This window comes from Pangasianodon hypophthalmus, chromosome 2 (genome assembly GCF_027358585.1).
Source record: "Pangasianodon hypophthalmus isolate fPanHyp1 chromosome 2, fPanHyp1.pri, whole genome shotgun sequence".
Lineage (NCBI taxonomy): Eukaryota > Metazoa > Chordata > Actinopteri > Siluriformes > Pangasiidae > Pangasianodon > Pangasianodon hypophthalmus.
In genome coordinates, this window is record NC_069711.1 from 1,748,874 (window position 1) to 1,877,500 (window position 128,627).

A 128,627-nucleotide genomic window follows, 5' to 3' on the forward strand; every position below is an offset into this window, starting at 1 on the left:
GGCTACAGCTCTGTCATTTGGATCAGTTTAACGGCTATGTGACACGTTTGATTCACTTCCCACAGTCGAGTTGATTCAGAATCGAATCACTTTCTAACAAACCGTATCGGAAAGAGAAAAGGAAAGACGCACCAGGGTTTGACTCAAACGCCCCGCATACAACGCACATTTTTTCTACGCTTGCATGTTCTCGCAAACCTCTGCGCAGGATATTCGGCTGTTTCACAGAACACAGATCAGAGAAGGCACAACAAAAACAAACAAAATAAATCACTTAAAGCAAAGAAAATACTAAAAAATAAGCAGCAAGAGGATTCCCGTGGAGGAACGCAGTCTTAAACCGGAAAAATGTTACCCGATATTGAAAGAAAGGACAGAAATATTCACACACATGATCTGAAATAAATCTTGTAGATCACCAGATCATCAGATTTTACAGTATACATGGTGAGTTAAAGTCATGATTGAACATTTAAACTAACGAGAAGTAATGCAATGTTCAGAAGCAGGAATCTCTAACCGACTCACGAATCGATTCAGTTGATTCAGAGTCGATTATAAAATGATTCTTTAAGCCAACGAGCTCCTTCACACATTTATACTGTAATTTATACTGATTTTCTCTTTATTACATCGTTCGACGTTCCACAACATTAACTGTAACTGTAAATGGATAAAAAGTATGGCGTGTTGTAATTTAATAGATAATACGTAATCGTTGGAAAATTGCTGCGGTATAAGAGGAATAAAACACTCCAGGACGTGCTGCTCTGGGAAAATAATTGATTTTCGGGTTGCTGATTACTTTCCCATCACAGCACTACACGGAGTGATTCATTCCTTACGGAAAAGAAGTTGGAAGTTTTACAAAAAAAATTTTTTTGTCTGTTTTGTGTAACACTTATTTTATTTGTGTATTATTTTGAGGAGCAGCTCATCCTAAAGAGCAAAAAAAAAAAAAAAAAAAAAAAAAAAAAAAAAAAAGTTCAGGAAGTACAAAAAGTTTGCACTATTTTCATTTTTGCTTTTACTTTTATTTTGTTTTACACTGGTTTATTTTCATTTCTATGAATTTTAACTGAAATTTATGGACTTTATCATAAAATCAATAGACTTGAAGTCCTTAAATAGGAAAATAAACTTAGCAAGCTGAGTATTTTTCTATGAACAAGGATTTAAATAGAGTTTGTGGTTAGTAAACACACATAGCTGGCTCATAAAATGATTATAAAAATATTTTGATAAAGTTAACAGTGAGAAAAAGCTGTTTTTTTCTCATTATTCTGTCTGTATTTTAAGTTAAAAACCAGTGTTTAACTCGTGAAGTGCAGATTTCCACACAGCGGCCTAGCATTAGCTCGGAGCTCTACAAACAAAAAGTCTGCATTAAACTCTTATACTTTCTTGTTTTTATAACCAAAAACATTCACTTAATCATCTTTCTTGGTCAAAACTCGAAGCGAGAACAAAGTATCGCCAAACACACAAGACAACACCCAAAGTCGAGTTAGCAAAACTTTTTTTTTGGCTGCTAAAGCAAGTCAGATACCCACCCTTAAAATTTTTTCCAGGGATAAACCGATGAAGTCCCAGTGAATTAAATCTCCATTTGCCGAAGTCACAGCGACGACAGAAGTCTCTCCTGGAGTAAATATTATCCCCCGAGGCCTCGGTGTTATATTTATAATAAAACTTTGCTGTAAAACGCGATGAAATCCTGCCTTTCCGCCTCTGCAGAAACACACAGGCGGACGTCGGGAGGAGTTCCCGTTTCTCTACAGGAAAACTCAACAGGAAACTCCGCCGCCATTTTACACAGCGGCCACAAGAGGGCGCCATTTTAGAGCGCCGCCATCAGAGGACGCCATTTTAGAGCGCCGCCACAAGAGGGCGCCATTTCACACATTATTAATTGGCAAAAATTCATTTTTTTATTTTGTCATGTAATTCACAGATAAATTCAATCACTTTTTAACCTTTGATAGTATGTAAAAACAAAACACCAATTATTAATGTTATTTCATTCTTCTTAAATATTTTTATCCCACCTCCATTTACTAAATCTGGCATAAAAAGCATATTAAGCTTCATTTTGAGATTTTTTTTTTTTAATTCTCTTCATATGAAATCAAACACTGTCACAAAGCTTATTTATTAAAACAAAACAGAAATTAAGTCGGTTTTTTTATTTATTTATTATTTTTATTATTATTATTTTATATTATCATTATTTTATTTATTATTAATAATAATTATCTGTTATTATTATTCTGAATTTCAGAAAAAACATTTATAAGAACAACATACTGTAGATTAATAAACCATAAAATGACGAGCATTCGGTGCGCTATCATAAAAACAAATGATTTAAAATTAATCACAGATAATGATCACAAGACACTGTACCCTATGTAGCACACTATATTTTCAATAAGGAGTCGTAATAATAATGATAATAATAATAGTAATAATAATGTCAACAATATATTAGTAATATAATTTTAAAGTACAAACATTCTCTATATCTGTACGTCATAATGCTAAAGAAGGATCCGTCAATTTTAGTACCAGACTTTATAATAATAATAATAATAATAATAATAATAATAAAATGTAACCTCTACATTGTGTAGTGTTTTGTACTTGAAAATTATTTTATTTCAGGTAGTTATGGCTTACATATTATGCACAAAGTGTGCAGTAGGAAGCTGGTTGAGATTCAGTGTGAGACTGAATCCAAAATTTGCTCTGAATTTCAAGCACACACACACAAACACACACACACACACACACACATGGGTAAATATGGAGGTAAACACATCAGTGCTAGACTCTGGACGCATGAAAAATTACGCACAGATCAATGCTGTGTTAAAACCAAGCTACTTCTGTGAGATAATAACGAGTGTTTACACAAACACTGAAGAAAGTCACGGGTTCACATTAACATCTCATTTATTGCACATAAACATCAATAAAGCGAGAAATAAAGACTTAGCTAATGTACATATGTATATACACACACGTTATACAACACCTCGACACCACTGTACGTCATGCTGGCCGCGTATTAAAATGTTTTCTGTTGTAATTTTAATTTCATTCACGTTCAACGGCTTGAAAAAATGTTCAACTGAAGGTCTTCAGCTAAACAAAGAGAACAAACTTGTGCAGGGATGAGACACGTTTCACAGCTGAAGAAGCTCCGGTGTGCGACTGCTCACTTCCTCTCCTGCGGTGTCGCCTCAGACGTTTCTACACACTGACAGAGGAACACACAGCACACAGCGGTACTACAGCGCCGCCCTGGTGGTGAGAAGTGGTCTAACACTGCTCAAAGCCCGCCATCAGAGACAGAGCGAGAGACTCCACTGGAAAAACAGCAGCAGCAGCAGAATAACAGTGTTAATTAACATAAAACTGAGTGAAGACTGAAAAACACCAGAGCAAAGTGAACGAGAAATTCCTCTATAATCTGAAATTAAAATTTACAAACCTGTAAATACATTTATTTGCATTTGTAAGTCAAGAATTTGGGTTAAGTATCATTTTATTTGAATATTTTTTTTTACTTAAAGTAAAATTTTATTTTTTAGTTAAATTACATCAGACAAATTGAAATTGTCTCGCATGGCCTGAATTTGTGCAGAAGGGTTCAAATAAAATTTCATAATAATCAGGTGTAGAAAATTGAAATCGAATTTTTGGTAGCACCATCCAGCTCAAATCTTCAAATTCAGATTCAAATTAACTGAACGCCACATCACTGGCTTTTAAAAATGTAAACATCAAGTTGCATCTGAATTTGAAATGAATTGTGCTAACAAAATTTTAATTAATTTTCCACACCTAATTAACATAAATCTTCCTGGTTACTATAGAAATGAATTAGAATTCTCTACACCTGGTTACTGTAGAAATGAATTAGAATTCTCTACACCTGGTTACTGTAGAAATGAATTAGAATTCTCTACACCTGGTTACTGTAGAAATGAATTAGAATTCTCTGCACCTGGTTACTATAGAAATGAATTAGAATTCTCTACACCTGGTTACTATAGAAATGAATTAGAATTCTCTACACCTGGTTACTGTAGAAATGAATTAGAATTCTCTACACCTGGTTACTATAGAAATGAATTAGAATTCTCTACACCTGGTTACTATAGAAATGAATTAGAATTCTCTGCACCTGGTTACTATAGAAATGAATTAGAATTCTCTGCACCTGGTTACTATAGAAATGAATTAGAATTCTCTACACCTGGTTACTATAGAAATGAATTAGAATTCTCTACACCTGGTTACTGTAGAAATGAATTAGAATTCTCTACACCTGGTTACTGTAGAAATGAATTAGAATTCTCTACACCTGGTTACTATAGAAATGAATTAGAATTCTCTACACCTGGTTACTGTAGAAATGAATTAGAATTCTCTACACCTGGTTACTATAGAAATGAATTAGAATTCTCTACACCTGGTTACTATAGAAATGAATTAGAATTCTCTGCACCTGGTTACTATAGAAATGAATTAGAATTCTCTGCACCTGGTTACTATAGAAATGAATTAGAATTCTCTACACCTGGTTACTATAGAAATGAATTAGAATTCTCTGCACCTGGTTACTATAGAAATGAATTAGAATTCTCTGCACCTGGTTACTATAGAAATGAATTAGAATTCTCTACACCTGGTTACTATAGAAATGAATTAGAATTCTCTACACCTGGTTACTGTAGAAATGAATTAGAATTCTCTACACCTGGTTACTATAGAAATGAATTAGAATTCTCTACACCTGGTTACTGTAGAACTGAATTAGAATTCTCTACACCTGTTTATTATACAATTTAATCTGAATCTTTGTGCACAAATTCAAGCCATGAAATAAAATTTCAATTTGCTGAAATTCAAACCACAAAGCTTCACTTGCACCTGCAACAACAGAAGCATAAACCTGAGAAACTCAGACTGCAGCGACACGTTTGTTACGGATTAAAGAGGAAGCAGTTTAAACTCAGCTGCAGACTCACGATGAGGAAACGATCCTCTGCACACGGCTTTGTTCAGAATGGTCACCAAGAACATGTGACAGTTCTTAAAATCCGACTCCATTTTGTCGATCGATTCGATCCTGAAAGACAGAAGAAGCAGCAGGACGTCTGAATGCGGCATCTTAAAGCGTTATAAACCATCATGTTAAATAATCCATGCATCATAATAAGCGAATATGTTTTATTAAAGTGGGCGTGGAGCGTCTCTGTACCTTTACTCTCATTTAAAATACCAGGAGCTATGAATATGCATGAACATGCTAATTAGAAACATAGCTCTTGTTCATCTTCTAATTTGCATATCAGTGATAACTTTATGAGGATTTAATCAACTCAAATTAATACAGAAGTACTAAAAAAAAATCTGTTTTTAAATGGAAAGACTAAACTTGACTCATACGCCCAAAATTATATAATCAGAATCATTTATACAAGAGAAGCTGGCCACTTGCGCTTCATGTTTTTTTATGTAACCAGTTTTTTTATATATACATTTAAATTTAAAAGACTTTTTTTCCCGAATGTATTATAACTTACTTCCACGCTCCGAAGCCAGCCTGCCATCGGTCAGAGAAGATGAGAACCAGATTAAGGACCTTCATGATGGCTTCTTTGACAAAACTCACCTGAAAACACACGATAACCTTCACCCTGTGTTCAAGTTTACATAACGACACATTTGTTGTGGTGTGACGAAGAGGAGTTGATTAATTTCCAATAACAGCATGTCTCCAGGTATTTTATTCCCCTTACACTACAATACAGTAATTTACTAACAATTACAATTTTTATTTATTTATTTTTTGTACATTTAATCCTATAAGTAGATCGACAAACAGTTCTGCGCTGTGCTATAACACCGTATTAAAGCCTCTCTATACTTTCTTACTGCCGTTTAGTCTAAGCACTGCTTTGTCCCCCAAATCGCCATAGCGACGAGACAAAATTATAAATGCTACCACTAAACCATAGATGTTGGCACTTCTGCAGGTTCCTTACGCCGCCCAGGAGATGACACTGTCAATCATGTGATCTGTTTTTAATCAGAAGGTAAACTGGAGCAGCATTTAATTATAATTAAATTGTAGTTATAGTGCAGTTATGTTTTCTTATGAAGTGACAGCTTTAACACAGTGTAAACAAACTGCATCTTTATCTGGGGAACTTAAAAATCACGTAGCACCCGAACCGACGCAGAGACGCGAGGTGTACGCGAGTACGAGTGTGTGATGTACCTTTTCTCTGAGAAGGCAGCGGTCATGGATAGTGGACAGATATCTGTAATGGATCTTTATAAGCTGGTCCAAATCTTTTGCCTCCTGCACTTGGTGCTGAAATTCCAATCCTGTGCTGTGTAAGATCTGAAAATAGATGGACAGAAGCAAAATGTGATCCCAGTAGATATCCATCAACCAATAAGTCAGATACAAAACCACTCAAACAAAAGAAAAACCCACTCTGGTCATGATGTAGTTGTGAAGACTGTTAACGAAATGCATTAGCTTGACCCTGAGGAGAAACATCCTGTGGATCTGCTGGCGTATCGGCTCCTTGGCTGCGTGCTCTTCAGACGGACTTGCTTCGTGCCGTTTCGCAGCTACCGTCAAATCTGTCAAACGAGAAATATCATGTTTGGTACTTTTTGGTGGCTGTAACTCCTTTCACATGTGCACTTTTACACAGGAATTTATCATAATTAAGCAGGATGGAGTTCAGAGACAAGATCCTGTTGTAGCAATCGACAGTGACGAGACCCAGCACAAGGCCCGAGAAATGATCAGAAGGCTTAGGGGTGAACAGAAGCCTGTATGTTAGCGGCAAAGACCTATTTTAAAACATTATCACGGTATTAGTAGTGCGGCTGCAAATCACAGGTCTATATTAACACGCTCGTTCTAATACGTTATCGTTTCTATAGTAACAGCTCATTCTCAGGGACTTGTACGGCAGACGTTCGACATGACCGTTGATGTGGTGATGTTTTCTGAAAAGAGATGATTATTTATTTATCGTTTATGGAAGGAGTCTCCATAGTCAGAGGTAAAGCTATAACTTTGAGTTTTCCAACATCTTCAGAACAGAAGAGTTTCTCAGATACCTTTTTTTTGTCTTATTAACGTCAACAGAGAGAAAAATAGAGGCTGGAGAGAGAAGGACTGTTTATAGCTGCTTATATAATTTAAGTAAGAATAGAAAGTAACTTAAATTTTGGTAATCATTGGTAAATTACTGTGATATAAGAGAAGCTGCTTGCTTCAATTCTCAGTGTGAATGCATCACAAAGCAACAAGTAACAAGAGAAAAAGCCTAAAGTCAACAAAGTAAACAACAACGAAAAAAGAAATCTCTGGAAATTAGAATAGTGATTCAGAAATAAAGGCTCTATTTGCCATTTTGACTCAAGGATGAAATTCTTCCGGAGCTGAATAGTAAAGTCCAGGATGCATCTTTTAGGAATTAATCAACACAAACGCAGAGCAGAAATCTAACGCACGTAATAAACAAATCCCACCAAATACATTTTGTAAATCTTCTATGTCAGATCCTGCACAACAATAACGTACGCTGATGATGTCTCGCGTTTCACGTGATCATCCAACATCAAAATTAATGTAAAACAATCAGATCACTTGATCCTTACTCACCGCTGAACCTCAGCGTATCCAGACTGTATTTGGCCCATTTTATTTGTAGAAGCAGCAGGAAGACCTGATTGTAGATTTTCTGACACTCTGAACTAATGACAATATCTACAGGCCATGGAACCTGGCAAGGATACACAGAGAAATGAAATATAATACAAAAAAACTGTTATTAGTAGTTAACATTCTGAAAAGTGTTTGTTAGGTTACCTTATAACTCAGCGTGAGACCATCGAGGTTATTGACTGGCTGTTTTTTCTTTGTGGGATCAATCGCCTCCAGAAAGATTGACAATCTGCGAAAACACGGAAGTGAGACACAAAAACAATGACGTTAACCAAATCTGCTGGTTAATGTTGGTGCATTACCGGCTGCTGTCCTCCGGGTGGCGCTGTCCCACAGCCTCCTGCAGCTGTACGTTGAGGAACGCCAGCTGCTGCCAGCTCTCCTTCTCCAGAACCTTGTCAAAGATGGCGGTGTAGAAGTCATACATAGTATCACCCGCCTCCAACAGGAAATAGTTTCTCATGGCCTGGAGATATCCCAAGAGCCTGAGAGAGGAGAAGAATAAATTAACTGCATGAACTCAGCTCAATTAGGTCACTGGTTTGAAACATAAACCTTTTTTTCTTTCATTTGGTGTATGATTGAGTTTATGTTGTTGCACTTGTGATGAGTTAGCTTCAACCAATCAATAAACAGCTGCTTAAAAAACCCGCCTTCAAGATCTTTTGGAGGTTTTTGTGATTCCTTAACTTCCTGTACTTCACTTCAGCTGCTAAAACGACTAAATCTCACCTGTAGTCCTTTTTCAGGGTTCTCATGAGATTCCCGCAGCACTCGATGTATCTCCTCTCGATGTGTGGATACAGGCAGGAGCGCAGAGTCAGCTCGAACGTCTGACACGTCACCGACTCGGACGACCGATCCACGATCACGTCGGCGCCGGAGAACTTCTCGTGGAAGTCTTTCTGCTCCAAATACAACCTGTGAGAAGAAGCCAAACATAATGCCGTCGTCTTTATTACACCACAGTGCTGCTGAATTCTCGAATCTGATTGGTCGGAAGATGTTGATTAATTTAAAGGACAGAACAGTTCACATTTTGTGTTTTTTTTTTTTTTTTTTTTTTTTTATTATTATTGTTATTAACTTCAAGAGAAAGGAAAAAGAAAAGCTGATGAGGGAATGATTGATCATAACAGCTATAATCTAAGTTATAACAGGAACTAACTTGTTCTGTGGACATTCCACAACATTCAATGCAGCTATAACCGGATAAAAAGTACGACCTGATGATGTTTAATTGCCAGCGTTGGCAAATTGCTGCGTTACAAGAGGATTCAGGACATGCTGTTATTGGAAAATAATCAACTCCGGGGTGGAAACAGCAACCCTGCTTCATCACACCGCCCTGCCGTTGATTATTTTCCTTTAACAGCACAACACACAGATTGTTTTATTCCTTACTTCAAAAGGAGGCAAAGAAAAAAAGGATGTCTAAAACCTAAAATAGGAAAAAAAATTTATTCTTAAGATATGTTTTAGGACCTTTTATGCTTTTGGGAATCACTGCAATGTGGATTATTCCAAATAATTGTAATTACTGGCTTTTATTAAATTACATTTAGTACATCAGCTTTATGAACAAACAGATTTCAGTGAAATACGGCTTTGATTTTTTTTTATCAAATATTTTTTTCCTAAATAAACTGTAGAAAAAGATATTAGGGTAATTTTTTACAAAAGAATAAATAATTACATTTTTAATCAGCATTAACACAAAGTAAGAAATAGAAGGTGTTATTTATTAGTTGGTTAACAGAAATGTGAAAATGAAAATAATTAGTAATTAAACGCAGCTGAATACTTTGGGAAGATAAAGTCTTTTCTATCAGCCGAAAAAAAAAAGAGACAACAGAGAGATTGTCTCAGCCTCCAGGTGCAAAAAAAAAAGCCATGTTATTTGATGCATTTGTTAAATTCAGTTTTACGTTTTGGTACCAAATTGTTTGTATTGAAATGCTGACTACAATCCCATCGTGTAGATTAGACGATCACCTGGCGAAGTTGATGGCCAACAGCGGGTCGTGGATGTCATCCAGCTCCAGGTGACGCGCCACGATGGACTGCATCTTAATAAGGCTCCTCTTGGTGGCTTGTTGCTCGGTTACCGTATCCGTGGGGGAATCTTCTCCGCGGCGGAGACGTGTCTGCACTGACTCCAGGAAGAGCGTGTACAGACTTTTCCTCTCTGCATCTGAGATTGAAAGAGAGAGAAAGAAAGAGAGAGAGAAGAAAAACACATCAAATGAATGTATTATATAAGTCAGTATTGTATAGTCAGTTAAATCCTGTAAACACACACACTCAATAAACCTAAACAAGAGAACATTCATCATGAATTGAAGTTACCAAGGCTCCAATTTTTCAGTCGCAGTGGTGGTGGAAAAAGCAGGGATGACAAAACAAATCGTTTCCACATCACAGGTGACAGTTAATGCCCATGTCTGCCCCTCATTTCAGTGCTTGATTTCACTTCAGTGATGTAGATTTTCACCGAAAAGCTGCTGCTGTAATCATAAAGACTCTCCTGTCGCTCATCCCAGGACTCTTATTCACAATCTGTAAACACACTCACTGCTGTCTGGCTTTACTCTTCTACACCTGTACACTGTAATGATTTATAATCGCGCTATCTGGTGTGACCCAGAAGAGGGCGCGTTAACTTTTGAGTCTGTTCTTCTCAAGGGTTCTTTCTCTATCGTGTCTCTATCCGGGTTTCTATAAAGCTGCTTTGTGGCAGCTTTGATAGTTAAAGGGCTACGCAAAGTCACAAACACGGCCGTTTTGGTGCACATATTTGTAGAGTTAGAACGCTGTCTACAGGAAACACTGTTCTGATTAGCACACGTCACTTAGATTAGACACTTTGACACTGACACCGTAGCGCCGCATCAACGTCACGGTAAAAAACGTTGATCCTTAAAGTTAAGTTAAGGTAGGTATGTAAAGTAAACGTGTAGGGTGACTGCTGGAGGTCGTGATTAACTAGCCGTAGTATAGAGTCTCTTCTAAATATTGCGCTGAAAATAATGTGTATAAAATATTCAGAATATTAGCTAGGAGCAGTTTGGATCATTCGTGCGTACGCACATAAAAAAAAAAAAAAGACTGAGTAAGCAAAAAAGAAGTCGTTTTGGTTTGTAATTGCGATTTCTGATTAAAACATGGGGTTAAATGAGATCGTCTACAACATCGCCCACCATAAACTGAGTATAAAACAAAAATAACTAATAAAAAGAGAGAAAAAAAAAATCACAATTCACCACTGATGATGTAGCTAATAGCTCAATAGTAAGAAGCTAGCATTACTGATCTGTGTGTGCGTGTGTGTGTTTTAAATCATGGCTCTGTCACCTCTGGAGGAGCCGTCCGCCTGCTCGGCTTCTTTACAGTCCAGGTTCTTGAGCAGCTGCATGGATTTCCCCGCCATGATGATCTGCTTGAGGACGGGTTTAAGGAAGGACACCATGGTGTGCTGTCTGCTGCTGGAGCTCTGATCTCCTCCCGAGCTGCCGCTGGCCGTGTCGCTCAGCCTCTCCTCGCTGTCCACGGCCTCGGACACGCTGTACAGGGTGTAGGTGGCGTACCAGAAATCTCTGTGGTTCACCGGTACGTCCTTGTTCCTGATGCACACGTGGGCAAAGCGGCGTTATACGAGGTCACTTCATGTTTGATATTTACTCTATGTGTCCTAAAGAAATATTCCAACAGCTCTAATACCACTTTTGTCACTCTGTTGAGACTTTTATTTCAAAATACATGTGTCTATGTATCTACTGTTACTTTAAAAGAAAAACACACACACACAAAAGATAAACAGAACACTTTTCCCTGAAGTGGTGATTTAAAACAGTATAGTTTATAGTGTGTAAATATCACATTTAATGTGCATAATAAAAGTTTAACATTTGAACAGATTTGAATATTAATGAGACTGTAAATTCAAGCTGCCGTAGAGTTTAAGTAAATATGTTTTTATTGCCAGTAGTTTAAAACTGTGTTGATTTTTTTTAAACATAAAAAAGGGACTTGTGAATGAGATATACACTCCACAACAACACATAAAACAAACATGATGTTATATAACAAAGAAACGTGTAAACGTTGATATGATGAAGTTTTCATAATGTAAGTAGACGTTTGTTTAACATTTATGGAAGGAGTCTCCAGTGTCAGCGCTTTGTAACAGGTAAAGCTGTAAATGTAAGTTTTAACTCCAGTAAAAGCATAGATAAGGAAACAAAAGGTCTGTGATTTTTTCTCTTATCTTGTTACATTGGTTTAAACCAACCCTTATTAAAGTTCTTATATTTATTATAAAGTTCTTAACTATTCAGTTAAATTGAATGAGTTCAATCCAAATCTATGAGTTGAAAGTGAAGAAAAATCTCTAGAGCTCCAGTAAGTAGCTAAAAATATTACTTTGCAAAATTTTAAAAAATTAAATAATTGGAAAATTTATAACAATTAAGTCTAGTTAAATGTGTTTCACCTTAAATGATTAAATCATAAATAAACATTTGGATGTGGATTTACGTTTGAATACATAAATTCTGACAAATGTATCCTCATGCACATATCTGCATTTATTACCTCTGGATTATGAACTCTTTAGCGGGGTCGAACAAGTGACCGTGAACGATCCACTCGTCCACTATCTCGAGGTACGGCCTGACCGTTTCAACCCAGAGAGAGAAGAGCAGCGCCACCTGGTCACACAGAAAGAAACTGAGCATTGCATCATATACGGTTTATTTGCAACTTCTTATCAGCGCATTAAATCATCCCCATGCAGACTTACTGCCTGTACTGAAGCTTCCCCGACACTGTCGTACTCGATGATGGCTTTGTACAGGGTGTTGAGGAGGTGCGAGGCTCGTACCACGTTGGGCGTGCCGGAAGGGACCTCGGCCACGCCGGTGCAGAAAACCCTGTGTAGCACGGTGATCTGTGCCAGGTGAGGGCTGAGGCGCTCCAACACAGCCGACAAAGTCACAGTCTCATCTATACACCGAAAAATGCTAAAGAGTTTTGCATGCAAAAGCTGAATCCTTGATTAAAACAAACAAAAAACAAACAAACAAAAAAAAACAGCATTTGGGCCATGACCAGAGTCTTGTTCTTGTTCTTCACAAGATATGTAAGAGTTACACACACACACACAAGGTGGAGTTTGCGTAAAACAGATGTGTGTCTCAGTTACGCACGATTCTGAACTTTAACTTAAGCGTTTTTTTCTTGTATAATATCAGTTTAAGGCAGGAGCAGCGCCACCATCTGTCAGTTTGATGTAACTGTAATATGTCATGCCAAAATTTAGGTTTTGGCTGTAAACACACTATGGAATGCCATTCGAGGCCGATATTAGATACATACGCAAATATGACACTACTCATTAATAATATTCCTGTAAAGTCCACACTTTTCACACTGAGAATAAACACAGAAAAGATGCATCTTAAACTGAGACATTTCTCAGCTATAGGATTTTTATGGATAAAATTATGAATGAACTAAAAGTGAGCTGTAAGTGTAGCAGACGAGTGCTTGGTCAGTTTATCCTTCAAACCGTGGGCACGTTTTCCTTAGAGGAGAGCGCATCGAAGGAGCAAAAACATTACCATTACTTTATTAATATGGCACAAAACAGTGAATTAAACAATAAAAATAATAATAATAATATGTTTAGTTTATATTGTGCCTCTCTCACATGCTTTACAATTACAAGAAACAAGTAAAACACAGAGAGAGAGAGAGAGAGAGAAAAAAAAGACTAAGTAGCTCACGTCCCACACACGCAAATTATGATTTACTGACCGATTTATTCTCTCATGGGGTCATTAAGTTGTGTGTATGAGTAACTGTGTCAGAGTGTGATATAAAAAATTAAATGTAAAATAAGAGAATGTGCTGGATCAAGTGCTATTCTATGCGCTGCTGAATAATGAGTGTGGAAGCCATTTTGTAAAATTAAACTATTAATGTGATAAATACAACTAGGACTATTCAATGCAGCAATATATTAACACATAACAGATTTGTTTCAACACTCTCCGTCTTCTCATTCATATACATTTGTACTATTTTTCACTTTTATATTACATTATATTACAATGGCGAGCAAAAGAAAAAAAAAAACGATCCCATGTAAACACTGACATACCTTTTAAACTCAGCGTGACTCACCTTTGCTGATGATATCTCTCTCGATAGCAGAGAGCTCCTCCTTAAAGCTGCTGAAGTACTTGTACAGCGCCCACACAAACGCCTGGTAGGTCCTGAACGGAGGCTCCGAGCTCTTCTTGGAGGATGAAGAGGAGGAACAGTTGAGGCCGGGAGGACACGGCTCCGTGCTGTGACCAGTCACTTCATCGATGAACCTCTGGAGACGGAACACGGCCTGGCCGTACGCTGCGACATGCTCCAGAATTGAGCGCAAGCAGTTCTGCAATTTACAACCATTAAAAAGATAATATAAAATATTATTATAAAGATATAATAATAATATCTGTTCAGCGGTGCGCCACAGGGTAGAGAGGGGGGCCAATACATTTTACAGAGCTACAGATGTGCTACAGTCATTAATTAAACATCTCTACAGCATGCACATCTGATAAAATAGTCTTTAAAGAGTAACCTCAAAGTAGGTGTACCTAATAATCTGCCCACTTTGGGGTACAAAACATATAGGAAGTGTTGAGGCTGCTTTTAGTGTTTATGCTCCAAAAAAACTCCAACATTTCGCTATTTTTATATTTGTTGTATCGTTTAATATTTTATAAACAATTAGTTATTCACATTTTTTTTCAAATTTGGATTAAATACTTAACTTTAATTTTTTTTCCTCGAGCTACAAATCCCTTCCTTAACCAACATCTTATTTTATTTCATTTTTAATTTACATTATCTTATATTATGGTTAATTATTTTACATGTATTCATTATTTTTTTTAATTACATACTGCTAGAACTTATATTACTTCTTTATTTACTCTGTTTCTTTTGTAAATTTGTGCTTTTTTATTTATTTATTTATTTATTTTTGCATTGTATGTATTATTTTATTTTGGAAAATGATTTTGAGCTGCATTTTAATGTATGAACAATGCTATATAAATAAAGTTTAATGTTTATTATATAGAAAAATCCAGATCAGTTTATGACTTTTTAACACTTTCAAAAGACTATAAATGTTCAAATTTTATTGTTCCTATTAAAAATTCTTGACTGTATCATGAAAAGTGGAAAATGTAAAATGTGATGTGGATTATAAGGGCTGCACTGAGAAGATCAAAGAGTCTAAAGACGACAGATTTAAGATTTAAAATATCTTAAGTTTTCTAAATATATTAAGTTCTCAAGACAGATTTAAGTTCTTAAAATATCTATACTGTTTTTTCTAAAACTTTTTTTTCCGAGTTGCCAGTTTTTGCACTTTTATACTGCACACATTCCCAAACCTTTCAGAAGAAAAGAAAGAAAGGGAAAAGAAAACCAACAATCATTGCTCACGTTGGTTAAGTGTGTGACTACTACATCGTTCCTCACGCTGACTTTGCCATCGTGGTGCTGAAATATGAAAAGCTTCTTCACCCCTGATAAAAGCCTGACCAAAAAAAAAAAAAACAAGTGAATTGAATTCAGTTAAGTGTTTAATATAAGCTCTAATATATTAATTAAGAATGCCAAAGTAGCTAAAATGGAGGTGTTATCATCCAGCATTACCACAGAGTCTCTCGAATCACTTGGGTTTCAGTGACGAAAGCTTTCTCCTCAGGCAGATAGAGTGGGTCTGTGTTGTAGAGATGCTGATCCCTGCGCAGAAACATTACAGAAACTCAAGCTATAACTGATTTATCACTGATTTATGAATGATTATTATCCAGAAATCAGGCCCTGACGTTCATTAATATTCATTATACCACACTACAGCTGCAGATCACGGGTACATATTAATGCGCTCGTTCTAATACGTTATCGTTTCTATAGTAACAGCTCATTCACACGCACTTCACATGTATGGATGTTTACGGTTTGTGGTTTCTCAGTAACACAATAAGTTGTTTTGTTTTTGTTGTTTTTGACTATTTAAAGGTAAGTTTGGTCAAAATTTGGCAAGATTACATCTCTAAAGGTTAAGCAAGTGGAGCTGAATACGATTCAAATTATTTTATTTTACTCGTTAAGCCTGTTCCACTTATTCCCGCCCACGTACACAAAGCTCCGCCCCCGAACCTGTGGTTGGCATTAGCAAGGACTGTCATGAAAGCACTTTTAAGCACACTCAGATATTCAACTGCTTGAGTTATAACTCTATAAACACACAAAATCCGGGTCATAATGATGCATGAGGATGTTCAAGAGTGCAATCGCTGTATTTATTTTTTTTAATTGAGTTCTCTAAGCTCTGATAATTAATATGTTAGCATCGCTAGCTAAACGACAGGCCATTCAGCTGCTAGGACGCCAAGTTACAACGCTATAAACATAATTGTGCTGTCCTTTTATACTGTTTATAGCTGCTATAACGTAAGTGAAAACAGGAACTTGCTTATGTGAAATTCCCAAAACATTTAACGTAACCCTAAATGGATAAAAGTACGATGTGTTGTTCTTTAATTAATAAAATATTGTAATGACTGGCAAACTGCTGAGATATAAGAGAAATAAAACACACTATAAGAGGAATAAATCTCTACAAATCAGTGATGTGTAACCTGTCGCTTTGTGTAACACAAATGTGCTTTTTTTTTAATTTAATGTGATAAAAATCCTGAAATAATTCAGCTGCATGCAGTCATGCGGATAAAATTACAGGATTAAATGGAGTCAGTTGGCTGGATTAAAGCAGGAGAGATGATAGAGGGCTGTACAGGAAGGTTTCTTCTCACCAGACGTTAAGCAGGTTGGAGTGCAGATGGAGGCTGTGTGGAAAGCGTGACGAGTGAGGAACCCAGTACGGCGTCACCACGTGCATCTCCAGCCAAGCCCTGGCATCCGGTTCCCCCACTGTAATAAACACGATCCGTGAACTGACCCGGTCCACTCTGTTTCACTGCTTTACCAGCTAAACGAGTCCTCTTACCTGTCCAGGTGACCTGCACCATCTTATCGTTCTGCTCCTGATCTTCCTGTGGCGTTCTGTCCACCTGTATCCCAGAATCCTCTCTGCTGATGGGCTGCTGACTCTCGTCCTCCTCACTCTCTTCTTCAGACCATTCCTGAACAACAAACACATATAATCATGAGTTAATATCACATATACATCACGCTTTACCAAACCCAGTGCTGACGGTTTACATTATTTAATTTAAAACGTAACATCTCATCAATAGTGATAAACTAAACACATAGATTAGATTAAACTACATACTCACAATACAATTAACATCTAATTCCAGTATTTAAATGTATTTAATTATTTTCAGTTTGGTTACTCAGTGACTGCCTTGTCAAGACCCAGGATTACTTTTTTCCCCTCAGGTTCACATTTCATAAGGACAGGTAAACTTGTTGATGGGATTACTGCCAAAAATCTGATTTCTTCTTGCTGTCAGAACATAAACAGTTGATTTCAAAAGTCTGTATTCCCTTTAGAACAAAAATAAGGAACACAAAGATTTTTAATTTCATGTGTTCACTTTCTTTAAGTATCACAAGTAACAGTAACAGCGGCATTACTGGTCACGTTATCTGTCGGTGCTTGGACCCCTACCATTAGTAGCAGTAATAATAATAAGAAGAAGAAGAAATGTAGCGTTTCCTTTATAAATGTCACAAATATTTTCTAATAACTTGTACTCAACTGTATATCCAGCATTGATGTAAGGAATAATACACTCCGTGTGGTGCTGTTACAGGAAAATAATCAACGACAGGGAGGTGTGATGAAGCGGCATTGCAGTTACCAACGGCAAAGTTGATGATTTTTTCCTAACAGCACATCCTGAAGTGTTTTATTCCTTTTATACAACAGCAATGTGTGAACAATTATAACTTTTATTTCTTAAAGACCATCATACTTCTTTTTTTATCCATTTATAATTACGTTTAATGTTCCAAGAGATGAGTTCTCGCTTATGGTATAGCAACTATAAGCAGTCATTCTTTCACCAGCCTCTCTTTTTTTCTCTCTCTTTAAGTTAATAAGACAAAAAAAAAAAAAAACAGCTTGTCATGTTACTGAGAAAAACTTATATCCTGAAGTTATATCTTTAGCTCTGAAACTGGAGACTCCTTCCATAAATATTAAATAAAGTCTTCTTACAGAAAACTACACGTATTGTTTAATCCGTTAATACGGAGCGTCCAACATACGTACCTGTTACTATAGAAACGATAGCGTATTAGAACGAGCGTGTTAATATAAACCTGTGCTACAGTCAGAGAAAATTAATCAACACCTCCTGACCAATCAGAACCCTGAACTCGGCAGCGCTGTGGTCCTCACCGGAGTGTCTGGAAACGGCCCTGTGTCGATATCTTCTCCTTCCATTAGATACTTCGCCCAGTCGAACTTGTCCTCTTTCTCTGCAGGGAGAAATATCGTTAATACTCTTCTCATTAACAGCGAGGCACAAACGCGAGACGCGAGACACGAGACACTCACCCGCTTCTTTCAGCCGGGGTCGCTCGCTGTAGCTCGTGTTGGACGGAGAATCAGATAAAAGCAGCAACAAGGACAAAATACTGTGATGGACGTCCGTCTAGAGGAAACGGACAGAAAAGGTGAAACGTTAGCACAGAAATAGACGGCGCTGTACGGATTCAGTGCTGCTGTGCGTTCACGAGATCTCACCATGAAGCCCTCCGTGTGAGGGAGAGGAGAGCGCAGGAACTCGCTGGTCAGCCTCATCCAGCTCTCCGCTTTACACACGTCAGAGTGCACCATCAGCTTTTCATAAATCCTGAAATGAGCAAACACAACTCAGCGACTCACTCGCCGGGTCTGCATTTCATATCGACTACTGATACGATAACGATGTTATAATCTACAGCACAGCGCCGCTGAATCCTGGATTCTGATTGGTCAGAAGGTGATTAATTCTCTATAACAGCAGCTCTGGTAAATATCACAGGTTTATACTGACACACTCGTTTCTGATACATTATCTGTTCTCTAGTAATGCAGATTTCAACTCGGATTATTTTTACTTTGCTTCACCTTTTAGTATTTTTATTTTATTTTTACAAAGTGTTTATATAAATAGAAATATTAATAATGATAACACTAGCAAATTACTAGCAAAGTATTTCTTTATTCTTAATTTATTTTCTTGTGTTTTTCTGGTTTTTTTTCTTTCTTTTCTCATAATGTATTTTTGCGTGTTGGTCTTTTTCTTTCTTTCTTTCCTCTCAATGTATTTTCTTGTGTTTACTTGTTTTCTTTCTTTCTTTCTTTCTCTTCTCTTAATGTATTTTCATACATGTTTACTTGTATTTCTTTTTCTTTCGTTTCTCTTACTGAATTTTCGTGTGTTTATTTATCTTTCTTTCTTTAAAACACAAACAGTCAGAATAGTAAAATAAAGTTCATTTTAGGCCACAGCTCTTTTACTTTCATTCACTTGATTCACATGTGAGTGTGAGGCTGGTGTGTGTGTTGACGTTCAGCACTCACATCACTGCTACAGAGCTCGTAAATACCGCTGTGTGTGTGTGTGTGTGTGTGTCATTCACAGCACCTCGCGCTCATGTCTAATGCCCAGGCTCACTGATACGGCTCTGCACGCTCAGTTTGGTCGTCCTCGCACTCCTTTTATCTTTGAGATGTAAGAACGAGGTGTACGGTTTATGTCTGTAACACGTTTCTAGAAAAATCTCATCTACACTGTGGGACAATGAACGTGGTATTAGAGTTTATAGCTGCTATAACATAAGTGATAGTGCAAGATGTGCTGTTATAGATGATAAACTATCTTATTATCTCTACATCAGCTTACATCATTCTGCTTTAAGTCATTATAACACTGTTATGGCATCGCACTGTGACTAATCAAAACGAGTCCATTAACTGGATGTTCAATCTTATGAGTTTTTTCCCCTCTTTTAAATCGTTTCTGTTGCCGTAAAGTAAAAGGTTATTTAATCAGAACAGCAATAATAATTTTCAGGCTGTTTATATATAGATCTATAGTGATATATAATGTTTATATTGTGCTGAATTCTCACCCTTTTATTGAGCGCTGCACTTTGTGACTGCTCACGTCCAGGAAGCGGTGAAACCTGTGAACCATAAGAAAGAAAACTTCAGCCAAAAGTTTGCTCTCTTCTTCCTTCACTATCACATCAGGAGTGAGGGAAAATCTACACTTTATTTCTAAGTAGTTTTATTACACTGCAAGAATTTTTTCCAGGTCTACAATTAAAGAAGTAAAACATTAAAAAGAAATGTATCTGTATTTTAAAGGTGAATGAACATTATATTTTCTTTTCTTCACTTAAAAAAAAAAAAAAAAAGCCATGAGGGTTTACAGGGGGGGTGTACAAACATTTGCACTCGACTGTATAGCCAATATTCCAGTAAAACCCTGTATTATAAAATGCTAAAATACACTTCTGACATTCAGAGAGTTATTTTTCTTTGCTCTGAATCCTCACTTGAAATTGGACCAGGCGAATTTGAGAGCCATCTGGAAGTTCTGGTCCTCTTCATCCTCTATCCCACTCAGGTGCATGATGAGGTTCTTCACCTCCTGCTCCAGATCCTTCTCAAATTTAGTCCAGTGTGCCATCCTGAGCTCTCTAGCTCTATGTGTGTGTGTGTGTGTTAATTTAAAAGCTATAACACTTCACCTCTCCCTGATACACTCATCTATTTGACTGAAACCTGCTAAGCTGCTAGCATTCAGAGTAAACATGCTAGTGAATCCAGCTAGCCACCGTTAACCGTTACCCACATTTTAGCTGTTATTAAGCTAGCACAAGCTCCTAAACTCTTAAATTCAACACTGCGCCATAGTTAAGGCGCCTGTAATACCAAATAATCTCTTTTTATTTCGTCCACTTTGATTATAAATCTAAATTCAGACACAGAAATGTCTAAACCGCTTCCCTGTTCTCGTCTTGGCGCTTCAGTTGTTATGGTGCTGCTTCTGTGGTGAAACTCGAAGATGCTCGCAGCTCATTAGCGCCCTCTGGAGGAAAGGCGGGTTTACTGACAGCTCATTATCGCCCCCTGTGGTTTGGGAGGGTTTAGTTTTAAACAATACACGTAAAAATTGTATAATATAGCTTTTTTCTCCTACTTTTTTTTTTTTTTTTTTTTTTTTTTTAAATAACCAACCAACTCTCTTCTATCATATGACTGCTACCAATCAGGTAAGGTGAAGGCTAACACATGCTTCCTCCAACACCCCTGAAGCTAGCAAACTGAACACACGGTGCGGTGAAACACACTCGGAGGAAAATGCTATCCACCCTCTTCCGCATACATGAACTCACAAACCCCCACGATTGCCTAGTCTTGTTGTGGTTGACAGCAGAGAAAGAGAGTAAATGGAAATTAAAAAGATAGAGCTGTAATCAAGACCGCAATCACCAAATCTGAGACTAGGACTAGCCGAGACTTGGGTCAAGACCGAGTCAAGTCCAAATGAAAGCAAGACAAAGTCAAGATTAAGACCAGAAACCTTAACAAAGCCTTAACTTAACTTCAACTAGGATTCATTTGTGCATTGCGCCAATGATTAGGCTTTTTTTTTTTTGAGCAGGAATTAATTCTTGTCAGGAAAGGCAACACAAACATTATTTTTACGAACCTGTCTTAGTTGAGACCAACGTCCAAGACCAACACACGTCCAAGTACAAATGCCAATAAATCCGATCAAGTCAATACAGAAAACTTTTTGATTCCTACAGCCTTAATTACAAATGCAGATTAAAATTGGTGTTGTGTATCCTAGTATTTTTTTTTTTATCTGCAAGCAATATAAAATATACTAATAACATTCCATGAGCATAAATTATATTACATATAAATATACAGCTGTAATCAATAGAGTGAATACTGGGACAGGTTATAAATTTTGAAAATTGTCTTAACTTTCTTCCCAATAATAAAAACACGTACAACACATGATATATTTCTGAACTCCTCAAGGTGTTGACTATCTACATGTGAAGTTAAAATGTTTATATCATCTTCTAAAGAAGCATGGATTACCTTTATGCCAAGACTAACCGAAAGACACGTTTAATGTTTAAAGTTTGGTAATTTGGGACACCTTTAGACATCCTCAATTACTCAAAAATCAAACATTAATTAATTTGTTTCTTGATAATGATTAAATAATAAACATGATTTGAATCAATTTTATGCATATTTTTGTTACAGTAGTACATTTTTGTATATACGCAACATAAATATGTGGAATATATTAGTCATATATTAGTTATAACTTTTAAAAAAAATAGCCAAACGATATGTCATTTTCAAGATTTTTGGGATCAGCTTTGTTTTTTAATGCTGACCACGCCCACTTAGATGATGTCACATGAATTAAATCATTTTATTTCTATCAGTACAAGTTTTGATTCTGACGCATTAGCCTAGAAAATAAAATCTGCTAAGATAAAAAGTCCCAGAAAATCTTACTGAGGTCTTCATTTAGAGTTTTTTTTTGTTTTGTTTTAAATTATATATTTGCAGTTTTCAAAACTAATAAAGTTCACACCTGTGCTATACACACACACACACACACACACACACACAAAGGATTGTGAAATACTAGTGCACATTCCATGCCAAATAATGTGTTAATTATATTATTATTATCATCTGTCCTAAAGAAACTGTGTCCCACTTTATCCGCATCACATGAACAAATATAAGGTGCGATATGAAGCACCATCCTACCTGTGGATCCTGATTTCTTCTTGTGAATATAATATAGTGTAATAAAGGTTTTAGGTTTCTTATAAAAGTGTCCTGTTTACATTATATTATATTGAGATGATGGAAAAAAAAGTGTCCTTTGTTATCAATAGTAAAGTAGCCCTTAGACTTTATATAAGTAAATGTCTTAATTGTTTTATTGAAAAAGCCATACTGGTTTAAATAAATACTGTTTATTTCTTATGGATATTATATTACAAAGAAAAGTTTGTAAAGAGTAGAGCAATGCACTCATTTAGGGACAAAAAAAAAAGAAAAAAAAAAAAACACCACTGTGACTGAAAAGCACCAGTGTTTTTCCACCTGAAGGGGGCGTGGTTTGGATGAAGTGATGTTTTGTTGGTTGTGGGCGTGTTTTGAGCACATTTCCACGCCCCAGGTGGCTCCTGTTGGGGCAGTTGATGTTGGTGTAGAGGCGCTGAAGCTAGAGGAGAGGAGAGGAGTGGAGTAGAGAGGAGAGGAGTAGAGAGGAGAGGAGACACCCAGCCGAAGCTCGCCGAGGAAATGAAGCGGCGGCTGCACAAGAAGTATATCCTCCTAATCCTCGGCTATTCCGTGGTCTTGCTCCTCATCCCGTACGTGTTGGACTACCACAGCAAGTCGGCTCAGGTGCGCCATGGAGCTCGGGAGCAGCGGCAGCAGCAGCAGCGGTGTCCGGATCTGGAGAACACCATGGCGCTGTGGAACGCGACCGAGCCCGCGGAGGAGAGCGCAGGAACCAGGAACCGCACCAGAACGCACATCTATCTCCATGCCACATGGAGGACAGGCTCGTCCTTCCTAGGGGAGCTGTTTAACCAGCACCCGGATGTGTTCTACCTGTACGAGCCGATGTGGAACATGTGGCAGGCGCTGTATCCGGGCGACGCGGGGAGTCTGCAGGGCGCAGTGCGGGACATGATGAACTCGCTGTTCCGCTGCGACTTCTCCGTGCTCAGGCTGTACGCGGGCTCAGCCAACATCAGCACCTCGTTCATCTTCGGCTGGAAGACTAACAAAGTGATCTGCTCCCAGCCTCTGTGTGCGGCGTACAAAAAGCACCAAGTGGGACTCGTCCAAGGAGACGTGTGCGCCAAGTGCGCGCCCAGAGACATCCGAGAGCTGGAGAGGGAGTGCAAAAAATATCCCGTGATGGTTATTAAGGATGTCAGAGTGTTAGATCTGGGAGTGCTGGTGCCTCTGATGCGAGATCCTACACTCAATTTACAGATCATCCAGCTGTTCAGGGATCCTCGAGCCGTGCACAACTCCAGGCTCAAGTCCAAGCTGGCGCTTGTGCGTGAAAGCATCCAGATTCTGCGGAGCAAGAAGCAGAGTGACAAGTACAAGCGGCTGCTGTCGCCTGGGAACAGGGTGAACCGTGCTGAGAGCTACGTGGCCGGTGCCATGGAGCTCATCTGCGACAACTGGCTCAGTGACATGCTCCTGGTGAACAGTGCACCTCCATGGCTCAAGCGCAACTACCTGCAGATCCGCTACGAGGACCTGGTGCTGCATCCGACCAGCGAGCTGCACCGACTCTACCGCTTCGCCAGCCTGAGCTCATCTCCAGAGCTGGAGCAGTTTGTGACGAACATGACGCGAGGACAGGGATACTCCTCAGACCGGCCCTTCCTCATCTCAGCGAGGGACGCCAAGGAAGCCATCTTCGCCTGGAGAGAGAGGCTGAGCGTGGAGCAGGTGGGCCAGGTGGAGGCTTACTGCAGCGAGGTGATGCGCCACCTGGGGTACGAAAAGAAGAACCTGGAGCAGAGCTACAGTAAGAGAACGTCTTCGTAATGAAAATGTCAACATGTCAGGGCCAGGGTGAACTATTCACCCATAAGAGATACACTGTGATGCAAAACTAGCTTAGTATGTGAGGAATAACACACTCCGTGTCATGCTGTTATAGTAAAATAATCAACAATGCAGGGCTGAAAGGAAGCGAAGTTACTGTTACCACTCTGAAGTTGTAACTTTCCCATACCAGCATGTCGCAAAGTCTTTTTTCCTCTCATACCACAGCAGTTTGTCAACGATTACACTATTTAATGAATTAAAGAACAACACAGCATACGTTTTATCCGTTTATAGCTACCTTTAATGTTATGGAACATCCACAAACAAGTTACTTCCTATTCTTCCTTCAGTGATAAACAGTCGTTCCCTCACCAACATCTCTTTTTTCTCTCTCTTGAAGATAAGCCAAAAAAAACGCAGCTTGTCATGTTACTGAGAAACCACAAAGACGCGTAATCTCCTGTCAGAAAGATGTCAGAAAACTTAAAGTCACGGCTTTACCTCTGACACTGGAGACTCCTTCCGTAAATGTTGATATATCAATGATTACACACGTTTTTTAATCTGTTTACGTGACGCACCCGCCGTACACGTCCCTATGAATGAGCTGTTACTATAGAAACGATAACGTATTAGAACGAGTGCATTAATATAAACCTGCACTAATTAATCAACACTTTCTGACCAATCAGATTCGAGAGTGCTACATCTGAGACACTAAGCTATCGTTTCTATAGTAACAGTTCATTCACAGCGACTTGTACAGTGGACGCTCCACGTAAACGGATTAAATAACGCGTGTAATCGTTGATACAGTGAAGTTTTCTGTAAGGAAACGGTTTTTTTTGTCTTATTAACTTCAAGAGAGAGAAAAAAGACAGGCTGGTGAGTGAATGACTTTATAGCTGCTCTGCTAACTTGTTTCATAGATGTTCTACAGCATTAATTGTGACTATAAATAGATAAAAAGTATGATTTTTTTCATTCTTTAATTAATAAAAATTGTAATCATTGGCAGTGTGTGTAAGAGGAGTAAAACACTTTTCATGCCTTAATTTCCAATAACAGTGTGACGTAGAGTGGTTTATTCCTTACATATTTAAATCTGAGACATTGAGCCACTTTGTGAATATGCAGATGTTAATCTGAAAAGAGCAGGCGCGGGGTGACAGCGAGAGGAAAAACCGCCTGAGAGAGAATAAAGGAAAAAAAAGTAAGAGCACATATCCTGTGTGTGTAAGGCGTTTAAAGACGACAGCTTCACTCGCTGTTCAAAGGATAGTCATCTTCAGTGCCGAGTGTACGTCAGATAGATTCCAAACGGGTGGTTTTGTACGAGTGTGTGGTGGAGAAAAGGGGTGGAAAAAAAGAACCTCAGGATGTTGAAGAGAACCATTTGTTCAGCCTTGTATTCGTTTATTGTTGTTTTCTTCACATTACAAAGACTAATAAATGAGATGTAACAGCAGGCAGCGTCTGTTTTCAGTCATGCAACTCGCTCCTCTCTGGCTGCTTCTGTCACCAAAACCACATGTGACAAAAAAATGTTCTGCGGCTTTGCACAGCGTGTACTTTTGTACACCGTATAACCTTTTCTGTTCCACTCTACTCCACAAAACATGCCATGGCACTGCTTTCGTCAAAAACGAGACTTTAAGTTTAACAGAACGATCTTAGAGACTTGTTAAATATCTCAGACCTACTTCACAATAAGTATCTGAGTGAAAAATAAAGAAACTAAACGCACTGAAGTCGTGTTTATAGGGACGTAGTCCAATGTGAATGTAGATAAAGGTAATAAAACTATACAGCTCCGGAGCAGAGGGTGAGGAAAGCGGCCCAGCTGTGTAATTTACATCTGTATGCAGTTGCACTTAGAAAGTGATGAGCCATTACCCAGCTGTGAAATGTGACAGAGTGACGTAACAGATGGTGAGGTTTCAGAGGTGACCCAAAACAAGTTTTCTCGCTGTGAACAGGTGAGAATCAGTGGTAAAGCTCGCAGGAGTGAACCACTAACCTCACCCCTGTCGCTATAGCAACAGCTCACTCACAGCGACACGCTACATACATGTATTATAAGTGTTTTGTTATTTAATAAAAAAATGGATAATTGTTAAGACAGTGAAGCTTCTAGTGATCCAAAGATCCAAAGATTTATTGTAAAAATATAAAGCAATTAATTGTTTATTACACTGCAATTCATTTGTAAAAGAAAAATCAGAAAAATCTGACCTCTGACACAGAAAAAAGGCGTTCGTCTAACAAACCTGAAGACACAACAGCATGGCGGCGCACACAGTCAACAGTACACAGATCTCCCTTTGGATTAGTTTCTACGTGATAAAACTTGATTTTACTGGGTATGTAGTGTTTGTGTTGTGAAAAGCCGTTTTCGAAATAATTGTCGATCGTCTTAGTATGTTTGTCAAATTCAGAGATTAGGCATGTGCTCTGGGCCTCCATGTTTTTCTGAGCCGAATCACTGGAGTGTTTTTAGATCGGAAAATCAACTTTGATTTCCAACTTTCGATTACAGAGGATTGCAGCAGTTATTTACCTCGGCTTTTGAAACTAGGAACATGCTGATCTTGCATTTTCTCAGGATTTATTTCCGTTTCCTTAGAGAAAAAGAGGCTCGCCATTTGTGTCATTTGTGCTGAAATGAAAAACCAGCTCATGCGACACACAAACCGTAACTATAAAAACACTCTTATCAATCCTAGCTAGTCAGGGCTAGCCAGGTTTACTCTGTACACGCTGGCCCATAAGTCCAGCATCATAGAGATAACGTATATTGTTCTGTTTTTACACACCGTGATGTTATCTGAGCGAGGAAGAAATAATTCTCCTCGTAGGAAATTGTGTACTGAGAAAAATGGTGGATGTATTGAGCAAATTCTGAAGATAAAACCTGTTTAAAAAAAAAAAAAAAAAAGATCTCCTATGACGCTGGACTTATGGAACACTCTGTAGTTTAGCTGTATTATTCTCAGTGATTACTGTAACTCTGGTGATGAGGAGGTTATTTGTTTTTGCTGTAGCTTTGAAAGAAGAAAATGCAGACTAGGGCTGAGTAGAGACAGACAGACAGACAGACAGACAGATAGAACTTTATTGTCGTTTCCCAGTAGTATATATATATATATATATATATATATATATATAGATATAGATATAAATAAATTTGGGTGTATATAATAAAATTGGGCTTTGGGTGGTGAATATGAGCAGCTTATTGAGCAGATAACAATATCAATGGTGTTACACTAGATTATAATATAAAAAGTATGTAATATGAAAAGTATAATAGATACTATATAAACAAAAACATGCAAGTGTTAGTCAAATATATATATATACACTCTTCTGAGATATCGTGAGAATTGTGACATCTTTTTTATAACTTTAAAAAGACAATATCTAGCAGCTGATGTGGTAATGTTTCCTACTGTCTGACTCCATAACCTTGTAACATGTTAAGAATTATTTTTTTTACTCCTCTTTTTCAGTCTTAATTAATTTTTGTAGGTAAACGTATCATCCATATAAAGGTTATTTTTAAATGCTACGCTGCTGTTTAGATGACACTTTGTTAGGAAATCTATATATTGTGAAATATATAGTATGGAAATATCGTGATTTGATGTTTTTGTCATATCGCCCAACCCTAAACCAGCCACGGGTAAAGTGTGGTGTCAATGAATCTCGCAAAAATGTCATAACTCTCCTCATCTTCACTCGCTAACAAGACTCGGTTTTTCACCAGCACTTTGTCCTCGATGGTTTTTTTCTCCAACGTTCCGATTGGTCTGGAAGTAAAAAAGTGCTTGATGTAACTCTGCACTTTTCTGAACTTTCCTCGAATCTCCGCTGTGACAAAAAACAGACACTTCCTGTAGGATTACATGTAAAACACCAAGTCTGAAAGCGGACTTACTTGCGCTCTGTATTTATGAAAGGAAAAAGAAAGGAGTTTAAAAGTCTCTCTGAAATAGTTTAATTTAATCAGCGTCAGCAGCGCGGATGCACACGATCATAATCCGGTTAAATATATTCAATTTTCCCAACCACAAAAAAGGAAACTTGTTGTGTAACATTCCCTTTTTAGGTTTGTTTGAAAGCAGCCTGGCAGGACTTCACTCTGGGACACGAATGGGATTTATTCCCGTGAAAACAAACCTGGCCGGAACAATAGACGTGGTTTTTAAACTCTTCTCATAGTGTCCTTGAAGTTAATAAGCCAAAAAAAACCATGCAGGTTGTCAAGGTACCGAGAAATCGCAAAGCGTAAACTCCTCTGTCCTGAAGATGTCCGATAACTTAATGCTATAGCTTTACCTCTGACTGTTACAAAGCACTGACACTGGAGACTCCTTCCATAAATGTTACATAAACATCACCTTATAGAAAAATCCACCGTATTATTTTGTGCTAAAAAAAATACCCATAGCCACTAAATCACAGCATTTTAACTTCACGTCCTGACCTGATGCTTTCGGGCTACGCTGAAACTGCGACTGAAAACAGCGTATCGAATCCGCTTTCCTCCGCTGTTGTTGTGTGGATGGAGAAAAACAAAGCTTTTCGAAAATGCTGATGTGTGATTGTCATGAGGTTTCTTCAATTCCAAGATGCGGAACTTATTTGAAATGCTGGTTTCTGAATGAGGTTTTTTAGTGTGAGGTGTTTTATAGCGATGTGTTGTTTGTTTGCGACTCTTCGAGCTGACTCCCAGTTCTGCAGAGCTATGTTTATTTGGAAATGAGGACAGTTCAGATAGAACCTGTGACACTTTCACTGGAAATTTATCAGCATTGTGATTTTCATGATTATCTAAAAAAATGTTCATTACAAATTATATTATCAATATAATAATAGCAATAACGAGTGCACAAATTTGTTTAAATTAAATAGCAACCTAGAAATAGTGGAGAATATACTATATTTCCTTTGTTTATTTTACTTGTTTATTTAGTCGTTAATTTATAAAATTCAATACTTTCTGTTTATTTTTTATACAGTCTAAAATATAAAAAAAAAAATCCCAAATTTCCAGTTTGGTCTCAGATTTTCGGAGCTCAGTCTCAGTTTTCTCTGTTCAACAGCAACATGTGCTTCAATACAGCACACAATAATATTAATTAAAAAAAAATCAATTTAAATATCCATTTACAAAAAAAAAAAAAAACTTTTCATCCTGTACTAACCCGCAAGAGGGTTTTAGCTTGATGGTAATAGCATGAGGAGATGCAAATTAGTGCAGGAATGATATTAGATCTGAAATGTAGCTTGCTGTATTTCCATTTAAATCAATAGATTTTGAAACAAACCCAATACGAAGTTTAAAGCGATTCTGATCATCACAAGGAGGCTTTCACTGAACAGTTTCATCGAACAGCAATGGCTGGTTTCGAGGAGAAAAATGGCAGAGAGTCATGATGAAATTCCCATCACTAGTGTTTTATGTATTGAAGACAAACAAAAATGACGTAAAACTAATTGTATAAATGAATAAATGTCTTGTAACAAGAGCTCATAACTCAGCATGCTGTTATCTATCGAGTTCTCGTTTCTTTGGGGCGGAAAACTTTTGCGAAATGGACTGAAAATGTGACAGTGGGCAAACCATTAAAAAAAAAAACAACAGTTTTATGAATTCGGGCCTTTGAGGTTGTTTTGTTCCTTCTGCCCAAATGGATTCACCTTTTTCTGAAGGTTTAATTCAAACACACTGAACCCCACGGCTGTAAAGCTGTATCTGTAAATACTTTAACATCATAAATGTAAAGCAACTGTAAGTATGAACGCTATAAAAGTGCTCAGAACTAAATTCAACATAAATAAAAAAGAGAAACATGTTCATAGTACATTTAGTCCGCTCTGTTATTGGACCTGGTTGGCTGTAGACGGGTCCAATGTGGGCCAGTATCACTGTACCGGATCCTCTGTGCTTCCTTTAATATAATATTTTATGACTGTGTCCATTTTTGTGCCCGGTGACATGATTAACGTGAGCTCTGTGCACTCGTATTTTATTTCACGTACCGCCCGATTCAGAACACTCGCATTTCAGTTGTAAATAACACGCTAACAAATGGAGTGGATTACTCATGGAATGACTTTCACATGATTTTCCTTCACAGCTCCAATGCACTTCACTTAAGAGGCAGAGAAAATATACATAACTGTGTTATTACAGTGTCGTGACATGGTCATAGGTGTTCAAAATAGGTGCAAAAATATAGAAGGTGTGTTACTTAAGGGTAAGAGAAAGCACACATGACTCTGTTGTTACAGCGTCATGATGTTCTAACATAAATCAGTGTCACAGAGCAACCTTATGTCACCTTATGTCATCTGACATAGGCGTTCGGTCAGTGTGATGTAAAAATTAATGAGATTTGACACAGGACAACTGTTAAGGAAAAATCCTTATAAATGTACAGTATATGTAGGTTTGAAAGTTGTCATATAGGTCCTACGTAGTTGTCATAAAGTGTCATAATGCAACCATATGCATGTGTTAATGCAACTTATAATGGGATAAAAAAAATTCTGAAAGCATTTTGTATGAAACTGGACATTTTACTGTATATGCATTATATTTCATATAGGCTTTATATCGAGAGAAGAGTTATTATATACATTATGCTTTATTATACTTTATACTTCACTGTACTATACAAATTATGCTTTATACTTTATTAAAGCTTGTACTGCATTATACTTTATACTTTTTATGCATAGAGGATATTCTATACATTATGCTTTATACATAAACAATACTTCATAGTTGTTTATACTTCACTATACTGCCACTGTTACTTTGCCCGCTCTGATGGTACATGGCAGTGCAGCGGGACCGTCTTGGTGAGTCATTAGATGAGCTCATATGCAATAAATAATTGTGTGTGTGTGTGTGTGTGTGTGTGTTTAGAAGCCTAAAGAGAAGAATGAGGACTGTGAGAGAAGAGAACAGGCTGAAGTGAAGCTACAGCGAGATGCAGGAACACCGTCCGTCACCGGTCTGTGGAGGATTGACACTAGGAACAGTTCCAGTCTGAGAGCAGACGCTCCACAGCGGCGCGAGTCCGAGTCCGACACCGAGGCTTCCGAGGACACTGATTATAACCTGGAGGAGATTAAACACTAACTATGACATTGACGCTGAGACGCCTAGGAGATGACCGAGCTGGCCGCGTATGGATCGTCGGCCATGTTTGATCAGCGCTAATCCTCCAATTCCCTTAATCAGCTACAGGACATGGAGCTCAGAGCTCTGGGCTTCATTGTGTGTGTGTGTGTGTGTGTGTTTAGCCTGTGATATGAAAACTGAAGTGCCGTTTCACTGTCACACTTTATCTTTCACGTACATGAGGAATGGAAAGTTTGTTAAACACCATATTCTTTCAGAAACCTTCTGAATAGAAACATTTACAAACACTTAATAATGCAGTGTAGGCATTTCATTAAAGTCTGAAACAGTGCACAGTAGTGTATCATGAGAGCGACAGGAAGCGCCTCTTAGCACAGGTTACATGTTGGTCAAACATTTGAATGTTTGGTAACACAATACCTAAGGGCAGTGTTCATAAGGTTTCATATGTCAGGTGGCTCTTCCTGCTGTCTGATATACACTTACATAGACATTTATGTGGCTAATTGCAATTCGCATCAGCTCTCATCAAGATGACTCTGGTCAAAATATTCATAACTCTGTTATAAGAGTATCATGAAAATGTCGTATGAATTCATAAAAATATTGTAAGTAGAAAAATATAGATAGAAAATATACATAGCTCTGTCACGACGTGGTCATAGGTGTTCATAAAATCTTGTAACTTTGTTTAAGGGCTAGAGAAAATATACATAACTCTGGCATGGCAGTGTCATGTCATGGTCACAGGTGTTCATAAAGATGTTATAAACAGAAATATGAAACTTTATTTAAGGGCTAGAGAAAATAAACATAGCTTTGTCATGACATGGGCCTGTTTAGTCATAAAAAAATCTTTTAAGCAGAAATATGAAATTCAGTGTAATTATATATATAAAAACTGTTATTATGGTGTCATAACATGGCCATAGGTGTTCATAAAACAGTTATAAGCAAAAATATGACCGTGTCATGACGTGTCATATATATATATAGCTCTAACATGACATGATCATAGGTATTCATAAAAATGTTATAAGGCAAATTATGAAATTAATTGTAAGGGCTTGAGAACTACATAGCTGTGTTATTACAGTGTAACAACTTGGTCATAGGTGTTCATAATAACCGTAATAATGAACCTCACTTTACTTACTAAGGATCAGAGGAAATATACATAACTCTATTATTAGCGTCATGATGCTCTAACGTAAATCATTCCATAGTGCCGTAACACAGCCTTATGTCACCTGTCACGTGTGATAAGTCAACCTGACATAAAAAGTGTGTGTGTAGGTTTGTCAGTTGTCGTATAGCCTTATGAACACTGCTCTGAAGTAAAACGTTATCGAATGTTTATTAAATGAATGATTTCTATGTGAAGACAGTATTATACCGTTAAAAAAAACATTATCATCTCATAATGAACTAACATGAACTACGTCGAGTCGATGAACTCATTGTGAACAAAATGGATATTTATGAATACATTTTGTAAATAAAGAGTTTTTTTTGTAGTAAACATTGTCTCTGTTTTTATTCAGTAACAAAGCAATTCCCTCATATATGATATATTGCTACTGTAAACCAGGTCAGTTTAGTTGAATACATTGATATATGGTTTGAAATGTACAGTTGTCTTTAATGCATACACACACTTTTTGTCAGACAGGCTCGAGTGCAATTTCACATGTAATAAGGAGTAATAAGCGTCGACGCTGTCATCTTGGAATATAGATACATCACACACATTCAACATGGCATCCCTCTTTACTGAGAATATATCTGGACGGAGACGGACACATGCAGGACGGCGAGGTACGAGCCGACAGCTACGGGAGAGCGTAAGGATAAACGTATGTACAAATCCGCTGGATTACTATGGACGCCTCGGAAAAACAGCTGCAGGAAGTCCCGGAAGTCTCTTTAAGTCTCTTTAAGTCACAGCTGGATCCAGATCCACCCCAGAAATCCAAAGTGCAACTAGCCGTGATGACATTTCCATCCTGACGTTAGCTTCATCAGTCAATTCTGAGGTCAAACGTGAAATGTTTCACAGGATGAGGATGTTTTCACAGTTTTCGCTCAGGTCTGTGATCGTCCAGCGATAAGATAAGGTCGCGACGCAGGAGGCTTTCATTAAGAAAAATATATAAAGAAACCAAGATGTTTTAGAGAAGCCAAGCGTGAAAGTTACTTAAAAAAGAAACACATCATGAATAAAAGTACAATTCAATACAGTTTTGCTTCACAGCCTGTAGCACAGCATGAGCTTTATCCTGGGAGAGCCAGGCTTGGTGGTTCTAGCTTTAAATCTATGAGAGGAGATGATGGATGTGTTCTTCTTCTTAAATGGATTCTTAATAATCAGTTTGGATTCACCCACATTAATATAGTTTAGGCCTGTCACAATTATCACGTCATGATCATTGCTCAAAACGAGGTCACTTACATAATTACACTGCTCTTGGACAACAGCTTGGAAAAAATTTCCCCAAATTTCTTCACCACCAGCCAGCTCTCGTTTATGATACGACAGCTACAGACCAGAGGGTGGTGAAGACTAACTCGACTCGTGAAGCCAATCACTTCTTTCTTTTCTTTTTTTTTTTTTTTAAACTGTTGGTCATGCTGCATCACAGGTCGGCGTAACACACTCTGAGGAACGCGCTATCTGCCCTCTTCCGCATACATGAGCTCACGATTGGCTCTAAGCAGAAATATGTAACTTTACTTATGGTCCAGAGAAAATACACAGTACATATCTCTGTCATGACAGTATCATAACATCGTTCATAAGCAAAAATATGAAATTCAATTTACTTAAGGGCCGGATGAAGTATACATAACTCATAACAGACATGTGCACCAATCAGGGAGTGTGAAAACGAACGCATGCTTCCTCTGAGACACGTGAAGGCAGCCATGTTTTTTTTTGTTTGTTTTTTTTTACGAACCGCTGCTCATGCTTTGTAACAAACCCAAAGGAAAGTGCTATCTGCCCTCTTCCGCATACATGAGCTCATAGACGCACATGATTGGCTAGTGTCGCTCTGATTGACAGGGACTAAACCAAACTTGTTCCAGATGGCTGTAGCTTTATCATGATTTTCTGGGCCAACGCTTTTCTTTTGCAGCACTCGAGACCTCTGAAACTTTTACGTAACGCAGTAATAAGTCGTAACATATGCAGCTTTCATGTCCTGTTGGATAATAAATATTGTAATTACGAGGTGGAACGCACTGGAACGCTACTACAATGTCGTAATTATCACTCGGTAACTCGACTTTCCGAGTCAAGGGCGCGTCAATAGCGAAGTCATTTTTTTCAACCAAAACCACTTGAACACACACAACATTCACAATCCAGGTTACACACCTACCGGTTCAAAATGGCCTTATCTGGGATTGTGAACCATCTATTGAGTTTTTAAAAGCTGTAGATTGTTTTGCTATTTGTGGATTGTTTTTTTTTTTTTTTTTTTTTTAAATAGTATTTTAATTGTTGTATTAAATATTGTTTACCTTTTTATCTTCACAGTGTTTCTTTGGTTTGCTCTGTCATTTATATATTTGTAATTATTTTTACTTTTATTTTTATTATTTATTTAGTTATTTATTCATTTACTTTTTATTTCTACTTTCATTTTCAATCGGTTCTGTACTTTAGTTTGTTAACTAGCTACGTTTTTTTTAGCTAGCTAAATGTTGCTTTTTTTTTTTTTGCTAATGTGACTTAGTATTCAATCCAAAATGGTTATTAAACACACATGAAATGAAAGATAAAATATGTCTTTAAAATTCAGCAACAAAGCGAAAGAATTTAAGCGAACATTAAGTTTGATGAATTAGGATTTCGCTAGATAAATGAGCTAGCTAGTTACATTTTTGTAAATTAGCTCATTATATTAACAAGCGATGTAAGTTTTGTAGTTTAGTTTGTAAAATTAACTCTTTAGTTACACATTGTAAATTAGCTCATTAAATTACCTAGCAAATTGAGTTTTGTAATTTAGTTCTGCTTAAATTAGCTAGCTAGTTACATTTCATAATTAAAGACAGTTATTTATAATTTCTATATCTAATTATAATTTTAATTTCTACTTGTACTTATATCTACATATCACCTATTGATTCATTCTTCGTCTTAACTTTATTCTTTTACGTTAAGCACTTTGAGATATATACTTTTTATACATGTATATTTTCTTTACATTTTTCTTTATCATTTTTATGTAATATTTGAAATGTATAATTTGTCTGCAATATTTTACAGTATAAAAAGCAAAAAGAAAAATGAATTGTTCAATGCTGATAAACATCTACAATTATGCTTCTGTTAAGGTTTTCAGCTAAAATCCTAACTGTGACAGGCCTAATATAACTGCTCGGGGTTTTTATTAGGAGGTAGAGGAAGTGGACTGATTGTAACACGAGTCGCTAATAAACAACTTTCCGAATTTATGACGAGGACTCAGACAGTGGCGTCTTGTACAATCCGTCCTGCAGAGAATTTGGACATAAAGGACTGCATTCAGAGATTCAGTTATTCAGATACCAGTCAGATTTCTGACGCAGATGTTAGAGGAGCTTTTTTTTTTTCTTTAAGCAGCTGCGATAACTCAGACTCCTGCAGCTAAGCGTACACCCGCGTCACACGGCGCTCGCTGCTCTTGTTTATGTGGCCTAGCTGGAGAAAAACACTCGGGAGATACAACATGGACACAGCAGTGCGTTGTGAAAGCGTGAGTCATCATCGCACTGGGGTAGAGGGGCGGAGCCACAGCTGTGCACATCACTCACGTCTGGGTGAAAACAGAGAAGTGGGAACGCGGCGTGTAAATGCTATGTGTGTATGTTAATGTTGCAGGAGTGACACGTAAACACTGAAGCGCTGAAGATGAGCTGGAGGGTCATGTGATATATACATATATTATAAAATCTCATGAAGTTGTTCCTTATAAAATTTTGAATTTTTTTTTGTTTTTCTTTTTTTTTTTTTTTATTTTTTAAAGGTTTTCTGATATATCAGCTATCATAACACAGATGTCTGTGTATCCAGGGTGGAAAATACTGAGTAATTCTACTTTGTTACTATACTTTTACTTCACTTAAGTATTATTAACGTTTAATACTTACGCACTGTTACTCAAGTCCATTTACAACAGAAAAAAAAAAAAAACACTTTTTACTCCTTACATCTTCATTTTGACCTTCAAAATCCTCGTTACAAATCTCAAACCACACGAAATTTTTCTTTTCTTTTTTTTTTTTTTTTAGCTAGTACAGTTTTGTAATTTAGTTTAAATTAGCTAGCTAGTTAGGTTTTGTAATTTAGATAATTAAATTTGCTAGCTAGTTATGTTTTTTTCCCCGTAGCTAATGTGACTTAGCATTAATTAAAATCCGAAAGGATTATGAAATATGCAATGAATGAAATGCTCTTCACAATTCACCATCAAAGCTAGAAAAAGTACATCAAGTTACATTAACTGTAAGTTTGGTAAATTAGCTAGTTAAGCTTTGTGATATTGCTGGTTAAATTAGCTAGAAAATTAAGGTTTGTAAATTAGCTCATAAGATTAGCTACCTAGTTCAGATTTGTAATGTAGCTAGTTAAATTAGCTAGCTAGTTAAGCTTTGTAAATTAACTTGTTAACTAGCTAGGGTTTTTAATTTAGTTTGTTAAATTGGCTAGATGAGTTTTGTAAATTTTGTAAAGCTAATTTTGTAAATTAGCTCATTAAATTAGCTAGCTAGTTAAGTTTATTTTTGTTGCAACTTAGCATTAATTCTAAGAGGGTTATTAAATATAAATTAAATGAAAAATGAAACATTGGTCTTTAAAATTTGCCACCAAACTAAAGAAGTTAACTTTGAGTTTGGTAAATCAGCTAGTTCAGTTTTTTAATTTAGCTGGTTAAATGAACTAGCCAGTTAAGTTTCGTAATGCATTTTCTTGAATTAGCTAGCAAGTTGAGTTTTGTATGAGAGTGACTGAAATAAAATCCTTTCGAAATTTTTGTATTTTGCATCTTTCATTTAACTCACCCTCATAATTTAGCTAGTTAAATTAGCTAGCTAGTTTAGTTTTCGTCGCTAATGTGACTTGGCATTCATTCTGAAATAGTTATTACACTTTCGCTACACAACAAGGCAAATTCTAGGTGTGTGTGTGTGTGTGTGTGTGTGTGTGTGTTAGCAGTGTATTTTCCTTATGACTGGCTGCTTAGCGAACTCGACAGCTATGCAACGACGGGCTTGAAGTTGAAGTGATTTTGTTTTTACTCTCGAATACTTGCGCGTGTTTAAACGTGGATACTTTTTGACTTTCACTCGAGTAGACTGTTGCCTCCATACTCCTGCTGTTACTTAAGTACACTTCATCAGAACTTTTCCCAACCCTGATCTTGGCCATAATGCTTCAGGAGATCAGATAATAGGCGATACCCGATAATGCGGAAACTTTCAGATACAGCAGATTACATCTCGTCATTTGTATGCTGGAAGAACGTCTCTGTGTGAAGCTCACAAAATCGCCGGCGTGAGCTTTGCATATTTACATACAAACACCTCAACCAACATTTGAATAATGAAATATAAAGCATGTAATGAATGCTAGGGTTATGCTGAATGAATCCAGCGGTAAGACTTGCTGTAATTCTTCTCACAAAGAAAGCGCGTGTGTGTGCGTGTGTGTGCGTGTGTATGCGTGTGTGTGTGTGTGTGTGTGTGTGTGTGTGTGTGTGGGAAATAAAAAGAGCTACACTTGGCTTGTGAGGCAGACAGACTTCACATACTAAGGTTCACATTTTTAGCTGTTCAGTGTGGGTGATGGCTGATGAGAGAAGAAAAAGAAAAAGAAAAAAAAAAAAAAAAGTCCCCACCTACAGCCAATCATGCCCCACATATCCTCCAGCATGCCCAAAGTTCCTCAAAGTTCCTCACCACGCTTCGAAAAAGCAGGTTTCCTATTGTTTATTGTCTCGAATCACAGTATCGCCAATGTTCTGCGTCTTCTGCAGTTCAGTAAACACACGAGATCTTCTCGCTCAGACTCTTTATCTCTCGCTTTCCCTCTCCCCTGCCCGAAGTCTTTAAAGCAGCGCAGGAGGATCAGATGGAGTGAGGTGTCCTAGACATGGAGATAGAGAGAGAGAGAGAGAGAGAGATGTGCAGGAATGTGCAGGGGGAGTGGTCAGCGTGTTGGGGGCGGAGTCTCAGGCGTGATCTTCCATGGGAAAGACCAGCCGTGTTCCCCGGCTCAGGAGCTCCTGCTCCCGCGAGTCCAGCTCTCTCTCCAGAGCTTCCTCGGACGTGCTGCCGTTGCGTTTACCGCTCTTCGGGCCCGACGCCGATGACGACGAAGAGGCGCCGTTAACCGTGATGGCCGTGTCGCCGTACGTCAGCGTCAGGTCCCCGTCCGTCAGGATGAGGTCCGAGTCAGTGTCCCGAAGCTGCTCGCTGTTCTGCGGAGCACAGGGACAAGCGGGAGATGAAGCGGGGGAGAGGGGTGGGGCGCTCAGGTGCACATACACACACACACACACACAGGTACAACACACACGCGCACACACACACACACGTACACATGCACACACGCAAGCTTAAAACAAAGGATCATGAAGGACACTGTGGAAACACACAAGAGTAAAGAGTGGAGCTAGACTTAGAGCTTTTTACATAAGAGTAAACACTCTCTCTCTCTCTCTCTCTCTCTCTCTCTCTCACACACACACACACACACACACACACACACACACACACACCCTATTCAGAAAAGATTTACCTAGCTAAAAACAGATTGTTAATATTAGCTAGCAAGTTATACACACTTCCTGTCGATTCACTTTACATTATTGAGATAAACCAAGCCAAGAAAATGACTTCTGCCGTTCGTAAACATAACTTTACGTCACAACGTTTTAAATAATACACAACATGCATTTTTAGAGAAAGAAATCATAATTAGAACCTTAAATGAACCATCAGTTTGTCCCGCTAGAGGAAGTTCTAAGTACAACAGATGGTTAGGAAGCTAAGAACTATCCAAAGAACTCGTGCTGAGGAACGCTTGCTTTCTGCAATATTGTGAGGTTTCCTAGTACATCAAACAAATCACAAGGTTTTCAAATCAACTTTTGTATTCCTTCTTTAACTTGGCTGCAAATTTAACCACATAAGCAGTGGATTTGTCACTTTCACATGAGGATATAAAGATTACTTAAACAGGATTTTGTCCTTTAAAAGTGATAATTATGTTAGCAAATGTGTTCCTCAGCCAGCATGTTCTGACATAACCTCCATGAAGCTAGAACTTTCTGGAATTACAGCGAAAACCACTTACGCTTTGAACTTTAAAACTATTAAGTTTACTATACTATACTATACTATACTATACTATACTAAGTGTACTATAAAAAAGTACTGACACTGTAGCCTCCTTGCATAAATAATTAAAGAAACATCTGTATACAGAGTCATTGTAGAGTTTTCTTTGTTAAAGCACAAAAAAATTCATGTTTCATTTCATTTCTTAAGAGATGAAACAAATAAAAGATGACAACAGAAGAACAGAAGGATACAAAGGATGAGGAATAAACGGACCACACACATGCACTGACCTCAATGGGCAAATCAATGGGGCAGATTGATGAGGTGCTGACTGCTGGTTCACTCACATACACACACTCACACACACACACACACACACACAACAGACCAACAACATGGTACAGGATAATGACAAAGTGATGAGTTCATCATTCTCAAGCTGTTAGAGATATACAGAGGGAGAAATAAATTTAAATCTAAAGAAATGATTTGATAATTATATAAATAACTAGTTTTAAAACATTTTGTGCATCACCCAGAATTCATTTTCTCGTTTTGTTCGTTCAAATCTCCAGAACATTTCTGAGTGGCATTTCTGCAGCTCTACAGCTCTGTCCTTTGGCTCAGTTTAGCAGCTCACAGGTACCAAAAACAGAACAAAAGACAAAGCTACAATCCAAAACACACGGCATGTTTGATTCATTTTCTGCAGTTGAGTCGATTCAGAGTTGAATCGCTTTCTCGCTGTAATGGAAGCACTTAGCTCACCTGCTCTCGGACCCGACTCTGATTGGTGTGTTCTCACCTGAACTAAACAGCACACTTAGGAAAGCAGGATTTTTTTTTTTGAGCTCCTAAACTGGGCCAAAGGACAGAGCTGTAGTGCTACAGAAATGCTATGCCTGTAGGGATTTGGACCGACAAAGAAAAAGGAGAAAATAATCTCTGGACGATACACCAGATGTTATAACTAGTTAGGGGGCCAAGCACCGAAAGCGTCACCGAAAGAAATCTTCTTCTTCTTCTTCTTATACTTCCACATGGGACTCTATGGCAGTCCACAGAACACTTTATATGCTTTTTATGAAATTTGGCCCAGTGACAAAGGAAAGTCTCATCTACCATCAGAGCAATTGTGGTGTATGCTGCTCAAGCGCTCTAGTGCCACCAATAGGGCAAATTTGGACGTTCACAATAAGTGGTGGAGCCAGAAAGTGCTTGGCCCCATCATTTACTGAGCACAGACTCTGTATTCTCCATTTTTCCATCGTCATATTTCTGACCAATGAGTGAAAAAGTTCTATGGGAATGTTTTCAGCTCTACACGCACCATTGCTATGGTCTTGTTTATGCTTTTTGACCACTGCAGTTATTTATGGTGTGGAATGAAACCAAACTAAACAGCGAATGAGCCAAAAGTGTAAATTTATGCTTTGGTTTGGACTCGACAAACGGCTAATCATGTTTCTCTGTGACATTTTGTCTCCACTGAACCACTGTGAGGGCAAGTTATATTAATGACCGTCATTAAAAGAATACGGGAGAAATAGTGCTCTATATATATGCTCTATTAGCTCTATATTACAGCTGTGAATTGATGGTCCGCTAGCATAAAGATTGGCACTTTTGAGCAGCTACATACTCGAAATAAACCGATGAAGCCTATCTTGGGCAATTATTGTCCATGTGACGCTGGAGGGTGAAATGCTTTCTCAAAGCCAACGCTGTCACAGTGACATTATATTTAGAGCTGTGACAATCGCTGACTTTGCTTTTGTCCATTCACAATAAAAGTGGGGGGGCAGGAGGACACGGGCCGGAGAGACATTCAGCTCATTGTGTGAGAGGAGCACAATGGAGCAATGGAGGACTGTGAGACATTTGTGAAATCAGCCAAGCGTCCCTGCAGCTACAGTATCAGCATTGAGACGAACAGTGGAATTTGCCAGAATGCATTGGACTGTGACTGCGCAGTGAATAGCTGTGTTCTTCACATCTCGGATATTAGAAGCGAACGGCTCCCGGGGTGCCGGCGCTGAAAGCCTCTTTTGTGTGATGGAGAACCCGGAGCGCATCTTCTCCCTTCAGTCCGAGTCTGGATTTGTGCCTTTCTGTCTCTAAGCCTTTTAAAACACCTTTCACAGCAGCACAAAAACATCTTCAGTCAGAATAAAGCCTCGATACTGAAGAACTCGCCAAGAGCCACTTCCTCCCGAGATCCGTGAGAGGAAGGAGGTTTAATAAACTCTGGATAAACTTTAGTTTGAGTGTCAGTGAGAGCAGTAACGCGGCATTCACTCCACTTTCTGCGTGCTGACACTGGAACTCAGTATTGGCACCAGTACAAAAATAATAGCACCCATGACAGGGTGGTGTGATGAAGCAGAGCTACAGAACATCCCAAAAACATTTTATTCCTCTTACACCGCAGCAATTTTCCAACAACTACAATGTTTATTGATTAAAGAACGACATACTTTTTATCCAATTATAGTTACATCTAATTTAACGTCCACGTATATTATTATAGCAGCTATAAACAGCCGTTCCGTCACCAGCCTCGTTTTTTCTCTCTCTTGAAGTTACTGAGAAACAAAACAAAACAAACTCATCTGTCCTTTCTGACAGAAAACTTAAAGATACAGCTTTACCTCTGACTGTTACAAAGCGCTGACACTGGAGACTCCTTCCATAAATGTTAAATAAACACCTCCTTACACAACACCTCACCATATCAATGCTTATTTAACCGAAATCATATAAAATGTAGAATGTAGTGATTATATGCTGGACGGTCCACCATCTTTAGTTGATATGTCTTGAAATTAAAATCTGACACGTTGGTCTATTTTCACCTTGGTTAACAGTTTCCTACACTACCCACAATGCCATTCAACTTCCAGCTGATAGTGGTGCAGTGGTGATTTATCCCTCTTTTTATCTCTACCCAAAGAGAGCGATGCAGCGGCGCTTTAATCCTTTAGTCTGTCCAGCTCTCTCAAACAGATCAGCTTCCAACTTTCATCCTAATACCACCATCAACTAACTAGCTGAGCCTCATTGCTGCATTGCATTCTGGGACTCTGAGTCCAACGTTTGTTGGACGTCCATCATCGGAGGTGGATTTACATTTACACTGATATATATTTACATTCTAGCTCTATCACTTTATTGCTAAGACAGCCATCAATGCAACTTCCTGTAACCTTCTTATTCAATTTATTGACGCTGCTTTATTTGGCTGTAGCACAGACAGTAATTCAGCACAGACAGCCTGCGACATTAACACCGTCTCTCTGCTTTAAACAGAAATTGTCTGATTGTGATGATTGTGAATTCAGACCCTATACTATCCCATATTCAGGCTTATCTAACCTTCAGCACTGTCCTGATTAGCAGTCCCAAGCAAAGCTGCTTAAAAGTTCAAGCAGCAGCACTGAATCTGAATGTAACACGAATCTAACTCGGAGGTTAAATATAACGCTAAACGCTTGGTTTGTGTAGCAAATGAACAACCCGAGTATGTTTGCCTTGCTGAGAGTGAACGCTTAGGAATCACATTATGCCACTCTTTAATGCTTAGCAACAAAATGAATGGACTTTTAAGCAAACAAAAAGAGAACAAATGTATTTTATCGGATAGAGTCTGCGACTCGAGACAAACAGCAGATTAAAACATTTAATACTTCAGCGTTTCTCTAATTTCATATTTGTTATAATATTTGACGTTCATTTATTAATTTGTTTAAAAGTTTCTTCTGAGCTGCAATTCCTTATTTATCCAATTTGTTATTATTTGTATCTATTTTTTTTATTTATTATATTTTACATGATTTATTTTGAAAATTCCTATTAGAGTTTTATTTCATCTATTTTTTATGCTCCTTTCCTTATGATTTTTTTTTCTTTGTAAAGCACACTGAGCTGCATTTTAATGCATGAAAGATGCCATGTAAAGAAAGTTTGTTATTACTAATTGCTATTACTGCTATTACTAAGCAACAACAGCAAAACTGATGACTCAGTCCGTTAAAAAAAAACAATTTTTGCATTAATTTTTGCATCCCAGGACGAGACAGTAACAATAACAGTTGAGAGAACGTCAGCGAAATGAAAAATGGAGTGAATTCGCCGCAGCGTTTGACGAGCATGCTCCAAATTCACTGAAATTGTAATGGCAAGTAAACTTATTTTTTTAATATTAAATACATTTGAGTAAATTAAGCCTTGTAAACGGAGATATGACTGTAGTAGATTGACAGGAAGTGATAACAGGAAGCAGTCAAATTCGCACATGCAAAACAGCACAGTGTGTTTCGGTTAACGCTCTGGCAGTCACGTACTACTGAGTTAATTTAAACCAGATGTAAATATTTTAAAGGTTTGACCTTCTGAAATCTCTGTAACTATGTCATCAACTCCAGTCTGGAAAATAACTCTACTGTATCCAGCACTAATGTCTGACTATTTGTTGGAACTTCATATGTTAATGGAAATGTCATTTAAGGAAGATATTACACTGTATCATATGCAAGTATGACATTATGAAATTAATAATCGTGATGTAAGAGCATTTTTCATCACTAAGCTTCACTCTGTTTTTGTTATTACAGAATCTGCTGTATACTTGTCCGATATTCATTTTTCCCTGCTTGTAATTTACCTTTTTTTTTTTAAAACTGTGATTCATGATTTAATCATCCAGAACACTTAGCTTAAAATAAAACAGGAAAATGAGCATTTCTTCCATTTCAGGTTAAAGGAGAGTGAGGGAGTGTGTAATAATATTCCCAGCTGTGCAGTCGGGATCTGGGGTAATCATGAAAACCCAGATTTTTCTCTTTTTAAGGGCAGTAATGTGCAGTAAACAGTAAGAAAAAAAACCCCAAAGTATATTTTTGCTATAATACTTTTACAAATCGCTTGCTATGGACAACCTGGCCGACATCTTCTCGTTGATCTGCTTCTCAAAGTGTATGAATGTACCTGATTAGTGTATTTAGTAACTTTAATTATCATCACCCTTAACATTTGTTAGCTTAGACGCTTTGTTGTTGACCTGTTTAATCTTCCACAATCTTCCTTTTTTCTCTTTCAGCTGAAAATCAAAAGCGCCGCTTTTTGACCACATTTTTAAATGGCATCCCGAATAAATATAGTAGCTGATGCTAGCTAAATCGAACACGCATAGATACATACATAGATTTTATTTCACATTAATGAACTCAAAACATTCCCCATGACAGAATGCGAGAGCGACCCTCCAGTCCATTCGAGAAAATGTGGGATGGAGGAAGGGGGCGGAGCTTCCACATTGTGTCAGTTAATACCAAAGAGTTCGAAAGACTTACGCAAATAATTCCAGACTCATACGTCGATTGGCTCATCTCCTGCTTTATTGGGGAGAAAAAGCCTTCAAATATTTAGTGATAATTCGTATTAGCGTACTTCGATGTTAAATTGTGGAGCTTCTATAAAAAAAAAAAATGCGTAAAATCTGATAATATAATCGCAGTTAACATAACAGGACATTGTAGAAGCGTAATATCATGCAGAGACGATTATATCGTTACACTGCACGAGACTAGTGTACACTACCATGGCTTCAGGATGGTGTCTTATATTCAGACAAATTAGGGGAAAAAAAGAAATACTTATGACTATCAACCTCAATATTTTCTCAAAACATTCAGCTACTATTAGATTTTAATCTTACCTCTTTCTTATTCGTACAATAATTTTATTTTGTCCCCTCTCTTACCTTTACACTACATCACATTGCCCCTAACAGCATCGTTCAGGCTTATTATTTATACTTATAGAATTTCTATTCTATTTTTATTTTCTCTATTTCTTGCTTCCTCCCTTATGATTTTTTTTTTCTAACTTTCTTCCTCTTTAAAGCACTTTGAAGTGCATTACACCCAAAAAAAGACCCCATCTGGTTTGAATATGGAGAAGTTTGATGTACTACTGATGGTTTGAGCCATGAATACAACACAACACACACACACGCGCACACACACACACCATATGGGAATGTCTTTACACTGCGTGTGTGTGTGTGTGTGTTTTACCTCATAGGCCTGAGGGCTGGTCAGGCAGCGTGCCAGCGGTCCACAGCAGGCCGGTAAGGTGGTGGTGAGAGGAGGCCCGCTGTGGGTCAGGATGGGTTTCAGGTAGCTGTGTTTACACTTAAGGAGGAGAACAGAAACAAAGCCTGACACACACCTCAACCGTTTCTAATTTACGCTAATCAATATCACGTCTTTTTTTATAAACAACAGTACAACTAAGAGTCTCTTCTTACCCAAATTGAACAAAAATTCACTATAGCTTACTTTCAAATTCTACATTTGTTCTTTATTAATGTTCCTAGTTGGTAAGTGAGGAATAATACATACTTTATAGAAAAATAATCAATTGCACAGTCTGTAATGTGTAATGTGTATATTAACCAACCAAAAGTTCATTATTTCTTATACTTGCATGTCCTGAAGTGCTCATATACCACAACGATTTTGAATAAACAACGTTAGTCATTTTTCCTTAAAAACGTCAGGTGGTGCGACCACAGATTAAATAAAATTGTCATGTTTATTTAACAGCTTGTCATGTTACCAAGAAACCACAAAATGTCACAAGACTCCTCTGTTCTGTATGTTGGAAAGCTTAAAGTTACAGCTTTATCTCTGACTGTTACAAAACTCTGACACTGGAGACTCCACCTCCTCCTAAACGTTAAATAAACCTCTCTTTACAGAAAACTTTCTAAATCCGCCGTACAAGTCCCTGTGTATGCGCTGTTACTATAGAAACGATAACATGCCAGAACGAGGGCTTTAATATAAACCTGGGCGTGATATTTATTTTATATAATCATTCCTGCACATTCTCTTTAACTGTGTTAATATGTCAAGAGCTGATTGTTTTTCCACTCTGGTTAAAATTGCTTACTTTCTCTACGAGTAAACCAAATGTCACCGTCCTCCAAGGCAAACTCATGTCAGGAACACAGTCAAGTTCTCAGACGCTCGTGATGTCCTCAGTAGTTACTCATTAAGAGCGCACACTCTCTCTCTCACTCTCTCACTCACACACACACACACACACACTCATCTCCTGGCACGTGCTTTCCTCAGCACTCTGAAGCTCAGTCTGCTAAAGCTATTCAAATGCACATTTAGCTTAATGGCTTTCAGAGGGCTGTCCTCTGCTTTGTTGCTGTGAGAATCCATTCAAACAGAAGACAGATTTGAATCGCTAATGATCTATCGCCTTACAATACAACTATCCATCCTGACTTAGAACCCTTTCATAAACGTGAATGTGTGGTTGTGCCACATGACGTATTTTTCATCGCCCCATTTAAAGACTGAAGCAACATGCAGCACAAGTTAAATCAGAACAGCTTCTCTTCATTTATTTTTAATGCATACATGAATATAACTTGTATTGCTTCATGAAAAAAAAAATGTTCTGCATAATCTTATGTCATTTGTGGTTTATTTTGACATATTTTACATGTTCTAATCAATAAAATAATGTCCTAAACTTACTATATCACCTGTAAGTATTTATAATGTATATAATATTACTATATTCTATTACTTCCAAGTATTTAATTTTCAACAGGCTCTTATTTACATATAGTGAATAGGAAGACATGATCTGAATGAATTGTTCCTGCGTAAAATGAAAGACTGGATTATAAATAAATAAGTAAAGAAATAAATAATTAAACGATCGCATACCATGTCAAAGTCCCATGTTACTACAAGCACAGACACACATGTGGCTCATCTGTAATAAACACCTGTGAGTCAGCTGGGGAGCTCGTAGTCTCAGCTGTGCAGGAAGTGGAAGAGGAACGTGAAAACATGAACATTAATTTAATAAGTGCTACAATTAAGTACAACACCTGCTGCTTATTCCAATTCTCAAAGCAGAAAACATTCAGCTAGTTAAAGATACAGTCAATGATTTTCGCTCTTGTTAGTGTTTCTTCTAAAGCCACGCCCCTAAAACACACAACCGTCTGATTGACAGGTGAGTAGAGACTCCTGTTTGTTCTGATTGGTTAAGATGCTAGTAGTCATAGTGACTTTTTCAAAGCTCTGACACTGGAGACTCCTTACAAAAACATTGAACAAACATCTCCTCAGTTTAAGGAAACTTCATCATATCAGTGATGAGCTACTGCTGTGATGAGCTATTACTATAGAAACAATAACAAATTAGGGCTCATTAATATACAGTCATGAGAAAAAGAAAGTACACCGTCCTTCAGTTCTATGATTTTATTTATCAGGGCCTAAATATTAATAGTGTGGTCCTCACCAACTCCTATAACCAAACAAATAACTTCAGTTGACAACAAAAAAAACACAACAGATTTCAATATGTAGTCATTTTTTCCCAAAAAGTAAACCAACATTCAGAAACCAGGTGGGAAAAAGTAAGTAAATCCTTCCTACTTCTACAGTCATTAAGAGAGTAATTAGCAGCCAGGCGGTACTAATGAAATGCACAAGATTTGTTAATCATCAAGAAGTGTGACTAGCTCTATAAAAGCAGAACTTTTGGCAGTTTGGTGTTCTGGACCACTGAGCTGTGTGTCCACATCATGCCAAAAAGAAAGGAAATCAGTCATGACTCCAGAGAAGCAACTGTTGCTGTTCATCATTCTGGGAAGAGTTATAAGGCCATCTCCAAACTATTTGAAATTCACCACTTTACAGGGAGAAGAACTGTTTACAAATGGAGAGCCTTCATGACAGTTGCCAGTCATCCCAGGAGTGGGTGTTCCAGCAAATTCAGTCCAAGGTCAGACCATTTAATGCTCAAAGATTTAAAGAAAAGCCCAAGGGCAACATCACATGACCAACAGGCCTGTCTAAGTACACTAAATGTTTATGTTCGTGATGGCACAATCAGAAAAAGGCTAAACAAGTATGGTTTTCATGGAAGGGTGGCAAGGAAAAAGCCTGTTCTCTCCAAAAAGAGAACAAGTGAAGCACAACTTAAGTTTGCAAAATTGCATCTGAACAAACCACAAAGGTTCAAGGTGAAGGTGAAGTGTCAGGGTTGGGGAAACCAAACACAGTGTATCACCACAAACACCTCATACCAACTGTCAAGCATGATGGTGGAGGGGTGATGATTGAGGCTTGTTCTACACCCACAGGACCTGGCAAACTTGCAGTCATTGAGACAACAATAAACTCCACTTTATACCAGAATATTCTTGAGACAAATGTGAGGCCATCTATCCAGCAGCTTAAGCTACACTAATCAACACTTTCTGACCAATCAGAATCCAGAAATCAACAGCACTGTGGTATAATATTTGAATTTCCTAAGCTCCTTAGGTAGGATGATTTCCTTTAGTTGAGACATTATTATGGTCTAGTGAGAATTTTGGACAGCTGATAGAGGGCAAGGCCTTGCGTACAGTGCTTCATTCTTAACACCTGGATTTCTTCTTCTCTTCCTTTCTTTTCATTCTCCCTCAATTCAATTCCTCACACGAAACCCAACAGCGATATTCACCCTGACCCGTTCTCCCAGAGCCTGTCGCTGCATGCTGCACTCTTCCTTCTCGACACGTGGCAGCAGACGTCAAGTGCCTTCTGTTCATTCTGTTTACACAGCGCTGAACTGACTGAGGCGAGTGAGACGAAGGAAAGAAAGAAGGAAAAAAGGAAAGAAAAGATTAAGTGAGGTGCAGGGTGTGTACTGTATCAAGAGCTGCTCAACTCCAAAATGCTGAAAGGATACTTGTGGTCAAAAGTGTACCACAGCCTGAAGAGCCAGGCGCTCTCCTGCTTCGTCTTGCTCTGGCCCTCCTGCTGACTTCCATCCTACAGAGAACAGAAAACAGAGGAGACAAAATGCACCCGAGTCTCGAAGCAACATCTTCAATCACAACAATTCAATTGAGTTTTTATTTCAGCGACAGAGACAACAAAGCAACTTGGTGACATTTTATTTTTTCAGTTGTATGCTAATTAGAAAACAAACAGCAAAACAATAAATCCAAACATTCGGCTCGAATGATTCGACATTTCTACAGTTTCCCCACACACAACTTTAGTTCCGACCTGCAGTTAGTTCCCTATTACTATGTGGCATGCAAAAATGGAACAAACTGTGGTTTCATCTTATTCTGTCATAAACAACCTCGCATTAAATGTGCTCTGAGATGCCTAGAGACATAAAGAAAAATAAAGCTTGGAAGAAAGTAGCAGAGATCAGTGGTGCCTGTAGTGAGTATACATACAGTCGAGGCAGTTTATACACACCTTGGCTAAAGATATTAAAACTCAATTTTTAACAACTCCACACATTTAATATTACAATATTACAATATTACTTTTGCATACTCCAAGTTCCACCCTTTAAACAGGCTGGAAGAGTCCAGAAAACGATGTAATTACTTTTAGAAGATTCTGATTGGCCGATTGTCATAATTAGGAGTTAATTAAGAGTGTATTTAAGGGCCAGTGCCTTTTCGCCCTTGTTAATATGAAAAATGCAAGCAATTCAGTCAAGACCTCAGGGGAAAACAAAAAACAAAAAACGTGGGCCTCCACAAGACCAGTTCCTCATTAGGAGCAATTTCCAAACAATTGAATATAAAAATCCTGGAACCACACAGACACGCATCATTCAGGAAAGGGGCACAAACTAACAAATTAACTCCCAGAGACGAAGGAACTTTGGTTGGAAAGGTTCAACTGAATCCTAAGACTACAATAAAAGAACTGCTGAAGGAGTTGGAGGCATCAGGTACCAAGGTATGGTGGTGGATGGACATCCACCATTAAGAGAATCATATATTTAAAAAAAAAAAAAAAACAAGTTTGAAGTTTGCACGTGATCAGCAGCCTTTGGGAGGAGTGTTCTCTGGTTAGATGAAACAAAAAAATCTAACTGTTTGGCTGCAATGATCAGTGCTACGTATGCAGGAGAAAGGGTGAGGCTGAAGAAGGCTTTAGTCTGAAGAACACCACCTCAACTGTGAAGCATGGGGGTGGCAGCATCATGTTGTGCGAGTGTGTGGGATTATTTTCTCTTTTTCACTGATTATGTGATGAAAGATACATGATTTAATCATTTAAGATTTTTGCTTACTCATGATGCATACTTGTGTGTCCTTTGTTCACTCATAATGTACACGTATCTGTTTTTTTGGGTCACACTGTTTTTTTGGGTCACAGTGCTTTATTATATTTTTCTCTTATGTTTTATCACTTATTAGGCTTGGGTATTATCTATATGTTCTTGAGTGTGTCCTTTGCACATACACATTAGTATAAACTTCGACTGTGTCCAACTTATGTTTAGACTACGGAGCGTCCTGGCTGTCTTTACGCACGCATGCAATAAACCATCTCTTTTATTATACCCTGGCTCTTGGTCTCCTGATTCTCCAGTCATCTTACTTCTGGTAAAACTGATCCAGAAAGATTTACAACAGATTTACAACCCTAATAAATCTGTCAGAGGAAATGTGTGTCTTTAGCTGAGGTGTATACAAACATTTGGCCTCAACTGTAGCTAGTACAGTTAGCTTGTTTTGCTTATCTAATCTGAGAACAATACTAGGACAAAGTTGAGCAATGTAACATGCAAATCAAAGAAAGAATTTTCATACTGATCAGCAGAGTATTTTATTTGTATTTTACTCGCTATTACTGTTTCAAAATAGCGCTGGACAGCCCACGACTGCAAGTCACAAGCTACAAGCAACACGAGTGACTTGTCACTTGATAGTGCGTACGTAGGATAATGAGCAAGCCAGAGGCGACAGCGGTGAGGAAAAGCTCCCTGAAGTACCCTTAAGGGCGCTCAAAATGGAACCCTGCCTCTTCTGGGTGACACCGGATAGTGTGATTATAAATCATTATTGTATACAGGTGTAGAAGAGTAAAGCCAGACAGGTGTGAGTGCGTTTACAGGATGAGCAGATTGTGAATAAGAGTCCTGGGATGAGCGACAGGAGAGCCGTTACGATTACAGCAGCAGTTCTCAGGTACAAATCTACAGAATCAGGTGAAATTAAACACTAAAGTGAGGGTGTGAGTGTAAATCTTTAGAGTATCCACGTGGAACCATCTACATCTCACAAAAACTTTTCTTTTAGTTGTAGGACGACATTATAGTTCAGTTAACACGTAAATACAATATAGTGCAAAGTCCTGGCAAAGCGCATGTAAAAAAAAAAAAAAAAAAAAAAAAAAAAAAAAAATCTGTAAAAATAATTAAATGAATGTTTTTTTAAATTAAAAAATTATATTTAGCTATAACATATAAATATCTGATGCTTTTGTGTGTACATGTAAAATCTCAGAACAGCCTCAGTTATATTTTTAACCTGTATTTTTATCTTATATTTCATCTGTAAAACACTCAGTTACTCAATTCCTCACTTTCCTAAATGACGTAATATGTAAAATGTTATAGAAATGTTATATAAAATAAAATGTGCTCTTTTCTCTTGTCAGGCTAATGCTGACGACGGTAAAATAAACATTTAAACATCTAAGTTCTCTAATGGAGAACTTGTTTCACAGCCACACTGCTTAGCAATTTCCTCCCATGCTGACCATATCCAAAATATTTCAGTTTCGTGAACTCCCTTCTGATCTGAGAGAGATGAGACATCACAACATATAAAACGATACAAACCAGCGCTGTTTTTCCAACTTACAGTTTATGTGCAAACATGTTTTATATGATGGTTTAAAGAGAATTAAATATAGCATTAACAGCGAAAGCGTCAAGTGCGATATGCAGTCAAGAAGCTACAATTTTTTTAAATTGTTTTGTAATTTAAGTTAATTTAATTTAAATGTAATTTAAGTGAAATGTCAGATGAGAGATGCATATCTTTTTTTTTTTTTTATACTTACAATGCTGTTCAAGTGCAATAGCAGGTGCACAGCGTCTTATAAAGTGTGTGTGTGTGTGTGTGTGTGTGTGTGTGTGTGTGTGTGTGTACAAAAAGATGTGGTCAGGCTTTTCCGTTCTTGCTTTTGGTAGAACTACACTTACAGTTGTGCAATAACCTTAGTCATATGCAAAATGGAATAGGTAGCAACACTTACTTGCAACCAAAGTGCTTGTGGTTAGTTGGAAAGGTGTTAATTGTTTTAGCAAGCTCTGCTAATTTGAACTTTAAGAAGTGAAACACCTTCGCAGCAAGTTACTTCATCAGAGTAATATTTCATTTCAACTGACGACATCTTGAAGATATTTACTTACCCCTTGAAGGACCTGGAAGCTGTCTCCACATGGCTGAAGATCTTGATCAGGGTCCACGCCAACTCTGAAAGAAATAAAGACTATAGATAAGTCTCGTGAAAAAAAACTCCCACTTCAACACACACATTAATTAATTATACATTTCATATACAAAGGCATGATACAGCGTGCAAGTCCTGAGCTGTCACACTGTTGCTAAGCAACCAAGATATACATAGGGTAATATCTAATGCTAAAAATTTAACTAGCAAGTGTGTTTTTTACACAATGTAAAGGTTGGATGAAAATAGAAATAAGACAAATTTATGAAGAATGTCAACATTTCCCTCAGAAATGTTGGTAAATTACTAAAACAAACAAAAAAAAACTATTAAAATTACACTGTAATCAAAGTTAGCATCAACCGCTAAATGAAAAATCATTTATTTATTTTCTATACAGTCTCATAAGGGAGTTCTGCAGATGATGAGCTATTTCTAGCTGTGTGTCTAGCAAGCTAGCTACAAATCCTGTGAGATTATTTAACATTATGTGGTTAATTTTAACCACTACACAAATACACACAATACAAATAAACAGGAAATTTGTGACATTGCAAATATACCCTTTAGTCAGATCGACAGTCTTGTTGGCCATGTGCGATTTCGACACAGAAACGTGTACACGCAGTGCAATATACTTGATTATCAAGTGCTCATGGTTGTGGGAACACTGTTACTAGGCAACTAGGAAATATGGACACCAAGCAATGATGGAGGCTAGCGTGAACGTAGTTATTAAGTCTGGATATGGACAATGGAAAGGCAGAGCTACAACAGAAATGAGACAGAACAGTCAGGAACGTCAACATTTCACTCAGATCTGATAATAAATTACTAAAAAAAAACTATTTTGTACTTCTAAAATTACACTGTGATTGCACTTAGCATCGACCGCTAAACAGAGCTGAATAAAACAATCCCTGATGCCCTTGATTGATCAGTACCTCATTTCGGTATCAGTGTCAGTAATGATGAGTACCAAAAAACATGCACTTGGTCTGAAAAAAAGAAAAAAAGAAAAAGGTACCAGGCTGCCTAACTAGTGAGCCTTGATATTGGAACACAGTGCTTTAATTGCCCTGACACTCATGTGATCCATTTCAGTCCGACCAAACCAAGAATCCTACACTCGCTCTCTCTTTCTCTCTCACACATTCCTGACTTCCTGCCAATATCCTGAGCCATGTGGTCTCTATCCGCACACACACACACACACACACACACACACACACACACACACACACACACACACACTGCGCATTACAAATACCAGTTCTCATTAGGACGTGTTTGTGAATATTAACGGTAATTAAACAAGTTGATACATTTCACCAGTGTCATGTGATGGTGTGTGTGTGTGTGTATGCAGATAACTCAATATCAAGGGCAAGAGCACATGATTATTGAGTTATCTTCTCACTCACACACACACACACACACACACACACACACACACACACACACACACACAGACTGTGCCATTACAAGACAAACATTAGTTCGCATTAGGACATGTTTGTGAATATTAAAGGCAATTAAACCAGTCGATACATTCCAGCAGAGTCACGTGACGCTCACGTGGGTTCTTCCGACGTTCTGTAACCCCGCAGGAATGCCACAACGGCTTACCAGACTGCTCACATAACGTTTCACACGGCAGGAAAAGAAAAAGCCAAACTGAACCGTGACTGCAAATGAACTCTCAGGCACTTGGTTCTCTGGTGAAATATGACCTGTACATCACTGACCTTTAAACCTGTAATTAACATCATACAGGAAACTTCACACAGTTTTCACACACACACACACACACAAGTACTCATCCTTCTCAGACATTTTATCACGAATATTTATTCAACTCTATCCTCGGACACCTGCTCATTCAGTCACCTGCTCGTTCATTCAGTCACCTGCTTGTTCATTCTGTCACCTGCTCGCTCATTCAGTCACTGACTCTTTCATTCTGTCACCTGCTCGCTCATTCAGTCACTGACTCTTTCATTCTGTCACCTGCTCGCTCATTCAGTCACCTGCTCGCTCATTCAGTCACTGACTCTTTCATTCTGTCACCTGCTCGCTCATTCAGTCACCTACTCACTCATTTGCATAATTATTCACTTACTCATTCACATTTACATTTAATTACTCACCAACTTATTTACTTCATGTAATCACTTAGATTGTTCACTCATTCACTCAGCACTTAATTTAATCACTCAGTTATGTTTTCCCTCATTTATTTAATCTCTGACAATTAGTCACTTATTCATTCATTTAATTACTTATTCATTTAATCACTCATTTATTCTCTTTTGTTAAGTTACTCATTAATTCAGTCACGCATAAATCATTCACTTATTTACTTAATTACTCATTCACTCACTCCTTCAAACGATCACTCACTTATTTACTTATTCATTCACTCCTTCACTCAGTTACCTGTTAATTCAGTCACGTAGTCACTTCTTCACCCAGTCACTCATTCACACAATCACTCACTCATTTACTTAATTACTCAATCACTCACTCATTTACTCATTCATTCACTCATTCATTCACTCAGTTACCGCTTTAAGTCAGTCACTTAGTCACATCTTCACCCAGTCACTCATTCACACAATCACTCACTCATTTACTTAATTACTCATTCACTCACTCTTTCACACAATCACTCACTCATTTACTCATTCATTCACTCATTCATTCACTCCTTCACTCAGTTACCGCTTTAATTCAGTCACTTCTTCACTCACTCACTCTCACACTCATTTATTCACTCACCCTTTCATTCAGTTACCCATTAATTCACTCAGCCATTTCTTCACTCAGTCACCCATTCACACACTCACTCACTCACTCATTTATGTAATCACTCACTCCTTCACTCAGTCGCTCTTTCACTCATTTACTTACTGAATCAATTATTCTACTTTAACTACTCACTCATTTAATCTCTTCTTTATTCACTTATTCACTCACTCCATTTCATCACACACTACCTCAGTTACTGAACTGCATATTCTCTTTTATTTTTATTATATTACATATTATTATATATTATATTATTTTATATTATATTTATTTCATATTTTATTTTAATGTATATTTAGCATTAATGTGAGTGAAGTTTCATTTAAATTACAGGTATATAAATTACAGTGTGAAATAAAAAAAATAAAAAAAAAACATTTCTATGAATGTGAAATAATACGATGCTAAAGTGCAGTGAATCTGATCTGTTTCTTCAGCTGTCTCTGTGTACAGGTACCTGAAAGGAACCTGTGAGAATCTTGGATGAGGTGAAGACCTACAGCTCGGCACACTACACAGGCAATCCAGGAAATGAGAATTAATCTAGATAGAGCTTGAGCTTTGACAGCTGGGCCAAAGTACTCAAACAAAGAGTGAGTTATCATTTATTCTGGTTAAACTATCACTCTGAGCATGCCTCTCTGCTCACGCTGCACATAATGGTTAAAGCAGAAAACCAGGCTGACGAGCTCTCTCTGGTGACTCACTCGTGTGGTGGGCCGAGCCTTTAACGAGCTGCTGTTATTTTTGCCACGTCTGGGGGAGTAACGGTGGAGGCTGGAGAAGGAAAAAGGCCTACAGCCGAGCAGCAGCGACAGTCCAAACAAAACCCTCAGCTCCTGGACTTCACGCTGTGATGAAGAACATCAGCCTGCTTCATTCCTCCTTCTCATAGCACACACTACGCACTTCATTTCATGCTTTTAATATTGCAGTAAATAAATCTGGACCTGTTTTATTGCACGCTATAAAGGAATTGAAGCAGTATTAGTAATAAAACTGCTTAATGGAAAGCTTTTAAAAGGTGCATTAGGTAAGATTTACCGTTTGACCATCTCTAATAGTTCAACAGGTTGAGCTGAATACATTTTTTCTCCTCGAGCCCGGCCTCAATCCCGCCCACGTACGAAAAAGCCCAGCATGTTAGCATGGCGAGCTAAAAGATAGTCCATTAAGCTGCTTGAAGTTACGTTATGACAATATAAACACAAAACTCTGCTCATAAGAATTTATGAGAACGTCACAAGTGTAGTTGCTGTTCAGTTTTCTTACGTTACGAAACGTTTTATACAGACTGTGCATAAAAACGTCTATCTTTACGCAATACACTTGTGCTTAGGCTGTTGCGCAAACCATTACTTTTTACGATTTACTACATATTTTTCCTTGTTATTTGCACTAGTAAGAAATACATTTAAAATTACTTTATATTTTGCTTGGCTACAAATCAAACGAAGTCATTTGTCTTGTCATTTTGAAGAAGAATTATGTGTTAGGGCTGTGTGATACTGCAAGCATATATCACTCGTTACATCACATGTTTAGCTTTGTTGAGGTTTTGTTAACAAAATGGCAACAAATCAGTTGAGCGACGTTATTAATAAGGAATAAAACACTTTGTGTCGTGCTGTTATTGTAAAATAATGAATGATGAGGTCATGTGATGAGTTACTGTTCCCACCCTGATGCTGATTATTTTCCTATAAGAGCACGTCCTGAAGTTTTCTTCCTCTTATACAACATACAGTAACGCCGTCTGACCACTTTCAGATTCCTTGTAAATGTTAAATAAAGCATTTAACGACGATAAGCGATGAAATTTAAACAACTGGTCCAGAAATTCTAGCATTTTTTCTCAGTGACTAATCATTCTTTTATAAAAGTTCAACACCATGAACACTGATGATACGTAGAAAAGTGTATCGTGATCGCGAAATCACAAGATCATATCGATATCATAATCATCCGGCCATGACTGATCTAATATACCGATGTAATTTATAAAAAATTAACTACATGTTAAAGATGTATTTTCTGGTGATGACTTTGTGTAAGTCTATTGTTGCTTGTTGTATGTTTAATAATGAGCTAAATAAATAAACAAATATTCAATATCATTTTTGATTAAGTCTTCCCTCGAACCAAGTACAGTAAAAATTATCAAGATTATCAAGATTTATAACGATGAACACCATTTTAAAGGAAGTCTATTTTGAAACAGGTTTCATTTCTAAATATAATATCTAGTGACTCAGCACAAACACGTCTTTTGGCACGGTCGTTTTTTCCGGCTTTGTGTAGGCTGTTTTCTGTGTGTCACATTTTCCTGTGTTAGGTAGAGTATGGAAGTGAAAACAGGCTGCAGAAAACTCAGATGCAAACACTACTTTACTGTAACTGTATTATTTTGCTTAATAAATAATCTCTTTCGATTTTACAGTTTGTTACATATGAAACAATATATTACATTTTGATCATGTTCAATGTTGTTCACTAAAACTAGTAGTACCAAAGCACTGTTGAATTCTGGATTCTGATTGGTCAGAAGGTGTTGATTAATTTTCTATAACAGCAGCTGTGACAGTAGTGCAAGTTGATGAGCTAAAAAAACTGCATTTAACAAAAAAAAAGAAAATGTATAACCGCTGATAAGGTTTTCTATAAGTAACAAACAATATGTTGAACTTTACACAGTTAATACCTAGAACTTTACACACTGTATACCTAGACCTCTTTGCAGTTTATACACCAATATTTATGCAGTTTATACTTAGAACTTTACACACTTTATACGTAGAAACTTATGAAGTTTATACATAGAACTTAACAATTTATACCTAGAACTAATTATGCAGAACCTGACACACTTTATACCTAGAAATTTACACAGTTTATACCTAAAACTCTACAGTTTATACCTAGAACATTACACACGTTATATGTAGAAATTTATGCAATTAATACCTAGAACTTTCCACATTTTCTACCTAGAACATTATACAGTTTATACCTGGAACTTTACGCAGTTTATACCTGGAACTTTACGCAGTTTATACCTGGAACTTTACGCAGTTTATACCTGGAACTTTACGCAGTTTATACCTAGAATCTGACACACTTTATAGCTAAAACTTTACACAATTTATATGCAGAAACTTTGTGGAGTTTATGCCTTGAACTTCACAGTTTATACCTAGAACTTTACAGACCTTATAGGTAGAAATTTATGCAGTTTACACCTAGAATCTGCCAAACTTTATACCTAAAATTTTACACACTTTATGTGCAGAAATTTATGCAGTTTATAACTAAAACCTGATGCACTTTATACATACAACTCTACTCAATTTATACCTAAAACTTTACTTACGCACTTTTTGAGATTTCTTGGTAACATGACAAGCTGCCTTTGTCTTATTAACTTCAATAGAGAGAGGGAAAAAAAAGAAAGGCTGGGGAGAGAACTACTGTTTATTGCTGCTATAAGTTATACTTGTTTTGTAGATGTTCCACGACATTAAATGTAACCATAAATGGATAAAAAGTATGATGTGACGTTCTTTAAGGAATTAAAATGACTTGGTTTGAACGTGAGGGCTGAACATATAAAGAAAAGACAGAAGAATGGAGTAATCAGGAGAAAGCTCACAAACAAATGGGCAGTGCAGGGCAAAGACAAAGAAAAGGAAGTGTGGGGAAGTTAAGAAATAAGAGACGAGGAAGAGGAAAAGGAGAGAGTGAGAGTAGTTTGTAGAGGAAAGGGAAAAGCATGGCGTTTGTACAGGAAGCGGGCCTGCGGGCTGGGTGTGTGGGGAATTACGAGGTCCTGAGGGGTCTGAGGGGGGAAAACAAAGGCGGTCAGAGGCTGGAGAAAGGGCGGGACGGAGGGGGATGGAAATATGTAGGGCTAAGAAAAAACTGTGAGGAGAAAGTAGAAGGTTAAGCCACACCCACGCACTCGGACTGAAGGAATGCTGGAGAAAAAAGGAAGCTGTGAAATTTAAACACTGAATAAGACTTGAACTTCTACAAACACACTATTAACTTGAGGAAATACAAATTTCATACACAAATTTGTGTGTGTGTGGGTATGTGCGTGTGTGTGTGTGTGTGTGTGTGTGTGTGTGTGTGCCCAGAAAGCCTAAGATTTTCTCTGTCACTAGTCTGACTCTTGTGTCGTCTTGTGGGTGGTGTTTACGCAGGACAGTGCTGTTTATTCTGCACTCCACTGTGTGTGTGTGTGTGTGTGTGAAGAATCACCCTGACACCAGCTTGTGAAATTCTGAGAATAATGAGGACACACACACACACACACACACTGTGTCTGCAAGCAGCACACTTCTGCCAGTGCTGTATTTTAAACAAACACCTCAGAAGAGGGAGTTTAACACTTCAAGGACGTTAGAGATGAAGGAAGGTCTGAAAGAAGTTGCTTTAAATTCCAAGAAGCTGGAACTAGGACCAATGCATTTTATTTTATTTTTATAAGACTTTTTTTTAAATCTTATTTTATTTAATGTTATTTTATTATGGTGCTATCTCTCAACTTCGCTGGAACCAGAGCAAAAGCAGTTCATTTATTTATTTATTTATTTTCTCTTCTTCTCTTCTTTTAATCATCTTTTCTTGTGTTTAATTTGCTTTGCTCTATTTGTGTAATTTGTCCAATTTATTTTACTTTGTCTTGAATATTTATTTGTTTATCTGTTTTGTTCTTTTTATTTTATTCATTCATATTTACTTTTTTTTTTGTTTATTTTTATAGGTGAACATTTTATTTAATTTATTTTATCTTGTTATTTTTTTTCTTCCAGGTAGAAAGCAGTTTTATTTATTTTTTTCCAGTTTTTTATTTTATTTTATTTACATTTTATTTTATTTTTGAATATTTATATTTTTTATTTAATGGCATTTATTTTTTTCTTGTCTTCCTTTATTTGTCTTTGTTATTTATTGTTTTTTTGTTTTTTTTTGCTTATTCTGTTTTATTTGTTTTGTTTATTTGATTTACTTTGTATTTATTTGCTTCGGCTTATTTTATTCATTTTATATTTATATTCATTTATATATTACTTATTGATTTTCATTTTATTTTTGTAGGTGAATTTTTTAATTTATTATATTTTATGTTTCATTACATGTTAGTAAATTACACTGTGTTTCATTACGTTAGTTTACATTCTAACATTGTTGTTTCATTACATATATGATATTACATTATGTTACATAATGTTATATAACGTTGTTTCGTTACATATATATTACAGTACGTTGTATTACATTATATTAGGTTTCGTTATGTTTCTTTATTCAATGCTAAGTTACATTATATTACGAGTCTTTTAGACAAGCTATTTTTGTGTGAAATCAATCCCAGGAGTAATGGAATTTACAGCACAAACCTCTTCTGTTTCTGCGTTCTGAGTTTCTGCGTTACACAGAACGATTTCAGTACCAAAAATAACGGAGTGCAGATGAATCCTGGTCTGTCCCTCTTGCTGAGAGATTTACTCACGGACCAAGTGGAATCTCCACCCAAAAATCCCTCACTGAATTTCACCCCATTCGGTCTTTCTACACACACACACACACACACACACACATACACAGTTTAACTACAACACTAAATGTCAACATTTCAGCAGCTGGTCAACATCCCGGCAGCTCACAGTGAGCTCAGAAATCAGATGTGAGCATTCATACTTAAGTGATATTTTTAACTGCGGTTGCAAAAGGTTTGTAAAGTAAATGTTGCGGTAGGAAACATTTCTCCTGCTACAGAAACATGTACGAGTTCCAGATTCTGTGGAAATGAAACAAAAACAGGTCTATAGCTTATTTTAGATTAAAAAGTGTGAGGCATTGTTGTGTATCGTCTCTTCTAGCATGAATTATTGGGCAGTTTTCAGTAATGGTGGGAAATAACATTAATACAGGGTGCCAAAACTTTAATATCGGGCGTGAGAATTCAACACTGAAATTGCGCACGTCGATATTAAAACCTCAAACGTAATTTAGGATTGAAGCGCTATTCACAAGTTACACAAAAGGTACACAGAGTGTGTTATATTTCCTATTTCCTGACCTTGATTTATTATCTTGTGGCTTCATTAAATTGTGCGCATGATGACTATCAGCATGCAATACATAATAAAATGCAAAACTATAGGATGTGCTTGTTCAAGTGCTATTTTATAAGCTGCTGAATAATGAGCGTGGGAGCTATTTTGTTAAAATAACCCAGTTATTAACTTGATAATTACGACTAGGACTAGTCATGCACCAGTATATTGGCAAAGACTCCTATTAGAGTGATTCGGCACTGGTACTTAGTTACAATACGGCTCACTTGACAATGGAATTAAAGACAAATGTCGACTGAAGGTTAATTTACAGAGTCGAAAAAAAGTACCACAGTCATCACCAGACGCTGAGGAACATCTTGTTGATGCATTGGTATATCTGCATTTCAGCAATTTTTTACTTCCTGCTTGTCCTCAGTAAAGAAAAAGCATTGAGTTTAAATTATTGGCTGTGAAGAACATCTTGGATGCGCACATTTCTTCTGTCCTGCTGCTCTACTTCTGCAAACCTAGTTCTGGTTCTGGTTATTGTGAAAGATGACAGACAAAATTGTGCCTATTTGTATACACAGGTGGTTGTGTAACAACAAGCTTGGCCCCTTTAAACAATGACGGATTAACCATAGGGCTGAGTAAGCAGTTGCCCATGAGCCTCCATGTCCAAGGGGCCACTTATCTGAGGTGGAAGGAAGTGGAACAAGGTGCAACTGACTCTAGAAAACTAAGCAGCAAGGCAGCAAGACAGAAATATCCACAAACAAGAAATAACATTGAGCAGAATGCTTTAAAACGATCCCATCTGTTCCAGCATAATAATAATTTAATTGTGTAATTCTAACGCCAGTCATGGAACATTATTCATTATATCACATACCATAGTTTAATGTGATCTTGTATAGTATAGTACATTATAGTAGAGTATAGTATCATTTTAATATGTATAGTATATTGCAGTATATTCCCAAATTTTGTGGGAAAACAACCCTAAATGGACATTATGAATTTTCTGCAAACCCAAGCCTGGACTACTCTCCCTTCTTATAACTCCAGATTTATAATTTCACACTACTGTAACATTTGAAAATTTCATCATGTTAATAACATGATAATTGGCTTAAAAACCAAAGGAATATTCCTTGCACAGATTTAGCAATCTAGTGGAAAATGTGTTGTGCTGTTACAGGAAAATAATCCACGCCGTCAGGTTTGCAAGTCGAACTGTAAGATGTTTAGTGACTTCCTGCACAGTGGTGTTAAACACACCGACGAGCTCCGCTTCTCCTTAAAAGTTTCTGCTCTGGTTGTGATTTTCGTTATGACGCGTCTCAAATCGAAAGACTCTGACCTTACATTCACAAGTAATCTACTAATCTAGAAACTCCAGAAGGCTGCTATTCAAATCGGAGCTTTCTGCAGGTTCGAAGGAGACATGGGAGGTTTTTAAAATTCAAATACTAACCGTAATAGGAAAAGCGGCTAGTGTTAGTACTCAGTAACAGTCTAGAATAGTACATGAGGATGTGGATTTGAGACCCAGCGCTAGTTTGTCCATTTTTATTGCTGAATTTCTATGCTAGTGCACCGTGTCAGGATAGTGAAAAAACCTGAAATAGCACATACACTATTAATTTCAATGTGGCTTGTTTCAATGTGACTCCCAGTAACATTTCAAAAGATTCGCACACTAAAGCTATCTTCGATAATTATAATATTATTTTGTAAAATACATTAACAAAACAATACAGAGGACTCTGAGTTTCTCTCACGACCCGGCGTTATTTACAAATTGGGGCTGTGAGAGAAACTCAGAGTCCCCTGTATTGTATTCTACTGTACTCTAGTTTAGGAAGCTCTGGGTTAATGGTAGAATGAGATCTAGCTAGCACAGAAAATGCATCATGGCATGGCATGACACTTGTCTTTCCTCTATTTCTCTCCAAAATGAACAGAAAAAAGGACACAGTGTACTTGTTCCAAAATAAAGATCATCAGACCAGACAGAGTCAGAAAATTCTGGTAGGGAGGGAGAGCCAATGAATCAGGAGAGAGAGAAAGAGAGAGGGAGGGATGGTGAGGTGGACAGAGTGGTGCAGGGAGTGAGGGAACAGTAGTAGAGGAGGGAGAGACGGATGGAGAGCCTAAGGGTGATGGTGATGATGTAGGAGCTGAGTGAGAGTGTGGTAATGTAACTGTGCTGAAACGGTCTAGAACATTAACCACCGCTGGTAAACAAAAATTCCACACATATACATCTATATAAATACAAGTCATCCACCTGAACCCAAAGAGACCAGACCACCAGGTGAGTGTGTAAAGGGTCAGGGTGATGTTACCTGAGGTAGTCCCACAGTTTCTGCAGTCTCTGCTTCTCTGTGACTGAAGCCTGGCCAACCCTGAACACAGCACACACACACTCCTGTTGTCTACACTACAGTAAGTCAATGACATTACGAAATGGGGCAAAGCTACTTTAAAAAAAAAAAAAAAAGCAAAGCTTCGGTCTGTAAGTAAACTGATGATTTTACATCACACTGGATTTGAAATAACGTTGTCTGTGAGGTTATAAATGCTCTTCGCCCAAAGCTGGACAAAGAAAAATATAATAAATAAGGAATAAACCAGTGTGTGCTATGCTATATTAGGAAAATAATCAATGACAGGGTGGTGTTATGAAGCGGAGTCACTGTTACCACCCTGAAGATGATTATTTTTCTTATAACAGCTCGTCCCAAAGTGTTTCATTCCTCTTATACCACAGCAATTTGTCAAAGATTATTTTGTTTATTTATTAATGAGCAACACATCACACTTTTTATCTGTCTATAGTTACATTAGATGTTGTGGAATGTCCGTGAAACAAGTTATGTCCTGTTCTCATTTAACCAGTCGTTCCCTCATCAGGGTCTGTTTTTCTCTCTCGTGAAGTTAATAAGACAAAAAAAAGGCATCTTGTCATGTTCCTGAGAAACAGCAGAGTCCTGAAGATGAAGGAAAACTTCAAGTTACAGCTTTTACCTCTGACACTGGAGACTCCTTCCATAAATGTTACATAAACGTCTCTTTCCAGAAAACTTCACCATATAAAAATTGCACACAATTTTTAATCCATATATACAGTAAAGCGTCCACTGTACAAGTCCCTGTGAACGAGCTGTTACTATAGGAACGATAAAGTATTACAACGAATGCATTAATGTAAACCTGTGATGTAAACCTGTTGCAGAATATTAATCAACCAATCAGAATCCAGAACTCAACAGGTATAAATATAATTATCAAAGCCTGTATGAAATCTCCACTACCAGGCCTGCACTTCTCACATCTTCACTTCCTGTTGTTTTTCTGTAAATAAAAAGCACAAAGTTCCACTTTTCTGACCCTGAAAAAATTTGCTTTCGTTTATTCTGGAAAGGAACTAAAGCATCTTTAGTGGGTTTCTTTCCCACTTCTCAGATTTCTGAAACTAAACCCACAAAGCTGGTTTGTGTTATTGGAAATGAAACAGGGAGAAAATCTAGATCCCTCCACCAGCTTTAAAAATGCACTCAGGCATTAATTTATTAGAGGTTCGAGTGTGTAAACAGGGTCTGCAGAGCACAGTGTGTTTCACATGAGCCGTCCATCTTGTGTGTTAATGCTTAGGGAAAATACAGGACGGAGTCTATGCAAACGGAGTAATCTCGCACCCGCGATACGATGTACCTCAGCCTGAAAGTAAACTCGGAAACCAGAGATTTCGCACGCAAATCAGTACTACCACAGGGCAGGTATTACATGTGCATACCTGTTTTAGTCACCTGAAGACAAAAAACGAAACCATTTGCGGTGTCAGAATTCTGCAGAATTCAGAATTAAAACACAAAGTTCCTAAAATGATGACTGTGGTAAAGTTTCGCATTAAATATTCACCTCACACTTCCATCTCTAAATGTCAACGACATTTCCACAGAGCCTTTAAAACCCTTTTCTGCCTTTAATCAGCATTGTGCTTTCAGTTTCAGTAAAATCAGTGCCTCTGCAGTCGTTTTCAAAACGTTTTAACTGCCTTGTACTTTTCAGCTTTTTAGCAGCTAGTTTAAAAGTAATCGTAATGATAACCTTTAAAAACACAATATCAAGCTTACCGTCTTTATTTAGATATTTTTTTTTTGTTCTGTTTTCTCCCTCAGTGACCACTTTGTGATCATACAGGTCACTTTGTAGGTCTACATAAAGGTCATGTGTTGCCATCTGAACTATTTATAGACTGAATCAGGACTGGAAACAGTCAAGGACACTTGCATTGTTTGTGAAAAACCTCACTGATAAGGTCCTTGACTTGAGTCAGTGTTCTTAGCCAAAGAAGACTTCATTCACGAAATATTTGTGTTTGTATGTGTGTGTGTATGTGTATGTATATGTGTATATATATATATATATATATCTCACAAGACTCGTTTTCAGAGAACTTGAGCCTGATCCTTTGTGGATCAGATGTGCGCTCCTTCGAGTACACAATTTTCTCCAGCGTGTAGCAAACACTTTACATTTCTCTGACTGAATCAGCCCTGTGTGTTTGTGTGTGTTTTCAGCTCCATATTTACACAGGAAGTGGAACCTCTTGAGGCTCCTCTATAGGAAGGCAAGCCCGAGCAGGTTAAAGCCCAACTGAAACAGAAAGAGAGAGAGAGAGAGAGAGAGAGAGAGAGAGAGAAGCTCGAAATCCAGGAGCCGATTGGACACCTCAAAAAAAAAAAAAAAAAACACCAAACTTTGACAACACAGATACCTCAACAACACCACATCCAACAGAAACACAGGGAGAACCACAAGAAACACAAATCATCTCCTCGGTGGAAGAACAAAGCTCCTCCCAAAAACCATCCCCACCCTGATGACCTGATCTCCCCAGAGGAACCGACCATAACTCACGCCGAGCCACCAGCAGCAGAACAGAGTCAACGTGACCTCCGTGTAACAGAGACACAAGCGACCCGCCCCACACGTGGACGGAAAGAAAACAGTCATGCTCATGGACTCTAGTGGCAAATATATCACACCAAATAAACTATTTTCCAGTCAGAATATGCAAAAGCTCAAATGCAGAAACACAGGCCATGCACTAGAGCTTCTACAGAAAGACAGCCTGAGGAATCCCGAATGCATCACAGTGCGCACTGAAACTAATGATCTGCATTCTCTACACCAGAAAACACCGGAGAACTCTGCAGAGTAGCTGAGAGAGCATCCAAAAGCTGTTAGATCTCTGTGAAAGTCTAGGCTTGTTTATAGTAAATAGACGAACCATAGAGGAATCTCTCGGCAGATTCACATCCTGGCCATAGTCAGGATGTAGTGAAGTGGACTACAGCATCACGGACTTAAACCCAAACCTCATTAAAGCATTCACAGTGAAACCACAAACCCCGCTATCAGACCACTGCACCAGTCCGGACCAGTCACAGGGAAAAACAGCACCACCTCCCCACGACACCCTCGTACCGCTACACCCGAAACCTCGACCCAAAATTAAAAACCTACAAACATGGAAAATAAAAACATTATTTTAAAAATGTTAGACCACACCCACTCAAACACACGCTCAAACAACCACTTAAACAAGCGCTCACTCAAGCACCCACTCAAACGTCCAAACACCCGCCCACTCAAACAACCACCCAATCACACACCCGCCCAATCACACACTCGCCCAATCACACGCCCGCCCAATCACACACTCACCCAATCACACGCCCGCCCAATCACACGCTCGCCCAATCACACGCTCGCCCAATCACACGCCCGCCCAATCACACGCCCGCCCAATCACACGCTCAGCCAATCACATGCCCGCCCAATCACACGCCCACCCAAACACCCCCAAATCCAGACTGAATACATTTGAAACAAATTTGAAGAACATGTACACTGAATAGTGGAAAAATGAATTTAAACCTGAACCTGAAAGAAAGACAAATTCTGACTAAATACAGAGGAGATGATAAATTAGAAATTGAAAAAAGACGACACACTAAAACCTATAAACCCAAAGAACAAAATATAACCACATTAGACCTGAATATTAGCGTAAATTCACAGCCATCATCCCAAAGTTCCCCTCTCTGAGCACAAACTGAGCTGTGCTAGAGGGGAACATGAAGGAAGTGTGCGACTGGCAGCTACGTTCATATTCACGCATCTCATCTAATCTAATCCAATCCTAATACTATCTATTATAATATTTTATATATCTGTCATTTATTATATATATTTCTGTAATGCATCTGTTAATTTAATTGATGTCTATTCATGTTTATTGATAGAGAGAGAGATACAGTGAGACAGCAACAGAGAGAGAGAGAGAGTGAAAGAGAAAGAGACGGGTAGATTCTGTAAAGCTGCTTTGTGACAACGTCCATTTTTAAAAGAGCTATATAAATAAAACTGATAAAATATATATATATATATATATATATATATATATATATATATATATATATATATATATATATATATATATATATATATGCATGTGTGTGTGTGTATGAATGTATGTATGTATATACACACACACACACACACACACAAACACAAACACACACACAGAAAGAGAGAGAGAGAGAGAGAGAGAGAGAGAACAAACAGATCCAGAGCTGTTCAGTAATTTATATCTCTGCAATGATGCACACAAACATCTCTGATAGGATGAATTATACATGTATAGGAGCTAATTTATGAACAAAGACCTTTAAGGGTGCAGGGAAATGTGATGTGTAAGTCACACACACACACACACACACACACACACACACACACACACACAACCGATATAGTCGATAGATATGAGGATGCAAAATATTAAAATATTCCATTAACTGGTATTATGTTAAGGTTTTAACAGAGTTTCTTCCATTTTGCCCACCGAGGAGAATCTAAATCTGGACTAAACCACTGATTTAACCACAGAGCCTTTAAAACAGCCTTAAAACCACAGCGAGGAGGAACACGATGGACTTTTCAATCGTGTGTGGAGGTGTGGGTGTGTGTGTGTGTGTGTGTGTGTGTGTGTGTGTTTCCCACTGAATGCCCTGACTGATTATTTTAATCACATTGATTAGACTGTAGTAGTACTGAGCACGAAGTGCATTATGGTCCAGTTGGGGACAGACTGTCTCTCTGTGTGTGTGTGTGTGTGTGTGTGTGTGTGTGTGTGTGTGTGTGCCGATCAACATTTGCGCACACTCCCTGATGCTCTGGAAGCCCCGCCCCCTTCCTCCAGCTCATATGAGCTCATATGCTGCTTGCTTGATGCGCTGTTCTCACTTTTTGCAAATGGAGGATATGTTCAGGTCACCGAAAATGGTCAAAAACTACACTGCTTGACCAAGGGTGAAAATTTTGATTAAAAAAAAAAAAAAAGAACTAAAAACAGACCTACGACAAAGTGTTCAAACACTTTACAAATCATAAATCCTGGAAATGAAAAAGACTGAAATAGGAAATATACCGGAAATGTTTACATACAGTCAGGTCCATAAATATTGGGACAGTGACACAGTTTTGGTAATTTTGCCTCTGTACACCGCCACAGTGGATTTGAAATGAAGCAGTCAAGATGTGACTGAAGTGTAGACTTTCAGCTTTAATTCAAGGGGTTTAACAAAAATATTGCATTAACCGTTTAGGAATTACAGCCATTTTTTACAGAGTTCCTCCATTTTCACAGGCTCAAAAGTAATGGGACAAACTAATATAATCATAAATATTAGGATTATTTTTATTACTTAGAGGTAAATCCTTTGCAGTCAATGACTACCTGAAGTCTGGACCCCATGGACATCACCAAATGCTGAGTTTCCTCCCTTGAGATTTGCCAGGTCTTTACTGCAGCCATCTTCAGTTGCTGCTTGTTTGTGGGTCATTCTGCCTTCAGATTTGTCTTCAGTAAGTGAAAAGCAGCTCAGTTGGGTTGAGGTCGGGTGACTGACTCGGCCATTTAAGAACATTTCATTTCCAAGCTCTTGGGCTGCTTTCACAGTATGTTTTGGGTTGTTATCCATCTGTACTGTGAAGCACTGTCCTATCAGTTTTGCAGCATTTGACTGAATCTGAGCAGAAAGTATAGCTCTGTACACTTCAGAATTCATCCTGCTACTTCTATCAACAGTCACATTATCAATAAACCCCAGTGACCCAGTTCCATTGGCAGCCAAACATGACCATGCCATAACACTGCCTCCACATGTTTGACGCCCATGCCATAACACTGCCTCCACATGTTTGATCAGAACTGGTCAGGCTTTTTTTAGAGGTTTTTTAGCAAAGTCTAATCTGGCCTTTGTGTTCTTGAGTGTTACCAGCGGTTTGCATCTTGAGGTAAACCGTCTGTATTTACATTCATGAAGGTGGCTCTTGATTGTAGACTTTGACAATGATAGGCCTACCTCCTCCAGAGTGTTCCTGACTTGGCTAGATGTTGTGAAGGGGTTGTTCTTCAATAAGAAAAGAATTCTGCAATCATCCACTTTAGTTGTTTTCTGTGGTCTCCCAGGCCTTTTGGTGTTGCTGAGCTCGCCAGTGCATTCCTTCTTTTTAAGAATGTACCAAATTGTTGATTTGGCCCTCCTAAAGTTTCTGCTATCTCTCTGATAGGTCTGTTGTGGTTTTTCAGCCTAATGATGGCCTCCTTCACTTGCATCAACACCTCTTTGGATGGCATATTGAGAGTTCCCATGAACAGCAACAAATGCAAATTCAACACTTGGAATCAGCTCCAGACCTTTTATCTCCTTAATTTATCATGATATAAGGAGGAAACAGGCCACAGCTGGCCATGAAACCTTATCAGTCAATTGTCCCATTACTTTTGAGCCTGTGAAAATGGAGGAACTCTGTAAAAAATGGCTGTAATTCCTAAACGGTTAATGCAATATTTTTGTTAAACCCCTTGAATTAAAGCTGAAAGTCTACGCTTCAGTCTCATCTTGACTGCTTCATTTCAAATCCACTGTGGTGGTGTACAGAGGCAAAATTACCAAAACTGTGTCACTGTCCCAATATTTATGGACCTGACTGTATAAAGAAACTTGATTGCATTATTTATTGTCAGAATTGATATTTATTATATTTTGTACTTCATTATAATTATTATATTTGCAATGTATTTGCATAAACTGCATAACAACTGATTTAAAAAGTTCTAGTGTAAGTCTTATTTTTAACTATGTACTTTCTGCTGTATTTTTTAAGGTGCTTCAGCTAAAAAAATTACTCAAGCTGATACTCCAAGTTTCGGTATCAATATCAGCTGATTCTCAAGGTTTCGGGATCGATATCAGCTGATACTCCAAGTTTCGGTGCTGATATCGGCTGATACTCCAAGTTTCGGTACTGATATCGGCTGAAACACTGAAACAGTCGCACAACTGCACTATCTGGTGTCACTGCGTCTGGTTCCTCTCAAAGTTTCTTCCTCATGATGTCTCAGGGAGTTTTTCCTTGCCACCTTCACCTCTGGCTTGCTCATAAAGGGATAAAATGCATAAATTTAAAATTTATATCCGGAATTTGTATATTTCTGTAAAACTGCTTTGTGACACTGTCCATTGTTAAAAGCACCATACAAATAAACTAGAATTAATTTAGAATTATTTAGAACTAAAGGTTTCAATATTGTTATTGTCTGATACTCAAAATTTCAATATTGTTATCGTCTGATACTCAAAGTTTCAGTGTAAATATCGGTTGCAACTCAAAATCGGTGGTATCGGTGGTATCGCGCCATCTCTGGTTAATTGGACGGAGATTAAAAACGTTGTTTGTTAGCTCTCCTGCGCTGCTCGGCGCCGCTGTGTGTCACGTTCACACAGTTTGAGCAGCAGGTCAGTAATGCGGAAGAAGTTAGAAAACATCCGGTCTAAACACGTTTATTATAGCGCAAATAAAAATACATGGAGTAACAATTTTACGGCTTCGACACGCTTCCCTGTGCGTAACACAATAAATGAGTTTGCATAGAAAAACACTTGCTTTAATGCATGCGCACTTGTGGCTTCAGCTGTATAAATCAGCAGATTGCATCTAACCAGCAGCCACAGAGCTGCAGGAAACAGTGATCATCTAAAGTGATTGTTGTGTACTGACGCACCAGGAAGTGCAACATTGGGTCTGTGCAGCAGCGTGTCCTCTTTATAAACGCTGTAAAAACAACACGAGGGCTGCATGAAAGACGCCGATGCAAGTAAGTTAAACAGGCTGTACGATACGTGTATGCTAAATATTGTGTAAATGAATCATCAAGAGGTGTAACAGGAAAAAAAAAAAAGTGTAAGAAAAAAAAAATGTGTAAGAATAAAACACTTCATGTCATGCTGTTATCGTAAAATAATCAACGTTAACGTTATTCAACCCTGAAGCGGATTATTTTCCTATAACAGCAAGTCATGAAGTTTTATTCTTCTTATACCACAGCGATTTACCAACTTTTTTTATTTATTAAAGAACGACACGTCATACTTTTTATCCGTTTATACGTACATTTACACTTAGTTTCACGCTGTTCCCTCAACATCGTCTCTTTTTTCTGTCTTGACATTAATTAGACCAAAAAAAAAAAAAAAAAAACGCAGATTGTCATGTTACAGAGAAGTGGCAAAGAAGCGTAAACTCCTCTGTCCTGTTACAAAGCACTGAAACTGGAGACTCCTTCCACAAATGTTACATAAACATCTACTCCACTTTAATGTATTCAGCCCTTGTGAATAATCTGTTACTATAAAAACTATAACGTATTAGAAGGAGAGAATTAATACAAACCTGTGACTAGCAGCTGTATCTTTTTTTAATATATATATAGAAATTGAATCAACACCTTCTGACCAATCAGAATCGAGAATTCAACAACACTCGGCTGGGCGATATGATGATATAATATTGCACTTGTGCTAAACTATGTCACAATACACTTTTCTGAGCTATCGTGACATCTTTTTTAAAGGTTTATTTTTAAATACAACACTACTGTTTAGCTGGCAAACCCATATATCGTGATACATATCGAAGATCGTGATATGAATCGTATCATGATACGATATTTCGGTTATATCGCCCACCCGTACTGCCAGCCCAGTGAGACGATGTCAACTGATGAGATTATTTAAAATGCTAAACAATGTCTAAGTTAAATAATCTTTTAGTCATTTTATAAACTGTATTAGATAGACTTCATATATTTTGCACTGTAGATGAGACGCTTGCTTTCCAGATGCAATAAATAAGTCTCTTTTTATATTGTCTGTGTAAAAGATCTTCTAGCTTTGGCAGTGAATACATAAGCGCTACGTGGAGACAGTGTCTATTGCCGAATGGTCAAGTCATACACACACACACACACACACTGTTTCTCTCTCTTTCTCTGAGCAACATGGCACATAACATGAGCAGAAACCAAAATAGTTTCCATCTTGGTTACAGTGACTCACAGGAAGACAAAACACCGGGTACGAAAGGAAGGACGTTACAGATTGAATTCAGAGAGCCGGCTTTGACGCAGGCAAAAGGATTATCTGCTTCTGGGACAGAGCGGAAAGCTGGAGAAGACATGAGCCGTGCATTATGTGAAGAGTTTTACATCTTGTCTCATAGAGAACAGAGTAAATCAATTATATTAAGCGCAAAAACGTTGATTATTTAGATCTTTTCTTCGATCCAATTTTTTTACTTTATAACCCTTGCTGATTTTTCTTTAGGGAGAAAATAAATCTCAGAAGCACTTTATCTTTGGCTCGATTTTCACTTCCTCTATTCGGACAGAAAACAGAACGCAAAGTTCATTGCTCAGGAAGCTCTTGAGCAACCAGAGACGATGTCGAGTAAACAGATGCTCAGCCCTGCTGTCACCCTGCTGTCACCGTGACGCTAAGATGATCCGCAGACGCTACTGTATCATGTCCAGAAACGCTAATCACTGTAATTTGTGACGAGTAAGCAGCCACAGGATCAGACAGTAGTAAACAGTAGTATATATATTATATATATATATATATATATACACTGTATGTCCCTAGATTAGCAAGGATACATATAAGGTACAGGTGGACGATATGACAAAAATATCATATCTCGATACTTGAAGACATTTGCACAATACAATATATTTGTGTGTGTCAAGATATTTATTTGAGACGCATCAGTATCGATACTGGTATTAGGTAGCACTCCAGTACCAACATCTGATATCAGGTGCTTAGTGTACATTTACTATACGCTAATTACAGCGATCTGGAACTATTTTATGATTAAATGATCAGTGATGTGCGAAATTATCAAGAGGAAGAAACTACAGCATATAATACAAGTAACTATGATTAAAAATAACTTTTTTTTAAATTGTGTTTAATAGAGTGGTGTATTTAAAACACATGAGAGAGCGAGCACTTCACTTCAGCGAGCACTGAGACATGCAAGTTTCCTTTCTCCATGGTCTACACTTTAATTCATGGTTCCTTCTGTTTTTTTTGGGTTTTTTTTCCGCTGATATTGCTCTTTACGCTCAGGTCAGCCAACCAACACAATCGATACCTGCGATATCTTGGAAATGTGTATTGTAGCACAATTTATCTCAATACCGATATTATATTATCATATCGCCTTAAATTAAATTGCTAGCAAATATCACGGCCGTTCAGATTACAGTTCTCTTTAGCGCAGAATCAGCGCAGGGACAAAAATTTCTATTAAAAGCTAATTTATCTTTCTATCAAAAGAAGCTTTACACGCCTTCATGCCATCATTGGTCAAGCTGTCGTTTTACCTGTATTTCCGGGTGAAACGTTGTTGCTTTTAAAATCAAGTCATGAAGATATTTTATTCTTGTATTCTAGGCCAATGGTTCTCAATATTTTTATAGACAAGAAGCCCTTTAACCATAAAATAAATTCCATGATTTATTTCAGGAACATTATTTAGATTTATATTAATATCAAATAATGTTCTTTGGAGCCAAAGAGCTTTCACTTCCTGAATTTTCCACATCATCAGGTCTGAGTTGACTTTGGTGCTTGGACCCCTAAATATAACAACTTTGATAATGCGGGTTGTGATTTCCATCACTGACTGTGAAAAATTAAAAAAAAAAAAAAAAAACACATTACAGATCCTCTGGCTACGCTTCACAGATCTCAGGATGTAAATCTCAGGATGTAGCGTTTATCTTCACTACTCAGCCATTAAAATACCACAGCGATGAATCCTGAGATAACGACTTCTCTCACAGACGTTCCACATCATTAAACGTAAGTAAAAATGGATTAAAAAAAAAAAAAAAGGCGCTGAGTGTTGCTTTTTAATAATTACAAACTGTAATCATTAGCAATCTACTGCTGTATAAGAGGAATAAAACACTTCAGGACATGCTGTTTTTGGAAAATAATCAGCTTTGTAGTGGTAACAGTCACTCTGCTTCATCACATCAACCTGTCACTGATTATTTTACTACAAGAGCACAACACACAGTGTTTTATTCCTTACTTAGCAAGCCATTTTTTTCATTTAAGTCCTTTTAACAAAGAGTAACGTAAAACCTGACAAGAAAAAAAAGCAAAAATAAAAGACAAAAATAAAATGCATGCTTTCAGACTAGCATGCCCTGCTGTTTACTGCCCCGCCCACTTTTTTGTGACGGACAGCTACGATTCTTCTGCTGTTCTAAACACATACAAACACTCAGGACTTTCAGAAGCGTCTCTCAGGCGCAGGATAAACCCGGCTTAGCCGTGTCCGACCTCCTGCAAACCAAAAGACGTTTTGTTTAGCAAAGCCCCGCCCCCTCCTGTAGCATACGCCGGCTTACGGACATCAACACGAGCTGTTTAGTCCAAGAAGCATCTGTCATCACCGCCACAACACACCGTAATCCTCTTTAGCCCAGCTACACTTATTAATAGGTGGCCTACAGGAGCTGCTGAGAAAGCACGAGCGCAGATAAACAACTCTCCGTTCCATCGCGCCCGAGTCTGCAATCCAGTGCCTCCTTATCTGCCCGTGCGCTGTGCGGATTATTCCATTCAGCCCTCTGCGCCGTTCCTGATGGAACAGTCTGAATGCTTTCACGGTTGACTGAACATCTGAAAATGCCAGCAGGTCAATCATTCGGCGATGGAACTTTTTTTTTTTTTTTCTTTTATAGATTTTCCAAACTGTGATGTGTTCGGCTCCAGAGCACACGCAGGACCAGGCCTGTCGCTGCCGGGCAATTTTAGCTGAAGATTAATTGCTGTGCACACATTAACAACTTATGACTTAAAGCAGTGGAATAATAATAATAATAATAATAATAATATACACATGTTGTATTCATTAACACTGAGAAAATATAGTATTCTACTGATTTACAGGGAAATCATTAAAGACTGTAGATTTGTTTGTAAAAAAAAAAATAAAAAAATTAACTAATAAAAAAAATAATAAATTAATTTTAAAAAATGACATTTTCCATAAAGCCTTTGTTTTGAGCTCTTAATATTTTATATGTAAAGCAGTTTGAGATTTGTAACTATTTCTGATAATAATAATAATAATAAGAAGAAGAATTTAAGTAATATGTAATTTAAACAATAATTATTATGATAATTATTAGTAGTAGGGGAAGTATTTAATTAATTATGAAGAGATAAAACAAAAACAACAACAATAATAATAATAATAATAATAATAATAATAATAATAATAATAATGTGAAGAAGAGGAAGATGAGTAATTCTCTCCTCATCATCATTTTCTTATTGTTTCAACAATAAGAATTTAAAGTATTTAATTAATAAGCAATTATTATGATTATTAGAGATAGAGATTTTTATTAATTATTAATAACTAACAAAACAATAAGAACAAGAAAAAGAAGAATAATTCTTCTTATTATTATTATTTTAATTACCTTTTTATAACAATTTTCACTACTTTTTGCAGAAAACCAGTAAATATTGCTGATGTATCTTATCTAAGCTGGTATTATTAAAAAGCCACACAGTAATTCACTTTCTTGATCTCCAGACAGACCTTCCTTATTTACTTAAAATCGATTTTCTATAACATGTAATGATGCAAGACTCGCCATGCTCATAAAATTACTATTTGAAACAGAATCGATTTAATTATAACTTCTGCCTTTGGGCAAAAGAAAACATGACAATTCAAATAGATGAACTGAAACACAGAAGTTGTAACTGTACGTATGTAATCCTGGTTCTCTGAACCCCAGAAAACCATCAGGAACAGTAAGGATGCCCTGGATACCCTCGATGCGCATACACGCATGCAGACACCTGCAACAAACTCAAGAGTCCAGGTTCTGGAAACTTCTACCTACGTGAGGACATGCTGTCGCTGGAAAAATACTCAACTTCAGGATGGTAACAGAAACTCCACACCACTCCATCGTTGATTATTTTCCTATAACAGCACCACATATGCTGCTTTATTCCTTACTCCCTTCCTAATCAGGTGATGATGTAGTAACTGTCACAGGTCTATACAGGATAAAATCCCATAATGCACTGCAGCAGGTCAGTGTATGCAAGTTCCCCACACAGACTGCTTGTGAAAATATTCATCATGAATAAATGTCAGTGTTAACAATGAAGTGCTCTCCAGTCAGCCTCTCTTTCCCGCTCACCCTCTTTCTCTCTCTCTCTTTCTCTCTCTCTCTCTCTCTCTCTCTCTCAGCTCGTACATCACCATGGAGAACACACAGGGGTCACGCAGGGGTCGTACGGCGCGTTTCCTGCACCCTCTGCTGGGCGCTGTGGGAAACCGAGTACAGAATGGCATGCAGATGCCGCGTTCATGACCAAGTGGAAAGAGGGAAGTTTCTGACTTCCGAACAGGAAAGATCCGTCTGTAGCTGTGATTCTGTGACATCACTACTCTCCAGCGTCACCCAAATGAGGATGGGCTTCCTTCTGAGTCTGGTTCCTCTCAAGGTTTCTTCCTTATATCATCTAAGGGAGTTTTTCCTTGCCACAGTCGCCTCAGTCGCCTCAGGCTTGCTCACTAGGGATAATTCTGTCTAACTTCTAGGACTGTTTGCATGTTTTTTGTTTCTTATGTTCTGTAAAGCTGCTTTGAGACAATGTTCATTGTTAAAAGCGCTACACAAATAAAATTGAATGGAACTGAATCACTTCAACATGGCAGAGCTCACAGTGAAAAGTAAGACCAGCAGCGTGATTTAAGGTTATAAGATTTAAGGTTATAAGTTTCTGTTTATGTTTGAAATCGCTAAATACTTTTACTAATACTTTGATAATTGAAAGGTTTAATTCGCTTTCTGCAAGATTTTTTTGATCAAACTGCTCTTTCATGTCGTTTTCAGCACCATTAACAGTGACTTATCACATTCACTTTAAAAATGAACTGAGCACCAGTCAAACAACTCTTTACTTCCAGTTTCTGTAGACGGTTTACTATGAATATTCGTTTTATTTCCGACTTCACACGGCTGAGTTCGCTTGAACGCTCTGATGGGGGAAGTAGGAGGTTCCGAGTTGGAAATTTCCCAGTTGTTCTGAACGCAAGCGAGAGAGAATAATTTCCTGCAAAATTTCCTGTCCAAGTACACGTCAGAAAAAACACAAAAGCACAAAACATCTCTTTACTTCATTGACGCCAACGGGACACAATCCCGTGACATCAGCTTGGTACGACTGATGATAGCGTCCAGAATCTCCTGTTAGTTCCAACGATCGCGATGGCTATCAAGCTGAACGATTTAATGTTTGTTGATTGAAAAAGTAAAAAAGTGTGTCGTATTTCGTAATACGCATTTTCTTTTGTATCCTATATGAACCTTAATAACCTGATTTCAGAGCAGAGCAACACAACATCTTTCTCTGACGTGTCTTAGCTTCTCGAACAAATAACGCTCTCAAAACATGAGATTTAAATTAAGGAAATGAATCAGCGTGTTGTTTATCAGAGCGACTTCACGCTATAAGGATTCAGTAAGCATATCTGCTGCTGTTCGCCACAGAGTACGTGTCATTTACATAGTTTTATTTACATTTTACGCACATTTAATTATAGCTAAAAGCTTTTACAGACTTATTTACAGACTTCAGTTTTGCAGCATGTCTGTACTTGTTAACGAGTTTAAAAAACAAACAAACAAACAAACAAAAAAAACGATTTCAGCTACAGCCGACTCCTAGCTAGCTATCTTTTTTCGCTGTAACGATGTACATGACACTTGTTAAGTAGGTTTGGCCACGCCCCCTTTTTCCTCCCCTCTCAGAGCCACAAGCGATACTTTAAGGGAGCACGATAGGACGATGTCACACATCACACACAACAAACATCTCACAAACACGGAGATCGATCTTTCCAAAGATCAATCTTTTTTTTTCCTAGCTTTTCCATGGGAATACTTTCAACATTTGTCCTAATTTTTGAGATTTGTATTTAAGGCTCTGATTTTTTTCTCTGTATTTCTTTTGTATTTAAGGCTCTGATTCTTCATATCATATCTTGTAACGTCAAATAATGTGTTTTTAAAGGTAAATCTTACCCTTAGAAAGTGTAAAACAAAAAATGTAAAGTCATTAAATACACCACAGCGCTCCAAGCTCCATATCCGTACATCGTGGCTGTTGTCTGTGCTTACGCTTTCCCTTTGTTTGCAGCGTTAACAGAAACCGAATCGATTTAAAGACACCACCAGCAGACTTGCGTCTCCAAAACTAGCCCCACTTAGCATAAAATCTGTGACCCTGGCGGCCATTTTGTATCTGAGAGTCTGACCTGATATGCAGCCAGGACAACATGGGCGTAGTTCCTCCACCGAACACCCACACGGTGAAGAAGACGATGAGCAGCGTGGTGGTGAACATCGTCTGCCTTGCGTACGTCGCCGTGTCACGGATCGCCAGTGCAAACGCCATCGCTCCTCGCAGCCCTGAAACCCACACACAGGAGTTCATACACAAACTACATCTGTCACCTGTTATTACATCACCTAATCGTTATTAGGGCTGCCACAATTCTCAGCAGAGAGCGTCAATCTGCATTAGTTTTTCCCAGAATGCACTGCTAACCCATTCAGTGTATATCTCATTACAAAATATTAGCTGAGCTGCGCTTTCTAGCTACTTTGTGTTAGCAAAATTACCTCTTCAACAGTAGCTACTTGACTGTTGTTGCTAGCCAAGTTCACTCACAAGCTAGAATAACTATTCTACATGCAAGAAAGCTAACATTAGCCTAACTGTTATACTGTATTATTGAAAGCAGTAACAGAGTTTGCCTGTAATCTAGCTAACATGAGCTAACTTTTGTGCGATTTAAGCTAACAGAGCTAGCTAGCAATCTCCTAATGACTACATTACGTTATTAAACCCAGCAGCCTATTTACTTCAAGTTAGCTAATGTTAGGCTAACTATTATATTGTGTAATTAAATCCTTCAGTTAATTCACTAAATATGGTAGAAATCTAGCTAATGTTTTGTTACAAACAAAAATAGTAAACTATTACACTGTGTGATTAAAATCTTTAGCCAAATTCACTAGCCAGCTATCTAGCATTATACTGTTATACTGTTTATTAAAACTCACAGCTAAATTTGCTAGAATGTTAGCTAACAATAGGTAAGTTATTATACTGTGTCATTAAAACAACTAACTAAGCTAGCTATAATGTTAAGCTGACTATTATAATATGGGAACTAGGTGCTATGAAGCTAACAGGCGCCAGGCTAACTGCTATACTGCGTTATTAAAACCAAAAGCTAGCAAGACCTTTGTGTGATTCTAAGCTAACAAGCTAGCTAGCATTAGCCTAACTACTATTTCGTTCAATTAAACCCAGTAGCTTAATTTGTTAAGAAGCTAGCTATCTTAACGTAAGTTTCAGTGTTTTGTTAAAATAAACAAATAAATAAATAAAATAAATAAAACCAGATGCTAAGAAGGTAACATTAGGCCATCTTTTAAATCATGTTATTTAAAAGAAAGAGCTATGTTTCAACAAGCTAGCTAACATCAGATAAACTACTGTGTGATTTAAAGTAGCAAATCATTTCACTAGCAAGCTAGCTAACATTAGGCCATGATATATTAGAACACTACCTAACTATAACGCTAGGAAATCTACTACATTGTATTATTAAAACTACTGGCTAAGTTTGCTAATAAGTTAGCTAACATTAAGCTTAATGTTATAGTATGTAAATAAAACTAGGTTGTAAACTGCTAACATTAGGCTAACTGTTGTTTTGTGTGATTAAAATAAGTGAAACCCAAAAGCCATGTTTGCTAGTAAGCTAGCTAGCATTAGTCCAACTGTTGCATTGTTTAATAAAGAAGTAACAAACAAGTGTTAACATGCAGGAGAACAGGGAGAGATGAAATCAAATCTGGTTGCTTTGCTAGCTCTCTGATGGTGGAGAATTAGCAGGAGAGCGGTGCTCCACCCTGAGCTCGGCTTTTTGATGACTCATTTCCCATTTTAGGTCATGATGAGCTCCATGAGGGTGATGAACCACGGAGAAAAGATTTAACAAGCTGATGCCTGCCAAAGGACTAACACACACACACACACACACACACACACACACACACACACACACACACACATAGAGCTTGGCCGCCGTTCAGGAAAGATAAGATGATACCTGCGAACATCATCATGTGCTGGAAGTTGGCACCGATTTTGTGTCTGCGTCCAAGGTTCAGCAGGAAAGACAGGGGGTAGATGTTTGAGGCTCGGCCGATAAAAATGGCGATCTGGTGAGCAGGATGGAGTTAAAGAAATGCGCTTCAAAATGGATATTTTAACAACAAACCTGACCTTCAAGAGTTTTAGCAGTTGCTTTGTTTTTTTAAAGCAGCACTGTGTAATGTTTAGTGCCCTCTGCTGCCTGCGAGGTTTCTTAAAGCAGCAGTGTGTGATGTTTAGTGCCCTCTGCTGCCTGAGAAGTTTCTTAAAGGGGCAGTGTGTGATGTTTAGCACCTTCTGCTCCCTGCGAGGGTTCTTAAAGGAGCAGTGTATGATGTTTAGCGCCCTCTGCTGCCTAAGCGGTTTCTTAAAGGAGCAGTGTGTAATGTTTAGCGCCCTCTGCCGCCCAAGAGGTTTCTTAAAGCAGCAGTGTGTAATGTTTAGCGCCCTCTGCCGCCCAAGAGGTTTCTTAAAGCAGCAATGTGTAATGTTTAGCGCCCTCTGCCGCCCAAGAGGTTTCTTAAAGCAGCAATGTGTAATGTTTAGTGCCCTCTGCCGCCCAAGAGGTTTCTTAAAGCAGCAATGTGTAATGTTTAGCGCCCTCTGCTACCTAAGAGGTTTCTTAAAGCAGCCGTGTGTGACGTTTAGCACGCACCGCTGCCTGTGAAGTTTCTTAAAGCAGCAGTGTGTGACATTTAGCGCCCTCTGCTGTCTAAGAAGTTTCTTAAAGGAGCGGTGTGTGATGTATAGCACCCTCGGCTGCTTGAGAGAGGGTTCCAAAAGGAGCGGTGTGTGATGTTTAGCGCCCTCTGCCGCCTAAGAGGTTTCTTAACGCAGCAGTGTATGACGTTTAGCGCCCTCTGCTGCCTTCACTGCAAAGTTTCTTAAAGCAGCAGTGTGTGACATTTAGCACCCTCTATTGCCTAAGAGGTTTTTTTAAAGCAGCAGTGTGTGACATTTAGCACTCTCTATTGCCTAAGAGGTTTCTTAAAGGAGCAGTGTGTGATGTTTAGTGCCCTCTGCTGCCTGAGAAGTTTCTTAAAGGAGCAGTGTGTGATATTTAGCGCCCTCTGCTGCCTGCCAGTAATACTATTATTATTATTATTATTATTACTATTATTATTATTATTATTATTATTGTAGGATACGAATGCTCCCACGATGAAGATGGGGCTGAAGACGTGGTTCTGGAAGGTGAACAGAGCCAGACCCATGTAGGAGAAGATGAAGTTCTCCGCCAGGAAGTGCAGCACCTCAAACAGCTGAAACGAAGATGCGATATTAATATTAATGATTAATTTTACAGCTTTATAACAGGCTGAAGCTGACGTCCTCTCGCTCTCTCTGAAAACCCAAAAGAACAGTTTGAAGAGTATTAGAGCGGTTCAGGCACAAGTGCAGGAATTACTGAGGACGAGTAAAGACTGCTTATTGAAATTATATTTTTTAAAGATTTTATTTTAAAGTCATGATTACTGATTATTGATTTTTCCCCACACTGTACATTAATCAGTCTGTTTTCCTTCACATGGATGAACATACAAAGCTGGTGATTTTTTTTTTAGCTGATGAACAATCACATTTCGACTGATAATACGCAAATATGCTGAAAAACATGAATTGGAAGCTCATAATTCACCAGATTTAATAACCAATTAATTAACAATTAACTTAAATCTCTAATATTATGTTTAATTAAATTGTGATTAACTGTGCAGCTGCTGATGATAATAGTCACTAAAATCACTCAAAAGTTAAACATAGTCTTTATATTTTGTGTCCCTATTGTGTTAAGGCTCTAGTTGGCCAAAAGTTTGCACACTCCTGAGAAGATCCTGGCAAAATGTTACTGTTTTTTCTTTTTTTCCCACTAAAAAGATGTTTGGATTTGTTGTTTTGTTGTATGATGTATTGATAGCGTATTTCTAACTCCTTAGCATTTTAAATTGTAAAATAGAGATACGCACACACACACCCCCCTCCCCAATCACGGGGGGTAAAAACTTTTGCACTCAGCTGTACAGTATTGAATGTTTTACAGGCTGTAAATCAGCTTTTGAGCCTGGAGTTTCCCCTATTAGCAAATATTTTTTTTAAAGCTGGCAAAAAGTAAAGACAGCACTCGAAATTGCTGAAGCCAGCTGTTCCAGATGTAAGGCAGCTCAAAATACAGACTATTTCACTTCTTCAATTTCACTTCCTCTCTCTTTCCATTTCAGCTCTCTGTAGATTATTTGATGTCTGCGAACGATCACAGATGACTGATTGCTTGAAAATGTCATCGAGTGACTCATGCCTCATACGCAACTAGCAAAGCTGAAGCTAGCTCAACGCTGCCCCCTGGCTGCCGTCACGACCCCCGAGTCCCTGTTAACCTGCATCCACACTAGCGCACGACGGAGTTTATCTTCTACGTACGTCCTGCATCGCTGACTGAGCTGTACTGTGATTCCTGCTGAACTCCATGTGGGCGGAGCTTTAAATAGTGCAGGCTGCTGATTGGTCAAACAAAATGCTCACCCTGATATTAAATAAAGGACATAAATACAGCATGATTTGCTGTTTTGATTTATATCACAGAGTAATACATATTTTTTTTAACTTGAATTTTCATTTCTTGCTCCTATGCGTGTAAAAATCATCATCCAAAATGGCTTCCTATTCACTACACTCGCTCACTACACAGGGCGTACACTATAACGGCGCTGTGCGCACTACCTAGTGCACGACGTGTACAATAGAACACCATTTCACATTCTGAAAATGCACCTTTTTGTTGTATTTTAATGTCTGCACTCAGACTTTTAACTGAGATTAAAGTATTGGCACCCTTCGCTTCATTGGCACGCCACCATTAGAATAAATGATTACTTCAAAAAAAAAAAACGATCTACGACACGCTGAATGAAATATTTCTGATTTTGGAGGATTTTTACTTCATGACTGTCCCAGTTAGTGTGACGTGATGCCGAACTGACACACACTCACACTTTACCAAGATACAGATAGTGCACTGTACAGTGCAGCGTTAAAATAATCTCTATAAGAAAGAAGAAATGAAGGACGGAGGATGCTCGAGGAGGAGAAGGTGAAGTACCTGTTTGGTGCGTTTGGTCGACTCCTCTGACAGATTGTTGTAGGTGTAATGAGCCTGCGTGATCCCGCAGAATAACACTGCTACTACACCTGCAGGACACACGGCATACGGAGCATGTTTGTGATAAATACAAGCCGGGGAATTCCAGTGATGATCCGGGTTTCCCCCCGCAGACCACCAACGGATATTTATCACTACATGTGCAGATGAGCTTAAATTCACAAATTCCTCACAGACGTCTCTTTATGTATGAGAAAACATGACCCTCGACACTTTTCCCTTCTTCCATAAACATTTGAAAATGTGTTTTTAGCTGCAGATGTTTGCGATGTTTTACTCTTTCACATCTCAAGATTATGTGTCAGCTGTTATAGGACCCTGTAACACTTTTTTCATGCCAATTAAAGATAAAAACACGAACACACACACACAAACACACACACACCTGTGAAGCCACATGCCTCGGCCAACAGGAAGGTGCTCCAGGACATGAGGAAGAAGAGCGCCGTCTCCAGCAGAGGGAAACAGTGCAGCTTGGTGAACTTGGTGACGTGAACAAGGAGTTAAAGCTTTAAACAGTACGATTGCACAATACACACACATCACTGACCTGAAACTGCACTCATACATACAACGTTGATTATTTTCCTACAACAGCACGATTAGCGTTTAAAGACTGAATTAAAGGCCGTGCTCAACACCGTCTGTCCAATAAGAATCCAGAATTCGACAGCACAACATCCTTATATATGCATGTATTTATTTGTCTATAATTTTCCCTGTTTTTGCACATTTTTAAAGTTTACTTACTTAATTAATTTAATTCTCAGTTACTATATATTTATGTATTTTTTAATATTTATTAATTAATTTATTACTTAATTTATTTACTTACTTAATTAGTTATTATGCCCAGTTTCCGTATATATTTTTATTTTATTATAAACTAATTAATTTCCACAGTTTCTGTATATTTTAATTTACTTTATTAACTAATTCATTCACCCTCTTTCGGTATATATATTTTTTTATTTTATTAACTAATTTATTTGCCCAATTTCAGTATATTTTATTTATTTTTGTTATTAACTAGATTTAAAGCGTCCAATCACATTCATAACCTGGCCACCACAACCAATCATTTTGGGTTCTGTTAATCTCAGACGTTCTGTTAATCTCAGTTTATACATTAAAGTTCCTTAAAAAAAAGGATTTAATGACTTTTCTGTACTTTTTTACCCCCGTGGTGGTGAAGTTACTGCACATGCTTTAAGAAATCGATCTCGTGATGAATCCTCAAGCAGTTAACATGGAGCCTGATGTATTACAGAAAACTTTAGACTTTCACATGACGAGTTTAAAGACTGAATGACTCCTGTTTGTTGGATTACGTGCACACTATCGTTCATACATCGCAGCAATCACAGACGTACTCTGGTCAGGATTGCCACAGCACACAATAATTTGTTTTGTTACAGGTGACTCGTGCAGTATCGGGATTATAATAAAGTAATAATAATTTTTAATCCATATCATCTGCAGCCATTACACAGAGCTCATCATACACTTGATCTACCCTTAATCTGAGATTAACGATCTGCTGAGAGAGCCGCTGAAAGGATATGAGGGCGGTGACGACTCCGGTGACCGCACCCATGGCAAAAGATCCGCTGAAGATCCCGATGAAAATGCCGACGGATTTAAAAAAGGCTGAGGCGTCGAACGTGTGTGTGTTTGCGCCGCTGGGCTGGTAGGCCACGATAGAGCTTAAAAAAAAAAAAAACACCAACAAAAATATAATCAATAATAGATTACATTATAAACAATAAATACAGTAAAATGGCATACAAGAGGTTTAAAAAAATGCAAAATTGTCCAGGATGTGTTTTAAAGGACCAGTCTGTATCCGTTTCCCTGGCTGACTCCACCCACTCTGTCGATACTATGAGCTGCCTTTTAAGGAAAAGGGGGTGGAGCTGAGCATTCTATACTGAGCTAGGGGCGGAGCAAAGTTCTGGGCCAGAAAAAATATAAAACAGGAGCTTTAAATGAAGAAACTAGCATGAACAGTCGCATGGTAATACTGTAAATCACAGTTTTTAAAAGGTGTGTTTGAAACCGTATGATTATTACAGATTTTATTAAAATGAAATTTTAAAATAAATGTATTTGTTTCTAAGGTTTTAAAAAAGTGATCTAAGGCAGTGGTCATCAAGCATTCATGTGGACTTGGCCCCAGTAAAGTATTCCAGCAGATCAAACCGAGCACTCGAGAAATACTGGAGCAGATTGCGATCAACTTATGAAAATAATTTATCCGTAGTTCAGCAAAGCGTCGCGGCTCCTGTAGCAGATCCTCAGCTACAGCCAATCATGTGCTTTTACGAAAATTATTTAGCTCATTGCAAAAGAAACGAGTTTTCACAGACTTTCAGATTTTAGATTTACTGTCTCGGGTCGGACTAGAGAACTGATGACATGTCTGGTTTAAAAGTCAAGAACAAAAACAGAATTTTAAAAGATAAATGGAGAGAGAAATATACGTTTATTCTGGCTTTAAAACAGGTGTCTCATATGAACAGAATTTAGTGCTAGTCAAAAGCGGTAATGCAAAGGTTCACTTCAAATTGTCTTATGTATAGCCATGAACTAATCACAAATCATTACTAAAGCATTACAGGATCACTGAATTAGTTTTTTTTTCTACTGATATTCAAGCCACCATTTTTTCCTGGGTATCAGATCTCTGACTGCCTTCTGGCATATTCTACAGAAAGTGGGCATGCTGGAGTACACTGTAAACAAATCAAAATAACAACATTTCATGAAGTTTTTCTCAAAAAAAAAAAAAAAGATTGTTCAGTACGATAGAGCCTACAATAAAGCAACTGTATAAGCAATCACAGTGTTTTCAGTTAGAAGGATTTTATTTAAGAAAATATGTTAGCAAAACCCCTCGCTGTTCATCAAAAGACGGATTCACTGACACTGAATCGCACAGGAAATTTAACTCATAACCACCTACTATTTATTATTTATAATATTATTGTTATTATTTCATAACCACCTGTTGCTATTATTATCTGGGAAGGATTTTGGATCAGTTAATCCAGATTTAAGGAACCATAAGGAGGCGTAATGCTTGTGAGGTTTACATCGCCAGAGCCACTTTTATTATCATTTAGAAGTGACCACATTGTAGAAAATCGCATGTGCTAGGGATCAACAGCCGCAAGTGAGTAATTTACATAAATTTTTAGCAAAATCAGTAAAAAATTTCTGTCCACTGAAGGAACAATCGCTTCAAATAACATACACATCATTCAAGAAGTGAAATATGGAATTTTTTCTACATGTTCTTTGTGCTGAAACGAGAAAAAAAACGAAAAAAAAACACGGCCATGGACCGTGTGTGTAGATGAATTGCAGAATGGTTGTGTACACAAGGAATCGTGAGATCCTCTAACGTTACTGATAGACTAAATACTTACAAAAGGATAGATTAAAAAAAAAAAAAATAGAATAAACCCATTTATTGACAGATTATGATGGGGCCAGGTGTGAAATTTGATGTGAACTGTCCTTCCAGTGAAAAACAGACCATGTAAAACAGAAATAATAGCGTGCTTTGAGATTTCATCAGACATTCATCACTTTCTGTAGATGAATCTCTAATTTATTCACTTTGATCCGGGTGTGTGTGTGTGGGTGTGTGCGTGTCTGTTAATATAAAAGTGATGTGTGTGTGCTGTGCAATCTGTTCGTATATTTATTAAACGTCTTGCTTGGGCAGCAATGTTTAGCGTAACATTCACCCCAGTAAAGTATTATTGAATTGAAACGAATTGAATAGAACTGATCCCTGAGCTCTCTGACCAGAAGATGGCGCCAGAGGACCACATTTGCAGGAAACCGGTGCAAACTTCTTGTACTTCGCACCTCCCTTCTAGCAAACAGTGGCCATGTTCCTGCTCCAGCCTCAGACTCTCGTTATTCCATCACTGGATAATTTCCCTCAAAACCATTTTTATTGTTTATTTTGCAAACTCCGCTGCCTCATCCTCGCTTTGCTCATGATCTGAAATCTGTAGATTTGTCCATACGACCTGTGAGACTCACCTGGATCGCACGTACTAGACTGAGACACGTCACGTCACGTCACATCACGTCACATCAGTCAGTCTGATGATGATGATGTTCTCGTTATGTGTTTAATAAATATGAGTTTGAAATATACTACATTCTACTATACACTATATTCAGTTTTTAATACCTGGATGTCACATGCTCTTGCTTTTTTAGTGATTATTGTTTAGTGTGTTTGTATAAATTGTAGTTTTTAGCCCTAGTCTTAAATCATGAACTGTTTCATTTTAGTATTTTTAAGTGCTGGATATCTGAATCCATTTTAGTTCAATTCAATTCAACGCAGTTCTGCGTGACACCGGATAGCGCGATTAGCTCTCTTATATCACGGGCCTCATGCCCATGAATCCTAAAAGCAAATCTAATGACTTAAAATGAAACTGGAAAATGTAATTTAAAATAGAACCCAGACATTCTGGGGCGTTTGATTTGCCGTACTGCATTTGCTAACAGAATTAAAATGAAGTTCAAATAAAGTTTCCGAACAAAAAAAAAAAAGAGATGCTTCCTTAAAAAGGATCTTATTGGGATGTGTAAAGTCAGTACGTGTATGTGTGTGTGTGTGTGTGTGTGTGTGTGTGTGTGTGTTTCAGTAAAATGAAGGACGTACGATGAGAGGACGATGGCCACAGCGTCGTTCATGACACTCTCGCCGAACAGCAGGGCGTAAAGATCCACGTCAGCATGGAGCTCATTGAAGATAGCCAGCACAGTAACTACACACACACACACACACACACACACACACACACAAATAATATACATGAAATGTAGGCTTGCATTTCCAATCCTTGCATTAGGATTACATCAATCATTTTAAGCATGAACAACATTAATTTACACTTAACAACAATCTGGATTTAACGATTTAATCGCCTACATCAGTTTAATCCTCGGTTTTAAAGACAATCTGAAATTGTACAAGTAACACAAAAATAAGAGACGAAGAGAAAGAGAGAGAGAGACACACAAATAATAGAGACAGAGAGAGAGAGAGAGAGAGAGAGACACACAAATAATAGAGACAGAGAGAGAGAGAGACACACACAAATAAGAGATGGAGAGAGAGTCAAATAAACAAGACAAAGAGAGACAGAGAGAGACACACAAATAAGAGATGGAGAGAGAGACAGAAAGAGAGAGAGACAAACAAATGAGAGATATAGACAGACAGAAAGAGAGAGACACACAAATAAGGGAGACGGAGAGAGACAAAAACACGAGATGGAGAGAGAGAGAGACAAATGAGAAAGACATGCAAATAAGAGAGAGAGGAAGAGAGAGAGACAGACAGAAACAGAGATACACACAAATAAAAGAGACAGCGAGAGAGACAGAGAGAGACACAAATAAGAGATGGAGAGAGAGAGACAGAAAGAGAGATACACACAAATAAGAGACAGAGACAGAAAAAGAGAGACACAAATTAAAAAAAAAGAGACAGAGAGACAGCGAGAGAGAGACAGGTATAGAGACAGGTATAGAGACAGACAGGACGTTACCGGGGTCTGTAGCTGAGATGATTGCTCCGAAGAAGAGGCAGTCAGTGTAGTAGAATTTATCCGTGAGCTGTCCTACAACCTTCATCAGCTTCACCACGCCGTACATCAGATTCCTGACACACACACACACACACACACACACACACACACACACACACACACACACAGAAACAAATACAATAACCACGAGGTAATCAGGAGTTATTACCAAATCATCTGGAATGATATTCTACAGTAAAGAGATGAGATAAACTCCAAACTCACGTATAAAGCACGTGTACGTACACACGCGACACGGAGGCGAAGCTAACACCAAGCCTGTTTATTTTCAAACTTTTTTCACTTTATTAAAACATTAGAATTCATTTTAAGAGAATTATAAAGACAAATAAATTGTATACTGTAGTAAATCATGTGCTGTAGGTTGTACATTTTAGCTACTTCCGTTTCTCATCGGAATTAAAAACGCTGGACGGATGGTACACGCCCACGTGAGACAACAACAACAACAGCGCTCGCTCCACAGCCACAAGGGACGAACTACGAGCGACTTGTGTTGAACGCTGTGTTAGACGTCATAAATCACAGTACAAGTGAGTTTGGAGTAAATAGGAGTATTCGTTTAAGGAAGTGTCTCGTTTACCCAATCACGAAGCAGGAGATGGCGGTTCCCAGGAAAGCGTAAGTGATGATGGAGCCCAGGTTTCTGAAGAAGTGTCTCTGGAGGGAAAAACACAGATCCACTGATCACTGATCTGCTGTACAGAGCGAAAACCACTTTAAATAAAAGGATTTCATGCGTATTTATATAACGTGTGGTTCATGTTTTTACACTGATCATTTTTTTCCTAAACCTAGCAGGCGACCGGTGAGGATTCATCTTCTACGTGACACCGAGCTGCGATTTCAGACCCGGCGTCACAAGGGACAGCTCAACAATCTGTGATTTTCATAAATATTGAAATAGACTGCAATAATAATAATAATAATAATAATAATAATCATCATCATCATCATTTCACACAGACTCAGGATTTGCAACACTGCCAGTTTAAAGCCCTGTTTTTCTGGCCCTGAAATGTAGCCCTGACCACACCTGTTAGCAGAACAGCTTATAGACTTTTTAGAGACTACTCATTTAAAATAAAAAAAAAAAAAAAAAAAAAAAAAAAAAAAAAAAAGTCCTGCTGTAAAAAATTCCACAATTACAGCTCAGCATTAGTACTGCAGAAACTCGGGGGAATCTCACACAGGAAATCCCCAAATACACCGAGACCGGTGTCCAAGCCACTTTCTCTCTCTCTCACACACACACACACACACACACACACACACACACAACTCTGAATAACTCCACGCTGGGTTTCACTACTTCCTCTCACTGAGAATTGTCTAGTGCCGAACATCTGATCTCAGTTCTGTCTTTTTCACTTCAGGAACTCAGTCAGTTAAAAACACTGGCTGCTGATAGAGACACTCGGTAGGAATCAGAGGTCAGGACACAACGTTTGTCCCTCACACTCGTGCCCTCTGTCCTTCAGAGCCAGCTGAAAAATATTTGCTCTCTTCCTCTCTCTCTGCTTATTCAGCGGTTTGATGTCAAATCTCTGCAGCTTACTTCAGCAACTGGTGGAACAAACAAACCATGAGATTTCACGTGCAAGTGCAAGTTCAGCATAGAAACAAAGGAATAATTCAGTTGATAATAACTAAAAATAAGAAGAAGAAGAGATAAGAAAGCCGCAAAAGGCGATCTGCGGGGTCCAAGCACTTCGCAAACAGTGCCCCTAGTGGCCAGTTCTTGTCAAGATACAACACAAAACAATAATCAGACTATAGATAAAACTACTTATCAAGTTTTGCGCCGATAGCTCAATGCTAGTCGTGTGAAATGCCTGCTCAAACCTGATTGGCTGTAAGCGGTCATGTTTTTGAAATAATTCAGTGATGATTAAAGCTCCAGTTACTGATTAGCAGTTCGATGCAGCGCACCAGATTTCAGCTCAAACAGACTTTCCGTTCCTGAAAAACAGCTGTTTGAATCTAACTCCGCCCCCTTTCAATGACCACACCCCAACCTTTGCAGAAATCCTCAGATTCTTGTACTGGACATTGAAGACTGGTTCAAATTCATATCACCAATCATCTGTTTGAGTAATCACTTGGGCCAGTATTAATTCCAGTTCCACTGTGTGACAGATTGAAATTAATGATTGAATGCATTCAAAAACACTATGGAATGGCATTCGAGGCTAATATTAGATATTTTAATACGACTTTAATACTTTAATAATTATTAATTAAGTCAACGAAAGGAAGAGATCGGAGGAGACGCATCTTAAATCACTTATGTGGAGGACAGATAAACTTATAAACACTCTACCGCTGATTATTTTCAGGTTTAAAGGTGTGTGTTTGTGTTTAAAGACGGAGCTCTGGACATTATTGAAAAACCCCGTCTCAGACGCTTCTACTCAAGAAACATCTGGCAACTTCAGAGGCTTGAACGACGCGCAGGTGATTTTAATAATCAAAGCGGCTGCGCAGAAGACGTCTGAATACGTGCAAATACTGATCTAACGTTCAGAAATAAATCAGAAACTCTACTGTTAGAGACAAAGCGAGAGAAAAAGAGTGACTCGGATAATGCTAGCTGCAAGTTAAATACTTATATGATGTACGTATGATATTTTAAATACATAACGTGAAAATAAAGTAGGACATAATGACATTTTCATCAGGAAACTACAAGTAGAATTTGAGCGATTGAATCATTTTGCCTTTTAATATGTAAATATTATAAAAATTCTACTCAAACTTCAGATGTTTGTTCTGACACACACACCCACACCCACACACACACACACACACACACAGGGCATTAGAACTTGAAGAAAAGGAAGTGAAAGGACTGAGCTTCCTGTAAATTAGCGCCTAAAACATGCCACTAGCATCAGCACCGCTAAACCCACTTGTGGCATGTCCCGTCACGCAGGAAAAAACAAAACAAAACCAAAAACAGTATCAGGTGTCAATGTCAAAATGAAAAATGCAAAAGCGTGAACCTCGAGATCTTTCACACATTAACGCTCCACTGAACCGCTAAAGGAAACCTGAGCGTCCTGCCCCTGCTCCGACACTCACCTTCTTCAGGCTGTACCCTGCGTGGAATATGATAGGAGGTAGCAGGATGTTGAAGAACACCTCAGGGTCAAAGGTCACCTGTCACAACAAACAAGATACACAGAAGATACATTACGTATGCTTATATCACTCAAACGCTCCGTTCTGATTGGCTGGCAGGTGTGTATGAGATAATATCGAAAGTTCTAAATCGATGCGCCGGTTACTATGTAACCATGACGACAAGTGACGGCGGCGTGACAATGAGAGGTCCTTCGCAATACAACGATGACTCTGTGTTTCGTTTTTATAGAGGTAGCTAGAATCAAAGTCCCGCCCAAATATGGCGTTTCCTTCAGAAACTTCGAAAGGTGTGTCACAAAATAAAACACACACATTTACATGTTGACTTCTGGGACCCAAAAAAAAAAAAAACCCTGAAGCAAATGTAAGATAAAAAAAAAAAAAAGAATTAATCTCCGATTTGTTATTTCGATTTGTTAACGTGTTTTTGGCTAAATTGTTTATATTCTCAGCACTTCTGGAGTAAAACTGATTTAGGAAGTGTGGCGTTGTTCATGTCTTCAGGTTGTGATGTCACAAATTAACCAATCATGGTCTAATATGCAAATTATTATTATTATTATTAGATGATGATGGACACCTTTACCTACTGAAACGCACATGCTAGCTTAGCTAAAGTTCGTGATGAAGAAAAACTTAGGTTGTCATGGTAACTTAATATATTTTGCCCAGTTCGGCTTTTTCTAACCCTCTGGTCACATGCGTGTGAAGACATATAACTAACGATATCTGGTTTCGTTGAGTTTTCGGTAGTTTGTTTAAATTTTCGATGGTGTTCCGTAGAAAAGGAGTCGCAGGACAAATGAACGGCTCGGACTGTAATAGGACGCGGAATAAAAATTCTCTCTTCTTTCACAGACACACACGTGGGTTTTACACCAATTTGGCCTAGTTTTGGAACAAGGTTGTCGATGGAAAATGCAAGTCTGCGCGTGGTGTGGTTTTTTGGGACTAGTTTAAAACTAGTCCACAGCTGCTAAGATCTTATTATAAAGAAAATAATTAGAATTAAATCTATTTCGATTTTGGCAAACAAAGGGAAAGTGTAAGCGCAGAAAGTGTATCAGAAGTGCAAATCAGAAATGCGTGAACTGGTCTCCACTGAGAAAAGAAAGAAGTATTCATCTCTAGTTTCGAATAACAGATTTTGTCCGACTAGTTTCGGGTCTTTTTGAGACGTAGCTGGGTTTAATTGACGCATACATATCAAATGCATTAGTGAGTCACATGACCTTGTGGCTACACAGTAAGTAATGATGTACACAAACACACTGAATCTGTCAGGTTTGGAAATGAAATGTTGGTTTTATTTCGTTTTTTATGCTGTTGCGCTGTTGATTTTGCCTCATGATGTGATAGTAAAGCTGGCTTGTTGCTGTTTAGGTTACTTTTTATTTATTTATTCTTCTAAAGCGAAACCTTTTAGCCTAGCAGTTTTTGCTAATCTCTCAACATTAGATTTTTGGTCTAAAAGAATCCCTAATAAACCATAAATTGCTTATAAAAAAAATGTGAGGTATAATTTCACATAAGCGACATTTACGCAGCATAAATTCCAAAAACAATTCCAAGCGCAAGAAAATTCCAATAAATTCCAAGACGCTGATGATAAATATTTGAAAAATGCTTTATAAAGAGTTTCAAGGGGTCGAATTTTGACCACAAACTCCAAAGATTAAACGGCGAGGAAATGACGATACGTGATGAATAATGTGAGCTAGCTTATTAGCATAAGTTTTGTGGGACGGCAGAAGGACATTTCCAATTTGCATATTCGTGCATATTCGTATACTCTGGATCCTGGACTTTTATTGAGGATTAAAATGTAGAGATGTTCCTTGTCTTTGTTTACAAATAGCTATAAAGACGTTAAATTGAAGTGGATTCATAGTGGCGCTGCACGTTACCACTAGCGGCAGACACTCTGAAAAGAAACGAAAAACATTTTCTTTCTTTTTCTTTTTAACCGTACCTTCCGAAGCATGTCGTTCTGCTCTACGTTGTGGATCTCTCGGGAGTTGATCTCCCCCTTCAGCGTGTACTCGAAGAACTTGCCGCTGATGTTGAGCAGCAGTGTGCTGACTGGCCCCTCCTTCAGGGAGCAGCTGGGCGGAGTCTGATGGCGGTAACTGGTGGAGGGGATTCCGTAGCGCAGGATCACGCCCACCAGCAAACCTGACCACACGGAGAGAGAACCTGTTCAAGCATTTCTCTCTCTCTGGATGGATTCTGATTGGTCAGAAGGTGTTGATTAATTTTCTATCACAGCAGCTCTGATAGTAGCGCGGGTTTATCTTAATGCGCTCGTTGTAAAACGTATTACGTTATGGTTTCTATAGTAACAGCCCACTCACGGGGACGTGGACAACGGACGCTCCATTAATAATACCATAATTGATATGGTAAAATTTTCTTAAAGTTTATTTAGATGTTTATTTAACATTTATGGAAGGAGTCTCCAGTGTCAGTGCTTTAAAGTTATAAACTTTTCCAACACGGGAAAGTCTTCAAGACATGGCAGAACACTGAATGTGAATTCAGCTAAATATCAGCAACAAGTGGGTTAAAAACTAAATTTATCCATAATTTTAATATTTATGATTAAAAAAATATATGACGATTTTATCCTCTATAATTTTTTTGGGTAAAAAAAGCATCCCAATTTTCTACTTCTGTGGTTTGAGATAAGAATACACAGAAGTGTAGCTACGTCTGAAGTTCATTATCTAAAACACAGCAAACCATGTGCTTATATTAAAATAATTCACGCCAGGGTGATGTCATACAGAGTGTTTTATTCCGCTTATACCACAGCTATTTTCCAACGATTACAATGTTTACTTTATTGATAAGTGACACATCAGACATTTTAACCTTTTATAGTTAGATTTAATGTTGTGGAACTTCCGAGAGACAAGTTAGTTCCTGTTCTTACTTGCGTTACAGCTGCGATAAACAGTCGTTCTCTCATCAGCATCTCTCTCTCTTTTTAAAAAACAAAAACAAAAAAAACGCAGCTTGTCGTTTTACCAAGAAACCAGAAAACATAACCTCCTCAGTCCTGAAGTCTTTCCTCTGTTACAAAGCACTGACACTGGAGACTCCTTCCGTAAATGTTAAATAAACCTCTCGTCACCACATCAACATTTCTACGTTTCACTTTGTTAAACAACAATCTTTTTTTTTTTTTTTTTTTAAATCTGTTTTATTATTAGTCTTAGATGATGTGGAGAGTCCACCTGTGAATGATCTGTTACTATAGAAACGATAACGTACTAGAACGAGCGCATTAATATAAATACACGAAAATAATCCACACCTTCTTGACCAATCAGTTTCGAGAATTCAACCGTTTAATAATTATTTTGATTTCTGTGCTCTTAAAATTTGACAAGTAATTACTACAATCATTAGGGCTTACAAGGTAATGGAGAAAAAACACTTCATTATAAATAATTCTGTCTGTTTAATAGGACACAACCACAAAACTGCGCGAAAAATAAATAAAAACATATACAAAATATCAAACTTTTTGGCCATTTTTGGTTACACGTATTTTGTTGGCGAGTTGAAAAAATATACACACACCCCATAACAAGGCTCCCTCACTATCAGAGATTTTAATCTTAATAGCGATGTAATGGCTCACACACACGCACACACACACGTATGCACACACATATACAGACACACACACACACACACAAACACGCATACGACAGGAAGTTAATGGTGCGTGTGGTGTGTGCTGTGAGGTCACAGGTGTAAATCAGCATGGGGCACTATTAATAATTGGGTTAGGCCCAGCAACACACTCCGAGCCAACAGCAGTGACCTTGAAAACACACACACACACACACACACACACACACACACACACTCTGTGGCTAGAGTCCAGCTAATAGAGCTTAATACTGAAACACAGGCCACCGCAGGAGGAAAACATGATGCATGAAGGCAAAAGAACAGGCCACACACACACACACACACACACACGCTCATTTTCGCTGTGTGAAGCAAAAATAATCCATGCTTGGATGAATCAGGATTATTTTCTTGAGAAAAATCTGCATCGACACAGAAAACATCACTGCGTCTGCATGGCACCGAAATTTAGCTAAATTTAACTTTTCTACGTAACTCACTCACGATCCACGTAAACGTTCATCATTCTCACCAGTGCAGCTGAACGATACAATATCCATATCATGATAAACTACATGACAAGACGCTTTTCTGACATATCACATCACATCAAAAAGAAAGAAAGAAAGAAAGAAAGAGTCAGAATAAATGCCATAGAGTCGTATTAAAAGCCAGAGTCACATTAAACACCAGCGTCACATTAAACATCACCGAGACAGACAAAATACCACAGAGTCACATTAAACACCAGCATCATACTAAACACCACACAGTCAGACTAAACACCACAGTCACATTAAACACCAGCGTCACATTAAACACCAGCGTCATACTAAACACCACACAGTCAGACTAAACACCACAGTCACATTAAACACCAGCGTCACATTAAACACCAGCGTCACATTAAACACTAGCGTCACATTAAACACCAGCGTCATACTAAACACCACACAGTCAGACAAAACACCAGAGAGTCATACTAAACACCAGAGAGTCACGTTAAACACCACCGAGTCACATTAAACACCAGCATCACATTAAACACCAGCGTCACATTAAACACCAGCGTCACATTAAACACCACACAGTCATACTAAACACCACAGAGTCATACTAAACACCAGCGTCACATTAAACACCAGCAACATACTAAACACCACACAGTCAGACAAAACACCAGAGAGTCATACTAAACACCAGAGAGTCACGTTAAACACCACCGAGTCAGACAAAACACCACAGATTAAACACCAGAGTCACATTAAACACCACACAGTCAGACTAAACACCACAGTCACGCTGAACACCACAGAGTCAGACTATACACCACAGAGTAAGACTAAACACCACAGAGTCATACTAAACACCACAGAGTCATACTGAACACCACAGAGTCACAATCAACACCACAGAGTCAGACTAAACACCACAGAGTCACAATCAACACCACAGAGTCAGACTAAACACCACAGAGTCACAATCAACACCACAGAGTCAGACAAAACACCATAGAGTCATACTAAACACCACACAGTCAGACAAAACACCACAGTCACATTAAACACCAGCGTCACATTAAACACCAGAGTCATACTAAACACCACAGAGTCACATTAAACACCAGCGTCACATTAAACACCAGCGTCACATTAAACACCACCGAGTCAGACAAAACACCACAGATTAAACACCAGAGTCATACTAAACACCAGTCACACTAAACACCACACAGTCATACTAAACACCACAGAGTCATACTGAACACCACAGTCTCAGACAAAACACCACAGAGTCAGACTAAACACCACAGAGTCAGACTAAACACCACCGAGTCAGACAAAACACCAGCGTCACATTAAACACCAGCGTCACATTAAACACCAGAGTCATACTAAACACCACAGAGTCACATTAAACACCAGCGTCACATTAAACACCAGCGTCACATTAAACACCACCAAGTCAGACAAAACACCACAGATTAAACACCAGAGTCATACTAAACACCAGTCACACTAAACACCACACAGTCAGACTAAACACCACAGAGTCATACTGAACACCACAGTCTCAGACAAAACACCACAGAGTCAGACTAAACACCACAGTCACATTAAACACCACAGAGTCAGACTAAAACCACAGCATGGAGAACGTTTACAGTGAAAGGATTATGAAACAGAACTAATGAAAGAAAGAAAGAAAGTGTGATTCTTTAATACTAATAGTAATAGTAATAGTAATACTAATACTAAATTTTTAAAAATATATTTTACTGATAATTTCCAAATAACACCAGGACACTGTGTGTTTTTTTTTTGTTTTTTTTAAATGCGGCTCTATTTTTGCTTCTTTTGCTAGCAAACCTAAATATCATGCATACTGTGTATTAAAAATGCCTGTGTCATCTTTAATATAAATGTGTATCATTTAAAATATTCCCTGAGCCCTCTACTTCCCGGGGTCTGGACATTATGAGCTTTAAATTCAACACTCTTTCAGCCTTGTGCAGAAATTTAAACTCAGATTAACTATTAATTACAGGAGCACGTGAACGCACCACCAATGTTCAACACGGTCTCTAAGGACCTTCAGCCGAAAAAAATGAACATCAGATTATTAACAAGGAACTGCTTTGCTGATTGCGCCATGAAAATATAGAAATGTTGGATTATTTTTATACAAAATAGCTGCAATGAATATAAAGTCTATAATACTCAAATGTCGCGTTGAGAAACGTTAGGAACTCATTTAACGTTACATGCTGCGTTCAATGTACTGGAACGTTCTAAACTGGTGAGCAGGATCCTAATCTGTAAAACAGAAAAAAGTGACTTAAAAATTAAATGTAATATTTTAACATTAAATATGACCATTCTGGATGTTATTTCCATTTATTTTTTTAGTGTCATGTGGTGTTCAGCAGATTCTGAGCTGATGTTGGGATTAGCAGCAGCTAGCAGGCTAGTCAGCGTCATTCATATGAAACCGCTAATACATAACAACAATAACAATAGGTTTAAAGGGTGCATCTGTTTGTTTGTTTGTCTGTTTGTTTTGCTTAATTTCTTACCGTAAATCATAGCCAGGCCGGTTTCGTGCAGAAAACGCACTCGCCTGTGTTTGAAGAGCCATATAGTCAAAATGGTCAGCGTCAGCAGCAAAATAAACGTGAGTAAATTGACGCTGTCCTGGCGGTGACTTTCCTCTGCCTCCTTCTCCGTGGCCAGCTCCTCCATCGCTCCGTCATCCGCGCCGACCCGAGCCGCTCGGCTTAACAGCAACATCCCAGCCGCAAGCCCTGCGCTGCTCCTCCAGAGGTTCCTCCACGCCTTCGGGTTGATGGCTGCCTCCATCGTGCGTGATGCTAAAGCGCCGTGGCCCTGGTACTGCTGCAGGGTATCGCCAAGAACACCAGACCAGAGCTGGGAGTCGATTCCAAAGAGATTCGACTCTCCGATCGCACTCATTTGGGGGATTGGGAATCGATTCAAAAGCTTTGGAGTCGATTCCATACACTGAAACAAATTTGCCAAAATACTGCGTGGTGAATGGGGTACAGTATCACATCGTCTTTCGGCAAATTAGTTTCAGTGTATGGAATCGACTCTGAAGCTTCAGAGTCGATTCCTAACAGTGAAATTAGTATCAGTGTATGGAATCGACTCTAATGCTTCAGATTCGAATCTCCAATTACAGGCGTTGGGAGTTCTGAATCGACTCCGAAGCTGTGGAGTCGATTCCAAACAGTGAAATTAGTTTCAGCGTATGGAATCGACTTTAAAGCTTCAGGGTCGAATTCAAAGAGATTCGAATCTGCAATTACATGCGTTTGGGAGTTGTGAATCGACTCCGAAGATGTGGAGTCGATTCCAAACAGTGAAATTAGTTTCAGCGTATGGAATCGACTCTAAAGCTTCAGAGTCGAATTCAAAGAGATTTGAATCTCCAATTACATGCGTTTGGGAGTTGTGAATCGACTCCGAAGATGTGGAGTCGATTCCATACACAGAAATTAATTTGCTTAAAGAAAAATAGTAAAAAAGACAAAACATATATGACAAAAATGTACAAAAGCTTACAATAAAACAAGGTCACCAATGCTCAAGCATATTAAAGCTTCCAGTTCTAAGGCACTAAGGTCATTTTTAAAGTGTCAACTCTTCAAACTGAGTGAATAAATGTTCAAACTCTATCATATAAAGATCCTTTGTCATTTATTTTATCTATGTAATAATGAGATTATATTACATCTGCTTTGTTATTAATGCACTACTCATTTAATAAGATCTCCTTTTAAACTCTTGCGGTTTATGTTTCTGGAACTGAGAAATCTGTTCTATAGAATCGACTCTTGGAATCAGAGTCGATTCCAAATCTTTGGAATCAAACAGCTCTAAATGAGACTCGGTCCCGGAGCTGAAGTGTTTACATCAGCATGGCGCCCCCGTGTGGACACTGCGCTCATTACTTCTCATCCAGGGAGAATAAAGCTGTTTTTTAAATTATGTTTTTATTGTGTTTATTTTTTTGAGACCCATCTCCTGAGAAATACCTCTCAGTATCCTATAAAGATCCACATTTCTGAAATACTTTACTATTTTATTAATTACAGAAACAAAAGACATCCTTCGTTATTTAGAAATGTACGGTACAGCATACAGCGGGGACTAGGGTTGTGACGATACGATGATTTGGATCGATGCATCGATTTAAAAGGCAACAATCATAAATCTATTATAAATGTATTATTAATGATAATCAAAGAAGGAAATTTAGTTAGTGTGTAAAAAAATGATTTATATTTTTCAGAAAAAGAAAGAAGCATAGCATTAAAGATTTAATCAACAGAATTGTAAAAAATTTAATCAACAAAATTATAATATATATATATATTGATGATGAACCGAACATCTACTATGTATTTATGTAATAAAGTGTTCCAGACACATGTTGGTAAATAAATAAGACCAATCTGTGTCCTTAATATTTATAAATGTTTTAAACAGTTTTACAATTGCAGTAATGTCATCTTAATTATGTCCATACTTAGGAAATCCCATAATGCATTGCAATACAGAATACCCATAATGCACATAATGCTATTTGTAGGAATTATCTAATTGACCACACCCCCTCTATTAACACTACCGTGTATTGTTCCCTTATAAGGAAAGAAGGCGGAGCTAGATTGCTTTGTTAGGAATGGAGGGAGCATTAATATCAGGACCAGAAAAGAGAAATAAAGAATGGAAAATGAAAACAATCTAGCCTGATATATATTACATATCACATGTTAATAATCACAACTGTACTAAGTTATCTTTGAGATCATAATATTATTAATGCTCTAGAAACACTTTCAAATTTTACATACCGCACCTTTAAAATTTAAATTTATTCCACCTGATCATGGAGCATGGAACCTACTTCATATCTGCTTTAATATACAGTATGTATTAGTATGACTCTGAGCCATACGCGTGAACAAACAGGACGTTCGTGTTTCCTCTACACGCTCTCTAGCTTCCTTTGCACAAAATGAAACGAGGAGTCATCAGTTCTGATGCTTCAAATTATTCTTTTTTTGCAGTTTCCTTTTTTTTTTCTTTTTTTTTTTATACTAAAAGCAATCTTTAAAATTCAGCTTCAGCATTTTTTAATATGAGGGATTAAGCAATAACTAACAGGTTTACTCTGACCTTCTGACTAAATACCCTTTATAGATTGATAATTAATTACATTTTTACTCATTTAAAGTTGGATTTGCTCCCAAAATACTTAGTAAGATAATTTCCTGTGTTTTGGTGCTATATCTGTTTATAAAAGAAGCAAATTCTGGTGTATGTGAACCATAACAGGCTCGTTTCTTTCATCTTCTTCTTCTTCTTTTAAATACAAAACCATTTAAATGCATTTTCAACAAACTGTTCATCAGCTCTGTGTCCTATAAACCACTGGACACATGTTAAAGCTAATATTGTTAAAGCATTCACAGCTGATAGAGCTATAGTTTTAATATAATAACGTTACAGTTTGTTCAACCTATACGCTCCAGGTTGTGAAATATTCCAGTTTGGATTATAGCTGAAAACATTGATCTCTCAAGATTTGGTAGATTTCATATTAAACATTTAATATTCAAAGTCACCTTTGAACAGTGACGTGTTCTCGAGGTACGCTAGCGTTCCGGTGAAATGGAAATCAACTTATCGGACATTTTCAATCAGCGTAAACAAATGAAATATTTTATCACGGCAGGTCTGTTATAAGATTAGTCAGGACACTGTTGGGTTTCTGTGTGTAGAGTATCGTGACACTGTGTTTAGCTGCTGGTGAGCAGGGAGATGGGGATGGGACGAGTGTGAGCCCCCTGCTGGGCAAAAAACTCTCATCTCTCCACAATAACATTGATACAGAGATAAAGCGAAGAGCACAACTAAAACTTTTTTGATAGTAAACACTATATACAACTGCCACAATGAAATTATAACATTTAAACCTAGTAGGCTAGGTTAAAAAAAAAAGAAGTACTTGTGAAAAACTGCAAATTCTTAAAGCCCTGAGTGTCTACTTTCATATGAGCCACTAACCACTACTGTGGAGTGTGACATCTCAAATAAATTCAATGCTGAACACAGGCACAACCAAAAGGGTTAAGGCCAGAGCTGATAAAGGAATACTCTGTGACCATGAAGCATCTGTGAATATTTCAGATACACACAACAGTCTCTCTCTCTCAGAAAAAAAAACATCCAGTGAGACTGGTTCAAGCTGACAGGTAACTCAAATAATTACTCTTTACAACCGTGGTGAGCAGAAAAGCACCTCAGAACACACAAGACATAAAACCTTGAGGTGGATCTTTAATCTTTCATCCTGCTGCTTCAGTAATTTAAATTGTAGCAGCATTTTTTAGACAGATTGTGAAATGAGTTGACTTAATAAAAAGTTTAGGATTATTTGTCGTTGAATAAGTGAGTTAGTCCCAGGTCAGAGTTTTGTTAAGATGCTGGAGATCAAGTGATGAAACTGGAATAAAAACAAAACTCAGCTCGACAAATCCTTGATTATCTCCAAAATATATTTTATTTAAGCGTTGTTGGGGCAACGCAACCAGGGCGGTGTACAGTACTTTACTTTTAAGGTCATAATAGAAGTAAAAATTGATCTCTGTGATATTTTTAAAGAATATAATATTATGTATGTATGTACGTATGTATGGAAAACCCCTTGACTCATATACAAAATGTGATGTCTCTACATAAACCTGAAATGTGCATTTTGCCTCACATTGAGCCCGCGACCTATAAAGAAAGAAACATTGCACAACTTCACGAGCTGTCAGAAAAGAATGCGGAGATGTTTCTATACCTTCCACACGTTTCTGGAATTCCAAGAACAGACTTGCATAACTTCCTTTAAGGGTATTTTATAACCATGTATAGGACTTCCATTCTTTAGGCTCTAAGATACACATGTCCAAACACACACACACACACACACACACACACGTTTGTCTTACAATCATTATGAGGACCTTCCTCACATGGACCAGACAAATGACTATCAGATATTCATTTGGTCCCACAAAGACACACACGCACACACACACACACACACACACACACACACACACACACACACACACACACACGACAACAATGCAGTTTGTGTCTCATTCCTCTCATGCTGATTGGAAATGTCGCACATGTCATTTTGGGTTGCTGTTAATGAATGTTCATAATGGGTTTTTTTTAATACATTTAGAGAAGTTAAAATATGATTTTAGTCTTAAGTCTTAAACCTTTTGCAGCCAGGGACTGCAAAGTAAAAAATATTTATTTATTTATTTTTATTCATTCATTCATTCATTCGTTCATTTATTAGAAATTTCAGCAACCACAGGACAAGTATGTATCATATGTATTTTATCCAAGCCATTAAATCTTGTTATTCCTGAACTTTCCACTCATCCAGATGACAAACAGATGACAAACACTGCACAATTTTTAGTAAAACTGCACTTAAAATTAATATTATTTATTCTTGTTTTTAGTGAGCGAGTATTAAATGAACCCCTTTTGTGTTAATTAACCAGACAAGTAGTCTTATAATTATAATAACTAAACAATAACCATAACAACCAAATCATGACAGACAATGTGTATTGATTATAATAATCAGAAGTTGTTGATTAATTTTATATTAATCAACACAGGGACGTGTACTGTGGACGCTAAACATAATCCAAGCTTAAAAACTTGACATTACATATAAGAAAAGTGTATAATCGTTGCTATGGTGAAGTTTTTTTTTTTGGAAGGAGATGTTTGTTTAACATTTTATGGAAGGAGTCTCCAGTATCAGCGCTTCTTTGTAACAGTCAGGAGTTTCCTGATGCAGGAGTTCATCTTGTTACTGCTTATAAACAATTTTTTTCTCTCTCACTTAAAGTTAATGAGACAAAAAATTAAACTGCAGCTCGTCATGTTACAGAGAAACGTGAAAGCGTAAACTGCTTTGTCCTGAAGAATCGAGTGTCGCAGATGTTCAGTAGCATTAAATCTATTTATAAAAAAAGTGCAACGTGTCGTTCATTAATGAATTAAAAACTGTAATTGTTGGCAAAATACTGGTATCTGACAAAACACATACTATCTTCAACATAGAAATTTAAACCATACTCAAAATACACTATTTTAAAGTTGATCTTTATCTTATCTATATCATTATTATTATTAGTAGTAGTAGTAGTAGTAGTTGTAGTAGTATTTAAGTAGTTGTAGTTAAATTAATCCTGCTGCAGCACTCCCAGCACTCCTAATGTCTAAATGACGCCCCAAAAGTAGATCATGATGATTAATCCCAGGAGAAAATCAGTGTAAATGAAAGCTGAGGTGAATCTCTGCTTCTCACATGGTGACAATTTGGAGATGTAATGAACCATCACCAGCAGGGGCGCTGTCTTACAACACACCGGATAATGATTCCAGGATTACCGGGTCATTTAGTGCTTGTGACTCTTAAATTTAACTTTTCTATCATTTTTTTTTATATATATATGTACAATGTTTAAGTTTTTAGCAAGTGTGTAACCTTAACACATATTTTACAAGGTTTCTTTTCTGCATTTTTCTCTCTTAAATAAGCATTTTTTTAAGCACTTAAAAACTAGCATCCACGGTTAATGCTCATTAAGGACTTTCTAATGCTTTACTTTTTAAATAATTTTTAAAAATGAATAATTTCCTTTTGATCTATAATTCGGGTAACAAGCTTGTACTTTGAAAGTAACCTCATCAGTCAACATGGTCATTGAAAATAAAGGAAAAAGAATTTCTTCTTCGCATGATCTTCAGAAAATTGGGATGATGCAACTTCCTGTTGAACATGTGACTCTTGACTTGTGGAAGTATTTCAGGGGGGTGAATGAGTTCAGATAACAAACTAAAATGTATATTTTTCATAACCTGTAATGGATGATTTTTGGAAAGTAATGTTTCAAGCATGAAATTCAGTTTGTTGTTAAGGATGACATGACTTTTGTCTTTATTTTACACACATATTTGTGCATGTCACATCAAAGAGACTCAAAAGGTTTTTAGGAACCTATACATGTGCATAATCAAGGAACATATTAAACATACCACGCTGTTTCATCTAAACCTCAGAAGAGTGTCAGACGTCTCTTTGTGTCTTCCTGTGGTAGCATGTTAGAGATTTGTTTCAGTTCTGTTCAGTCTGAGAAAACCGTTGCCATTTAAAGGTCAATTATACTTTCATAATTCAAATTGCAAAAAATAAATAACTGATCGTAAATGTAGGAATGTAGAAACAGTCCTTAATGCAAATGTTTACTTACATGGAATGATCAGGATGTTTAATTTCATAAGAAATAGATTTTGTACATGCAAATTAGAGCTGCCTGAGTCAAGACGAGTCCGAATTAGTCAGTCATATTTGGAGCTCTATAGATTAAGAAAGGTGATTTAAGCGAATAGTATGCTTTCAGAAACCTAGCTAGAAGATCATCTTCAGCAGAGTTCAATCCGGAGCTCATGTTAGTCTCTGTGTAGAGTTTAACAGTACTCTCACTGTCTACATGGGTTTCCTCTGGGTTCTCTGGTTTCCTCCCTCCTCTCAACACCATGCTGTAGGTGATAGGCTATGCTAAATGTGAAGGTGTGAATGTTAGGTGTGAATGTTCGTGTGCATGGCGCCCTGCGATGGACTGACGTCCCATTCCCGGTGTATTACCGTCTCATACCCAGTGTTCCCAGGATAGACTCCAGCTCCAGGATAAAGCAGTTACTGAAGATGAATCAATAAATGAATTAAAAATGCAGAATTACAGGAAAAGTAAATAAAGTGTTGAATCAGTGCTGATTCATTACATGCAATAAGATTTTAAAGATTATAATTTTCAAATTATAAAACATTTCACTCCACAGAATGTTTCATTTAAGAAGAAATAACCATACAAGTTTACAAACGTCAGTCATACCAATTTCTGCATTTCTGAAATTTACATTCATGCAAATTATTTGAAACAGGAACGAATCATTTTAGTGACTCGAATCACTCAAAAGAATCACTTTGTCGAACAGTTTGCCCGAATTCTTTTCAAAAGACAAAACTCCACAGAATGTCTCATTTGGTAAGAAATAACCTTACAAATTTAGAAAAGTCAGTCATACAAATTTGAAATTCACATTCATGCAAGTGAATTGAAATCTGAACGAATCATTTTAGTGACTCGACTCACTTAAAAAAAAAAAAAAAAAAAAAAAAACACAGAAGAAGGAGAATCACTATTTCGAACGGTTTGCCCGAATTCTTTTCACCGCTCATGCATCATCCAATCAGAGTGCGGTATGCAAATGAGGGTGAAAGATTGTCACGAGAGAGAGAGAGAGAGAGAGAGGAGTACAGCATGTGATTGGCTGGGTGTGTGCGCGAGCGCTAGGTGGTTGATGATTGGCTGGCTGTGTGAGGGGTAAGAAACGGGAAGCTCTCAGGTTTACGGGCGTTAGTGATTTGGTAGCTTGACGCGGTTGTGAGGAAGACCTGGTGTTTAGTGGGGTATTTTGGAATTATTTTGGTGATATTTTGAAACATGGGGTGCTTTTTCTCGAAAAAATCAAGGAGAAAATCTCCGGATAAAGACCCTGCGCTGCCTTCCGAGGTCTCTACCAACAACACCAACGGTAACCAAGAGGAACCCAAACAGTACAGCTGGGACAAACGGGAAAAGGTGAGAGAGAGAGAGAGAGAGAGAGAGAGAGAATAAGCCTCCTGTTTAAGCTTTCTAAAAATAGATGGAGCTAATTAGCGTCATGAGGCCTCTTGTGTCCAAAACATACGGCTAATATTGTCTCCTAATGAGCCTTAATAAGAGGAGGTAAGGAGTGGAAGTAACTGTTGTTAAGCCTGTGGACATGATTGCATTGCTTTAAAGGTGCAATAGGCCATTTTCTCAATTTCTTTCTTGTACAAATAACCTGAAAGATATATAGAACATGATAAATAAATAATGGGTCAGGCCATTGTCTTAGCAGAAGTGTATTAAGTGGCTGGGAAAACCCATTCGGAAAACTGCCTTCCGGTCCGGAATCCTTGTTTACGTTTGGATGAGCCTTCTGTCAGTCATGTTATAGACACTCTGTGAGTCAGTGCTGTGTGAATGGAGATGGGGCGTTTCAGTCCTTGTTAAGGTTTAAAAAAACAACAACAACAAAAATTTTAAATATCAAACCCACCTGCTTAACCATTAGAGACATGGGGTGTGTCTCAATCAGCTCCCTAGTTCCCTAGGTGGTGAATCAGTAGATAGTGTACACGAGTTCGTACACTGGTAAGGATCCTTGCTTGCTCCACATTGATGACTCAATGTGATTTCCAGAGACGTGACTACGTGCTCACGCTGTAAAACATCACCACTGGCATTTAGCAACAACACGCAGGACATTATATGTCTAACAGATTTGTTAACTTAATCACACAGGTTACTGTCATGGTGCTTCAAGCAGGATCGCAGGCGAACTTTTCAAATCATGAGCCAAGTAAAAGTCATTAGACTCAAACAAGTAATCAAACAAAGTAATCATTTGAGAGCTAAAACAACGATAACAAGCTACTTAGGTTTGTAGACGAAGTTGACTGAGAGTTTGTCTGCAGTTTATTTCGAGATGAGAGGCTTCAGGAAATATGATGTCATTTCCCTGGTTTTTGTGGTGCATTGTGGGATTTTTTTTAGGGAGCGAACGTTTCAGTGCACTGGAATTATTTTTGTGATGGAGATAGCCGTTAAAATGGCCGACACCCTGATCAAGGCCATGACTACTGAACTAGGGAGCTGATTCAGACACACTGCAATCTTTTTTTTGGCTTATCTTACCTTATGCACTTTAAAAACCGCAGTTTAATTTTCACACCAGATGCCAATCTCAAGTGTCATTCATTACCCACAGAAAATGTTATGCAAAGTTCCTCAACCACATCTCAGGTAGCATTTCAGTGTGGTTCATGTTGACTGCGCCTGCTGAGGCGTCATCATTTTCATCTGTTTATTCGTGACAGTGTTAGTCTGTTGAAGACTTGCATGATTTTACATGATAGACAGGTGTTAATAACGGATTAAAGGTAAGGTTAGGACATCTAACTTGTGTCGGATTAACAAGTGAACAGTGCAGCAGGCTTGCCAGATCTGCATCCCAGAAATAACAAAAGAAGAAGAAATAAAGCTTTAAACAGCGATTAAGGGGTAAAACATTTTTCTGGCCCTTTCCCTTACCATAAAATGGAGAACATCCAGAAGAACCATGATTGCTTGTTCTCAAGGAAATACTTAAGTTAATGGCAAAACGTCAAGCCGTTGCTGAGATATTGCCTCACTTCCTGCTTGGTGATGTCACCGGCAAATTCATTCAGTCATTCTGGATGATTCGTCCAACATATCGTAAATCTGAGAAGTGAGTTTTGTTCGAGTTGGTCTTATGATACTTTGCCCTGCTGGTGGCATTAGAGCGCTTGAGCAGCGAACACCAAAACTGTCATGTAGGCAGCTGACACTGTTCTAAAAAGCGCACAAAATGTTTTATAGGCTCCCATTGTGGAAGTGTAGTAGTAATAATAATAATAATAATAATAATAATGAGAAGAAGAAAAGGTACAGTTACAATGGGCTGCTTATGCAACTTTGGTGCTTGGCCCCCTAATAAAAATAATATCTGCCACTTTCTCTTTCACAAATTCCACATTTTAAACTTTATGACTTACAGCCAAATGTATTGTGACATTTACCAATAATCATCTAAGACTAATGTTGTTCAAGCATGTCAGTTCCCTACATATTCCTTTCATCTACATTACATATCACGGTGCTGTTGATTTCTGGATTCTGATTGGTCAGAAGGTTGTTGATGGCTAATTTTCTATTTTCTAAATCAAATCAAGGTTTTTATTGCTAATACGTTATTGTTTCTATAGTAACAGCTCATTCACAAGGCAGACACACCACAGAAAAGAGATTTCTGTAAGGAGATGTTTGTTTATTATTTATGGAAGGAGTCTCCAGTGTCAGTGCTTTGTAACAGTCAGTGATTTATTCGTTACATATTGTACTTTAACTGACACACGTACTTTTTAATTCGTGCACAAAATCCCCAAAACAATCAGGGGAAAACCATGGGCCTGGCAGCACTATCAATCAGCAATAAAAGTACTTCCTTTAAAGCAAAACATCTGGCAAATGTTTAAACAGATTCTGTAAACTCTTAAGAATGTTACCCAACACGTATGTCATTTTATTACACAAGCACTCTAAGCTGCATCTAATTATGTATAGGATATCATTCGTGCAGTAGCTGGTTTGTTGCTTGGTGTTGCTGTGTAACAACAGGTTCAGAGTTACAGAAGAGTGAATTGCACAGGAGTAACTCACGTCTCAGATTTAGGATTTGAGGTCTGAGTCAGGGTCCCCCTCATCCCCGTCCCCATCATAAAGGCGACACTGACTTCCCTTAGTAACCGAACGACGTTCTGCCGCGTTTTGTGGTCAAGTACCTCATCTGACATTTAAGAAATTTTGAGGCATGATGACACATTCACTTTTAGTTTTAGTTTTTAGACACTCCAGGAAGTGCTTGCTCTTTTCTTTCATCTCTTGTTGAAAGCGAAACCATGTTTAAAATGCAGAACAATAAAATATAGATGACTTTTAAACCAACGCTGCTGACTGACTCTCGTCATGCAGGTTGATCCCAAAGACTTCATGCTGACCGGTTTGAAGGACACCACCGTGGGCCGTCTGCCCGGAAAACTGAACGGTCAGCAGTTCACCATCCAAGAATGCGAGAACTGCAACATCTACGTGCTCGACCACTCGGCTACGGTCACCATCGACGACTGCGTCAACTGCCGCATTGTGCTCGGCCCCGTCAAAGGCAGCGTCTTCTTCCGGGATTGCAGAGACGTTAAGTGCGTGGTGGCGTGCCAACAATTCCGCACGAGGGACTGCAAGAAAATGGACGTGTTTCTGTGCTGCGCCACGCAGCCCATCATCGAGTCTTCTACAGGCATGAAGTTCGGCTGTTTTCAGTACTATTACCCCGAGCTGGCCTTCCACTTCAAGGACGCAGGGCTGAGCATCTTCAACAACAACTGGAGCAACGTGCACGACTTCACGCCCGTTTCAGGAGAGAACAACTGGAGTCTAATGGCCGAGGACGCCGCCGTGTTGGAGCACGTCCCTCTTCCCGATCCCGAGTCGGAGTTTAAGGGCGTACGCATATCCGCTGATAAGAACCGCAGCATCGTCCCGTTGACCAAAGGAGGGAGGAGAAAGGAGAGCGAGGAGTCCTGCCTGTTCGTCTTCTTCGCTGGAGATTACACCACGGCCAACGCTCGGAAGCTCATCGATGAGGTAAGGGGTGTAGACTGATGCTGGAGAAGAAACATTTTATTTTATTTTATTTTTTTTTTTTGGGTGCCGCAGAGATTTAACATAAAACATATCACCGTTTATTGTGGTGAAATTCAGTTTATTGTTGCAATCATTTATCAGTTTTTTAGTAAAGTTGTGTGTGAATGTTTGCGTAAACCAATCCAAACTAAAGTTTTCTGCCAGATTTAAAAAAAAGTTTCAGAAACACTGGTTTTCTTCGTACCCGTGCGAGTTTCACCCGTAAAGTGCAAAGCACGTTCCCGACACAGCTCATTTGCATTTAGCGACGCCCACAAAACTCCATAAAAGGTAATGTGCACAGACAGCTGGGAGCACGAAATGAACGATCAGGGTAAAGACTGAAAAACAGAAGTGGAAGTTATTTTGACTCACGTCTATATCAATACGAATATTTAGTAATATTTTAACATTAACAGTAATATGCGAGCGCTAAATCCTGCGCTAGCTGAGACGCTTGTTTACAGGTTACGGCTCTGTGCAGACAGAACGACTCGTCCTCTGTTCACACACACCATTTCTTTTCTTAACTTCGAATGATTAGTTTTATTTCTCTTCATTTATGGGTTGTGTTGGTTTGTTTGTTTTATTATTATTTTTTTATTCTTTAATTAATGGCAAATTTATGTGAATTTACACACACTCTGGAGCACAAAGAGGAAACGAACGTTTTTGACGAATATACAGGATTTTAATGAATACCAAATTTCTTGTGAAAACTCACGTACGAAAGATTTACGAATAAATCCGCATGAAAAGCGTGATTAATAAAGGGGGAAGAAAAGAAAATAGTAGAAATTAGAATAGAATTAAATGAATTTCTGGATTTTTTTTCCTCTCCAGAAATGAATTAATTGGAATTAGAGCTACTGAGATAATTAAAATGGATTTAATAAAAAACTGAATAAGAATTAATAAGCACCGTAAAGGGATTTAAAGTGGAATAATTGTGATCATGAGTGACACGTGGTGAGATAAAAGCAGAATAAAGGCTAAGTTGCTAAATCAAAAATACATCAAACTAATTATCTTGTTTAATAGCAGGAATAAAGAACTGACTTCTGCTAACCTAATGTACATCTGTCAGGCTCTGACTGTAATTTATTTTTAAACTTATTGTAAACCTTTCCACCTTCCTCTAAATTCTCAGCCGTTTCTTTGACCTTTTTAACGTATTTTAACATGAAATATGATCACATGCTCTGTCTTCCTCTGTAGAACTTCTCTAACTTCCCTTTACTCCTTTACTAAAATGTTTAAAGCTGTAAAAAAAAAAAAAAAAAAAAAAAAAAAAGGCTGATGTAGTGTTTTGGTGTAGTCTTATTTTTAAAAGATTGACAGAATATTAACCACACTGGGAAATGAAATCAGTTTCCTCCATTTACCACACCCAGAGCGAGAGCGCGACAGAGAGAGAGAGAGCGAGCGACAGAGAGAGAGAGCGAGCGACAGAGAGAGAGAGAGCGAGCGACAGAGAGAGAGAGAGAGCGAGCGACAGAGAGAGAGAGAGAGAGCGAGCGACAGAGAGAGAGAGAGCGAGCGACAGAGAGAGAGAGAGCGAGCGACAGAGAGAGAGAGAGCGAGCGACAGAGAGAGAGAGCGTGACAGAGAGAGAGAGAGAGAGTGACAGAGCGAGAGAGCAAGCGAGAGAGCAAGCGACAGAGAGAGAGAGAGAGAGAGCGACAGAGAGAGAGAGAGAGAGAGCGACAGAGAGAGAGAGAGAGAGAGCGACAGAGAGAGAGAGAGAGCGACAGAGAGAGAGAGAGAGCGACAGAGAGAGAGAGAGAGAGCGACAGAGAGAGAGAGACAGCGACAGAGAGAGAGAGAGAGCGACAGAGAGCGAGAGAGAGCGACAGAGAGAGAGAGAGAGCGACAGAGAGAGAGAGAGCGAGCGACAGAGAGAGAGAGAGAGCGAGCGACAGAGAGAGAGAGAGAGCGAGCGACAGAGAGAGAGAGAGAGAGAGCGACAGAAAGAGAGAGAGAGCGAGCGACAGAGAGAGAGAGCGAGCGACAGAGAGAGAGAGAGAGCGAGCGACAGAGAGAGAGAGAGAGAGACAGCGACAGAGAGAGAGAGAGAGAGACAGCGACAGAGAGAGAGAGAGAGAGACAGAGAGAGAGAGAGACAGCGACAGAGAGAGAGAGAGAGAGCGACAGAGAGAGAGAGAGAGCGCGACAGAGAGAGAGAGAGCGCGACAGAGAGAGAGAGAGAGAGCGAGCGACACAGAGAGAGAGAGAGAGCGAGCGACAGAGAGAGAGAGAGAGAGAGAGAGCGAGCGACAGAGAGAGAGAGAGCGAGCGACAGAGAGAGAGAGCGAGCCAGCGACAGAGAGAGAGCGAGCCAGCGACAGAGAGAGAGAGAGCGAGCGACAGAGAGAGAGAGAGCCAGCGACAGAGAGAGAGAGAGAGAGAGAGCGACAGAGAGAGAGAGAGAGAGAGCGACAGAGAGAGAGAGAGCGACAGAGACACAGAGAGAGAGAGAGAGAGAGCGAGCGACAGAGAGAGAGAGGGAGAGAGCGACAGAGAGAGAGCGAGCGAGTGTGACAGAGAGAGAGAGAGAGCGCGACAGAGAGAGAGAGAGCAACAGAGAGAGAGAGAGAGCGCGACAGAAAGTGCTCTATTTACGACTGCATTCATTTAAAATTAGTGTGATTTATTGAAAAAAAAAAAGCTAATCTGATTAGACTTTAAAGTGTACGCTTTTCAGGCGTGAGGGGTTTCATGTACGAAAACTTTTAATATTTAAGTATTAAATAATTAATTGTGACAGACATATAAATCTGATTATCGGTCAAAACTTTTAAAAAAAAAAAAAACACTGATGTACAAAAGCTCCCATTTCCATTTTGTCTCCAAATCAACTGTTTTCCTGCGTAAATAAAATGAAATAAAATCCGGGATTGGGTATCGATTGTATGCGACGTGGCATTAGTGCGTCACGGTCTATAACGTCGCCGCTAACCTTTTTTTGCGTCGTTAGTATTTGTGTAAAACAAACACTTCAAGCTTCGACTGGTTTAAGAGCTGGGAGCAGGAACGAATACATGGTGGAACCAAAAAAAAAACAAGAATGAAATGTTTCATTGTAGGGGGAAAAAAGGGAACCGTATCATCGTCCGCTTACACAGGGACACAAATTAAACAGAGCTAAATAACACGAGTGTCCATGAGCACTAAGAAACCTGTCTTTGTGTTTGCTCGGGAAATGGTATTGATGTATGCTTCATTCATAGTCATCACAAAAAAAAAAAAAAAAGAGGAAAATTTCAGTTTTCTGCGGCGTGTGCCCTTTAACTGACTTTTTTTTTTTTTTTTTTTTTTGAGAACAGGAAGCTTTCGTCAAAAGAGGAAACTTACAGCAATGATTTCAGCATCCTGATATAACACCTCGATTTTACTCATCATGAGAAAAGTAACACTTTATCTACTGCTGTTGCTTTACCACGTCAGAAATGCGATACAGCCTCGTCAGGGCTGCGTGACAAACACTAACATCTTCATCACAATCATCTGGTCCACATCGAACTCAAGATTATTAATCACAGTTATTAATAACTCTGGGGGGGGGGCACATACTTATGAGCGTATTTTCTGACATCTTCAGGACCGAAGAGTTTTTACTTTGTGGTTTCTCAAAATAAATAAAAGAGAAAAAAAAAACTAGAGGATGGTGAGGGAACACTGTGGTATTTACAGCTGCTAAAACAGAAGTGAGAACAGCAACTGACTTGTTTCACAGAACATTAAAGGTAACTGTAAATGGATAAAAAATCTTTTTGATAAATTTAAACACGTAGCCGAATCATTGGCAAATGCTTTCGCTCTGGTAAAAGAGGAATAATGTGCCGTTTATAGGAAAATAATCGGCTTCGTGACGGGTGCAGTGACACTGCTTCATCACACAAGGCCATCGTTGATTATTTTCCTCTAACAGCACAACACTGAGTGTTTTATTCCTTCTGTCCTTACTTCTTGACTTGGAGACTCTATAAAGTCGCAATGATGTCATTTATTCAGCAAAAAAAAAAGGAAGCCGATCATCGTTTCTTCCATTTTTTTAATTAATTTATTTTTTTTAAATAGGAATAGTTGCCATAGTAACCAAGAACAAACTCCAGATTTGACGTACGTTCCAGGAAAGTCGGTTTGTTGTAAGTTTTTCTTCTGTATGTGCAGGCGACTGTCAAGGGCTTCGTCCTCATCCAGACCAAGGAGGTGTCCATGCGTCCTGAAGACGTGAACAGGGTTTTCCAGAACAGCGCAGAGGAGCTCACCGAGTGGACGGCCAAAGGTCAGAGACGTCCTCCGTTTGACCTCAGCGACAGACTCGACACTATTAAATCACAGCATATAATTTCTCTTGTAATGAGAGGTGTGGGTTTTATTTTATTTTTTTAAAGCCATGATGCTTCAGACCTGAGGTTGTTTTTTTTTAAGCTTAGCGTAGCAGCGGAGAGACAGGAAGTTGAGGTTTGAGCACATGTAACATTTGAGTCATCGATCTTCAGGACCTAAAAAAAAAAAAAAAAAAAAGCCCCAAAACAATGGGTGCGGCAAGATTTGTGCGATAACGGCTAAATATAACATCGTAATCCCACAGTGCGGCTGAATCCTCTAATCTGATTAGTCAGAAAACGTGGGTTATTTTCGTATTACGGCACGGCTTGGAAGGAGTCTCCAGTGTCAGCGCTTTGTAACAGTAAAGCTGTAAATATAAGTTTTCTGACATTTTCAGGACAAATGAGTTTACATTTGTGCGGTTTATAGCTGCTGTAACGTAAGTGAGAAGTGGCACTACCTCGTTTCTTGGACGTTTCACAACATTAAATGTAACTATAAATGGATTAAAAAAAAAGTATGACGTCTTTTTTTAATAAATAGAAAATTTGTAATCGCTGTTGTGTAAGAGGAATAAAACACTCATGGACGTGCTGTTCTGGAAAATAATCAACTTCAGGGTGGTCACAGTAACTCCGCTTCATCACACCACCCTGTCGCCATTTATTATTTTCCTCTAACTGCACAACACACAGCGGTTTATTCCTCACATAGAGAGAATTTTAAACTATTTATTTATCCCGAATACATTGAAACCTCTCATAGAGATTTATAACATGATCAGTATGGAATATTTTACACTTATAAATCCTTTCTTACTCTTTAAAATGCCTTCATTTGTGAATATAATTCTTTGTATTTGTTTATTTATTTATCAGTTTAAAACCTCGCTCTTGCTGTGAATATAGCCCTAGATGGTGTTAAAAATATAATCACTCGCTCCTTTAATACAGAGGAAACCAAACAAACTGCCTTTTTCCTCGACAAAACGTCAGAAAGTCTTTGGGGAACTGTTTCGGATACGAGCCGCGCTGTTCTCTCCTCACAATCGCACGTAAAAGATGATATTTGATTATAGTTAGTGCCTTTGTTTCACTTCATTTTGCGCAGTTTCGTCCATGTTTCTACAAACCCGTGTCCTGATTAAGAAAAGATCGTCCTTCATTCATACACGCTAGTTAATTAATTTAATTAATTAATTAATAAAAAAAAAAAACATTCTACAGATCCTCGGCTGATGTGTGTAGTGCAGCAGGCGGTGAGATTCTGAAGTGTGTGAGAAAGTTAAAGTAGGTCAAGGACATTAAATTAAAACACACACACACACACACACACACCAGATGAAAAGTAAAGGTACAGGAAATCTGCTCGTCTTGCTGCCTTTGTGTGTCCTTTGAGTTTCCGGTTTTGGTTTAATTGTGTGTGTGTGTGTGTGTGTGTGTGTGTGTGTGTGTGTGTGTGTGTGTGTGTGTGTGTAGGTCCTGTCGTGGCTCTCGAGCTGAACGGAGACGGCGTGGTGGAAGCCTGCAGGATCATCGCGAATGAGGTGTTCAAAGGAACAAAGGTAACTACAGAACAAATCATGTTCCTGAATAAATATTGTAGCTCTGTGATGTCATCAGCATGCGCCTCCGACTCCCACCAATCCGCTTCCAGGTACGAAAGCTGTTGTGTTGAAGCTCATAGCATCGGGTGAAACATTGTTGAAGTGTTAGCCGGGTCAAGTAAAATCCCTCCGTGTTACAGTTTTCCAAAGGCAAAGCTCCGTGTAATCTTCATTCAAATGCACACACACACTTGGGATTCGGGATTCCTACTAAACTCGGAATCTGGGAATATCCTTCCTACTAGGAAAAGTGCAATGGAACGCCACTCGATGACAGATTTCCAGCTAGGAAAGTCGGATTCATTTCAACAACCATTAAATGTGATGTGACATCACGATACAGAGAGCTAGAAAATAAGAACATAATTATAAATATTTGATCTCTTGCTTTTATATGTTTACAGTTTCTGTATTATTTTTAAAAAAATTCTCGTACAGCTGCAACACAAACGCCACTTTCTCAACGGTGACGTTTATGCATCGTGCATGGAAGGAGTCTCCAGTGTCAGCACAGAGTTTATGTTTTACTCAGTAACAAAAGTATGGCGTGTCGTTCTTTAATAGATAACATCATATAATCATGGACAAGTTGCTGATGCGTAAGAGGAATAAAACACTTCGGGAAGCGCTGTTATAGGAAAATAATCAACTTTAGCGCGTAACAGTAACTCCTATATAGCAGCGTGGATTATTTTCCTAAAACAGCGCGACACGCTGTGTGTTTTTCCGTATGTAAATTCAGACGCAGGCGCTCTCGTGTCAGGAAGCCGACTGGTGCGTCAGGATTTTCAGAGGGGGGAGAACTCCGAGTCGCATGCTGATGACATCATCAGCAGGGATTGATTAAAAAATAAATGGATGTTAATATTTGTAGAAATCTCGCTCAGGGTACTTTTCTGTTTCTTTTTTTTTTTTTTTATGTACAGGTATTTGTTTCTGAGAATAAAAATTCAGCCTCGCAGGACATCGACAACTTTTTCAACTTTGCTGACATGCAGTTGGGACTGTGACTGGAACAAACGCAAACCGAGTTTTTTTTAACAGACACATTTTTCTATGTTCAATGTTGAAAACTAAAAGTGAGCTGGAGTTCATGATCTACTGGTGAAAGTGATGAAGCAGGCGCAGAGTCCACTGGCGTCACTCTCACCTTTTAAAGGTTGGTTTAAACCCGTTTGGACCCCTAGGGGTCAAGAGGTCACAGTGGTGGAAATCACAAACCACCATTATCAAAGTTATTATATTAATCGTTGCGTTCTCATAGGTATTAGTCCCGAATGAAATGCAAACCTCAATAACTCAGGACGCTATTGGACGATTTGAGGAGTGAATCAGAGCGAAATTGATTCATTTGATTCATTTCACACTGCATATAGTGAAACGAATCATTATGTGGAGTGTGAAGTGAATGAAACGAATCAAAAGAATCAGTTTCACTCTGTGTATTCAGTGTGATTCAGTGTGCGTATAGAGCTTCGAATGTCCTCGTAAATCTTTCATTCACTGGCGATAAATACAGCGATGGACAAAAAGTGAAACAGAACTTTATCAAGTGCACAGAGAAATCACAAAAATCACCCCAACATGGAGAACACAGCCAACACGAAAGTAATGACTAGATAATCATATAAATAACTAGTTTAAAACATTTTATGTGTCACATCCAGAGTTTATTTCCTCTTTTTGTCCATAGCGTGAAGCACACAACGCGTTTGATTCACTTCCTGCAGGTGAGTCGATTCACTTACAGGTGAGTCGAATCGCTTTCTCACTGGAGTTCACTCAGAAACGACTCTAGACCTCCTCGGAGACCATCACGCTCAGACGATGCTCAGATCTGAGTGTGTTTCCGTGATCTTCCCTGAATAAAAAAAAACGCACAGATGATGAAACTTTTTATAAAAATGTGTTCTGTGAAAAGGAAACGCTCAGAAATATTTAAATAACGAGTCTAAATATTTAAATATTTGGATTAGGTTCATAAAATTAAATCTGTACTGAGCAAATCCATGTTTTTTTTTTTGTTTTTTTTTAAACATCAAAATGGCTCCCTGGCTTAAAAAAAAAAAAAAAAAAAGCTTTGACAACCCCAGGTTTAAACAACTATGTAATGTTTTTTATTTTTATTTTACTGGTACTGCTGCTAAATTTTAGGTTACGTGTTCGCAGGTTAGATGTTTTTATGCTGTTTATCCTCCTTTTTCTTGAATTTTTTTCTTGAAAGATTATTCTTGTAACGGTGAAAAATCTTTGAATGTCACTGCTCTGTGAGTCATGCTGAAAATAAGTTAAAGCGTGTAGATATTTATTTATCCGTAAGTGCAGCTCGTCACTGTCTGTATATGTGCTTCGTTTGTAAATCAGGAATCGAACTTGTTAGAACAGAGTTGTTGTTTTTTTAATGAAAAAATCTTAATTTTCTCCTTTTCTCTACTTCTGTAGTTTGATGCTGTATACCTTTTCTCTTTTTGCTTGGACACTTTATTCTCCGTGTTTTGTTTCATTTTTAAAAAAAGAGGACAAATCATACGAGTTATGTATAGAAATGAATATCTAAAGCTGGAGTGTTGCCAATCAGATGTAGCTGAATGTACTGCTCTGTAAAGCTGTCACTTTTACATCCCTTCTTTTTATACCGAAAATATTTTACTCCTGTGATCAAACGCAGTTTGTTTTGTACAGGTGAAAAAAAAAAACACATTGTGATATTTTAACGTACTTTTGTACGTTTTATCAGTTCTGGTTTGTATGAGGCGGTTTTGTAGAAATGAATGTACACTGTGATTTATCTATATATATATATATATATATAAAAGTTTCTTCACAAGAGGTTTATTACTGTATGACTTATTATTAATATGATATTATGATTATTATGATTTTAATGTTGGAGTTTTGATTGTCGGATGCGTTCACACTTGCATCTCGACGCCCTTTCCACTTTGCCACTTCCTGGATCATGGGTATCAGGATTATATCTGGATAAGAATTAACCACATCAAAATCTGGTTAATCATACGTTTTTGCAAACGCAGATGTTCGTGAACCTGTGCATGGTTACAGCGTGTGTTATGAATGTCCTAGGACCTCGTTCATCACTTCTCCTAATCAGGTCTCTCTGTAATTCCTTTCCTGATCACTTTTTGGGACTATTATCGTTTCCATGTCTTTCGTTAATGTCATTCTTGAGCCGTTTGGCATAACAGTTTATGACGCACGATCATATCAGTGGGCTGGAAAGGAATTCTTTTAAAAATCGAAATGTCCATATACATGTGTACGGAGTCTCAAACCACTTTAAAAGGTCTGATCCATCTCTCCAAGCCAACCAAACCAGCTTCTAATTCATTACATCAGAACATAACATCTTCAAGGAAAGCTGAAATCTATACTCAGCAAAAATATCATTTTTTTACATAAGCCTACTGTTAGTTGATGTTTTGCATGAACACCACACACACAGTGTTATGCAAATCAGCAAACGGCACAGTCAGCATTAAAATTAAAATGCAGCTAAACGGAGACATTTCACTACACGATGTACAGTATACGATTTTTTTTTTTTTTTTTGTGGCCAACAACAAAGTTCTGTCTGTGTGTGAAACGTTTCATTGAAAGCTCAGCGTGAGCGCTGCTACGACACTCGTCTAAAATCCCCCGACAGGCTGAACTCACGGGACAGCTACAAACGCGGTAGCAGTGATGCTGAAATGCAAACAAAACACTTTATACAAGATAGAAGACTCTTCTATTGTCATATTTTTTTTACCACTTCTTAAGATGTTCAAGTTTTTTTTTTTTTGTTCTGGTTTGGTTTTTTGGGTACTGATACTGAATAACCTGCTTGGTAGTAATCAGGGGCATCATGGAACATTTTATTTCTCTCTTATCAAAGCCAGTTTTGGTGCGTGTGTGAACAGGGAGTTTGGTCAAAAAAAAAAAAACTATAAGAAAAGATAAAAGCCGGGTTTGGCGCATGGGTGAACGGAGAGGTTGATTTAAAAAAAAAAAAAAAAAAAAAAACAGAAAGGAAAAAAGCCAGGTTTGGTTCATGTGTGAACGGGGAGTTTGATAAACAAACAGTCCGGATTTGTTGAGTGTGTGAACGGGGAGTTTGATCAATAAACAGTCCGGATTTGTTGAGTGTGTGAACGAGGAGTTTGATCAATAAACAGTCCGGATTTGTTGAGTGTGTGAACGAGGAGTTTGATCAATAAACAGCGCGGATTTGTTGAGTGTGTGAACGAGGAGTTTGATCAATAAACAGTTCGGATTTGTTGAGTGTGTGAACGACGAGTTTGATCAATAAACAGTCCGGATTTGTTGAGTGTGTGAACGAGGAGTTTGATCAATAAACAGTGCGGATTTGTTGAGTGTGTGAACGGGGAGTTTGATCAGTAAACAGTCCGGATTTGTTGAGTGTGTGAACGAGGAGTTTGATCAATACACAGTCCGGATTTGTTGAGTGTGTGAACGAGGAGTTTGATAAATAAATATGCCAGATTTGTTGTGTGAACGGGGAGTTTGATCAGTAAACAGTCCGGATTTGTTGAGTGTGTGAACGGGGAGTTTGATCAATAAACAGTGCGGATTTGTTGAGTGTGTGAACGAGGAGTTTGATCAATACACAGTCCGGATTTGTTGAGTGTGTGAACGAGGAGTTTGATAAATAAATATGCCAGATTTGTTGTGTGAACGGGGAGTTTGATCAGTAAACAGTCCGGATTTGTTGAGTGTGTGAACGGGGAGTTTGATCAGTAAACAGTGCGGATTTATTGAGTGTGTACGAGGAGTTTGATCAATAAATATGCCAGATTTGTTGAGTGTGTGAACGAGGAGTTTGATCAATACACAGTCCGGATTTGTTGAGTGTGTGAACGGGGAGTTTGATCAGTAAACAGTGCGGATTTATTGAGTGTGTACGAGGAGTTTGATCAATAAATATGCCAGATTTGTTGAGTGTGTGAACGGGGAGTTTGATCAATAAACAGTTCGGATTTGTTGAGTGTGTGAACGGGGAGTTTGATCAGTAAACAGTGCGGATTTGTTGAGTGTGTGAACGGGGAGATTGATCAATACACAGTCCGGATTTGTTGAGTGTGTGAACGAGGAGTTTGATATAAAAGGGTTGTTTCCAAACCTACCCCTCTAACGCAGGCCAGCATGGCCTTGGAAGAGGCGGAGTTTAGGACCCTGCGGCCCGGCCTGTACAATAGGACTGTTGTGTGGTGGTAGAAAGAAGGCTGCAGCCTTTTTCACGTATTGACATTGTGCAACTGAACAAATCTTAACAATACACATTTATTCACTTAATTCTGGACTTGTGACGCGAGGAGAGCTGTCCGGAGCTCGTACTGCGGGTGTCAGAGCTGGTCTGGGGGTGTAAGGTAAGACTGTTTTCCATGAACAATGCTGCTCGTGTTTTCCCAGCGCTGCTCCAGGCCCCTGTGCACACCGCTCCGCGTCCAAACAGCGCTGTTTACCCCGAACCTGCACATTCTCCTCAGCCAGACCAGGCGTAAAAACATGACGAGAAGCTCTATTTTTACAACTGAGAACAATAATGCTCATAGGGTTAGTGCAGATGAATATATTTCACTCTTTATCCAGGCTGTAGCCGTCGTTAATGGAGGGCGGCTCGAGTTTGGCGCCAAGGCCGTATCAAATCCCGCGTTAGCATTAGCATATGATTTAGCATGCTGCCTGAAGTGCACTAATCATTGTTGGTTTGCGTTATAAGTTCACATGTGCGACATTATTATGGTTTTTAAATTAAAATTCTAATTTTGTGGACTATAAAGTATGTTTGTTATGTCTGAATATCCCGCATACATGACGAGGATTTGATACTGACCTGGCAACCCGGTTCAAGATGGCGCCTCGCTCTGTCACGCTTTTTTTACACACAAGTTATTCATTAATAATGATTAAAAATCACGAACTAAACTCGCATCTAACTTAGTAAACATCAACAGATTAAGATGAAGTTGGATTCTTGTGTTGAAATCTGATCTTTATTTTACTTTAACGCTATTTAGTTTAACATCAAGTAAAAAAAAAAACCCATAAAAACAGCTTCAGAACTGTTTCCCAAACTTGTGCGCGGCATAAAATGGCTGCTGTAATGTTTTAATTTATTTATTTACACCAAAGAAGCAGCTCTAAACTAAAGTAAGTCATTTGTAAAGAATTTCAGACTCAGGAAGGCGTGTGAAGCCCCGCCCCTTTCCTGGATCGGGGGCGTGGTTATGGCTCCCACTTCCGGTGTCCAAGGATTTCCCTTCTGGGAAAAAAAAAATATATATCCTGTAGTTAGAGACGGCAGAAGTACACAATTCCTTCCTCAAGTAAAATTCTAAGTCCTGCTCTACAAAAAAGCTTCATATTACAAAATTACAAGATTGCAAACTTTCTAAATTAACTTAAATTTGTCCAAATATCACGAGTCATTTATGAGTCATTGTGTGTAAACAAAATATTAAAAAAAAAAATTCCTGACATAATCAATGTTTGAAAACGTTTGTAAATTTCTTTGTGTGCATGTTGATAAATGCCAATCAGCTGTAAAATAGTAACAAAGCAGGGTGTATTCACATTTAGCCACGCCCACAAAACTCCATAAAAGGCAAAGAGAGCTCAAAATGACAAAGTGACGACTAAACGAAAAAGAGTGCTTCCTTATATGGAAATTTACACTTTTACAATGTACTATATGAACTTTTTTTTTTACAACTACATGAATTTCCACAACCCAATATTTCCTCCGAACAATTTATGAAAAAATTTGTTCATATGTGATAAATTTGGCCTGTGGTTTTGTTTGCATTCATATACTCAACCCTATAAAAACATTCAGAGCTGTAAAAAGGTCCATTTCTTAAGCCGTGTTTCTGGAATGTTCTAGTAAGCGCCGTTATTTACACGTCTTATGTTAAAAACGATGATTTTTATGTTTAGCTCCACCCCCTCGTTTGATTGGCAGGTCACTTTGTCGCAAGTAATAAGATCTGTTTGAAATTCCCGTTTTCAACCACAGCATTCTCAAGCGTGCAGGTTCTTCTTTACTATTGACTCGACCTCTTTGATTTGTAAATTTCCATTCATCGTCACAACAGCGTTTTCTTTTTGTGTCGAGCAGAGGCTCTGACGAGCACCATGACCCAAAAAAAAAAAAAAAAAAAACCCACAAAAGAACTAGTGGTGCCTTCAAGAAAACAAGAAGTTGTACCGTCTTTTTATGGCTTTGTTTTTGAGCTCCTGTGGTTACAGCTACACAGCTATATGAGTTACAGTACATAATTTGGTGATATGAGTTTATACTTATATTCCATGTTTAATTATTTAAAAAAAAAAAAATCAAAATAAATTAGGTTTTTTGTAGTTGTAGTAATCAAAAATCAAACCCTGTAATAGACAAAATAGTCTAGTTTAATTCCAAAAAAACCCTCCACAAGTAATAGCTGATTATTTTGTGCTGATTAAATGTGGCTTGTGATTACGAACGGCAAATATTGTGGCATTTATGTTTATAATTTTTTTCAGAAATTATTGTAGAACAAAACTGTGATGGCAAAAAAAAAATTATTGTTAACATCTAGTTACTCTACGGACTAAAGCTAATTTAACGATTATTCTCTGTTACTATCATCAAATAAAAAATTAGTTTTAGATACTGTTTGTTTTTGTACGATACGTATCCCAGAAACGTATTCGTCAGCTGCGTTTGCGTTGGAGCTACTGGCAGGAGAAAGAGCGACAGTGTACTTCCAGCGTCCTTGTTTTTTCTTTGTCCAGCGACGTCACTGAACTCTGTTTACGTTTCTCGGGTTTTATTAGTAGCCATGTTCTTAATGACATTAAGTGCATTAGCTAGCTAAATTAGCTAGCTTGGTTTGAAATAAGAGAGGGTTTTATTTCACTTGTAAAATGAGGTGAAAAATATGAAAAAAGATATAAATGTATAAATGAACATTTCAGATCTGTTAGACTTTACAAATTTTGCGTAGGAGCTTCGAATTTGAACAGAGTTTAAAAAAAAATGCCAAAAGAACAGTCTTCTTTTTTCACTCTAATAAAAACAGCAGAGAAACCAATCGACACGTGAATCCAGAATGATTGACAGTTGCGCAGGTGTTTTAAGCGAAAAACTTTCTCTTACTTTCTGTCATGATAGAGATTGTTTTTTTGTTAATGTGAAATAAAGTTGTGCGTGTGTCAGACGTAACTAGCTAACTATTAATTATTAATTATTTATACCACAGAGCAGATGAATGCTTGAATCTGATTGGTAGGAAGGTGTGTATTATTTTCGTATATAACAGCACGAGTAGTTCGAGCTGTGACTTGAATGGGAAGTTTATATTAATGCGCTTGTTCTAATACGTTGTCGTTTCTATAGTAACATCTCATTCACAGGAACTCGTGACAGGTACGGCGGATGCTCCACATAATCTAAGACTGAAAATAAATGGATTAAAAAAACGTGTTGTTTAACAAAGTAAGTAAAATGCGTAATCGGTGATGTTTATTTAACATTTATGGAAGGAGTTTCCAGTGTCGGTCAGTTTTTCGGTGAAATAAAAAAAAAAATTGGTGCGATTTTTTTGAGAGAGGTTGGTGAGAGAACGAATGTTTATCGCAGCTATGACGTAAGTAAGAACAGGAACTAACTCGTCTCTAAGATGTTCCAAAGCATTGAAATCTAACTATAAACTGTTAAAATGTCTGACATGTCATTCATTAATAAATTAAATGTTGTAATTTTTAGCAAATCGCTGTGGTATTAGCGGAATAACACACTCCAGACCATGCTGTTAGGCAAAAATAGTGTGCTTTGAGGTAACGGCACTCAGCTGCGCGTTGTACCGCATCACACCACCCCGGCGTGCTTTATTTTCGTATAACAACACAGTCTCGAGTGTGTTATTCTGTTACATAACATCATTAGCTATATTTATAAACAGTAGTTTCGGTTTTCATCAGAAAGAAGAAAAAAAAAGGCTGAAAATAGGAGAAAAAACATGCAATATGCCTACAATAAAGTGTAAAATCGAACACTTTTACAAATAACGTTGATGTCGGTCCAACTATAAGAAAGTTTTAAGAGTTGGATGTGTATGATCATTGCACAGAGAGCTTTATTAATGTGTTTAAAAGAATTAAAAGTAAAAGAGCTGTGTGTCAGAAACCGTAAGGACCGAGCCTATATAATATTTACTGCATAGAAAAGTCCATAACTTTATAGTAAATTAAAATTAATTCATAATAAATGTATATTAAATTATCAGAAAATGTATGTTTCTTATTTTTCTTAAATAAAGATAATCGTCTGTTAAGGGTTTTTTTTTGTTCTCAAAAAATTGGGACTCATGGGGGAAAAGTTTGAATTCCTCTGCTCTAGTGGATATGAGGTTGGAGAAAAAAAAAACACAAATAGTATTATTTTGCGCTTTATTAACCTTCATACATGTTTCTTCTTCTCAGCTTCTTGTCTGTCTCTTTGTTTCAATTAAAATGGCTTCCTGATGAGCGGCTTGTCGTTTCTCCGTGTCTGTTCTGACTCTTGTATGGATCGAGTCAATCCTCTAGCAATGCTTCATTCTCTGTGTGTGTCTCTGTGTGTGTCTCTGTGTGTGTCTCTGTGTGTGTCTCTGTGTGTGTGAGTGTGTCTCTATGTGTGTCTCTATGTGTGTCTCTATGTGTGTCTCTATGTGTGTCTCTATGTGTGTCTCTATGTGTGTCTCTATGTGTGTCTCTATGTGTGTCTCTGTCTGTGTCTCTGTCTGTGTGTCTCTGTCTGTGTCTGTGTGTGTCTCTGTCTGTGTGTGTCTGTGTGTGTCTCTGTGTGTGTCTCTGTGTGTGTGAGTGTGTGTGTGAGTGTGTGTGTGAGTGTGTGTGTGAGTGTGTGTGTGAGTGTGTCTCTATGTGTGTCTCTGTGTGTGTCTCTGTGTGTGTCTCTGTGTGTGTGAGTGTGTCTCTATGTGTGTCTCTATGTGTGTCTCTATGTGTGTCTCTATGTGTGTCTCTATGTGTGTCTCTGTGTGTGTCTCTGTCTGTGTCTGTGTGTGTCTCTGTCTGTGTGTGTCTGTGTGTGTCTCTGTGTGTGTCTCTGTGTGTGTGAGTGTGTGTGTGAGTGTGTGTGTGAGTGTGTGTGTGAGTGTGTGTGTGAGTGTGTGTGTGAGTGTGTCTCTGTGTGTGTCTCTGTCTGTGTGTCTCTGTCTGTGTGTCTCTGTCTGTGTCTGTGTGTGTGTCTGTGTGTGTGTCTGTGTGTGTGTCTGTGTCTCTGTGTCTGTG

General features: G+C 38.1%; 6 protein-coding genes across 7 annotated transcripts in view; 3 read left to right on the forward strand and 3 right to left on the reverse strand.

The window, feature by feature from the left end:
• The window catches only part of cyfip1 (cytoplasmic FMR1 interacting protein 1), a 29,707-nt gene extending 27,925 nt beyond the window's left edge, over positions 1-1,782 (reverse strand). The window contains exon 1 of the mRNA XM_034311916.2: positions 1,554-1,782. The gene's annotated coding sequence lies outside the window, so the exon portion shown is untranslated. The remainder of the gene's footprint in view (positions 1-1,553) is intronic.
• Positions 1,783-2,937: 1,155 nt separating this feature from the next.
• On the reverse strand, positions 2,938-20,881 carry tubgcp5 (tubulin, gamma complex associated protein 5). The gene is made up of 23 exons (XM_026945625.3): positions 20,369-20,881; positions 19,940-19,993; positions 18,567-18,675; positions 18,378-18,474; positions 18,219-18,298; positions 16,854-16,989; positions 16,660-16,777; positions 15,494-15,583; positions 15,281-15,374; positions 13,955-14,213; positions 12,570-12,772; positions 12,362-12,477; positions 11,123-11,391; positions 9,764-9,962; positions 8,501-8,689; positions 8,071-8,253; positions 7,913-7,997; positions 7,706-7,826; positions 6,518-6,669; positions 6,296-6,421; positions 5,598-5,686; positions 5,040-5,140; positions 2,938-3,371 (listed from the first exon to the last, which is right to left on the reverse strand). The coding sequence occupies exons 1-23, from the start codon at positions 20,500-20,502 to the stop codon at positions 3,325-3,327; spliced, it is 3,051 nt and encodes a 1,016-aa protein (XP_026801426.3). The 5' UTR covers positions 20,503-20,881; the 3' UTR covers positions 2,938-3,324.
• A 2,188-nt stretch (positions 20,882-23,069) lies between these two features.
• On the forward strand, positions 23,070-32,377 carry chst7 (carbohydrate (N-acetylglucosamine 6-O) sulfotransferase 7). Its single transcript, XM_026945603.3, has 2 exons — positions 23,070-24,423; positions 31,387-32,377. The coding sequence occupies exons 1-2, from the start codon at positions 23,169-23,171 to the stop codon at positions 31,392-31,394; spliced, it is 1,263 nt and encodes a 420-aa protein (XP_026801404.1). The 5' UTR covers positions 23,070-23,168; the 3' UTR covers positions 31,395-32,377.
• Positions 32,378-35,068: 2,691 nt separating this feature from the next.
• On the reverse strand, positions 35,069-100,935 carry slc9a7 (solute carrier family 9 member 7). Of its 2 annotated transcripts, XM_053227973.1 has the most exons (17): positions 100,502-100,935; positions 95,753-95,955; positions 93,718-93,795; positions 91,217-91,293; positions 90,574-90,686; positions 89,682-89,787; positions 86,550-86,691; positions 85,371-85,476; positions 84,926-85,014; positions 82,977-83,090; positions 81,785-81,896; positions 79,916-80,069; positions 64,477-64,536; positions 53,209-53,272; positions 49,720-49,802; positions 46,017-46,122; positions 35,069-39,074 (listed from the first exon to the last, which is right to left on the reverse strand). In XM_053227973.1, exons 1-17 carry the CDS (start codon positions 100,896-100,898, stop codon positions 38,826-38,828), a joined length of 2,253 nt encoding a protein of 750 aa, XP_053083948.1. In that variant the 5' UTR covers positions 100,899-100,935; the 3' UTR covers positions 35,069-38,825. The 2 variants fall into 2 exon arrangements, with proteins under 2 accessions (XP_053083948.1, XP_053083951.1); XM_053227976.1 differs by lacking the exon at positions 64,477-64,536 and having other exon boundaries at positions 100,502-100,933.
• A 7,469-nt stretch (positions 100,936-108,404) lies between these two features.
• rp2 (RP2 activator of ARL3 GTPase) lies at positions 108,405-121,164 on the forward strand. The gene is made up of 5 exons (XM_034300826.2): positions 108,405-108,685; positions 111,686-112,354; positions 116,567-116,681; positions 118,207-118,292; positions 119,261-121,164. The coding sequence occupies exons 1-5, from the start codon at positions 108,548-108,550 to the stop codon at positions 119,342-119,344; spliced, it is 1,092 nt and encodes a 363-aa protein (XP_034156717.1). The 5' UTR covers positions 108,405-108,547; the 3' UTR covers positions 119,345-121,164.
• Positions 121,165-123,734: 2,570 nt separating this feature from the next.
• Positions 123,735-128,627, forward strand: part of jade3 (jade family PHD finger 3) — an 18,647-nt gene continuing 13,754 nt past the window's right edge. The window contains 1 exon segment of the mRNA XM_053228014.1: positions 123,735-126,831. The gene's annotated coding sequence lies outside the window, so the exon portion shown is untranslated.

Excerpts from the sequence above, each read along its gene's own strand:
- tubgcp5 (XM_026945625.3), bottom strand. The coding sequence starts at position 20,502 with ATGGCACACTGGACTAAATTTGAGAAGGATCTGGAGCAGGAGGTGAAG. Across the intron at positions 16,990-18,218 it reads GGCCGTTTCCAGACACTCCG|GAATGGTCTGAAGAAGAGAG; the intron begins GTGAGGACCACA and ends TTTGTTGTTCAG. Across the intron at positions 9,963-11,122 it reads GGCGGACGGCTCCTCCAGAG|ATGCAGAGAGGAAAAGTCTG; the intron begins GTGACAGAGCCA and ends TTTCAATCTCAG.
- chst7 (XM_026945603.3), top strand. The coding sequence starts at position 23,169 with ATGAAGCGGCGGCTGCACAAGAAGTATATCCTCCTAATCCTCGGCTAT.
- slc9a7 (XM_053227973.1), bottom strand. The coding sequence starts at position 100,898 with ATGAGTGCGATCGGAGAGTCGAATCTCTTTGGAATCGACTCCCAGCTC. Across the intron at positions 95,956-100,501 it reads CGGCCTGGCTATGATTTACG|GTTTGCTGGTGGGCGTGATC; the intron begins GTAAGAAATTAA and ends CCGTGTGGTCAG. Across the intron at positions 83,091-84,925 it reads CGACCAAACGCACCAAACAG|CTGTTTGAGGTGCTGCACTT; the intron begins GTACTTCACCTT and ends TCTTCGTTTCAG.
- rp2 (XM_034300826.2), top strand. The coding sequence starts at position 108,548 with ATGGGGTGCTTTTTCTCGAAAAAATCAAGGAGAAAATCTCCGGATAAA. Across the intron at positions 108,686-111,685 it reads GCTGGGACAAACGGGAAAAG|GTTGATCCCAAAGACTTCAT; the intron begins GTGAGAGAGAGA and ends CTCGTCATGCAG. Across the intron at positions 112,355-116,566 it reads CTCGGAAGCTCATCGATGAG|GCGACTGTCAAGGGCTTCGT; the intron begins GTAAGGGGTGTA and ends CTGTATGTGCAG.